Genomic DNA, 108,452 nt, shown 5'->3' on the forward strand with positions numbered 1-108,452 from the left:
CCCCCCCCCTCTCTCTCTCTGCTGTCTGAGCATTATCGTGCAGGACGCTGAGCTCTGGCTGTGCTTCAAGGAACTGACCAATCCTGTTTAATAGAATGCACCTCCAACATTCTGAAGCCGAGAAACCTCATGTGGTTGGTCAATTCAGGAGATGGATACAGAGAGCAGGAATGCCTCAGCCATGCAGCCAGCTTCAGAATGTTGGAGGTGCGTTTTATTATATAGGATATATGGATATCTTTCCACAACACTTGGATAAACATATGAATGGTCTTTTTATTAAGTCATATTTTCAGTCATTTATATATTTTTGTGTATAGTCTTGTACATGTTTGGTTTACATGCTCATTTTAGACATTTTCATGTTTTTCATTTAATTTATACATACCTTTTATGTATACATTAACATATTACCAAAAGAAATATGTTAATCATTGCTTTTACAGTTCCATGTATTTGTATATTTATCCATTTATGTATTGCCCACAGACCCCTGAAGCAAGCGTTTTCAAGCCAAAATACGGTCCCATTTCAGATTTTTACAATTCTCTAATAAACTATACTCTTGAGAATCCAACAGTTGCATGAGTTTTAAGTGCTGGAAAACTCCTCCGTTGACCTTTCTGTTTTACTGTTGTGCAGTAACAGAGCCCATATCTAATCCTATGTTTACAAACTCACTATTTTAAGTAGTTATTAGAAAAATTACACCCGATCTTCAAGCGCAGCTATGAGAAGGTGAAGACTTAACATCTCTTGCTGAAGTCTGAACATCATAGAAGATCTTGGGTTTTCTGGTACCTGCCTGGAACGGTTCCAGCTTCAGTCTAACACGGAAGAGAACTGCTTCATCCCACCACTTAGCCATAACCTGCAGAAAGGGATATACATAAGGGCATATGATCAATAACCTGTAGAAAGGGAGGTACATCAAGAGCATATGATCATTAGTGCAAGCTTACCATCAACTTGAAAAAAAGAGCTTTGTACCTGTCATTCTCAAAAGAATTAGAGTATCAGTCTAGCCTATTAAAAAATAAACAGCCACTCAAGGGTATTGCTTTTTGTTAAGGTTTTATTTATTTTTGTGTGCTAGGCTTATAGGGTTTTTGTTTTTTTAATTAATTAGTTTGTGTCTTACACAACAGATAGGACCTAGATCAGAGAAAATATTTAAAAAAAACAAAGGAACATAATAGATAACAGCAGTCTGCTGAACAAGATAAACTTATAGCATAAGGTATGATGTAATACTACATATGTATATATTTGATCTTGATTTGTCCTTGCCATTTTCAGGGCACAGACTGTAGGAGTCTTCCCAGGACTGGCTTTGCTTCTCAATTATTGGCGTTGCCATCTAATCACCACAAAGCTTGTTTGGTTCCATGCCTTCCATACAGGATTCCTTTTTTTATCTCAGGCATTTTAAAATTCCATTACTGTTTTCATCTCCACCACCTCCCATGGGAGGGCAATCCAGGCATATACCACCCTATCTGTGAAAAAGTACTTCCTGATGTTATTCCTGAGTCAGTCCCCCTGCAATCTAATTTCATGTCCTCTAGTTCTACCACCTTCCTGTCTCTGAAAAAGGTTTGTTTATTAATAACCGTTAAATTATTTGAATGTCTGTATCATATCACCCCTGTCCTCTCCTTTCCTCCAGGCTGTACGTATTCAGGTCATCAAGTCTCTCCTCATACATCTTGTGGCGCAAACCCCATACATTTTTTGTTGCTTTACTGTGAACCATTTTGTCTCTTTACGTCTCCATAGTGAGATACAGTCTCTAAAACTGAACGCAATACTCCAAGTGGGGCATCAACACCTCCTTTCTTCTGTTGGTTGTACTCCTCTCTATGCAGCCTAGCATCCTTTTGGCTGTAGCAACCACCTTGGTGCATTGTTTTGTCACCTTGATATCCTCAGACACCATCACCCCAAGATCCTTCTGTCCTGAGCTGTGTTTATCAATCTCTCTTTTCCTATCTTGTGCATTACCTCTGGATTTCTGCTCCCCAAGTGCATCACTCTACATTTCTTTGCATTACATTTTAACTGCCAGACCTTTGACCTTTCTTCTAATTTTTGAAGATCTCTTCTCATGACTTCTACTCTATTGGCTATCTTCATGTCATCTGTAAACAGGCAAACTTTTCCTTCTAAATCTTCAGTAATTTCTTTTATAAATATATTAAACAGACTCGGCCCCAGTACTGACCACTAAGGCACTCCACCACTTACTTTCCTTTCCTCCAAGAGAGTTCTGTTTACCACCATCCTCTGTTACCCATTAGCCAGCCAGTTTGCAATCCAGTTTACCACTTTGGGTCCTAAGTTCAACCCTCTTAGCTTATTCATGAGTCTTCTGTGAGAAACCGTATCAAAGGCTTTGCCAAAATCCAAGTAAATTATATCTAGCGCATGTCCTTTATCTAGTTCTCTGGTCACCCAGTTAAAGAAATCAATCAGATTCATTTGACAGTATTTTTCTTTGGTAAAGTCATGTTGCCTCGGATCCTGCAACCGTTGGATTCTAGAAAACTAACTTTTTTTTTCCCCTTCAGCAGCAACGCTGATTATTTTTTCCTACCACTGACGGTGAGGCTTACCAGCCTGTAGTTTCCCACTTCTTTCCGTTCCCCGCTTTTGTGAAGAGGGACCACATCCATTCATCTCCAATCCCATAAGATCTATTAAATAAATCCTTAAAAGAGCCCGCTAGGATTTCTCTAAGCTCCCTCAGAGAAATCAGAGCTGCTAATTGAAGAACTGATTTCCTTCCCCCCCCCCCCCCCCCTCAAGTTACACTTCCTGTAGTACTAAGTTTTCCTTTCTGCATTAACTGTCCTCTACCAACTGCAGCCTTATGTCTTTTTCCCTGACAGCAGTTGGGATTATTTTGCTCCTTTTAAAAATCCTTCTAATGCCTTTGGTCAGGAAGTGATAGTTCCAGTTGTGCTAGGAGGATAAGACACAGCTACCATATAAGACTGGCTAGATGAGAGATAAGTGGTGGTTAAAAAAAGTTTCCTTATCTTGCCAGCTCAGTCAAGATGGGTGGGTTTATGCCACCCATAGCGGATTCAATTGTATCTTTACCCTGGAATGGCGATGCCATAACAGATCTCTGTAAACCACATTGAGCCTGCAAATAGGTGGGAAAATGTGGGATACAAGTGCAATAAATAAATAAATTGTGCCAAAGCATTACTATTTTTTGCATCCATAGTGATGACATCCGTAGTATATTAGCTGCTCCAGCTAAGTAAATAGGCTGCTGTTTCTTTTGACTCCAGCAGATCGTGGTCAGCTCTCAGGAAAGAGGATAATTGGAAACTGTCAAGGCCTTTAGGTTTATCCTCCCTGCCGGAGCTTAACAAGTCATAGTTAAAAGAACCTGAATATCTTCTTAATCCACTGGGGGCATTAGCTTTTTGGGCTTGAATCCCCTTCTTTAGCCTTTACATTATCTCTGCAACACAATGGGCTTGGGGGGAAAACAATTGGCTCGTAAAGCTACAACGGACGTAATAGCTTGATACATTTGCAGCTGTTGGATAAGATTCAAGGAAAGGAAATTAGGTAAGTTAAATTCATTTAACAGCATGTTTTAGTGATTTTGTGCAATATTTTGAAAATTAAAAAAAATTTAATGATGGCCTTGGGGTGTGGTTATTATACTTGGAATTGCGTAGTGGTTAAAACAGCAGCCTGCAAAGGCAGGGTTCAAGCCACTGTTGCTTTTTGTGACTTCACCCTCAGGCTTAACTTTGTACCTGAATCAACAAAGTTGAAATTAGTTTTACCTGCTAATTTCCTTTCTTGATTTGTTAGACCAGTCTAGACAAATGGGTTGTGATCCACGACCAGCAGAAGAAAGTAGAAAACATTGAATTTCAGGGATGTCATTACAAACAAAAGTCTTAGAATTTGCTGGTATACTCTTGCCTAAGCAGAAACTGAACTTAAAAACCACCAAAAAGATAAACATTCCAACAACCAGCACTATTTTAGATTTCCTGAATGGCAAGGAACAGTCCAGACAAGTGGGATATAACTGAGCTTCACTGACTCAGTTGGGAGGAATACATTCTCCTCTACTGTAAGTGTGGTCTTCTTGAGCCCAGCCATCCAATCTGTAATGCTTGATAAATGAATAAAGCATTAACAAGGTCACTGCCCTGCAAATGTTTTCTGGAGTAGTAACTCTAGCGTCTGTGCACAGTGTCACCTGTGCCCTGGTGGAATGAGCCTGTAAAGCAGGCAGAAGTTCATTATGGGCAATGGGCAATAGGTAATCTGTCTTGAAAGCCTCCTTGATCCAGCAAGATGATAAGCTTTGGAGGCTACTTCCTCCTTGTGCAAACCATTCTGTAGTACAAAAGGTTGATCAGACTTGCAAAAGAAATTTGCCACCTTTGAGTACTACTACTACTTAACATTCCTAAAGTGCTATTTTGGGTTACGCAGCGCTGTACAGTTTAGAGTAATAGATGAAAGACTCAACAAACACTCCAAGAAATGAAAAACCACACAGATGGTTCAACCGCTCTTTGAGTAGGCTAAAAGAAAAATGACTGAGTGAGGTGGAAAGGTAAAACCACTTTTGGAAAAAAGGAAGGTACCTCAAAGTGACTGTCCTCCAAAAAGGCTAGATAGGGATATCTGCAGAAAAGCGCTTGCTGCTCCATGATGCATCTAACCGAGCAAATGGCCACCAAAACACCCCCTTGAAAGATAAATCCTTGTGTGGCATGCTTGAAGGGCCCAGCCAAGGAGTGTTGAGCCAATGGGAAATCTGCTGGAGCACCACTTTCTGGTACAGAGTGTGTATCTTCCTGACACCCTTCAGAAAACATCTGAATGAGCTGCCAACAAGGCATTCTCCACATGCTAGTGCTAACATCTGTACCTTGAGAGAATTAAGTTGACAGATCCTATTCAAGACCATCTTGTGAAAAGGCTAAACATTGCTGAAACAGCTACAGATAGCAGCAGACCTTATTATATATGAGGCCTCATACATGAGGCCCACATCTAAGCAAAGGAGATTGATGACATACGTTCATAATAGCATAGTCACCACTGCTACAGACTAACCCTTGTACATCAACATATGCCTTTCAAGGGCCTGGTCATAAGCCAAAAGGAGTCCAGATTCTTCAAGAGGATAGGCCCTTGAGAATACTGCAGTGGGTCCGCATCAACATTTTTCACCAGATCAGCAAATTATGGCCTCTAAGGCCAACCAGAAGCATTAGGATCACAAGGCCAAGGTGTTTAGCAATCCTACACAGAACTTGGCCAAATGAGTGGCCAAGGCAGAAACAGAGACTGCTCTCCTAAGGTTACAGTTGTAACTGCATGTCAATTCCCTGCATCCCAACCTCTCTCCTGCAGCTGAAAAGAAAAGTCAGTCAGCCTTTGTATTTGAGTGTGATGCCATCAAGTCTATAAGACTTGCATGCCCACCTATCCACTAGCATCTTATTTATTTACTTGGATTTTGCTCACACCTTTTTCAGTAGTAGCTCAAAGTGAGTTACATTCAGGTACACTGGGTATAGCAATGCACATTCAATAGAGGATATTCTGCCTGAGGAAATCCAGCTGATCTTCACCCCTGCAGTGTGGAAACAAGACCACTAGCTAGATATGTCCACTGGCAGAGTAAGGCAATGTCCCATGCCACCTGCACATTATTCCCCTCACTTGTTGACATAAGCCACTACTGTGCAGTGTTTGACACGATTCTGACTGCTGAACCCATGACCAGTAGGTGGAAGGTGAGTCAAACAACACCCCCACCCCCGTTGATGGCCCAAGATGTCTACCTGCACCACTTGATCTTGGCAGTGCACTACCTAAGCACATTAAGCCGTGTGCCACAGTTCAGGTATAATATGACATCTCCCTATAAGCCATGTCAAATATTGTTGCTTCAATATTCCTTCATTTTAATGCTTGGTAATTTAGGGGCTATGTGAATGACTTTAATACATTTATTTATAAGAGTCCTCACTTATAGCCACTATAGGCCTTTGTTTCATGATACCCTGGCTGCACTAGCTTACATTTTGCACAGCCTCTGAAAGAAGGCGACACAGTCACAGAATTTGTCTGAAGTATGGGAGTTTGCTTGGAAGCAGCAGCAGTTTAGGTTCTACATTAAAAAAAGGGGGGTACCATAATTAAATCTGTCTCAAATTACTTTAGTCACTCAGGTGGGGGGGGGGGGGGAATCAATGGGTAGGCAGCTCATTTCATCAAAGCTCTTAGCTTTTCATAGTGGTGGCATCCAAGACCTGGTTTAATCAATGAAAACAAAACAGAAATTTGTTCAACCCAAACTTTATTTAGATAGAAATGTCCAGGTACACTGTTCTCACCCCATTTTTGCCCTCAGTCTCTACTATAAATACAGCCTCCTGGGGTTTTTTCTCTGAAATTGTAATATCCCTGCCTTGAACTGAAGAATCATCCTGGCAACGTAAATTGGAAGGGAAGAGAACAGATATTGCTGAAATGCTTTCTATATCACTCAAGCAATGTTGGGTAGGTCAGGCCTATTTTCAAAGCATTTAGACTTACAAAGTTACATACTAGTCTATGGAGCTTTGTAAGTCTAAATGCTTCGAAAATATGCCGCCTTATGTAAGACATCCTAACACTAAGCTAAATACTTAGCACTGCAACATGACAGAAAGGTACTTCCCCCCCCCCCCCCCCCCCCCCCCCACACACACAGTATCCTGCTCTGTACTGGAAACATGTTTATTTAAATGTTGCCAACTACCATTTTTTTTTCTTTTAAAGTATCAGCAGGAGAGCAGCCTTCCCATCAAACTAACCTCCTATTTCTGCAACCCACCATAGTTCTGACACCATTGCTAAATTATGGCATATTTCCTACTGAATCAAAAATTACAATAGAATAATCATTTAGATTCATATCTTACATCTTTTAAATAAAAACTAAAACAAGAGCCCAAAGAGCTTTGCAGTCTGGTGTTTAGTAACAGAGCCCATATCTAATCCTATGTTTACAAACTCACTGTTGTAACTGGTTACTTGAAAAATTATACCCTATAGTTAAAGGCAGCAGGTGAAAACTTAACACCTCTTGCTCAAATCAGAACATCATAGAAGATCTTGGGTTTTCTGGTGCCTGCCTGGAACTGTTCCAGCTTCAGTCCAACACGGAAGAGAACTGCTTCATCCCACCACTTAGCCATAACCTGTAGGAAGGGAGATACATCAAGAGCATATGATCATTAGTGCAAGTTTACCCATCAACTTGAAAAAAAGAGCTTTGTACCCGTCATGCTCAAAAGAACAGTTAGAGCATCAATCTAGCCTATTAAAAAATAAATAGCCACTCATAGGTATTCTGTTTGATAAAGGTCTTATTTTTGTGTGCTAGGCTTATGGGATTTTTTTTTTAAAGGCATTTACTTGTTTTGTGTCTTACACCAGAGATAGGACCTGTAGATAACAGCGGACCTGTATGGTCCATCTAGTTTGCCCAACAAGATAAACTCTAGCATAAGGTATGATGTGATACTACATATGCATACTTGATTTTGATTTGTCCTTATTTTCAGGGCACAGACTGTAGACGTGTACCAGCACTGGCCTTGTTCTCCAACTAAGTTGACTATCTAGCCATGATCAGGGCACAGACCATAGAAGTCTGCCCAGGACTGGCTTTGTTTCTCAATTAATGGTGTTTTGCCCTCTAATCAAAACTAAACTTGTTAGGTTCCATGCCTTCCATGCAGGATTTCTTTGTGTTTATCCCACACATTTTTGAATCTGTTGCTGTTTTCATATCCACTACCTCCTGCAGGAAGGCATTCCGACCATCTACCACCCTCTCCGTGAAAAAGTACTTCCTTTTCTGAGTCAGTCCCCCTGCAATCTAATTTCATGTCCTCTAGTTCTACCACCTTCCCGTCTCTGGAAAAGGTTTGTTTGTAGATTAATACCTATCACAGGGCCGGCTCAAGAGGTTGTGGTGCCCGGACCAACTTTTGTTTTTACACCCCCATGCCTCACCTCCTACCTGTCCCACCCCCTGTAGCAACTTCCAAAATTCTGCCCTCCCTTCCCCACTACCACCACCACCTTCTACAAATCAGAAAGGCGCAAAGCATCAGGGTTTGTGTACCTGCATCTCTCACATTCTTTTACTCACTCTCTCCCTCCACCTATGGTCCATCATCTCCCCCTCAGACCAGCCCCCTCTCCCCAAATGTTCTGCCATTTTCCTCCTCTTTCCCTGGTTCCCTCACCCAGAGTCTGGCATCTCTCCTATTCCCCTACCCCTGCAGATCCAGCACCTGTCTCCTTCCTTCCTGCCTTCCTTCCCTCCCTCTCCCCCCACCCATAGGTTCAGCACATCTCCCTTCTCCCCCTCGAGTCCAGAACCTCTCCTTCCCTCAGCACCCCCCTCGTGAGTCCAGCAACTCTTCCTCTTGTTTTGAGTCCCCCCATGAGTCCAATTTTTCTTGTTCCCTCAGACCCCCCCCACCCGAATCCAACAACTCTCCCTCGTTATCCATCAGCATTCCCCCATGAGACCAACACCTTTCTTCACTCAAACCTCCACGAGTACAGCACCCACCCATGAGTCCAGCACCTCCTTCCCTCAAACCTCCCGAGTCTAGCAGCACCCCCCAACCTCCCCGAGTATAGCAGCACCCCCTTCCATGTTACCAGTGCCTCCCCTTCCCCCTACCGTGGAATGAGCACCGCTCCCTCTTCTTTCCTCACCCTCCCCCCAGTCCAGCACCACTTTGTCTTCTCCCCTCCTTTCAGTCCGTCAAACCTGCTTTGTTTTCTTTAGTGGCCCTGCAATAACAGGCTGCCTGAGCCAGCGCCGGATCCTTCCCTCTGTCACGTCCCATCCTGATGTACACAGGAAGTTGTGTCAGGGGACAGAGCGCAGCAGAGGGAAGGATCTAGCACTGGCTCAGGCAGCCTGTTAATTGCTGCAGGGCCGCTAAAGAAAACAAAGCAGATTTGATGGCCTGAGGGGAGAAAAGGCGGTGCTGGACTTGGGGGAGGTTGAGAAAAGAAGAGGGAGCGGCGCTGGTTCCATGGAAGGGAGGGGAGAGCACAGGGCAATGAGAACCACTGGCTAAACCTATGAGGCCGGTGATGTCACTGGCCCAGACGTTTGGCACCTTTTATCACCAGTGCCCTGGACCGGAGCCGCACCTGGTCCATACGTTAAGCTGGCCCTGACCGTTCAAATATTTGAATGTCTGTATCATATCACTCCTGTCTCTCCTTTACTCCAGGGTACATATCTTCAGGTTACCAAGTCTCTCCTCAGGCATCTTGTGGCGCAGACCCCATACCATTTTCGTTGCTTTTCTCCGAACCGCTTCAAATCTTTTTACGGCCTCAGCAAGATATGGCCTCCAAAACTGAACACAATACTCCAAGTGGGGCCTCTCCAACAACTTGTACAGGGCCATCAACACCTCCTTTTGTATGCTGGTTATACCCCTCACTCTGCAGCCTAGGATACTTCTGGCCGTGGCACCCACCTTGTCACATTGTTCCATCACCCCAAGGTCCTTCTGCACACCAGGTACATCACTCTGCACTTCTTCACATTAAAGTTTAACTACCAGATCTTTGACCTTTCTTCTAATTTGTGGGAATCTCTTCTCATGGTTTCTACTCTACTGACTATGTTCAAGTCATCCGCAAAGAGGTAAACTTTTCCTTCTAACACTTCACCTATGTTTCTTACAAATATATTACATAGAATTGGCCCCAGTACTGCCCCTTGTGGCACTTCACTACTCATCTTCCTTTCCTCCGAGAGAATTCCATTTACTACCATCTTCTGTCATCTACATTTATGTTTCATTTGTAGGAGGTTCGTTAAACCATGGAGTAACTTCTTTTTTGGTTGGGATGCAAGTTCATCTAGAACAGTTTTGCAAGTAATGTTCCATTGTTGATGAAATTAGTAGATGGATTACAGGAAAGTAAGTTATCAAGTTGTTCATTTGAATACAATTTTGAGGGGTCAATTTTACCTCTGGTTTGGAAGGTATGTGATGTGTTAGTAGGCGTAGATGAATGGGTGGATTCTTTCCAGTTTAGCTTGAAAGGAAGGCTGCTATGATCTGACCAAGGTATCAGGGACCATTGTGGTTCAGATACGTGAAAGTTAATAGGGTCTGTAGATTTGCCTGCTAAGATCTAGCCGATGTCATTTGATGTGGGAGGACATTCTGTGGAAGAGTAAGAATTGCTATTGCCAGACGTTAAAGAAATCAAGGAATTGTATATAGATTTGTAGCATTTTCAAGATCTAAGTTGATACTCTAATCATAATGATATTGTCATCATTGACATATATGCTGGATATAAATTCAGTAAGTTTGGCCAGGTTCCAGCTATTGGCAGGATGATATACTAATAGAAGGCAGATCGATTTGGATAGGGAATCATCAAACATATAAAAGGCAAGTGACCGTACTCACTTGCAAATGCGCAGTAGAGACTTCCCTCTCTGTCCCGCCCCCACGTCAAGACGTGATGACGGGGCGAGGGGGGCGGGACAGAGAGGGAAACTGCGCGGAAGGGGAGGGAGGGAACCGCTGACGTCGCTACCCCTCCCCCCCCCCCCCGGAGTCACCACCACCCCCCCCTTCACCCGGCCCGGGCCCTCTCTTCGTTATTCAACTTACAGCAGCGCCGAAACAGCAGCAAGCAGCTCAGCTTCAGCTCCCGTCGGCCTTCCTTCCCTGCCTGTGCCCCGCCCTCGCCGACGTGACGTCACACGAGGGCGAGGCACAGGCAGTGAAGGAAGGCCAACGGGAGCTGCAGCTTGCTGCTGTTTTGGCGCTGCTGTAAGTTGAATAACGAAGAGAGGGCCCGGGCCGGGGGGAGGGGGCGACTCCGGGGTGGGGGGGGCGGTAGCGGCTACCTTGGGGGGGGGAGGGGGGACATGGGAGGTCTCAGAAGGAGGGGGGGGGGCCTTGGAGCTGGGAGGGCTGGACTGAAGGGGGCCTTCCAGCTGGCTGGGAAGAAGGCACGGGGGGGGGGGGGGGCAAGGGGCCTTGGAACTGGGAGGGAGGGAGGGAGGGAGGGAATGGGGCCCCTTACAGTTGTGAGGGAGAGCAGGGGGCCTTGGAACTGGGAGGGAGGGAGGGAGGGCGGGCAGGGGGCCTTGCAGCTGGGAAGGGGGGAGGACTGGAGCCTTGGAGCTGGGATGGAGGGACAGAGGGGGCCTTGCAGCTGGCAGGGAAGGAGGATGGCAGGGGGCCTTGCAGCTGCAACGGGAGGGGGGCCTTGGGAAAAAAAACATTCCAATACGCGCCCGTTTTAACGGGCTTAACGGCTAGTTGTTTATAGAGCAGGCAACAATTTCTAAATTAGGGGATTGCAATTCAGTAATAGCTTTTACCAGGAGGAATGATTTATAAATAATAGCTAAGCCACCTCCTCTCTTTTTGGCTCTGGGGAAATGAAGAATGGAGTATCCAGGCTGACATATGTCTAGGATTGCTGGATCATCTTTTCCATGTAGCCAAGTTTGGAAGTTAAGGGCTACACCAAATTGAGCTTCAGTTATCCAATATTTGATGATTTCAGTTTTGTTGATAAGTGTACATTGGTGTAATCTATGGATTGGGGCAGGTAGGAATGCTTATCTGTAATTGGATGTGGATTTTGTGTTCTGTTTCAGTTCTTTTTATGAGATTTACAACTTAATTGTATTTATTTTTCCTTTTCAGTTTTTCTGTACAAGTTGAGATTACTTGATTTGTTACTGTAAATAAAATAATAAAAGAGAGCTAATGCAATTCATTTGGTTTTCAGATAAAAGTAACCTAGATGTAGTCAAATCCTCATTCTATGGTTAGTAACACAAAGAAGAGAATGTCCATCACATCAAGGGTATGAACAGTACAACTATCTTCAGAATGGGTAACAACCCACTCTTAGTATTCTGAGCTTCACCGTCTGAGACCTTGATCTCCATGTGGGTTCTGGACTAGTCTAGGACTAAAGGAAAGAATACATTTTAAAATTTCACCCTCATCCATTCCAGACCAGTGCAACATACACAATTTCAACCCTGACCAGTCAGTAAGAAGCTATGACAGCTCCCAGGATTCCTGGGTCCCAATGCTGGATGTCTCAGGCTCCATAGTCACAATACTATACTTAGAGCAGAAACTGAATGGAGACCAGGGCCCATCTGGTCACTTTCCTCTAAATCAGAGGAAGTCTTTCCAGTGGATTCCTATACACTTGAGTGGGCTCACTGGCCTCCTGCAACCTTTGTTAGAGTACACCAAGGCATTTGTCTGCTTAATGCCTCTGGAACTGATGGTTTATGGGTGGAATGCCAACAGACCAAATCTGAAACGTAAAAACAACTGAAGCCCTAGAAACATTTCAAAGGCAGCCTGCACTGACTGCCATCCTCACTATACCAGTTTGCATGGCTGCAACAGTGACTGGAGATGAGAAATGCAGCAGACTGAGAAACCTGCTGTGAGCTTTTGTTTCTATCTACTAGCAGGAGAATATATCCTGCTTGTCTGGACTGCTCTAATATGGGTAAGGCATCGGCAATAAAGGATAGTATTTGCTGGAAATGCCCTAGCTTGTGTGTCTATTTTGTCCTTTAGATTGTAAGCTCCTTCGAGCAGGGACTGTCCTTCTTTGTTAAACTGTACAGGCTGCGTAACAGTTTAAGTAGTAGTAGTAGTAGTAGATAGGCATATGATCGAAAGCCCCTTGCTGTTCCAAACAGCGCTCTAAAAATAGTGCTGTAACAGCCCCTATGATCAGAGATAATAGCATGCAAATTTAAGCACACTATTATCTCTGATCATAGGGTCAAACACAGGCTGGAGGTCCATGGGACCACCAGACCCCCAAGTACCCCTCCCTCCCCCCAGCATCCCCTCACATGCAGCGCTGGTGGCCTGGGATGCGAGTCAATCCCTCCCCCCCAACCTGGTGGTCTAGCAGCCCTTCCCCACCCCTTACCTTCGTTGGAGGAGGGAGGTGGCCCCTCTCGTCTTCCATCGGCACCGCCTCAAAAATGGCAGCACCTAGCCCTGCCCAGTGCATCCTGGGATGCGCTGGGTGGGGCTTCACACCATATAATTCCCACCGGATCTCCAGCCTCCTCTGAACCTGTGTCGGGGGGTTTGGGGTTCCTGCTCCTGCTTGGGGGGTGCGGGCTGCTGCACTGGGGGGAATGGGGGGCCTGCTAGCATGCTGGACAGGACTCACCATTCCTCCTCAATAGTCTGCAAACCCTAATGCCAGCTCCGAGCTGGCGTAGGGTTTGCCACGGACAACACCCCAATGTTTGGTGTGCTGCTCGACAATCATTGGGGAGGAATAGGTTGAGCATGGATTTGCATGCTACTTGCGCTGAGCCCTGCTTTGCATGCATTTGCATGCTAGTTGAGTTCAGAGCCCGCAAGCGCCTTGTTTCATGCACTCGGGGGCTCTGATCGTGGGGCAGTAGCAAACGCAGGCGCTAGTATGGTGCTAACAGCCTCTAGCGCCTGCATTTGCTTCTGATCATCTGCCCAAAAATAAGCTGCTGGGAGAGAGAACAAATAGGTTAAAGGTTTGCCTAGGGCTGGCCCTGCATCAGGCTACAGTCAACACAGGCTGTTATGTAGGTCTTATTCTGCTTGTTGCTTCTATCGCTGTGTGCAGGCAACAGTTTCCAGAGAAGCTGCATTTTTAGTTTGACAGTCCCCACAATTTTCAGGATGCTATAGGACCTTGGCACTTAATTCTAGGTCCCTGGAAGCTGCTCTATATAAGGCAGAGAATACAGGCTAGCAATCCAGTAGTTCCCTACATTGGTTTCAGATCACTTTCCAGTAGCAGAGAGCCTAGTAGAGAAATATACATGTCTACCTACCTGAAGGCCGATCGGCAGCCCTGCTGAGCTGTACCCGATAGGTACCACAAGGCCTGGAATTCCAGTCAGGTTCCCAAGCTGCATGTATCTGACAAAAATTTAAAAAGAAAGAACCATCAAAAGCCTGCAACTGTTCTGCTTTTTCAGCTGTTTTGTAGCTTGTCATATAGCAAGATTAAAGAATGGGAAGGTCACAACCAAGAAACCAGAAGTTTACTCATATGGAGAGGAAGTAGGAGGGAATGTGTATTTTCTTCCAGATCATTTTAGACTCTGGACATGGCCTCTTACAGCTGCAGTAAGTATCATGATTCATCTTTCCTATAAACTGTGCAATTTATACAGAAACTACAACCAATATTTACACCTGAGGGACTAGAGCAACTCTGTGCCCTACCAAAGATATTTCCTCCACTATGGCAAGACAGGGAGAAGAGGTACTATGCTGTCCCCCCTCTCCTACCGCTAAAACTCTCCTATGCCCGCTCCTATTCATCCAATACAGAAGGAGCTCCCTGGTCCCAAAATCTACCCCATTCCTCATGGTGGAAGCAAGAACTTAACAGGGTTCAAGATAACTTGTGGTTCCCCCCAGCTTGTGAAGATGATGCCCTGGATTAACTGGAGCCCAAGCCATAGATCAAGCAAACTAGAAGTAGCCTAGATGGCTGAGAACCAGAAGAACGAGGTTTGATTCCCATTGAGGCTCCATGTGACCCTGGACAATACACTTGTACCTGGGGCAATGGAAGATTAAAACTTAGATTGCCTGCCCACTAGGAATAGAAAATTACCTGTATCTAATAAGTAAACTTCTTTGGCTGTACCACAGAAAGACGGTATATCAAGAATCTTTTACATAAGATGGGTCATAAGTTCTTACTTTGTGCTGCAGTCCCTGCTATGATCACTGTTCCTCTGACTATATAGTTTGTTCAGTTTCAGTGTTTGACAATTATCTAGTGGGGGCCATCTTAAATGAACAGACAACTGGGATGCAGGAAAGGCAGTTTAAAAGCTCATTACATGCAACCTTGTTACATATAGTAGATGACGGCAGTGAAAGACCTGTACGGTCCATCCAGTCTGCCCAACAAGATAAACTCATATGTGCTACTTTATGTGTATACCTGACTTTGATTTGTAACTGCCATTTTCAGGGCACAGACTGTAGACGTCTGCCCAGCACTAGCCCCGCCTCCCCCCACCGGCTCTGCCACCCAATCTCCGCTAAGCTTCTGTTACATGGCTGTAATTTCCCTTGCATTTCTTCTGTTAAAGGGGGTACTTGTAAAGGGTCATAAATAAAAGATAGACATCTTAGCAGCTTAGAAAGAGTGGCATGAACAGGCTGTGACACTCAGGGCCAGATGCACTAAGGTCCTCGGAAGAGCCCTTCCCTTACCGATTCCATAGCGAATCGGTAGGGAACGGCCATGCATCAAGGAAATGGAATGCAAATGAGCTGCTCATTGTAGCTCACTTGCATTCTCTATTCCCTCGGAAGCCAGTCGGCTGGTCGAGCATGCGCAGAGCAGCCAAGCGTTATGCTGGCTGCTCTGCGCATGCCAAGGACGTCCTTTATGGACGTCCTTTACTGAAAGAAAAAAAAAAGTCATTCCCATAATTGGGAGGGAGATGAAATGGCTACGAGGAGGCTCCCGATGCTGCTGGCAGCTATCGGCGGCTTCTGCTCTGGCCGCCTTGCTTCTGTCTGCCCCGGGGTGTTAGCAGCACGTCCGATGCCCCTCCTCCAGGTCTATCTCAGCCAATCACAGCACGTTTAGCTGTCACTGGTGTCAGCTAAATGAGCTGTGATTGGCTGAGAGAGACCTGGAGGAGGGGCATAATCGAAAAAGACATCCAAATAGTTTTTTTATTTGGACGTCCTCGGCACTAGAAGGACAGCCATCACAAAAAAATCTGGGGGAAAAACGTCCAAGTACTCGTCAGGGACGTCTTTTTTTTTTTGGTTTTGTGAAGGATGTCCACGTTAGGCACTTTAGAAGGAAGGCCCTGATGAACACTTGGACGTGGCTAAGCAGTGAAGGACATCCATAAAGGACATCCCTGACGAGCACTTGGACGTTTTTTTTCCCAATTTTTTTTTTGGTTAAATTTATAGAAGTTTTTAGAGGCGAATAAATCCCGCACAGCCCCAACGAGAGGTACAGACCTCCAGTTAGATTTTCCATGGTTAGGCAATCGGAAAACGGTAGTGCATCTCATTACAATACGATTTATACACATTACAATATTAATTTGCTCATCTGCATTCCGTTTTCGTTAGCTGCTACTGTGATAGGAAAATGCCCTTCAGTACATGTCCTGCTTTACTACTTTACCTGGTTTACGTTAAACTGGCTAGAACCAGTTTAAACCCCACGTTAATGGCTCGTTAAGTTTAGTGCATCTAGCCCACAGATTGTAGAAACTAGATCGCTCAATTTCCAGGCTGTGTGGCTAGGCACTTCATGTCTAGATGAAGACTGCTCTGCTGTTGAGTTATTAGTGCTGAAAATTGGAGCAGTTTGCGGGGAGAAAGAACTGCCAGGTTCGAGAAGAGGTTAACAGTTCTATATAGGCCCATACTGTATTATGAGTAAGATGGTGCCTTGGCTTAGGTGTCAGCTAGTCCAAGAATTGTATTTTGTTTTAAATATGTTTTACTATGTATTTTCATATGGAAACCACCTAGGATGTAGGTGATATATAAAATTTTAAAATAAATACAAATTCAGGAGAACAGATTAAGGAAGACCAAAAAAAATTTAGCTATCACAAATATTCTCCAAAAGCTTCAATTTTTTTTACTATATGCAAACTATGAAGTGTTAGTCATTAGATAAAAATTTGTGTGCAGCAAGCCTTCTAATTCTTTGTCAGATTTTCTGTAAGTTCTAAAGGGAAAATTATTCTCAAAGTAGGATCTAAGATGCTATGATCATTCACATTGGACCTGGAGTCCCCAAGCAAGATAGTGTCTCATACCGTATAGACTGTGCCACTGTTGGAATGTCACTGCAGCCATGAAGGAGGTCAGAATCATGGATACATGGAGCTGTGCACGCAGTTGCTATAACAAAGAAACCATTGTGAGGTAGTAGCAGGGGGTCTATCTGTTCAGTCCTCAATGAGAAAGCTTGGATAAGGTGACAAAACTATCTACTGATCAGGATTTGTACACCTGAGCAACCGTGATGAACAACCTCATAGTGAAGGTACAAAAACAGTAATGTTGCTCAGCTGTAGAAATGTTTTCTTTAGACAGCAGGATTGATAAGGCACACAAGTGGGTGATATTGTCCGACAGTGCTGGGACAGAACTGCTCTCCCACAGCTCACAACTTTAGTGTGAAGTTTTGAACATGTGTGGCCCTTCCTATTTGCAGTGTTCTCTCATTTCTTGGGGAGAGGGGGTGGGATTGTGTGCCTTTTCAAACCTGCTCTCTACAGAAAATATATAGCTAAGCAAATTTCTTTTCTGTCAACAAGCAGGACTGAGTTAGACACATAAGTAAGTGATTCCCAAGCTTAGAGCTGCTCAGCCTCATTTCATTTCATCTTCATTTTTTGAGCAACCTGCATAGAATTAGCTTGAAGGGACAGATTCGCCAGCACTGCTCAACCAAACACAGTGTACTCGCTGAAGCTTGATCCAAACAATGGTGTGCAGTAAAAGTATAAATATAGAGGACCACATGGCTGCTTTCAGGACAGGATTCAGTGAGGTTAAACCTGACGAGATTTGACTCTGGAGCTAAGAAAGCGCAGGCTTGTTGATAGCAGAACTGCACAGAAGAAGCAAGCCAGATTTCTACTAGTCTATTTGTAGCTGGCATACCAATTCTATTAGGATCAGTGTAACAGCTGAATCTATTTCTACAACGTCAGACACAATGATACAAAGACTTGAACAATTGGTTGAGAAACCAACTACAAACTTCCATGTACAAGAAACAACCACAATCTCAGTATGAAAATTGTAGTAGAATGCAGTGAACACAAAGAAAATCAAAACTATAATTGTTAAACTTGCCTCTCTCTAGTGGACTCTTCTTTACAGAGGGAACTAACATTACTTCACCAAGAGGGGCATTTTCGATAGAACGTCTAAATCAGAATTTGGACGTTTTACAAAACATCCAAATTCTGAACAGGAAAGGTCATTTTTGCAAAAGATCGACGTCCTTAGCATTTTTGAACACAAAAGATAGACGTCTTGTGATTTGGATGTCCTTTTTTTTGGTCCATTTTCAAACAAAACAAAAGACGTCCAAATGCAAGACATCCAAAACAGAGGAGGAGTGGGTTAATGGTTAGTGCAGCGGGCTTTGATCCTGGCAACATGGGTTCAATTCCCACTGCTTTTCCTTGTGACTTTGGGCAAGCCAAATGCACAAGGGGCATTTCTGGATAGGACATCTAATTCTGAATTTGGACATTTTTTGTAAAACGTTCAAAATCAGAACAGGAAAGGTCATTTTCTAAAAAAAAAAAAAAAAGTCTATCTTTTCCTTTTGAAAGGTGTAGAAGTTGAAAGCCAAAACTATAGAAGTGGTGGTATAGGTGCTGCAATATATTCATAGGACGGTCATTTCCATTAGTCAAACACCGGATCAACAACCTCTTCTACCTGAAAGCATGTTTGTCTAGTAGAAGGTGTCTTAGCAGTTAAGAGAGAGAGTGGCCTGGACAGGCTGTGGCACACAGAGTATAGAAACTAGATGAAACAATTTCTACTACTAATCATTTCTATAGCGCTGTACACATTATATGCAGGTACTTTCTCTGTCCCTAGAAGGGCTCACAATGTAAGTTTTGTTTTGTACCTGGGGCACTGGAGGGTTAAGTGACTTGCCTAAGGTCACAAGGATCTGTAGTGGGAATCAAACCCAGGTTGCCAGGATCAAAGCCTGCTACACTAACCATTAGGCCACCCCTTTCCAGGCTGTGTGGCTAGACACTTCATGTCTAAGACTGCTCTGTTACTTTATACTAGAGATCCAGGCTTGACATTATCCATTGCGGTGGAGGTGCTTCACGATTTGAGAGGTTTGCAGGACTGAAGGTTAATATAGACAAAAGTGAACTCTTGGGGATCTCCCTATCCCAATTGGAGGAAGATAGGTTGAGGGCAGCTTTTGCATTCAGATGGGCTCTCGCAGTATCCGTTATTTGGGAATCAGAATACCTCGGGATCTCAGTAGGTTATTTTCCCTCAACTATGATAAGATTTTGGATCAGATTCGTGTAGAATTATCCCGTTGAAAATGGTTATGGTTATCTTGGTGGGGCCATATTGCAGTGGTAAAGATGAATGTGTTACCCAGATTGCTGTTTTATTTTAATCTTTACCTATTCGGGTCCCAGGGCATCTTCTTAGATGTTTACAGGGTTCTCTATCTCAGTTTATTTGGAATGGCAAGCACCCTTGTCTTGCAGAACAGGTTCTTTGGGATGCTGAAGAACAGGGAGGGAGAGAGGTTCCTAATATCGAATGGTATCATTTCGCAGCTCAACTCCGGTTGATTTTAGATTGGGAGAAGGGGAAACTTAAAACAGCGGTTTTGGTGTAGTTGTCCACTTCCCTTGCGATCTTTAGGTTCTTTCTTGTGGACTACGGAAGGATTGGAGGGAGGAGTGGTTGGAACCCCAAATCCTTTTGTTAGACATTTGCTGGAGTTTTATTATAGGACAACTTGTCATAGAAACTCGATAATAACTCAATACGATACCATGTTTTGGCGTTTCCGCCTGCATCAGTAGTCTATAAAATATTTTACATGTATATATATATATATATATATATATATATAAAGAGTAATAATAATGTGCAACAAAAAAACAAACACTCATAAAAAGCAAAAGGCAATATATTGTGAAAAAGGTCAAATTAATATGTAAGAGGTTCCTGAACAGAGCAGATGCAGACAAAAAGCAGATATTAAGACAATGATGTATTCAAAGGCTGATAATGCAGTAGAAACGTCAATGGCAAAATGAAAAGCTAAATAAATAATAAAAAGAAGAAACTTCAGTGGGGAAGATCTATGACCTGTCTGTTCAGCAGAGTAGAAGAAACAAAACTGAAGCATTAAGGAGACAGCTGAGAAGTTCTGAGTTCTGAGCTCTGGGACACAGTTCATCCTAGCAGTTCAACCACTAGGCCACTCCTCCACTCCTTGGGTGGAGTGGCTTCAGCCTTGTGACATCATGTCGTCAAACCTCCTTATCCTGACCTAATCCTGCTTGTTGACAGAAAATAAAGTTCAAAAAAACACTGAGATGAGTACAGATGCTCCCGAGCACAAAGGACATTAAAGGCAGAAATCAAACTGGTTATGTGGTATTGAAACATGAATAGAACTCGGACAGACAGAACAGGCCTTGCAGTCACATTCCTCTTTTCAGGGTAATTTTTAATCACTACTCTAGTAGTAAAATTCAAGCTGCAGTTTCTGTGTATTAGTATCTGGTACAAACTCAAGCTTTTCACAACCATGCACCAGCTCATAGATTAAAGAGTGCAGCAGGTCCTTCATACTACTGTTACTTTTCTGAAAGCCCCAGCACACGTGTTCCAAGGCTTGCAGTATACCCCAATGTATTGCCAGGGGTGTGTTGTGCCCTGCAGGGTCCATACCTGGAGTGAGGATACAGTTCACTGTGGAGAAAATCTCTTTCAGCCAGGCCATACTTCGGCTTCTCTGACGATTTGCCTAGTCAGAAAAAAATAAGTTAGGTAAGTAATTGACTTGGGGAGGGGGTGAGGGAGGACATCAAGGGATCCTCAGTTCTTAGCATGTCACCTATATGCTCCTATTCATAGGCTTTGTTAAAGTGATAGCCACCCACCCATGTACACAGTGAAATTTAAACTTACCTGTTACTTTCATTTCATTCTGTCCAATTAGTGAGAATGAATAAGGATCTATGGGGAGGGAGTACAGGTGCATCCTAGCAAATGGCTGCCCAAACCATGAGTTCTGACCTGTGAGCTGGCACTGAAGGATAAATACTGATAAATTATTGCTTAAAGAACTTAGACCATGGTTCTTAACCCAGTCCTCAGGACACACCTAGCCAGGTCGAATTTACAGGACACCCACAATGAATATGCATGAGATCAATTTGCATACTGTGGAGGTAGGGCATGCAAGTTTATATCTCATGCATATTCACTGGGTGTATCCTGGAAACTTGACTGGTAAGGTGTGTCCCAAGGACTGGGTTGAGAAGCCCTGATTTAGACTGAAGATAATGAGGTAGCAGTAGATTAGTGTTGGGGTGGTCGGTGCCAAGGAGGTTTGATTAACAGGAGATAGTGTGATGTCACAGGGCTGAAGTCACTCCACCCAAGGTGGTTTTCATTGTCCCCAATGCAGCTGCTGCCATCTCAGTACATCCAAAGCAATATAATTGATATAACAACAAGCTTCACCTACTGGCTTCAGGCCACATAATTGGTCGAGCATGCTCCTGCGGTCTCCTGTTAGTCAAACCTCCTTGGCTGGTGCGACTGTTGCCGGTGAAAGACTGAGGCAGCCATGGAGTCTCAACATGAGAGGGACCTGGTAAGAAGTAGGCCCCACCGAAAGCATGTGTATGTACCACACGGCCAACTCAAGGGATAGTGGTGCCCTGAGCCAACTTACTTTGGCATCAGTCCATCCCCTCCCTGCGGGTCCAACTCTGCCCACCTCTCTCACTCCCCTGCAATCCTGTAAAGTTTACATCAGGCACTGGCAGCAGTATGACAGGCTGCCTTTGGCCAACCCCTGGGTCTTCCCTCTGCCCATAGGCCGCCCGGTATAAGAGGCTTGGATAGGCTAAGCCTCCCCTGCTGTGCTCTGAGGGGTTTAAATTGTTGATTTACCTCCATCCTCACAGCAGGAGCTGCAGTGAAAGCCCTCTAGCCTTGTCCAGTTGTAGAAATTGGTTTATGGTTTGTTTACCTTACTGCTGGGAGAGCGGGGGGGGGGGGGGGGGGGGGGGGGGGGGGGGGTTGGCTGGAGGTGTCCTGGGTCGCCAGGGAGATATTTAACCAGGATGACTTCCTGATCTGCACTGAGGACAGATAGCAGCAGATACTGGGCCAGCATGATTAGAAAAAGTCACCAGACAACAAAGGTAGAAAAGATCATTTTATTTTCATTATAGTGTTTGGAATATGTCCACTTTGAGAATCAGGTGCTCAACATTAAAAGTTTATATTTATTTACTTATTTATGGCATTTTATCCCACATTAAACATGAATTAGGGTGTTTTGTGGCTGTACATGAGAATTGTGATGATATGATCCCTTGTTTCATATTGTTGACGGTCTGCATTTTCCGTATGGGTGGTATATTGGTGTATTAGGTTTCTGCCCAGTGTAATATTTATGGTATAGTAAGGTTCTGAGTGTGTTTTTGCACAAAGTTGTGCATAGTGTTTTGCAGTTGAGCGATTGTGCTTAGAATATGCTTTGAGCAACCACTTTATTCTTTGACATATGTTACATATCTAATATCTAAATTTAATAAAAGGTATTAATTGTGATTATTTTATTTTTACTTTCTGCATGTTATCAGACAATTATGGATATCAGCCCTGCCCCTGGTTCCACCCCTAACCCCGCCCCCTTTAGCCTCCCCAAACAGTTGGGCCACCGACCGCCTATGCCTCTGCCTCTTCTGATGCAATTTCCTGTGGGCGGGACACAGCAGAGGGAAGATCCTGGGGTTGGCTGAAAGCAGCTTGTCTTGCTGCTGCTGCCACTGCCAGCAACCGACAAACTTTATAGGACTGTGGGGGGAGTGAGAGGTGAGGAAGAATGCAGGCCCTTGTGCGGAGGGGAGGGGGAAGAGACTGGAATTGGGGGGGCAGGGGGAGAAAAGGCTTAACCTTTAGGATAGGTGAGGTCAGAGGCTGGGTATTTTGGCACCCTTAAAAAAGGGAATAAAATAAATAAATAAAAGCACTGGTGCTATGGGTCAGAACCTCACCTGATTCAGTGGTTAAGCCTGGCCTTGGCACAGAGTCTGGACTGACTACGAATCCTGGTGGTTTGTGTGTTGGGTCTGTGAGTACTTTCTAGGAACTATGGGACCACTGGAAGTGTGGCTCCAGTAACCTAGAAATCACCGGGGATAATGTCAGAGCAGGACTCGCCCAGAGGCAGTTGGGACACAGTCGGTGGGAGGAGGGTGCTAATGTAGGGCGCAAGTGGTAGGTGCAGGCAGACCTGAGCTGTGCTGGGAATAGACCCTCTAAGTGGCCGCAGGGGTAGCCTCTGACAAGGACCTTATGAGACTGGGAGACCAGGCATCCAAATGGCAGAAGACGTTTAACGTGAACATCTGCAAAGTGATGCATGTGGGAAAGAGGAACCTAAACTACAGTTACGTGATGCAAGGTTCCACATCAGGAGTGCTTCTGACAAGGACCTTATGAGACTGGGAGACCAGGCATCCAAATGGCAGAAGACGTTTAACGTGAACATCTGCAAAGTGATGCATGTGGGAAAGAGGAACCTAAACTACAGTTACGTGATGCAAGGTTCCACATCAGGAGTCACCGACCAGGAAAGAGAACTAGGCGTCATCGTTGGTGATGCGTTAAAACCCTCTGCTCAGTGGGTGGCGGCGGTGGCTAAGAAAACAAATAGAATGTTAAGTATTATTAGGAAAGGAATGGAAAACAAAAATGAGGACATTATAATGCCCACTCCATGGTGTGACCGCACCTCGAATACTATGCGCATTTCTGGTCACCGCATCTCAAAAAAGATATAGTAGAATTAGAACAGATTAGAAGGGCGATGAAAATGATAAAGGGATGGGACAACTTCCCTATTTATTTATTGCATTTGTACCCCACATTATCCCACCTTTTTGCAGGCTCAATGTGGCTTACAGAGTAAGGTTATGATAGAGTGAAGACATGGTTTAAATACAGTTGATCATAAGTTGAAGTAAAAGAGGATTTAGATGGGTGGATGTTGGGTAGGTTGTGTGAGAAGTGGTTAAGGTGTGTTTGGGTGGATTAGGGATGATTTGTATCATTGAGGGTGACTTTTGTAAGCTTTGTTAAAGAGGTGTGTTTTCAGAGCTTTGCGGAAGCTGGTTAGATTGTTCATGGTTTTCAGGGTCTTGGGTAGCGCATTCCAGACCTGTGTGCTTTTGTATGCGAAGGTCGTAGCATAAGCCTGTTTGTATTTCACTCCTTTGCAGCTGGGGAATTCAGATTTAGGAATGTGCGAGCCGATCTTTTGGCGTTCTGGGTGGTAGGTCCACTAGGTTTAGCATATAAAGTGGGGCATCTGCGTGAATGATTCTGTGCACGGTTGTGCAGATTTTGAACTCAATTCATTCCTTGAGCGGAAGCCAATGTAGTTTCTCTCTTAGGGGCTTCGCACTTTCATATTTAGGTTTTCCAAAAATGAGTCTAGCTGCCGTGTTTTGGGTTGTTTGGAGTTTTTAAATGGTCTGTTCTTTACAGCCTGCGTACAGAGCGTTGCAGTAGTCCAGGTGGCTTATAACTAGTGACTGTACTAGGGTGCGAAAGATGTTTCTTGGGAAAAAAGGTTTAATTCTTTTGAGTTTCCACATCGATTGGAACATTTTTTTCGTTGTGTTCTTCATGTGGGTGTCGAGTGTGAGGTTTTGATCAATGGTGACTCCGAGAAGTTTCAGGTCTTCAGAGATAGGAAGTGTGCAGTGAGGTGTGGTTATAGTGGAGTAATTGTTTGTATTGTGTTGGGAAGTGAGAACTAGGCATTGGGTTTTTTCTGCGTTGAGCTTTAACCGGAATGAGTCCGCCCATGAGTGCATGATCTGGAAGCTCTGGTTGATCTTGTTGGTTATTTCGTTTAAGTCCTTCTTAAACGGGATGTAGATTGTGACGTCATAAGCATATATGTAGGGGTTAAAGTTTTGATTGGCAAGGAGTTTGGCTAGTGGTATCATCATTAGGTTGAAGATTGTAGGTGAAAGGGGGGATCCTTGAGGGACTCCACATTCCGGTGTCCAAGGCTGTGATCTGGCAGTATTCGTTATAACTTGGTAGGATCTAGTGGTGAGGAATCCTTTAAACCATTTAAGAACTGGGCCTCCGATTCCGAAGTATTCTAGTATGTGTAATAGTATTTCATGATCCACCATGTCGAAGGCACTAGACATGTCGAATTGTAATATGAGTATGTTCTTGCCGGTTGCAATTGTTTTTTTGAAGGAGTTCATTGCAGACACTAGTACGGTTTCAGTGCTATGATTTGATCGGAATCCTGACTGTGATTCGTGTAGTATTGAGCATTTGGTCAGGTAATCCGTGAGTTGCTTTGTCACTATGCCTTCCATCAACGTTGTAGTGAGTGGGATAGAGGCGACTGGTCGGTAGTTAGTTAAGTCCATTGTGCTTTTCTTGGTATCTTTTGGCAACGACGTGAGTAATATGTTTCCATTTTCCGTGGGGAAGAGACCATGTAGGAGTCTATAGTTTACTTGGTTCATGAGGTCTTTTTTAAATTGTTTGGGTGCAGCTCTAAGTAGGCTGGTGGGGCAAATGTCAAGTTTGCACTGAGATTTGGCATATTTTTTGAGCCAGTGTGTGAGTTCGTCTACTGAAATTAAGTCAAAGTTGGTCCATGATCGATCAGCTGGGTATTCCCCGGGTATTGGGTCTAGGCATTCAAGGATGCTTGAATATTCAATGGTGTTACTTGGTATGAGGAAAGGTTGAAGCGGCTAGGGCTCTTCAGCTTGGAGAAAAGATGGCTGATGGGAGATATGATAGAGGTCTATAAAATAATGAGTGGGGTGGAATGGGTAGACATGAATTGCTTGTTTACTCTTTCCAAAAATACTAGGACTAGGGGGCACACAATGAAGCTACAAAGTAGTAAATTTAAAACTAATCTGAGAAAATATTTCTTTACTCAACGTTTAATTAAACTCTGGAATTCTTTGCCAGAGAATGTAGTAAAAGCAGTTAGCTTAGCGGGGTTAAAAAACAAAGGTTTGGATAGCTTCCTAAAAGAAAAGTCCATAAGCCATTATTAAGATGGACTTGGGGAAAATCCAATTTGAGCTGTCAGAGGGGCGATGTATCTGCATGCTGTCATGTATGCAAGGAGAAATGGTAATGTTCCCACTGCCCTAGTCATTCCAAAAAGTCTAAAGGCTAATCCCACCTTGATCTGTGCTTCCTGTATGGCCTACTTACTTCTCCTCCACTCCCTTTTTCAGTTATGATTGTGGGTGAGAACCAGATGCACCACTCACATGAATGTAATCCACAGCTGTGAACTGGGAAGCCAAGGCCAGGCTGGTTCGAGTCTCCAGATTCTAAAGAAAAGATGATCAGATCATTGTTAAGGTTTTTTTGTCTGTGTTTTCCAGCTGAAGAACTACTTGTGTCTTATGCAACACATGGGGGAAAAGAGGGTAGGAAAGGTAGCTGGGGAGAGGGAGGGCAGCATCTGGCAAAGATAGATAATGGTATGAGGGAAGATACTTGGCTCTTACCATTTCATGGTAGTGGTTATTAAAATCAGAGTGCAGGCAGTCTCTCATCTCACTCATAATACAGATCACGTGGGCCACACTTATTGCTTCCAGCTCTGGGATGGAAATATCCACAACAGAGGCACCTAAGTGCCTCAAATATGCCACAGCTGCTCAAGGAAGGTTGCAGGGGGTGGTGAAAGAGAGAAAAGTTTTTTCAGATTCAGATAGCTTTATGGGCATAACAATTTTACATGTGTTTCTTAATACACTGTGTGGGTAAGGTAAAACAGGGAAGTAATTTACATGCACACCCCAAATGGACAGGTAACAGGTAAGTGGATAGGCAGGATGTTGATAGTTTGTGCAGTATATGAGAAGTGCCACCCAAAAAAAGAGCAGACGTGACATTGGGGAACATACTAGAGTAGTGGTATTTATTTCCAGTCCTCAAGGGCACCAAAAGGTCAGATTTTCAGGATCTTAACTAACAGCCAAGATAAAGATCTGCATGTCTATATGCAGCTCTCTCATGTATATACCTTATATATAAATCACATTTAATTATCTCACATAGGGCTCAACTCAGGAGAGAGCACCTCAGTTACACCAATTGGGGTGCTGAATAGTATGCAAGATTGTCCTTGTGATATATAACACTTTGCACTCTCCTTGGGTTGTGCTGCCTGTAACTGTATCTGCAATATTGTTCTTTTTTGACACCAATTTATTGCATAATAAAAAACAGTTGAAACATAAAAGGAAAAGCAGATGATATAGTGGCATATTTTCAAAGCACTTAGACTTACAAAGTTCCATAATAACATATGGAGCAGACTGTCTAAGTGCTTTGAAAAAGAGCCCCATAGTGTATTTGGATTTTTCAGAAGGCAGTTGACAAAGCCCCTCTTGAGAGGCTCCTCAGGAAATTAAAAAGTCATGGGATACGATTACTTCATGTATTTAACACATTGGCGGAACTGCCTGAGCTCCATTTATCTTGGCGACTGGCGTTGATTTCTGTTCTTGCTAAGCCTGGGAGAGATCCTCTGTTATGTGCATCCTATTGGCCTACCATATTTCTCTTCTAAATACCAATTATAAGCTTTTTATAAAAATCTTGGCCACTTGCCTCAGAGGTGCCTGCCCAGGCTCATTCATGAAGACCAGGCCGGGTTTATTCAAGGACACCAGACATTTGATAATATTTGTAAAACACTTCATCTAATATATCAGGCTAAGGTAGAGAATAACCTGAAGCTTCTGCTTCCTCTTGATGCAGAGAAAGCTTTTGATCGAGTGTACTGGCCTTTTTTGCTTAAGGTACTATGTCATTGCTGGGGAGGGGGGGGGGCAGGGGCGTAGCTACGGGTGGGCCTGGGTGGGCCCAGGCCCACCCAATTCCAGCCCAGGCCCGCCCAGTGCCAGCGCCAGCTCCCATTGCCGGCCACTGCTGCTTTTCCTGATGAGCAGCAGGGCCGGCGCCCGGCGCTACAAAAAGAAGAAGCGCTCAGCTGACTGAGCTGAGCGCCAACGCGTCGCTAAGGACAAGAAAAAATGTTTTTTAAAAAATGCGGCACTGCAGGCAGCCTCGAAGCATTGGCTGCTGGCTCTGTGCAGGCTCCTCCCGTCTCTTACATCACTTCCCCTGGCAGTGATGTAAGAGACGGAAGAAGCCTGCAGAGCCAGCAGCCAATGCTTCGAGGCTGCCTGCAGTGCCGCGTTTTTTTTAAAACATTTTTTCTCGTCGGGTTAGCGACGCGTTGGCGCTCAGCTCAGTCAGCTGAGCGCTTCTTCTTTTTGTAGCGCCGGCCCTGCTGCTCATCAGGAAAAGCAGCAGTGGCCGGCAATGGGAGCTGGGGCTGGTGGGCCTGAATGGGAGAGGGAAAACAGATGGGAGGATGGCAGAGAAAGAGGGAAAATGGAAGGATGGGGAGAGAAAGAGGGAAAACAGATGGGAGGATGGCAGAGAAAGAGGGAAAAATGGAAGGATGGGGAGAGAAAGAGGGAAAACAGATGGCAGGATGGGGAGAAAGAGGGAAAATGGAAGGGAGGATGGCAGAGAAAGAGGGAAAATGGAAGGATGGGGAGAGAAAGAGGGAAAACAGATGGGAGGATGGCAGAGAAAGAGGGAAAATGGAAGGATGGGGAGAGAAAGAGGGAAAACAGATGGGAGGATGGCAGAGAAAGAGGGACAATGGAAGGATGTGGAGAGAAAGAGGGAAAACAGATGGGAGGATGGCAGAGAAAGAGGGAAAACGGAGGATGGGGAGAGAAAGAGGGAAAACAGATGGGAGGATGGCAGAGAAAGAGGGGAGATGGATGAAAGGATGCAGAGAAAAAGGGGAGAGTGGAAGGATGTGGAGAGAGAAGGGACACTGAACAGAAAAGGGTAGAGAGATAGACACTGGTTAGAAGGAGGGAGAGAGACATTAGATGGAAGGATCAGGAGAGAGGGTAGATGGGTGGAAGGATGGGGAGAGAAAGAGGGAAGACGCTGGATGGAAGGGTAGGGAGAAAGAGGTACACTGGATGGAAGGATGCAGAAAGAAAGAGGGGAGACTATTGGAAGGATGGGGAGAGAGAGAGGAGACACTGGAAGGATGGGGAGAGAAAGAGGAGAGCTGCTGCATGGAAAGGGGGAGTAGTGAAAGATTGGAGAATAAGAGGAAGGGGCATGGGGAGAACAAGGGTGAGAAAAGATGAAAAGCCATAAGTAGATGAAGGAATTAAAGAATGGATAGTAAGAATGAATTAAATCTGGACACAGAGAGAGGCAGAAAAATATGAAGAAAGCAAAGAAAAAGGAGAGAAAAATGACAAATGGCCAGGAAACCCTGGCAGAAGAGTCAAGCGAAAACGAAGGAAAGCAGAATCTAGAGACTGGGAGCAACACAATGAGAAAAAGTAAATGGCCATACAACAAAGGTAAAGAAAATAATTTTATTTTTAATTTAGGATAAAGTAATATGGTGTTAATAAAGTTTCAGAGACCAATACTTCCTTCCTTAGGTCAGGAGAGGATACCGTAACAGCATTATACTGACCTGAGGCAGGAGGTTTTGGCCTCTGAAAGCTCACTGAAAAGGGTGTTAAGGCTATTAAATAAATTGTCTGAAATCTGATGCACTGAAAAGCAGCACTTTACCCTGTGTGACAAATGCATCTGAGTGTGACTACATTTTGCTGGGGGGGGGGGGGGGGGGGGGGGCTAGAGAGAAAATTTTGTGCCCACCCACTTTGGGTCCAGGCCCACCCAAAATTGGCAGTCTGGCTACGCCACTGGGGGGGGGGGGAAGCAATATATGCACTGGTTACAGCTAATCTACACCAATCCACTGGGTAGTCTTAAAATTAATGGGGCTTGCACACATGCTTTTGCTCTATATCAAGGCACTAGGAAGGGTTGTGCATTGTTACCCTAGCAAGTCTGATTCGGATCCTTCCAGGGGAGCCTTTCAGGGTCTTGAAGAGAATAAGATTCTACCATTTGCAGATGATATCTTGCTCACCCTGACTAGGTCTAGGGACTCCATTGATTGTCTGGTGGACTTGTTACACTCTTATGGTCAGGTATCAGGCTTTAAAATGAATATGCATAAGTCTGAGATTCTCAATATTACATTAGACCACCAGGCAGAGGCTGCCATTTTGCAGCAGCAATTTCCTTTTCATTGGGCTACTCAGTGGATTCGTTACCTAGGGGTTAACATCACCCCCACTATTGATAAATTATATGATGCCATCTTTCCTTCCAAATTAAGAGAACTATTTGCAGATCTGGACAGATGGGAAGGTCTAAATATTTCTTGGACAGGCCAAATGATGCTTTTGTCAAAGCTACTCTGTTTATGGTGCTTCCCCTGCCCATACTTGAGGTGTTCTTTACTCGATTACACAAAAGGGCTTTTACCTATATCTGGAAGAGACGCTCTGAGGGTCCACAGATACATTTTATATCAACCTAAAACTAAGTGGGGCATGGGAGTTCCCAATTTTAAAGTGTACTTCTAGGCTGCTCAATTGTATATACTGGTAGAATGGCTCACTCAGACTTCTAAAGTTTGGGTACGCCTTGAGCAATCTTGGATGGGCAATAGTTCACTTTGGGTGGTGACGTGGCTTCCAAGGAAAGACCTAAATGCACTAGTACAGACAGTCCCACCTGGCCTAGCCTAGGCTAGGCTTCCCTCTTTGCACAGGGAGCTCAGTGAAGGATAGATTTTTTCCTGATCGGCGTTATTTTATTTTTTTTTTTTTAACAAACGGCTATACGCTATGCCTAGGCCTTCCATCTGAGTTGCTTGGATTTCACCTATACAAGATGGGAACAGCAGGGGCTCTGAACTTCGGGCCAGATATGGGAACAGAGGGAATTTATACCTTTTTCTGAATTGCAGGATGAGTTGCAACATTTTATTACACGTAGGGCACCGGGGGAGGGGGGAAGGAGCTTTGTTTAGTACATACTTCCCTCAAGAAGGCATTAAAGAGGGAGGGAACAACTCAGGGAAGTATTATGAGATTGTATAAAGCATTGCTTCTTTCAAACACACTATCATGTATTATGTCCATGAATGGGAAAGAGACCTGGGGAAACAATGGGAAGCAAATCAATGGGAAATTACTTTTTCGCATTTGTTCAAGGTATCGATTGCTAGTAGCTTAGTGGAAAATGTTATAAAATGTTATATTGATAGTACTACACCCCACATCACCTCAGCCAGATATTTAAAACTGGAACTGGAGGAATTGTGGCTTGAGAGGGGATATGTACCATATTTGGTGGACCTGTCCAGTGATACAACCCTTTTGGAAGTCTGTTCAGCAGACCCTTCAGCAGGTTCTGCAGATAGCCTACACAGTTCAAGCTGAGTATTGCTTGCCCATTTTAAGCCCATAGGTATGAAGAAAGGACACCATAGAATAGCTACCAGTTTCTTCTCGGCTAGCAGCTTCTTGGCAACAACCGTCTGCACCTACTCTGGACATGGTCCTTTGCAAAATGAACTATATCAAATGACTAAGCTTACTGTCATCCAAAATGGACAAGTGCTTCCTTTCCATAAGATTTAGGACAGCTACCACCACCAGCAGATGCTTGGAACAGGGTCACCCACTGCACTCCCATGATTTTTTCTTTTAAGGCTTCCATGGCAGTACTTGATATGGTTAGGGTTTTTGTACTGGAACCAACTTTACTGGGCTTGTTTGTCTTGGCTGTATGAGGGCGGGGAAGAGGTGGGGAATGTGATGATAAGACGGCAGGCTATTTTGATGTTTTACAGAATATCCATTTTCAATTGCTTGTTTCTAATAAAGTTAAAAAAAAAAAGTAATGGGATATGAGTGCCATATCATGGATTAGTGGCTGGTTAAAAAAAGTAGGTGTGGCATCCCTTGGCAAAACTACTCACTTGAACTTGCCTTCTTATACCTGACCAAGCGCAACCTCTTGTGTTGATGAGCTGCATGACTGGGGTTCGTGAAAAGGCTGTGTTTGTTTTGGGCAGGGTGGCGAGGGGTCAGTTGTGTTCAGGTGGTTCTTTAACTTTGAAATGCTTTACTAAAATTGAAGTTTCAGTGTTGTACCTTTTTTGTAGGTGAATTTGGTGGTTACTTGCTTATTTTTTTTGTCCAGTGTACTGGACTTATACAGTTTGTATTTTTTGCATTTTGTAGATATTTTGGTTGTATTTTCATCTCTGAATTTAATAAAAAAATTTCATTAAAAAAACCCCCACATATAATTATTTTATATTCAACAAACTTTATTCATATCAAAATATACGTTATTTTTTTATAAAAATGTTTAAATCAACACTCATACTCAAACACTCTCCTTCTCTAACATACCCATTCACTCTTGCACACCTCATAATCCATGAACAGTACAGTTCTCGTAAAACAATTAACACTTATGTATTTCTTCTCTACTAATGTATTACTTCTCTATTAATATTTTCAATCATAATCAAGCTCTGATAAATTCATGTACAAAATGTTTTGAAAGAGAAAATTGAACTGGTCCTTATAGAAGGAGCATATGATATAACTTGGGTCACTTTATATTAATAGAGAAGTGTTAATAGTTTTAGGAAAACTGAACAGTTGTGAATGGATTATGAGGTGTGCAAGAGTGAATGGGTATGTTAGAGAAGGGGAGTGCTTGAGTATGAGTGTTGATTTAAACATTTTTAGAAAAAAAATAACGTATATTTTGATATGAATAAAGTTTGTTGAATATAAAATAATTATACAAGATTTATATGTTGATATGGATATAATTATATGGAAATTTAGGTACCTATTAATAAATATTGTGTAATGCATGTACCTTAGGGACATCCTGAAAACTTGACCCAGTCAACAGCCCTCGAGGACTGAAGTGGATACCAAGGTACTAAAGAGATTTTTATTAAGTGCAAATACACTCATACAGCAGCGACAGAAGGGAGGGAAAGTACTTGGTCCACTATTATTCTCCTTCTTTAAGAACTGGGGACTCAGATCACTTCCAAAAGCAGGAGCCTAGATCAAACTTTGAATGCACAGGATTTATGCAGTTAAATAAAAAAGGTAGCATTATAAAGAATGTCTTCTTCCCTACTTAGCCTCTTTGCTCAGGTAGTCTACCCTGTTCAGAGAGCTTGACAGAACAGGAAGCATTTCACTGGAAGGGAGATGGGATCCTCTATGGCTGAAGTCATCCTTCCCTCTCTGCTTCCTCTCACAGATTATTTCCACACTTTTGCATCCTTGAGCTCAACTGTAGAACTTGAAACTGAAAATGTCATAGAGGAATCACACACACTGTCTAAGGTTCATACCTTTCTCATAAATCTCCAAGATTTCAGCATGACAAGCCTGGAAGAGAGTAAAACAGAGGACTGAAACATTTCTTTATTATACTCATTCCAGTTTGCAATGCGGACTAGCACAGGTCAGCAGGGGGACTTTCACTTCCCATAAGGAAGGAAATTTTGAATTTAGCTCACTATTTCTGTTGTAGTTAATGTGTTATATTCAGGTATACTAGGTATTTCCCATCCCTGTTTGTACTTTAGGCAATGAAGGGTTAAGATCACAATGAAAAAGGCTGGATTTCTGAACTCATTCTTCCGTGGAAGTGTATAGGGTGGGTAAATATTTTGACCTGGGAGCTGCATTGGAAATCATGGCGGGGGGGGGGGGGGGGGGGGGGATGTTCTCTGCACTGGTCTATGAGTAGTTTTCTCAAGTTACCTGTGCCACATGTATTCACTTTTGTAATAATTGCCAAGAAACATTTAGAGAAATAATTTGAGAACCTACTCTTCCTTACTGGTGGCAGTTATCCCCTCCATCCGACTCTGCCCCCTCCTGACCGCAGCAAGTTCTACCCTTTCCGAAGAACCCACTTTAAAACAGGTCGTCCCTGTTTTCAAACGACAAGCTGAAAGAGCGGATACCTGCGTCTGGGCTTCTGCCTGCCACCTAGAAAGAGTAGGAGTGGTGCTCCAGTGTATATACACATCAGTGCTTTTTTTTGTGCTGGTATAGCGTACCGGCATCTTTTTTTTTCAGGGCTGGCTCCCCTGCCCGCCTTCAGCTCCCCGACTTTCCATTTGTGCCGCCCTGCATTGAAATCTTTTACCCGAAGTCACAGCGGCGAACTAGCAGTGAAAGCAGCAGGCAGGCTCACCTCCTCGCTTCCCTTCCCTCTCTCAGTGTCCCGCCCTCCTCTGATGTAATTTCCTTTCTGCGAGAGCGGGACGCTGAGAGAGGGAAGGGAAGCGAGGAGGCGAGCCTGCCTGTGCTTTCACTGCCGGTTCACCACTGCGACTTCGGGTAAAATAAAAGATTTCAATGCAGGGGGCACGAACAGAAAGTTGGAGAGCTGAGGTCGAGCAGGTGGGGCTGGAGTTGGAATGAACTTGGGGGCAGGTGGAGGCTGGGGCGAGTCACTGGACATGGAGGGGAGGGGAGGATAGGGGGCAAAGGAGTATCGCTGGACATGGAGGGGAGGGCATGGGAGAGAGGAGAATCGTTGGACATAGATGGAAGGCGAGCAGAGGAGAATCGCTGGACATGAATGGGAGGGAAGAATAGGGGCAAAGGAGTATCACTGGACATGGATGGGAGGGGAGGGCAGGGTAGAGAGGTGAGTTGCTGGACATGGATGGATGGATGGAGGGGAGGGTAGGAGAAATGCTGGACATGGAGGAGACAGGAAGATGCACATGGATGAAGGGGAGAGAGGAGAAATGCTGGACATGGTTGGAATGGAGGGCAGGGAAGAGAAATGTTGGAGGGAAGGAAAGACAGAGGAAGGAGATGCACACGGATGGCGGGGAAGGGAGAGAGGAGAAATGCTGGACATGGATGGAGGAGAGGGAAGACAGAGGAAGGAGATGCATATAGATGGAGGCGAGGGGAGTGAGCTGAAATGCTGGACATGGATGGAAAGGAGGAAAGAGAGAGGAAGTGAGATGAACATGGATGGAGGGGAGGGGGAGAGGAGAAATGCTGGACATGGATGGAGGGGAGGGAAGACAGGGGAGGAGAGGCACATGGATTTAGGTGAGATGAGAAATTCTGGACACAGATGGAGGAGAGTGGAGAGAGTTGAAATGCTGGACATGGCTGGAGGGGAGAAAAGAGAGAGGAACTGAGATGAACATGGATGGAGGGGAGGAGGGAGGAGAAATGCTGGACATGGATAGATGAGAGGGAAGAGAGAGGAAGGAGATGCATATGGATGGAGCAGGGGTGTAGCTAGGTGGGGCCACGGGGGCATGGACCCCCACAGATTTAGTCCTGGCCCCCCCTGGTTTTGCAGGAACGTGCAGAACATCAGGAGTCAAGAAGCACAGATCAGCAAACGCGCCGGAGACGACTTTGGCTGGCGGAGGTTGGGGACCCCCGCCAGCAAAGGCACCTTGTGGCGGTGGTTGGAAGTGGCGGGGGAAGGGCGGGCTAAAATGTGCCCCCCCCCACCTTGGGCTCTGGACCCCCCTCCTGCCGAGGTCTGGCTATGACCCTGGGAAGGAGATGCATACTGACGGGGATGAGGGAAAAGAGAAGAAGAGAAGAAAAACTGAACATGGATGGAGAAAATAGGCAAAAACTGGATCCACTCTATGCCTCCTCCAGTCAAGTCTGCGGAGGACCCAGCTTTTACCTATAGATGTAGTGCAAGAAATGAAGAAGAAAGGAGGAAAGTAAAGAAATAAATGAAAAGGAATCCCTGGAAGTGGAGTTAAGGGAGCAGATAGAGAGCAGCAGAATCAGAGACTGGGACCAACATGATCAGAAAAACAAAGTCATCAGACAACAAAGGTAGAAAAATCATTTTATGTTTGGAATATGTCCAATTTGAGAATTTACATCTGCTGTCTTATTTTGCACTGGGTACTGCAGCCGTAACACCTTACAGAAATTATTTATAATTAATAAAAAATCACAAGTTATTTTTTTCTCCTACACTGGTATAGTATTGTCAATGATACCTGTTTCTATGCGCCATGGCTGGTATAAGGGGTGTGCCTACTGTGGGTGTGGCTACCATAGGGGCGGAGCCATAGATGGTTACCCCGTCCATGAGTACCAGTACCTTTTTTCCTACAAAAAAAGCACTGATACACACTCACCTGCTCACTGGATTCACACATTTCTAAGAACTCCCAGCTTTAAACAATGTATATTTAACCACCTGCACTTTAACAGTGCCAATAGCAGAAAGTACTACTGGAAAGTCTCCCTGAGATTTTGAGCACATGACACTGTACAAATAACCTACAGCAAGTCCTTTGAACTGAATCACAATCAATGGTAATAAGTCATCTGGACTACTGCAATGCACTGTACGCTGGGTGCAAAGAACAGACAATCAGAAAACTCCAAACTGCCCAGAATACGGCCAGCAGAATCATATTTGGAAAAACTAAATATGAAAGCGCAAAACCCCTAAGAGAGAAACTCCACTGGCTCCCACTTAAAGAACGCATTGCATTCAAGATCTGCACGATTGTACACAAAATCATTCATGCAGACGCCCCAATCTACATGCTAAACCTCATGGACCTACCTCCCAGAAACGCCACAAAATCATCCCGCAAATTTCTCAACCTGCACTACCCCAGCTGCAAAGGACTTAAATACAAGCTGATGCATGCCACTACCTTCTCTTACTTGAGCACGGAGTTATGGAATGCATTACCTACAGACTTGAAAACAATCAACGAAACAACTGTTTTTTGAAGATCTCTGAAAACATTCTTCTTCAACAAGGCCTACAACTGAGAACAAATAGCCTCACTAAGTCACCTCACCAACCACTCAATTATGAACGCCCACTTTCTATAAATACCCTAATCACTCTCCTCCTTCTTCTCTCTTCCCTTCCTTGATCGTCACACATTACTAACTGTATCTGATATCATGAAATGACAATGTTAACAAATCTATGTAAGCCACATTGAGCCTGCAAATAGGTGGGGGAATGTGGGATACAAATGCAATAAAATAAATAAATAAATAAATAACCAGGGTCAGACACATCATAACCTGCCAAACCTGCATTTCCACAATAGAATGTTGGGAAGCCAAAAGCAAGTCTGCTAATAAACCCACAACCTGATCTGCTCCTAGATCAGCAGCACTGTATTCTTGCAGAGATGGCAACACACTATACGAACAGGATCCCCTTCCCAACTATACATCAGAATGGTGCGTGACCCAACAGAACTGGTACAGGCCGGGACATGGGAACAAGACCCTAAACCCAGCTCGGCAGAGGCCGAAAAGATAGTGTTCATGAAGCCAGGGAATGGGGGAAATCTGGAGTACTAAAATACACCAACTGCTCTCACGGGACATGGGAGAGTGAGAGAGCAACGTGGACGTGATGTGGAGGAGAGGTTTAAGTCAAATATCATAATGAAAGTTCCATTCTACCAAGCCTGAGCAAACAAAAAACTGAACACAGTGGAGGTTAGAGGATCATGTCATGGTAAATAACCACAAGTGGGGCAGTGCACCAATCATGACAATAACCCCCTAATTCTATAAACATGGGTGTCCAACTTTACACTCGGTGCTATAAACATGGGCACCCAATTTATGTAATAAGGCCAGTTGCAAAGGGCCAGTTGCATGCACAACTTAATTAAATTGGCTGTTAACTGCTCACTTTTGCCTAAATTGGTGTTAACTGGCACCAATTGGCAATTGCATTCAACTGCACTTGGTCACTATTCTAGAATCTGCAAATGCAATTTCTGTTGTATGCAACTTCTAGGGGGGCATGACCATGGAAGGGTAAGGGGTGTTACATGCACAGGTTACTGGAGTTATGTGCCTAACTGCCAACAGTTAGGCACAAGCACTTATACCAGCCCATAACATATAAGTGCTCGTTCCTAAGGTTAGGCGCAAAACCGTGATTTACGCTAGTATTCCACAACAGAATTCATGCTCAGCACACATCATCCCAGCGGCATTTATTAAATTTACCCCTAGTAGGAATGGTATAAAAACGCGCAGAAGTGAGCACTCCTGAGAGATAAAACACCTAAAAAATTTGACACAGTTGATCAGGAAAAGCGAACTGACAGAAGTACCTTTGAAAAGGTCCAGTCCACTCCCAGTGTAAGGCCCTTCAGGTCTGGAGAGAAGATTCTGTCTAGAGATGGTGCTGGTTGGTTTAATCCTGTGGGAGGAAAGCACAGGTGCTAATCATGTACAAGGACTAACAAATGTTTTATTAGTGAATGTTGTTATGTAATCTGCGCCAACCATTTTGAGAGGATGGACTCAAAATTCACCAATCTAACTTTTGCTAAAACCATAAATAATCAAGTATTTTTTCCAACTATGACAGGCAGAAGCTAACAACAAACATTCCTGATCCAGATGAGTATCTAATGCCTGGTACTCAGCAAACGTTATTCATGCCAACATTAACCAGCTAGCTCATACTGCACATACAATTTTTTTTTATTTTTTATTTTTTTTTGGGGGGGGGGGGGGGGGGGGAAGGTGGTGAGAGAATCTGCAATAGCTAAATCGTTTCTAACTCACCATATGGGTACTGTGGATCTGGACCTGCCAGCAAGGAATAGGCCATAGCAGCATCCAGTACACAGGTAGTGATTGGGCCTATCAAGTAAAAAAAAAAAAAGAGATCAAAACACAATTAAGAACAGAATGAGAAGACACATATGTTAAAAGATAAAATTTCTTTTGGAGTTAACAGGAAACATCATGAAAGCCATTAATGATTAAACTGTACATTTAGGCCAGGAGCCAGTGGCACCTCCAATGTAGGTTGCCATCCACTTGCCCCGATAATGTAACCTCTATTCTCTGAAGTTTTCAGATTTTTTACTAGTATACTTGCACAAAAATTGTAAATGTAAATGTTCCTTGCACAGGCAAGAAATACATTAATCTCTCCCATACAGACAGGTGTCCCTAACCTAGCCTCATTCTTGAGTGTGTGTGGCCTCTTTGCCTGCAGTACATTCAACACCACCTCCAACATTTATTCCTTCTGCTCCTAATTCACCTGTTTGCCCAGTATGCTTATTTAAGATGTTTCTGTTAATCTCCTTTACATCCCGTCTTTACAAAAATCCCTGAAATGTCGCCTGTTACCCTCTTACCAAGGCTGACTGTGGAATAGGAGAGTGGAAGAGAGCCATGATCACTGATTCGACCAAATGTCCCTACCAGAAAGAAAATAAAACAAGGGTGAGCACAGGCGGTACTGCCAATTATGATATCTCTGAAACCCGAAGGTTTATTTTGGAGGTCCTAGAACTGCTCAGACACTGGAATGCATAAAACAGAATTGCAACTTCTTTCTCAGAACTGTGGCCCAAAGTGCTTTATAATCACACTGCATGCAAATACAGTAAAAAAAATAATAAATTACCTCTCTCACACATCCTACACAACGAAGAACAGAAAATCGCCATGTAGAACAGGCGAGCAGCGAGATGCTAAAAATGTTTTGTTTGAGGTTTTGTTTTGCAATGCATGTATAACTTGGCAGCATTATATATGATTACTGGGGGGGGGGGGGGGGGGGGGGGGGGGGGGCAGGCACAAATATTTGTGTTTCCAGCTCAATCAGAACCAGGACTGGGATCTGCCACCAGGAGCCTTTATGCAATTATCAAGGATTTCTTCCCCCTTCCCCCACAACTTACTTTAGTCCAATCATTGTGATGAGTACTTATCCAGGGGCCATTGCACCATGGATCCTTCTAGAATCCTGCAATCATGGGCCCTAAATCCAGCCACTAGGCATTCATATAATGACCGACTCCCTTCCTTCTTCCCAGCAGCTGTAAACACTCTCCCTACAGCATCTGAGGCTGACCCAGGAAGCAACAGACCCCAGCAAAGAAACAAATTCAAGATCCTTAGCATGACCCTGGGCTGCACTGCCACTAAGCTACTGAGTTGGCTTATTACTTGTTCTGCTTCTGATGGCTGAAAAACAAAATAGAAAAAAAAATTGTAGAATAGGACAGTAGGAAGGGAAGGGATTTTAGATTTAGAACATGGGTCAGGTTTTCAGGATGTAATTGCTTATTGCTCATGGTAAAATTAGGCCTTACCTAATAATTTTCTTTCCATTAGTCCCAACAGATCAAGCCAGAGACTTGTGGGTTATGTCCCTCTACCAGCAGGTGGAGATAGAGAGAACGCCAGAGGTTTGGTATAAGTGGTCACGTGCAGCTGCCAGAACCTCAGTATTGTCGATACCAAAGCAGTGGAAGAAACAGATAAATCAAACAAGAAATTCCTCTCTTGTCTCTACAAATGCCAAGTAGGCGTCTCAACCGCTCTTGAAGGAGAACAAAGACACTACAAACTTCTAAAACAGAATCCACCTACTTCATAACACTATATGGAAAAGTTTTTTCTCTTTTGTTTTTTTTTTCTTTTTGTTTTGAAAAAAAGAAATCAAATGCCGGAAACAACGCAAAATAGCGAAAACATGTAACAAAACACACATAGAAAAAATTAGGGTGGGCCTCTGGATTGATCTGGGACTAATGGAAAGAAAATTATCAGGTAAGGCCTAATTTTACCTTCCACTGCGTCCCACAGATCAATCCAGAGACTTGTGCGATATACCAAAGCAGTCCTCAAGTGGGGCTGGAAATCGAGGCCCCTGCAGCTATGACCGAAGCTCCGAAAGCTGCCTCCTGACACATCGATTCTAGAGAATGTATCACTGACGACCAAGTGGCCGACCTACAAATTTCCACTAAGGGAATGGCTCAATACTCCGCGAAGGACGTAGCCTGCACTCTGGTAGAATGTGCTTTCAGATGAGACAGAGGGGATTTCCCCATGGCTACATATGCTGAGATCGCCACTTTGAGCCATCGGGCTACTGTGGCTTTGGAAGCCATTTCCCCTTTCTTGCAGCCCGCATATTGAAAAGATGATCAGATCGCAGGAAATCATTAGTGATCTCCATGTACCTGAGGCACCTTAATGCATGAAATTCAATGGAATAATCCTCCCGGCGAAACGTTGGAAGAAAAAAAGAGGCTGATTTAAATGAAATCGTGATACCACCTTTGGAAGAAAAGATGGCACTGTCCTAATGGAAACTCCAGCCTCCGTGAAAGGGATCCCTGCAAGAGAGGGCTTGGAGCTCAGAGACTCGCCTAGCTGAGGCGATGGCCACCAAGAATACTGCCTTCAGAGTGAGATCCTTCAATGACAAGAAACTCAACGGCTCGAAAGGAGGCCTCTGCATGGCATGTAGCACCAAGTTGAGGTTCCAATTCAGCAAAATAGGCAATAGTGGAGGACGAAGATGATTAACTCTACGGAGGAAGAGAACAATGTCCAAGTGAGAACCTAGAGAAGTGCCCTGCAGACGGCCCCGGAAGCATGCCAACGCGGCCACCTGCACCTTCAAGGAAGCCAAAGACAAAGATCTGTCCAAACCATCTTGTAAAGAATGCTAAGATAGAAGGCACCAAGGCTGACGAAGTGGAAAGACCCGCCTACGAGCACCAAGACTTAAAGGTGCACCAGACTCATGCACAGGCCATGGCGGTAGACCGTTTTCTGACCTGTAACATGGTAGTAATTACTCTGTCCAGAAACCCTTTCCGTCAAATGTGCCCTTTCAAGAGCCAAGCCGTAAGACCAAAGGGGGAGGGATCCTCCATGGGAACGGGACCCTGACATAGCAGCCCCTGAAGCTCTGCGAACCGCAGAGGTTTGTCGACTACTAGGTGAATCAAATGCACGTACCATGGACGCCTGGGACAATCTGGGGCTACTAAAATCACCCGTCCCGGGTGGCAAGCAATGCAACCCACTACCTGACCCACCATTGGCCATGGTGAGAAAATGTAGAGAAGAGCTGTGGGCCATGGTTGAAGCAGAGCATCAATCCCTTCAGATCCGTATTTCTTTACTCTGCTGAAGAAACGGGGTACTTTGGCATTGTTTCTTGTGGCGTTACATTGGTCACCCTCCAATCTTCCGGTACCACGCTCGATTTTAAGGATAAATTACATATTACTACCAACAACTCCGCAAGTTCATTTTTCAGTTCTATCTGGGATGAATACCATCCGGTCCAGGAGATTTGCTACTCCCCCATTGTCTCATGATCTACTTGAATGCTGGAGCCAAGAGATCCCACTCCCCTGGATCCAGGTGGTGACGACTGAGAAAGGCTGCCTCTACATTCAATGAGCCCAAAATATGGGCCACTGAGAGCGGTGAAAGGTGCATCTCCACCCAACCGCATAGAAGGGCATGGCCTGAAACTGAAAGTGTTGCCCCAGTATTGCGAAACAAAGAAAACGCTGATGGGGGAGCCATATGTGCAAATAGGCCTCCTTTAGGTCTAACGACGTCAAGAACTCTCTGGGTTGTACCGCTGCGATGACAGCCTTTAAGCGTTTCCATTCGAAAATGACGGACTCGTAAGGCCTTGTTTACAAATTTGAGGTCTAGAACGGGACAAAGAGAACCACCCTTCTTGGGAACGACAAAGTAAATGGAGTAACGGCCTAGGCCGTACTCTGCCGGATCTACTGGTCAAACTGCACCCAAATGTAGCAGCTCATCTAGAGTCTCTCGAACTGCCAGCACCCAGGCCAGATATATTCTGCGTATTAAAAAAGGAGGACGGAAGACCAAATGACAGCCGGCATAGTTAAAAAGTGAGGTGAAGGAAGCTATTAGAGCTAAAAGAAAATCCTTCAGAAAATGAAAGAAGGAACCGAATGAAAATAATAAGAAACAGCATAAAGAATATCAAGTCAAATGCAAAGCGCTGATAAGGAAGGCTAAGAGGGACTTCGAAAAAAAGATTGCATTGGAGGCCAAAACACATAGTACATTTTTTTAAAGGCATATTAAAAACAGGAAGCCGGCAAAAGAATTGGTTGGACTGCTAGATGACCGAGGAGTAAAAGGGGCAATCAGGGAAGACAAAGCCGTAGCGGAGAGATTAAATGAATTCTTTGCTTCGGTCTTCACCGAGGAAGATTTGGGTGGGAAACCGGTGCCAGAAATGGTATTTGAAGCTGACGAGTCGGAGAAACTTAATGAATTCTCTGTAAACCTGGAGGATGTAATGGGGCAGTTCTGTAAACTGAAGAGTAGCAAATCTCCTGGACCGGATGGTATTCATCCCAGATAGAACTGAAAAATGAACTTGCAGAGTTATTGTTAGTAGTATGTAATTTATCCTTAAAATCGAGCGTGGTACCAGAAGATTGGAGGGTGGCCAATGTAACGCCGATTTTTTAAAAAGGTTCCAGAGGAGATCCGTGAAATTAGAGACCGGTGAGTCTTGACGTCGGTGCCGGGCAAAATGGTAGAGACTATTATAAAGAACAAAATTACAGATCATACTCAAAAGCATGGATTAATGAGAAAAACTCAACATGGATTTAGTGAAGGGAAATCTTGCCTCATCAATCTACTACATTTCTTTGAAGGGGTGAACAAACATGTGGATAAAGGTGAGCCGGCTGATATTGTGTATCTGGATTTTCAGAAGGCGTTTGACAAAGTACCTCATGAAACACTCCAGAGGAAATTGGAGAGTCATGGGATAGGATGTAGTGTTCTATTGTGGATTAAAAACTGGTTAAACGATACAAAACAGAGAGTAGGGTTAAATGGTCAGTATTCCCAATGGAGAAAGTTAGTTACTGGGGTTCCCCAGGAGTCTGTGCTGGGACCGCTGCTTTTTTAACATATTTATAAATGACCTACAGATGGGAGTAACTAGTGAGGTAATTAAATTTGCTGATGACACAAAGTTATTCAGAGTCATCAAATCGCGGGAGGACTGTGAAAACTTACAAGAGGACCTTACGAGACTGGGAGACTGGACGTCTAAATGGCAGATGGCGTTTAATGTGAGGAAGTGCAAAGTGATGAACGTGGGAAAGAGGCACCCGAATTATAGCTACGTCATGCAAGGTTCCACGTTAGGAGTCACAGACCAAGAAAGGGACCTAGGTGTCGTCGTTGATGATACGTTGAAACCTTCTGCTCAGTGTGCTGCTGCGGCTAAGAAAGCAAATAGAATGTTAGGTATTATTAGGAAAGGAATGGAAAGCAAAAATGAGGATGTTATAATGCCTTTGTATCACACCATGTTGTGACCGCACCTTACATAGTGTGTTCAATTCTGGTCGCCGTATCTCAAAAAAGATATAGTGGAATTAGAAAAGGTGCAGAGAAGGGCGACGAAAATGATAAAGGGGATGGGACGACTTCCCTATGAGGAAAGGCTAAAGTAGCTAGGGCTCTTCAGCTTGGAGAAAAGGCGGCTGAGAGAGATGATAGAGATCTATAAAATAATGAGTGGAGTTCAACGGATAGATGTGAAGCGTCTGTTTACGCTTTCCACAAATACTAGGACTAGGGGGCATTCGATGAAGCTACAATGTAGTAAATTTAAAACAAATCAGAGAAAATGTTTCTTCATTCAACGTGTAATTAAATTCATTGCCAGAGAATGTGGTAAAGGCGGTTAGCTTAGCAGAGTTAAAAAAAAAGGTTTGGACGGCTTCCTAAAGAAAAAGTCCATAGACCATTATTAAATGGACTTGGGGAAAATCCACTATTTCTGGGATAAGGAGTATAAAATGTTTTGGTACTTTTTTGGGATCTTGCCAGGTATTTGTGACCTGGATTGGCCACTGTTGGAAACAGGATGCTGGGCTTGATGGACCTTTGATCTTTCCCAGTATGGCAGTACTTATGCACATTCATGCATGGGGACTCCTAAAAGAAATCCTGTAGAGACCGGGCAAACTCTAGTTTGTAACCATCCCGAATGACTTCCAAGACCCATTCGTCTTAAGTTACCATGCCAATTCCCCCAGAAAAAAGGACAGACTTCCCCAATTACTGGTGGAGGATGGACCAAGGCTCCATCATTGGGAACCTCTAGAGGCTGGTTGCACTCGAGAGGTTGAAGCTGAGGTATGACGGTCCCTCCAAAAGGGCTACGATTTCTGTTGAAAACGGGACCATTGAAAAGATCCTGAACGACCAGGACGATACCTCTTAGCCTCTCGGAATCTGGAATGAGACGCTCCAGACCATCACGCAGTTCGAGATTTATCCTCGGGAAGACTTTGACCTTTGGAATCCCCAGGGTCTTTAAGAATCTTTTCTAGCTCCTCCCCAATAACAACTTGCCTTTAAAAGGGCAACTGCGCTAGACATGACTTAGAGGCTACATCAGCCACCCAGTGGTGTAACCAAATCCATCGGCGAGCCGTGACTGCCAAAGAAAGTTGTTTGGCTGAAGCACTAAGGAGATCCGCCAAAACCAGATTCCAGAGCTGGTAATGAAGCCAGAAGCTGCTCAGGCGAAGACGCATTCTGGACCCAAGACAGGCAAGCATGGGCAGAGTAAGAGTCGCAAACGGATGCCTGAATGCACAAGGCTGCAACCTGAAAAGACATTTTAAGGGAAGATTCCAATTTTCTGTCCTCAGGATCCTTTAGAGCCGTACCCCCTTCTACAGGCAAGGTGGTCTTCTTTGTGACTGCTGTAATCAAAGAATCCGTGGGTAAATGTAAATTTGCCAGGTCGTCCGATGGAAGCTGGTACAATCGTGCCATAGCACGAGCTACCCTAAGCCCAGAATCCGGAGAGTCCCATTGAGCTAAGAATCTTCATAGCCTCATGGATATGAAAGGTCTTTTGGTACCGGACATAATAGAGGGTGCCACCGAAAAACCCGCCGTTGAATCAGAGGAGGAAATATCTAACACCTCTAAAGAACAGAGAATGAGCTCTGGGAGTTCTTCCTTTTGGAAAAGTCTGGCCGCCATGGGGTCACCTCCGTCATCTGGCGGTAATTCCCCTTCTTCAAAAGGTTCTGCACTGGCAGTGAGGGAAACGCATGAAAAGGTGTCTTCCCCGGCCTCTGAATCCCCCGAGGCCCCATCTGAATCTTGAATAAAATCTAAATGCTGCCTCTTAGGCAAGAGCACTGCCGGTGGGGAACGAGACCTGTGAGAAAATGAGAGTCCTGTGGGAACCCGAGGGTTTCCTGCTCCCTTTAATAAGAAGGCCTTGTGCATCAAAATAACAAACTCTGGGGAAAAAGGGAGCCGGTATGACATTAAATCCCTAGCAGTTTCCCCTACAGACCCCAAATCTAGAGTACCTGGTGGAGTAGGTAACTTACGTGAGAAGACATCCTCTGGTGCAGTATGCTGTTCCACAGCAAAAACCGCGGCCGCTGAAGCACACGTCCCTGAGGAGATTGGCAGTCCCGCAAAAAAAGACTCTGGCACTGAACTTGGACCCAGAGCAGGCCACTCCTCTGTCTCTACTGGCGCGGTCTGATTGAGAACCCGCGCACAAAACTCGCATGCTCCCAATGACACTTGCCAGTTCTCACTCTGGGAGCAGCGCTTAATGGACTCCAAGGGATTAGACATTAGGAGCGCTGACAAAACCGCGCTTGTCAGAAACGCCGCTGCTGAGAGCCGGTCTCGGTTTGACTTAAAAAAAGAGAAAGCGCTGCCACTTACCTTTATTGCCTTTTAAAAATAAATTTAAAGACAGGAGAGGAAGTTGAGGAAATATAAAGGCAAGGTCTCTTCAAAAATCAATGAAAATACAGGGATCGACAGGGGGAGGAGAGGGAGGAACCCGGCACCACCGGGTGTACCCAATAATATGTCTCAACCCAAAAAAACCAGGCTGCTGCTACTACTCCCAAGGGGGTGGGAAAAGAGCCGGTCAATCGAGAGCTGCAGCGTTCTGACCCTCCACCTGCTAGATAGAGAGAATATTGAGGTTCTGGCAGCTGCATGAGACCACATATACGAAACCTCTGGAGTTCTCTCTATCTCCACCTGCTGGTAGAGGGGCATAACCCATGAGTCTCTGGATTGATTTGTGGGACGCAATGGAAGTTTGATTTATTCTTACTGTACACCACCTTAAGTGAATGCCTTCAAAAAGGCAGTATATAAATCCTAATAAATAAATAAATAAATGTTTAATGAATACACGAGAGATATATACACATTGGAGGTAGCATGGATCCAATTCTCTTTCATGCACATTCATTAGATATATCCTGAATACTTGCCCTGCTAGTTGCCAGGGGGATTAGGAGTGAATGCCACTGAGCTAGGATGTAATTTCAGGTTAAGAATCTACAATTCTATGATGACCCTGGCATGCAATTGGGATTCCAAGACAGATACCTTTCAGTCCCACCACACCACAGAAAGCAGCTGGAATTCTGACTGACCCGCCTCCATCTGTGCCAAGAGCCAGTGGGCAAAGACCTAAACACAAAGCAACCAATTACAGGTGAGCACAGTCTCTGCGACATCCTATATAATAAAACTCACCCTCAACGTTCTGAACACACTGTCAGTGAAGCCAAGCCACTGACGTCACTTCCTTCAAGACGGGTTCGAAGGGTTCGTGGTGGTGAAGCCACCGAAATCGCCAAGTCTCGGGGCCCCGCCCTTGCGTCAAACGTGATGACGTTGAGGGCGGAGCAATGGCGTCACACACCGAGGGCGGAGCAATGGCATACGGTACGTTCAGGAGGTGCAGAGCAATGGCGTCAGAACGACGAAGGGGTCGGCAGGTAGGTAGGGAGGGAGGGAGAAGGGGGGGCAGGGCCGTGCCGATGCGGTAAGCGGGGTAAGCGCCACAGGGGGGCGCCCACCTCTGGAGGGCGCCGCCGTGGTGCTTACCCTCGCCCCGCGCCGCCGAGGCCTTTAAATCTTTTACCTGGTCGCAGCAGCGTCAGTGAAAGCGCTGCCGACGTCTCCCTTCCCTTGCACTCATTGGTTCCCTCAGTGTCCCGCCTTCTTCTGACGTCAACCAGAACCAAGAGTGCAAAGGGAAGGGAGACGTCGGCAGCGCTCCGCTTTCACTGACGCTGCTGCGACCGGAAGTAAAAGATTTAAAGGCCCCAGGGCGCGGAGGAAAGAGCAGAGAGGCATGGATGGGAGGGCAGAGAGACAGGCATGGATGGGAGGGCAGCAGCAGGGCCCAGGGAGAGGACAAATTGCTGGAAGGGGAGGGGAGAGAGGAGGATTGCTAGCTATGGATGCAGCAGGGAAGGGCAGAGAGGGACAAGGATGGACATGGGGGCCCAGGGAGAGGACAATTTGCTGGAAATGGAGGGGAGGGGAGAGAGGACGATTGCTGGCTATGGATGGAGGAGGGAAAGGCAGAGAAAGACAAGGATGGACATGGGGGCCCAGGGAGAGGACAATTTGCTGGAAATGGAGGGGAGGGGAGAGAGGAGGATTGCTGGCTATGGATGGAGGAGGGAAGGGCAGAGAAAGACAAGGATGGACATGGGGGCCCAGGGAGAGGACAAATTGCTGGAAATGGAGGGGAGGGGAGAGAGGAGGATTGCTGGCTATGGATGGAGGAGGGAAGGGCAGAGAGGGACAAGGATGGACGTGGAGGACCCAGGGAGAGAGAAGAAATTGCTGGAAATGGATATAGAGCAAGAAATGAAGAAGAAAGGAGGAAAGTAAAGAAATAAATGGAAAGGAAGCCCTGGAAATGGAGTTAAGAGGACGATAGCAGCAGACTCAGATACTGGGCCAGCATGATCGGAAAAAGAAAGTCACCAGACAACAAAGGTAGAAAAAAATCATTTTATTTTCATTTTAGCGTTTGGAATATGTCCACTTTGAGAATTTACATCTGCTATCTTATTTTGCAATGTATAGCAATTTGTTTCTAAGAATATTGCTGACAATTCCTGTCAGTGTAGCAAGTGGTGAGCGATCATTTTCACCGGGGGGGGGGGGGGGGGGGGGCCAACTGATAGTCTGCAGGGGGGCGCCAGAGACCCTAGGCACGGCCCTGGGGGGGGTGTTGGGGAGGAAAACCTTGCTAGCGCCCGTTTCATTTGCTCCAGAAACGGGCCTCTTTTACTAGTTTTTTATAAATGGGTTAGTGCCAGTACTGAAGACATATATCCCATCCCAGAAATGGAGTAAGTGATAGAGGGAGACCAATGTGAACAGGTACCAAGGGCAGGGCTAGGTACCGGGTCTTCTGTTCTCATGTCATGCTCTACATATTGGCTTCAGTTATCTCCTGGGTACCATTATTTGCCCTCACCTGCAGCCACGGCTGCAGCAGATCCACTGGAGCTGCCACCGGTGTAGTGCTGGGGATTGCATGGATTCCTGGCAATACCGTGAAACCTGAAACCACCAGAAAAAAGGGGGAGGGGGAAGAGGGGAAAAAGTGTCAAAACTCATTTCATCACAATCAGTAAACCAACTGGTGAAGAGACTCAAGGCCCAAGCTTCCTGGTCCAATCATATTGTCAGTTTGAGGCATCTCCACTGGAAAGTATGTTCTAGTACAAGGGGCCACGATGATATAAGGCTCAGAGGAGCCAAGGTTGAGATTATTTCAACCATTCCTTGTCCAGAAGGTAAAAGGGGAAGGACTCGGAAGTCACCTGAGGAAATACTTCTTCATGGAAAGGGTGGTAAATTCATAGAAAGGCCTCCCAGTGGATATGAAAACTGCATCTGACTTCAAGAAAGCTTAGGACAAGTACATAGGATCTTTAAGGGAGAATAAGGGATAGTAGGTGGCATGGATGGGCAGACTGGATAAGGCCATATGATTTTCATCTGCCTTCATTTTTTTATTGTTGCTATGTAATCAAAAGCACTAGTGCATTCTCCTCCTCTGGGCAACATAGTGCTTGCCCCAGCAAATATTATTTAGTCTTAGCCTATGCCTTAGTTTTCATTTTTACACCATAGATTTGTTTGGGCTGCATCTGCAGTAAATGACCTTACCTATATAAATGTCAAGGATAATGAGCACAGCTCTTGTTACCTGTTGGGATTGCAACCAGTGGTTCCTGTGCCCAACTCATGCATGTTTGACACCCCAATAATCACAGCACCAGCTTCCCGCAGTCTCCTGGTCACTGTAGCATCTTCAACCTCGGGCTCTGTGCCAAGGTATGCTGTCCCAGCCCGGTGATAGTACGGCACCTGAGTGGCAATGCCAAGCTGTGAGTTACGGAATTCTTTACTGTGCATGTCATGTGTATTCACACCTTCCGTGGTACAATGCACAAAAAGCAATACACTAAATTTTGGACTGCCATGCAGCAAACTCTTCATCTCTCCTCCCTCTCAGGCAGGTCCCGCATCTCATCCCCCACCCCCCCAGGCATGGTTCTTAAACTTGACTCTGGGCAAGATGCACTAAACTAAACGAGCCTTTAACGAACAAGTTTTTAAACCCTGGCATGTATTAAAGCCCAATTTCCGACGACGGTAGCAGCAAACGAAAACGGAATGCAGATGAGCAAATTGTGTAGAAACCCTATTGAGATGCATCAAAGTTCACCGCTTGCCCTAACGCTGGAAAACTCTGGGAAAGCTAACGAGAGGTCTGTACCTCTCATTAGGGCTGCCCGGCTTAAAAAAAGTAAAATGTTAAAAGCCAAAAACAAATCGCGGGGGGTCAAAAACGCTCGTCAGGAGCGTCCTTTACTGACGGCCTTGCCCCCCCCCCCCGCCCCACCCGAGGTAGCCGCTGCTCCCCGCTCCCTCCTGCGTTAAAAAATCATAACTTTAGGCAACCCCCGCAAATGTAAAAAAAAAAAAAGGATCGGGAGGGGGCAAAAACGCTCGTCAGGAGCGTCCTTTATGGACGGCCTTCCCCCCCCCCCCCCCACCAGAGGTCGCCGCTGCTCCCCGCTCCCCCCTGCATTAAAAAAATCAAAACTTTAGGCAGCCCCGGCCCCCCTCCCTTCCTCTCTTTCTCCTCAGCTCCACCTCCCGCCATCCTACGCCCCATGCCCCGCCCCTGCTGCCGCTCCCCCCCTCCATTGGGCCCCCCTCCGTCTTACTGGGTCCTCACAGCACCTCTCATCTCTGTGTGAAGGCACTGCACAGCACAGGGAAGAACAGCTGATTGCATTGCATCTTCGGACGTCCCTCCGTTCCTCCTGGTCCCGCCCTCGTCTGACAGGGCGGGACCAGGAGGAACGGAGGGACATCCGAAGATGCGATGCGATCAGCTGTTCTTCCCCATGCTGTGCAGCACCTTCACACAGAGGTGAGAGGTGCTGTGAGGGCCCGGTAACACGGAGGGGGGCCCGGTGGAGGGGGGGAGCGGTGGCGACGACCTCAGGGGGGGCAGCGAGGGCGGGGCATGGAGGCGGAGGATGGCGGGAGGCGGAGCTGAGGAGAAAGAGAGGAAGGGAGGGGGGCTGGGGCTGCCTAAAGTTTTGATTTTTTAATGCAGGGGGGAGTGAGGAGCAGCGGCGACCTCGGGCGGGGCGGGGGCAAGGCCGTCCATAAAGGACGTGTTTGTTTTTGTTTTTTGTTTAACGTTTGTGTCATGCGCAGAGCAGCCAGCATAACACTTGGCTGCTCTGTGCATGCTTTACGGGCCGATTACCGACGGTTTTAACTAAGGGTTAGTGAATGCAAGTGAGCTGCAACGAGCAGCTCATTTGCATTCCCTTTCCTTCGTGCATAGCCGTTCTGTACCGATTCGTTATGGAATTCGGTACGGAACGACTCTAACAAGGACTTTTGTGCATCTTGCCCTCTGTGGCTGGCAGTGGTAGTGTCTCCAGCCAGCACTGAGCCTTTCTTTTCCTCTGCAACATCTTACCTCCTCTGATGCAACTTCCCATTCCCAGCAGGTGGGAATCAACAAAGACCCAGGGCCAGCTGGAGGTAGTGTGTCCAATGATGCTGCTAGCCAGCCACAAAGTCAAATTTAAAGAATCAAGCTGGGGAGGAGAGGGGAGAGATTTAAAAAAATACCCCAATGACATACTGTGGCTTTGGAAAAAAAAATTTAAATACTCTGACTGAACAGAAAAAGGAACAATTCAAAAGATGTCCTTCCTAAACTTGCCAACTGTATCACTGCAACCCCTACTCAGTGGTTACTGCCATCTCTGAATAGGCAACTGAAAGATAAGCTCTACGGAACACGAAACTCCTTTACCTGAAGGGTGTAAATTTCCCAGTATTGCATTCAAAACAGTTCCCTAAAATATCTATTAATTAGGGCTGAATTTTGATTATAATTGTAATCATGATTAATCACATGATTAAAGGTATGTTATTTCCTTCCACCCCCTCCCCTTGTGACTCTGGGCAAGTCAGTCACTAAACTCTCCATTACCCAAAGTCACAAGAAGCTGCAGTGGGAAAAAAATAACATACCTTTAATCATGTGATTAATCATGATTCAAATACTGGATTACATTGCTAGTAATAGCAATTTTAAGTTTAAACATTTTTTTATTCAGGATTACAGAAAGAAATGCCATCAACCATCAGGAACCGAATCAAAGAAGAATACAGCATCATGAGAAACACAATCATTCTCAAAGGTCGATGAGCCAAAGATATGATGACAATTTTTATGAAATCATCCCCCACCTTCCATCTTCAAAAATATTCAAACACAAGAGCAGGCTTATTTTCGAAAGAGAAGGGCACCCATCTTTCGACACAAATCAGGAGATGGGCGTCCTTCTCCTAGGGTCGCCCAAATCGTCATAACTGAAAGCCAATTTTGGGTGTCCTCAATTGCTTTCCATCGTGGGGCCGACCAAAGTTCACGGGGGCGTGTCGGAAGGGTATCGAAGGCAGGACTTGAGCGTGCCTAACACATGGGCATCCTTGACTGATAGTGGAAAAAAGAAGGGTGTCCCTGACAAGCACTTGGGCAACTTTACTTGGTCCATTTTTTCTTACGACCAAGCCTGTGGAGGAGTGGAGTGGAGAGGAGAGTGGAGAGGAATGGAGGAGTGGCCTAGTGGTTAGGATGTTGGACTTTGGTCCTGGGGAACTGAGTTCAATTCCCACTTCAGGCACAGGCAGCTCCTTGTGACTCTGGGCAAGTCACTTAACCCTCCATTGCCCCATGTAAGCCGCATTGAGCCTGCCATGAGTGGGAAAGCGTGGGGTACAAATGTAACAAAAAAAAAAAGGTGCCAGAATGATCACCGGAGGGAATCGGGGATGACCTCCCCTTACTCCCCCAGTGGTCACTAACACCCTCCCACCCTAAAATCATCCCCCACCTTCCATCTTCAAAAATACTAAGACAAACATAAGAGCAGGCTTATTTTCAAAAGAGAAGGGCGCCCATCTTTCAACACAAATCGAGAGATGGGCGTCCTTCTAGAGTCGTCCAAATCGGCATAGTGAAAAGCCGACTTTGGGCGTCCTCAACTGCTTTCCCTCGCGGGGCTGATCAAAGTTCACGGGGGCGTGTCAGAAGCGTAGCGAAGGCAGGATTTGGGTGTGCCTAACACATGGGCGTCCTCGACCGATAATGGAAAAAAAAAGGGGCATCCCTGACAAGCACTTGGGCGACTTTACTTGGTCCATTTTTTCTTACGACCAAGCCTCAAAAAGGTACCCGAACTGACCAGATGACCACCGGAGGGAATCAGGGATGACCTCCCCTTACGCCCACCCTAAAAAAAAAAATTTTTTTTAATATTTTTTCCAGCCTCAAATATCATACCCAGCTCCATGACAGCAGTATGCAGGTCCCAGGAGCAGTTTTAGGGGGTACTGCAGTGCACATCAGGCAGGCGGACCCAGGCCCACCCCCCCCTACCTGTTACACTTGTGGTGGTAAATGTGAGCCCTCCAAAACCTACCACAAACCCCCTGTACCCACATCTAGGTGCCCCCCTTCATCCCTAAGGGCTATGGTAGTGGTATACAGTTGTGGGGAGTGGGTTTGGGGGGCACAGCGCACAAGGTAAGGGAGCTATGCACCTGGGAGCTTTTTCTGAAGTCCACTGCAGTGCCCCCTAGGGTGCCCAGTTGGTGTCCTGGCATGTGAGGGGGACCAGTGCACTACGAATGCTGGCTCCTCCCACGACCAAATGGCTTGGATTTGGTCATTTCTGAGATGGGCGTCCTCGGTTTCCATTATCGCCCAAAATCGGGGACGACCATCTCTAAGGTTGACCTAAATGTTGAGATTTGGGCGTCCCAGACTGTATTATCGAAACGTAAGATGGACGCCCATCTTGTTTCGATAATATGGGTTTCCCCGCCCCTTTGCGGGGATGTCCTGTAAGGACGTCCTCAGGAAAACTTGGACACCCCGTTCGATTATGCCCCTCGAGGTCTCCAGCAATAACATTGAGACTCAAATATCACAACTCAGCTATAAAATTAGGTACTCACTACAACAACCCACAGTGTGTATAGTCTCATCACTGCCAATTGCGGCAGACAATAATAAGTATATTCCTCCCCTTTACAAACCTATGACCTTCTCCCACTCCCTGAATAATGAGTATTTAGGATGGCTGATGGCCTGGTCTCGACCGAGCCATCCCTATTAACATATACCAATAAACAAATCATAGAAACCCTTACTCCCACCCTCCCCTCTACCAAACCTGGCAGAAAATTCCCTAATACAATCCCCATAATTGGGGGTTATGTCCTACTTCAAAGCTAGTAATTGTAATTTTTAAAAATTGCTATTACTTGGTGGGGGAAGGGTGGTAAGGGAACAGAAGGAGAACTGAAGATAAGACTGGGGGGGGGGGGGGGAGGCTTTGAGAGGGAGAAACTGAATTGAAGGCAAAAGGATGGTAGTGGAGTGAGAGATGCCGGATCAAGGGAGGCGGAGGCGGCATCCCTCTCTCTCATCCACCCCACAGTCCTGCACTAGAGATTTTTTTATGCTGCTCATGATGTTAATTCATCTGCTCAGTAGTAAAAAAAAACAAACAAACTGGAGGGAACATTGGTGTCAAGTGCAATATGTCCAAAATTCAATATATTGTGTACATGCAGTATTTGCATGCTTCTCTGAGTATATCTGTGTTCACCTATTTGTATGCACGCCTGCCAGGCAAAGTGGCTGTTGCCCAATGGATTCACTAGAGGGCTGCATCTGGCTCAGTTCAAAAACTCTTAACTCATCAGCCAGCCTGAGGAAAGCGTACCACTTTGATCTCCTCCTTTAGACAGACAGGAATCCCATCCAGCAACGAGAGGGGCGTCTTATTCCTGTAACGAGCTGTTGAGGCCTCTGCCATCTGAAAAAACAAAAGACAACACAAGATAGTACACTCTAACAATGTAGCAACTGCACACAATCACAACAGTAGCATCAAGTGCTTGTGTCACTGGTAATTCAGGTGTGCCATCTCTCCTTCTGGCTCATGCCAACACAGTAGGACAAAACATTAATTTTCTCATTCTTAAAATACGCATCCATCATACAGCAAACCTGTCAAGACACCAGATCAGAGCATCTCAGCACAGCCTGTGTGTCAGATTTCTGTCCCACCTCGTGGAGGTCCTGGTCTAGAACACCAGGAATAGACCTGGGCTGCTAACACCTGGCTGTGTAAATCGTACCCTCAGTATGTGGTCTCTATTCCACTGTACAATTGTTCGGAGAGGAGGGTTGGACTTCTCACTATCTTCCAGAGCATGGATGATGTTCTGGGCAACCTGGGATGGGGTCAGCCTGCCCGACCTACAGTAAAGAAAGAACCAGGCCCTGCATGAGATCCTCTGCAGAACCAGACTTTAAATATAGTCATCATTCCCTCCCACAGAATGCTGCACACCAAGGCATTCACTTCAGTTAACACAAGTACTGGTGGAAAGACACTTGAGGACCTTACAACCAATAATCAGTTCCAAGATAATGGGATCAACATGTTTTCAAATGACAAAGGGGGAAATAAACAGAGATAGGGGGTGAGGGTCTAGAACAGTTCTAATACTTAGAACTGTTCTAGAACCTCAAGATCCTTCTTTAGGAACTGCCGATAATGAAAGAATATGCAGAAGCCAAAATCCAGGCCAGCAAAGGAGACTAAGAGGCATATTTTCAAAGCACTTAGCCTTCCAAAGTTCCATAGAAACCTATGAAACTTTGGAAGGCTAAGTGCTTTGAAAATATGCCTCTAAATGGCATGCCAAAGCTTGCTAAACAGGGAGAAAAAGGTAGCTTCAGCGGCAGTGTTTCTCTGGAAACAGACAGAAGGCCAAACTCTCAGGATATTACAAAAAAAGGGCACTTTAGGGGGTGGGGGGCTATTTGAGTTTTCTTCTCTATTGTTTTTGGGTGGGTCTTTTATCCAAACTGCCCCCACTAACTCTATATCTCACCCACCCCACCCCTCTACTACTCTACCATAAACCCCAAAACAAACACATCTACGTTCCTGCTTACCGGTAGGAATCTGCATAGTCACGAATCCCATTGAAGCGGAAACCAGCAGGAGCTGGAGGTGGACTGTCCCTGCAAATAAGAGGACATTTTAAAAAAAGCAAAAACAAAACCCAAACAACCTGGAAAGGCTGAAGCAGCAGACTGCTCCCTGCTTCTCTTCAGATAGTAGCTCTGTCACATCAGGTCACGGTGGATGTGCTAAGAACAACACATTGCAAGGTTACCTAAGCTTTTTTCTCTTTTTTGGGTTGGTCTGGCAGTTTCCTTCCCCTTGGTACTTACAATAATATTTAAAAGCAGCACTGTTCCATGCTAAATATTCAAGCACAGTGCATTCCTGTCCTAAACAACTTACAGTCTAAGGGAGCAATTCTACAAGCTGATGCTTAGGCATAGGTGCCACTTAAGCATGTCAAAGATGCCCTTAGTTGACAGGTAAGGGCCTATGTCACCCAGGCACTATTCTATAAAGGTAACACTAATTGCAATAGTGGCCAACACAGGGGGTGGGGGCGTGGGTAGGCGATGGGTGTGTCTCCGATACATATCTAGTCTATAGAATGTTATGAACTATGTGCATCAGCTGGCTCGCCAGCTAACTCTTGCCATACATGGGTGTGCCAGTGCCAACCTTATGCTAGTATTCTATAGCAGAATCTTGGTGCCAAGATGCCATTACAGAATTGGCGCTACACACACAGCACTGGGGTGTCTAGACTGACATGCCAGTTTGTAGAATTTCCCTCTAAGTGGATATATGAGACAATGGGAGATAAACCAGCTCATTTTCGAAAGAGAAGGGCGCCCATCTTCCGACACAAATCGGGAGATGGGTGCTCTTATCTCAGGTGCGGCCAAATCGGCATAATCGAAAGCTGATTTTGGCCGTCCTCAACTGCATTCCGTCGCAGGGATGGCCAAAGTTCAAGGGGGCGTGTTGGCACTGTACCGAAGGCGGGACGGGGCGTGGTTTAGAGATGGCCGTCCTCGGCTGATAATAGAAAAAAGAAGGGCGTCCCTGACGAGCATATGGCTGACTTTACTTGGTCCCTTTTTGTTCACGACCAAGCCTTGAAACGGTGCCCGAACTGACCAGATGACCACCGGAGGAACTCGGGGATCACCTCCCCTTACTCCCCCCCCCAGTGGTCACCAACCCCCTCCCACTCAAAAAAACAAATTAAAAAACATTTTTTTGCCAGCCTCTATGCCAGCCTCAAATGTCATACCCAGCTCCATCACAGCACTACGCAGGTCCCTGGAACAGTTTTTAGTGGGTACTGCAGTGCACTTCAGGCAGGCGGACCCAGGCCCACCCCCCCCTACCTGTTACACTTGTGGTGGTAAATGGGAGCCCTCCAAAACCCACCTGAAACCCACTGTACCCACATCTAGGTGCCCCACGTTACCCTTTAAGGGCTATGGTAGTGTTGTACAGTTGTGGGTAGTGGGTTTTGGGGGGCTCAGCACACAAGGTAAGGGAGCTATGCACCTGGGAGCAATTTGTGAAGTCCACTGCAGTGCCCCCTAGGGTGCCCGGTTGGTGTCCTGTCATGTGAGGGGGACCAGTGCACTACAAATGCTGGCTTCTCCCACGACCAAATGGCTTGGATTTGGCCGGTTTTGAGATGGGCGTCCTTAGTTTCCATTATCGGCGAAAACCAATGCCGGCCATCTCTAAGGTAGACCCAAATGTTGAGATTTGGCCGTCCCCGACCGTATTATCGAAACAAAAGATGTCTGCCCATCTTGTTTCAATAATACGGTTGGGGACGCCCCTTTACAGGGCCGTCCTTAGAGATGGGCACCCTTATAGATGGGTGCCCCCGTTCAATTACGCCCCTCAAAGTGACCAACCCAAGATCACAAGTGTCAGGGGCAGAAAAAAAGATTTGGTTTCCCTAGTTTTTGGCCCACTGTGGTAACCTCTATCACACATATGGTGACATAAGTCTTCCTTCACATCTACACATTATTGCAAACTCCCCCACCCCACATTTATTCTCTCTCCCATCTAGCCCAGTCACTGCAGTGACCATCTTCAGGCTGAAGTATAACTTTCAAAATGGGTAGGATACCCTCTGCCTCTGGCAGCTATAAGCTGCAGCATCCTTAGGCTGAGGAGAAGCAAGGACACTCATCTAAAGCAGGCAAAAGAGAAACTAGGTCTTACCTGATAATTTCTTTTCCATTGGTCCTTCCCACTATTCCAGAACCTGTGGGACAGTTGTGTCCATCAACCAGTAGGTGGAGAAAAAGAACTGAAAACTGATCTGAGACATCTCTCTCTTGGCATCCAGTCCCGCTCCTCAATATTTAACGCTCAACTGAGAGCCAGCTGACCAACTGGACCAGGAACAACACACTCAGAACCAGAGGCTGAAAAGAAACACTGCTGGAGATAGAAAATACTGAGGAGCTGGGCTGGATGCCAAGAGAGATGACTCTCAGCTCAATTTTCAGTTCTCTATTTCCACCTGCTGGTTGATGGAACACAACTATCCCACAGGTTCTGGAATAGTGGGAAGCTACATAATGGAAAAGTATTTATCACCCACCATCCTAATGTACCCACAAAGCTGTCCATTTATTGGTGATCAAAAGCCAAGAAACATAAAACCCATGGGGAGGATTTTTCTTCATTGCCACCAGCTGCAGCAACGCCCAGCGGGATACATTAGTTCTTATGCACAATACAGGGTATGGAAATGGTAATATGCAATAGGTAAGGAAAAGGGATGGAGCAACTCTGGACATATCACATTGCCTCACAAAGGGAGGTAGCTGGTTATAAACTGGATGACTGCACACTGTAAATATTTCAAGGTCACCCCACAGCGCCATAATTAGAAAATGGATTCAGATCCTCTTAGATGAAGAGTGTGTTGCTGAAAACAAATTCCGCTCTGTTTCATTTAGAGTCAGAGATCTTGGAATATGTACCAGACTGATGTGAGTAAAGGAGCATCAGAGCTGGCTCAAGCAGTTGTGACACCTGGACCAAATTTTGCTTTTGCTGCCCCGCCCCTACACTGGGGCCAATCTGGGGATATGAGCTGCAAAAACTACATATATACTTTTCCTAGCTTCTCTCCTGACACCCCAATGCCCTGGAATGTGCTTTCCTTTCAACAACTGCTCCCCCCACAGCCCAGCTCTCTCTAGAAACCTCTCTCTCCCACTATTCCACCCTCCCTTCCCTCCCATCAGCAACATCTCCTGCAATTCTGTCCTCCCTCCCCCCTCCAATCAGCAACATCTCCCACAATTCTGCCCTCCATTCCCACCCAACAGCAACATCTCCTGCAAGTCTGCACTCCCTTCCCCCCCTAACAGCAACTTCCACCATTCCGCATTCCATTCCCTCCCGGCCTTCCCCCTCGGGACTCAAAACAAGACCGGATTCCTTTATCTGCTCCATAAAAGCGGTTCTTTCAAGTCACTCAGAGCAGCAGCGGGCTAGCAGAGTAGAAGATGGCAGGCAGCAGAGGCGGGATGGTTGTTGGTTCGGGTGTCGGGAAAGACAGTACAGGCAGGCTAGGCAGGAGACGGTTGGTCCAGTTGGCAGCATGCAGTTGGTTCTGTCAGTCAGAAGGCAGCAGAGGTAGTGGGCAAGCCAAAAATAGAACGCAGTAAACGCTGAAGCAGTTTAAATGCTTCAGTGTCCCATTCTTCCATGCAAAGCACGCTGGGTTTGGATGTTGGTGGTTATCCAATCCCAGCTAGCCTTGCTAGTTGCATCCACTAGCAGTGTCTTCCAGGATAGGTGGTTTCAAGATACTCTGTGCACTTATAAGCTGCTGCAAGGCGGAGGGCCTGGGAGGAGTCAGCAGAGGGAGCATCAATGGTCAACGTCGGCAACAGCGTCCAGCAGAGGGAGGAGGAAGAACAGGACTGGCTGAGAAAGCAAAGCACTCAAGGAGACAAGCTGCCCGGCGCCCGCCCCTCCTACTTGCTAGTGGGAACTGACGCAACCCTGGTACGAACAAGCAGCAATTCAACTATGGGCCGGGTGACGTCATAGGCTTGGGTGTTTGGAGCCCTTTAGGGTTGGCACCCTGGACCAGAGCCTCACCTGGTTCATAGGCTGAGCTGGCCCTGGGGAGCATCCTACGACACAGAAATCCACAAATATCCACCCTGTAAAAAAGAGTCATGATGCTACACAACAGAACCAAACCCAAAATGATCACACCCATGCACTCCTACATCAATACACCCCAAACCACCACCACAGGGGACAAACCTAATGATCCACTGCCCTAGTTTCTGAACAATTTTCCAAAAAGTGGCACTACCAAAATATCAGCCCAGACAAACCACCACCACTGACCTGGGCTCCATCAGCTCTTGCAGGATCTTCAATGGAGGCTTTTGCTCCGAGTCCCCCTTCCTTTCCTCAGGAGGGACGACTGGGAGAAAGATGGGATCCTCGGGAATGGACAGAGTACGCAGGAGATCAAAGTGATTCAATCTGCAGTGGAGAGGTGAGCAGAAGGTAATTCTACACACCTGCAAAACAAGCCATTTGCTCTGCTGACCCTAAAAAAAACTCAAAAGGGGAAAGGGAAAAAAAAACCCAAAACAAAACCCCAAAATAAATATAATTCTTCTTGTGGAGACTACACATGTCCTCAGAGAGACAACTTTATTATAGAGGTAATTACAGCTGAAAGGACCAGCATTCAGGCCCCCAGCATAGGAGCCAAATTTTCAAAATGATTAGAGGTGATATTATACTCAACATAAATTACCTCCTTCTCTGAACACATCTATGGCACCTACTATGGTCCATAGCTTTTATACAAAATAGCCCTCAGAATTTTAACCACCACATGATTCAAGCGCCCTTCTAAGGTGGGTCGGGCAATGCTATATCAACTGAAACTTAAAGGGGGTACCCAAATTTGAGCTATATTTTAAAGCAGCACAATTGCGAATTGTGTCCAACTGGCTGCAGGGCAGTTCAAAGAAATTGACTCATTGGGAATAGGAATGGCTGGGCTCCACTCCTTTTATGGGCCATTCCCTGGTTCCTGAAGATATTTTGCATATAATTCAGGTGACTCCTCTGGAATTTAGTTATTCCCTACATACTTGGTGTCAGATTCATGGGAAGTTCTTTCCAGAAAGGAGGCATCCCTAACAGCTGTACAATTTGCTCCTTCCTTTGGTCCAGGGCTTAGAATTTATAAATGATGGGCTTGCAATGGCTCGCATACCCTTGGACAACTTTGGGAGAAGGGCGAATTACATTTCTTTGAAGGGGTGAACAAACGTGGATAAAGGTAAGCCAGTTAATATTGTGTATCTGGATTTTCAAAAGGCATTTGACAAAGTACCTCATGAAAGACTCCTGAGAAAACTGGACAGTCATGGGATAGGAGCTAGTGTTCTATTGTGGATTAAAAACTGGTTAAAAAGATAGAAAACAGACAATAGTGTTAAATGGTCATTATTCTCAATGGAGAAGGGTAGATAATGGGGTTCCGCAGGGGTCTGTGCTGGGACCGCTGCTTTTTAACATATTTATAAATGATCTAGAGATGGGAGTAACTAGTGAGGTAATTAAATTTGCTGACGACACAAAGTTATTCAAAGTTGTTAAATCACAAGAGGATTGTGAAAAATTACAAGATGACCTTACGAGACTTGGCATTCAAATAGCCGATGACACTTAATGTGAGCAAGTGCAAAGTGATGCATGTGGGAAAGAGGAACCCGAACCACAGCTACACAATACAAAGTTCTATGTTAGGAGTCACTGACCAGGAAAGGGATCTAGGCGCTATCGTTGACGATACGTTGAAACCCTCTGCTCAGTGTGCGATGATGGCTAAGAAAGCAAATACAATGTTAGGTATTATTAGGAAAGGAATGGAAAACAAAAATGAGGATGTTATAATGCCTTTGTATCACTCCATGGTGTGACCGCACCTCGAATATTGTGTTCAATTCTGGTCGCCGCATCTCTAAAAAGATATAGTGGAAAAGGTGCAGAGAAGTGCGACGAAAATGATAAAGGGGATGGGACGACTTCCCTATGAGGAAAGGCTAAACTGGCTAGGGCTCTTCAGCTTGGAGAAAAGGCGACTGAGGGGAGATACGATAGAGGTCTATAAAATAATGAGTGGAGTTGAACGTGTAGACGTGACGCGTCTGTTTACGCTTTCCAAAAATACTAGGACTAGGGGGCATGCGATGAAGTTACAAAGTAGTAAATTTAAAACGAAGTGGAGAAAATATTTCTTTACTCAACATGTAATTAAACTCGAATTTGTTGCCAGAGAATGTACTAAAAGCAGTTAGCTTAGCAGGGTTTAAAAAAGGTTTGGATAACTTCCTAAAAGAAAAGTCCAAAAGCCATTATTAAAATGGACTTGGGCAAAATCCACTGCTTATTTCTAGGATAAGCAGCATAAAATGTATTGTACTGTTTTGGGATCTTGCCAGGTACTTGTAACCTGGATTGGCCCTGTTGGAAACAGGATGCTGGGATTGATGGACCTTCGGTCTGTCCCAGTATGGCAATATTTATGTTCTTAAATGAGTTTATAACTTCCAGCAATACTGGAAGAGTCTGGTGTAGTGTAGACTAAAATGTCATCAGCATAAATAAATGGTTTATACATTTCCTTCCCAGAGGAAACTGTTGGACTTTGCTCTAATAGCAAGAGTGAGAGGCTCAAGGGCAATATTAAAAAGGCGTAGGGATAGTGGGCAGCCTTGTTTGGTATCTCGTTTAAGATTTAACAATTGGGAAAGTGTACCATTCACTGCAATTGCAGTTAGGGGATTATTATAAAGAAGCTGAACCATTTTAATGAATTGAGGGCAGAAGTTAAACCATTTCATTACCTGAAATAGGTAATTCCATTCAATTCTATTGAACGCCTTTTCAGCATCGAGTGAGACAGCTAAAAAGGGATCACTGGATGTCTCCCGGGTTTATTCTTCTGATACCACTGCTGTCCTGGGGTTCGGTGGGGGGAGCTGTGGGACTGTTCTGATTTACAGAGTGTATTTGTAATTTTTTTTTTTCTTGCATTCCAATAAAAGCTATTTTGGAAAAAAATTAATTAAGGGGTCCTCCTCTATATTTTAGAGTAATAGTTACACGTTTAAAAAAAAAACATTATTATTTTTTTTTTTTTTTTTGGTTTTATGAGTGTTAGTTGTAATCCGTTAGATGAGCTGGATAAGCAGGATATAAATTTGATAGATAAATAAAATAAACATACCAAGAAAAAACCCCCAATAAATTATGTCTTACCTGAATTTTCTTTCCTTTAGTTGCAGCAGATGAATCCAGAGACCGATGGGTTGTGCCTATTTACCAGCAGGTAGAGACAGAGAACTGTACTGAACTCAGGCCCAGATGGACTAAACTTTAACGACCCTTTAACGAAGAAATTTTCAACCGTAGCATGCATTAAAGGCCATTTTCCGACGACGCTAGCAGCTAACAAAAACGAAATGCAAACGAGTCACTTACAATTGCAATGTGGACAATTCAGGATGCACTAACCATACCGACGATTGCACCGAATCATTTACATTGAAATATTTAACGTGAAGTCAGAGCTGTCTTTAAGGCCTGAGCTGTCATACAGATACTGCTCCCCGCTTCTCCCAGCAGCATAAAAATCCAAGCTGGGACGTTTGAAAATATAAATAACCCACACAAACACGTGGCTCCCCGCTTCCCCCTGCATAAAAAAGAAAATCAAACCAAAACGCAAAAAAGGATCTGGAGGGGGCAAAGGCGCTCGTCAGGAGCGTCCTGTATAGACGGCCCTGTTCCCCCGCCCGAGGTCGCTACTGCTCCCTGCTTCCCCCTGTATTAAATAAAAAATCAAAACAAAAATCAAAAGTTTAGCAGCCCCGGCCCCCCTCCCTTCCTCTCTCTTTCTCCTTCTCCCACAGCTCCGCCTCCCGCCATCCTCAGCCCCCGTGCCCCGCCTCCCTGAGGTCGTCGCCGCCGCTCCCCCCCCCACCGGACCCCCCCCCCTTCGCCTTACCGGGCCTGTGCAGCGCCTCTCACCTCTGTGTGAAGGCGCTGCACGGGCAAGAAGAACATCTGATCGCCGCGAGTCTTCAGGACATCTCTCCTTCCCTGACCTGGGCCCACCCCCGTCTTGCCCATGCAGCGCCTCACGCAGAGGTGAGAGGCGCTGCACGGGCCCGGTAAGGCAGAGGGAGGGTCCGGTGGAAGGGGGAGCGGCGGCGATGACCTCAGGGAGGCGGGGCACGGGGCGGAGGATGGCGGGAGGCGGAGTTGTGGGAGGAGAAAGAGAGAGAGAGAGAGAGAAAGAGGAAGGGAGGGGGGCCGGGGCTGCTAAACTTTTGATTTTTGTTTTGATTTTTTTATTTAATACAGGGGGAAGCGGGCAGCGGGCGGGGGGGGGGGCGTCCATACAGGCTGCTCCTGACGAGCGCCTTTGCCGCTTTTATTTTCAACGTGTTTGTGTTTTGTTTTGTTTTTTGTTTGTTTGTTTTGACGTTTGTGGCATGTGCAGAGCAGCCAGCATAACACTTGGCTGCTCTGCGCATGCTTTAGGGGCCAATTAACGACGGGGATTACACCAGTTTGATGCATTGTACTTTACAATACCGCACCGAACATGTGCGGCTTGTTTTTTTGGTGCATTCTTCGTTTTTTAAAATTCGTTAACGACTTTTACGTTTTAGATTTTTTTAACGTTTGGTTGATGCATCTGGGCCTCAGTGTTTTAGGACAACCAACTCCGCCTCCAGTCAGTATGTGTCGCATCCGAGCAGAAGGAAGAAAACTCTAATCCAAAAACCTTCCTCACAGAAGCAGCAGCAGAACCAACAGACAAGGACTGCATCCAACCCAAACATTGAAAAAAAGGAAACTCCAATGTTCAGAGACCTGGAACCAAGAGGCACGGCAAACAGCAGCAAGTGGCGGGCCTCTGGATTCAACTGCTGAGACTAAAGGAAAGAAAATTATCAGATAAGACATAAATTTTCCCTTCCTCAGTGTGAGCAGCAGATGAATCTAGAGACTAATGGGATGTAAAAAACCAGTCCCTAAGTAGGCTGGGACACCGCTGACCTCACCAAAGCACTGAACATGGAATCCACTTGTGCCACCACATCCACGTGATAATGCCTCGCAAAGGTATGCAAGGAGGCCCAGGTAGCCACCCTACATATTTCCTCAAGTGAAAACGTGGGCCTCTGCCCTCAATGTGGCCAAGGCTTGAGTAGAATAAGCCTGCAACACCAGCCAAAAGATACACGGAGTCAATGACCTCCTGAATTTAGCGGACGAGTCACCTTCGACGCAGCCTCCCCCCTCCTGGAAGCTGACAGCAGAACAAACAAATGATCCAATCACCAAAATTCATTTGTAACCTGCCAATAGCACCTCAGCACTCTGACAATCTAGACAGCGCAGCTGCACAAAATCCAATTGATAATCCTCTTCTCGAAAGGAGGGCAGAAAAATGGGCTGATTGAGATGAAACACCAACACAACCTTCAACAAAAAGGAGGGAACTGTCTGAAGAGTCACCCCTGATTCTGAGAACCGGAGAAAGAGATCCCTACAGGACAGATCCTGCAGTTCAGACACACAAACTGAAGATATTGCCGCATGGAAGATGGCCTTAGGAGTGATATCCTTCTCCGAGGCCTTCCACAACGGCTCAAACAGCGCTCCCTGCAATGCTCGAAGCACCAGGTTCAAGTTCCACTCTAGGCAAGGACGCCTGAGGGGCAGCTTAAGACTAGCCCCTCACAAGAACTGCACAACATCCGGATGCGCCACCAACGAAGTATGTGAGATGCAGCCCCTGTAGCAAGCCAAGGCCGCAACCTGTACCCACAGGGAATTGTAGGCCAAGCCCTTCCGAAAACCATTCTACAGAAAAGACATCTGTGGCAGAGATACTATTACTACTTATCATTTCTATAGGGCTACTAGACGTACACAGCGCTGTACACTTGAACATGAAGAGACAGTCCCTGCTCAACAGAGCTTACAATCTAATTAGGACAAACAGGACAAACAAGAGATAAGGGAATATTAAAGTGAGGATGATAAAATAAGGGTTCTGAACAAGTGAACAAGAGTTAGGAGTTAAAAGCAGCATCAAAAAGGTGAGCTTTTAGCTTAGATTTAAAGACGGCCAGAGATGGAGCTTGACGTACCAGCTCAGGAAGTCTATTCCAGGCATAAGGTGCAGCAAGATAAAAGGAACGGAGTCTGGAGTTAGCAGTGGAGGAGAAGGGTGCAGATACGAGAGATTTACCCAGTGAACGGAGTTCCCTCGGAGGAATATAGGGAAAGATGTGGCCTCCAGCAAGTTGGCCTCGAAAGTCTGCCAAACCCAAGCATAAGTTGAAGTGGTCACTGCATCCAAGTAGCCCTTCTGCCTCAAAAGGGACCTCTCGAGGGCCAGGCTGTAAGACCAAAGCAAGAGACATCCTCCATCTGTACTGGTCTTTGGACCAGCAGGGCGGGAGACAGAGGCAGAGCGGCTCGGCAACTAGGATCCAAATCAGATCCGCATACCATGGATGCCGGGCCAGTCTGGAACCACCAGAATAACCAAGTCCCAATGAAACTGAATCTGGTGCAGCACTCTGTTGATCACAGGCCAACGCGGGAAGACATAGGGGCTCCACCGCCATCCAGGGCTGGAGAAGAGCATCCAACCTGTACTCTTTTGTCGCTGGCTAAAGAATCTGCTGACCTTGGCATTGTCTCGTGTCGCCATGAGATCCATCATGACGTGCTCCATTGCCACATGATGACCCTGAAAGCTGCCACTGAGAGCTGTCAGAAGTGTCTGACTGAGACAGTCTGCCTGTACATTGACTGCCCCCACAATGTGGGAGACCAACAAGCCCAGTAGATGATGCACTGTCCATTGCAACAGTCAGCATGCCTCCGCTGCCAGAGTCAAAACACTACATGCCCCCTTGACAATTTATGCTGGCCACTGCCATAGTGTTGTCAGAGAGCACTCGAATCAGTTTGCCCTCCAATTCCTCACAAAAAGCTGGACAGCCTGCAACACTGCCCGAAGCTCTAGGCAACTGATCAACCTCTGCACCTCCATCAGGTTCCAGAGACCCCACGCACAGTACAGCAGACAATGAGCTCCCCGGCCTGTCTAGCTGGCATCCATCACCACCACAATCTATTGAGGAGACACCAACAACATGCCCTTCCTCAGGCTGGAGGGAAGAAGCCACTTTCCCATACTGCTCCCCACATGTCCACCGGAGACGCCATGAGTAATCCTGCAACACTGGTGACCACTGGCTCAACACCACCTGCTGCAACGGGTGCATGTGGGCCCTCACCCAGTGCACCACCTCCAGGGTTGCCACCATGTATCCCAGCACCTGCACATAGTCCCATGACCGCGGGCACAGCATCCACACCAAACAGCGAAACTTGTAGCTTGACCAGACGCTGCGCCAGAACAAACACTCGGCCCTGAGCTGTATTGAAATGCACCTCCAGGTATTCCAAGTCTGGGTGGGAACCAAGTGGCTCTTGGGAAAATTGATCACCCATCCCAGGAACTGAAACAGTGCAATCACCCGAGAGATAGAGCTGCGACAGTCCTTCTCCAAGCCCACCCGGATCAGCAAGTCTGAGGAAGGGAAGAACCCGTATCCCCTCCTTCCGCAGATATGCTGAGACAACCACCATCACCTTGGAGAAGATTATGGAAGCTGTAACCAGATCGAACAGCATGGCCTGAAACTAAAAATGACGGCTCAATACCGCAAAACAGAGGCTGAATTGGAATATGCAAATATGCCTCTTCCCCTGGCTGAACCGCCACCATGACAGACAGCAGTGTCTACATATGAAAATGCTTGATCTTCAGCAACTGATTTACCCTTTTGAGGTCTAGGACAGGGTGAAACATTCCCACCCTTCTTGGGCACCACAAAGTAAATGGAGTAGTGGACCTCTCCCGTCTCGTGAGCCAGTACCGGGATCACCGCTCTCAAGACCAGTAAGGAGCAAAGAGCGACCCCCACCACCTGCTGTTTTGTGCAGGCACTGCATGGGGACTCCAAGAAAAAAAAAAATAGGCAATAAGAGAGGAGAACTCCTTGTACCCATTGCGGATAATCTCTAAGACCTACTGGTCCATGGTAACCTTGACCCACTCCTTGTAAAAGAGGGACAGTTGGTCCCCTAATTTTAGCCCTGAAGAATGGGCCAGCAACCCATCATTAAGCAGCCCGAGCCGCAGGGGGCACTACATAAGAACATAAGCGTTGAAATACTGGGATAGACCGAAGGTCCATCAAGCCCAGTATCCTATTAACAGTGGCCAATCCAGATCACAAGTACTTGGGCATCATCCCAGAATAGTAAAACAGATTTTATACTGCTTATCCTAGAAGCAATTGATTTTCTGAAGTCCATCTTAATAATGGCTTATGGACTTTTAGGAAATTAGCCAAACCTTTTTTAAATCCTGCTAAGCTAACTGCTTTTATCAAATTCTCTGGCAATGAATTCCAGAGTTTAATTACATGTTGAGTGAAGAAATATGTTCTCTAATTTGATTTGAATTTATTTCTTAGTCCCCTAATCCTAGTATTTTTGGAAAGAGTAAACAAGCTGCAATGCACCAGGAAGTCCCCCTGAAGTTTCGGGCAGGGCAGGTAACATGGCTGCTGAAGAAAATGGAGCTGTATCGGTGGGAGAGGGAGATTGAGAAACAGACTTGGCAGAAAGAGGACTGTCTGCTCCTGGCAAGGCCTCTGAATAGCCTGTCGAACAGCTTGCCTGCTTGCCACTTACTACAACAGGAACAGCGCTTCAGTTTTTGCTGCCATTCTCTGCTGAGTCGCAAAGCCGCAAAAGCCATAGTCAGCAAAAAGTTAAAGGGACACACCAAATTAACCCACAGTGCCTCCCTGTCCCAGGTCTCCATCAAAGAAGGGTCCTCAGCCCACACTGACTTTGAAGGCAGCCTCCAAGCCACCAGTCGCTTGTCCTGTGGGTATGTTTTTAACCCCCCCCCCCCCCTCTCAGGGTGCTGCCAGTCTGTGAGGAAGGCACCTACCACAGAGGGAAAGGCTCTGGCTGCTGGGAAACCGGGGTGAGGGGGTGGGGTAGGGACCTAGCACCACCAGGTATGCCCACCAAAGATGGCATTGAACAGTCGATCACCTCTAGGCTCAACAGAACTACAAAGATCTAGAATCGGAGCATCCCTATAGAAGAATCAAGGAGCTGGTGAGAAGCCGTCCACTACCTGCTGGAGACAGACACATACTGACTGGAGGCGGAGCTGGCCATCCTATAAGACTGTACTGAACTCCGTGTTCTCTATCTCTACCTGTTGGTAGATGGGCACAACCTATCAGTCCCTGCATTCATCTGCTGCTGATGAACTATTTTTTCCATTCAGATTTTTACTAAGTTTTCATATATATAAGAAGCACACAAAATTCCAATAGCAATTACATCCAGACAGTTCCTACATGGATGAATATTCATAAGAGATTTGCATGCACTGCATACAAATCTCTCTCACGAATATTCATCTTGGATATCCTGAAAACCTAACTGGCTGGGGTGCCTCCAGGACCAGGTTTGAGAACCACTGACTTAATGCATTTCTCAACTAACCACTTGGGAAACAAAGCTAACATTACAAGAAGAAATACAAGAATCAAAAGAGGAAAAAAAAGGAATATATGACTTGTAGGCCTGTTTAACACAGTAAAAGTTTGCATGTAAAACTTACTTTGGTAAGTGCAAGCCTGTGTGCTAACCACTGAAGGTTCTCCCAGCATATCACAATACCATTACGAAAGAGGAAATTTCTTTACCATGCATTCAGTGTATTCACAGTTAATGTGGAGGAGGTAAGTGAATTCGCCCTAACTGTGACAGTGACAGCATCTGGTAAAGTACCGTGTGCTTAACTACAATGCATAATTCATACCTATTCCCTGCCTTAATAGGGCATGCAGTTAGTGTATGAATTAGTGTGCACTGTCATGCCAGCACAGTAACAAAGTCAGGAACTAACTCAGGGGCGTAGCCAGACAGCAGATTTTGGGTGGGCCTAGGCAAGAAGTGGGTGGGCACCAAATGTTCTCTCCCCCACCCCCACATCAAAAAAAATCTCAGCTGGTGGGAAAATTCTTCTCTCTAGTCTCCACCTTGGTAGTCTGCAGCAGGCATGCGCTGAAAACTGAGCATGCGAAGGTGCCAGTATTGTGGCGAGCAGCGTTTTCATTACCAAGTACTACTGTTGGATGGTCCTGAGCCCTAAGTGGGTGGGCCCTGGCCCACCCAGGCCCACCTGTGGCTACGCCACTGCTTAGAACATTTGAGAAACGGGCCTCATTTCCTAAACCATCTCTTGCAAAAACAATCTTGAATTATCAACCTCTTCTTCATTTAAATGGGGTCTCAATTTACTGCCCACGTTTCATTCAATGGTCATTTGCCAATAGTCCATCTAGACAGTATCCTGTTTCCAACAGTAGATCATAAGTACATGGCAGAAACCCAAATTGTGACATTCCATGCTACCAATCCTAGCGCAAGCAGTAGCTTCCCTATGTGTGTGTCAATAGCAGACTATATATTTTTCCTCCAGGAATTTGTCCAAACCTTTTTTTAAACCCAGATACGCTAACTGCTGTTAACTGCTGTTACTACATTCCCAGCAGAGTTCCAGAGCTATTTGCTGAGTAAAAAAATATTTCATATTTGTTTTAAAAGTATTTCCATGTAACATCCTTGAGTGTCCCCTAGTCTTTGTACTTTTGGAATGAGTAAACAAATCAATTTACTTCTACTTGTTCTACATCACTCAGGATTTTGTAGACCTCAATCATATCTCCCCTCATCCGTCTCTTTTCCAAGCTGAAGAGCCCTAACCTCTTTAGCCTTTCCTCATATAAGAGAAGTTCCATTCCCTTTACCATTTTGGTCACTCTTTTTTGAGCCTTTTCTAATTCTGCTAAATCTTTTTTGAGATATAGCAACCAGAACTGAATACAATACTCAAGGTGAGGTTGCACCATGGAGAGATACAGAAGCATTACAGTATTTTCGGTGTTATTCACCATCCCTTTCCCAATAATTCCTAGCATCCTGTTTGCTTTTTTGGCTGCCGCCACTGGGCAGACGATTTTCAGCATATTATCTACAAGGACACCTAGATCTTTTTCTTGGGTGCTGACCCCCAAGGTGGACCCTAGCATCAGGTAACTATGATTCAGATTATTCTTTCCAATGTGCATCACTTTGCATTTGTCCATATTAAATTTCATCTGCCATTTGGATGCCCAGTCTTCCATTTTCCTAAGGTCTTCCTGCAAATTTTCACAGTCCGCATCTGTTTTAACAACCTTGAATAGTTTTGCATCATCTGCAAATTTAGGGGCCCTTTTACAAAGGAGGCCTAACGTGCAGATAGCGCATGCCCAATCGGCACTACTGCTGGGGTAGTGCATGAGCCCAGTGCTAATTCCGATTCTGGCACACGCCGAATCCCGTGGTAGAAAATAAATAAATACATTTGAACAAATAATAATTGGTATTGAGCTTTAACGTTAAGGAAGCAACATGAAATCGGAGATCAAGTGTTTATTTCAGTAGGATTTAGAACAGTAGAGCCCCAGATTATTCATATTTAAATCGCAATTTGGTCAAATACAACTAGTGTATTCAAGGCTCTATTCAGGGCTGAATCAAATACAAATATTCAGTACAGCCCTAATTTGACCATTTTAACTCACTAGGCCCAATATTATCAATATTTGTGTATTTAAAAAAAAAATAAGCATTATATGTTTGCCACTTGCTGAAAATCAGTCCCAAGGTTTTTATAACTATATAATTAAAACGTAATCTGAATAGGTTGGGAGTATGTAAAAGTGGAATACAAATCTGAAATTAAATTATAGCTTTATGAGACTATCAAGCTTATTTTTGAAAGAGAAGGGCGCCCATCTTTTGACAAATCGGGAGATGGGCATCCTTCTCTCACAGTCGCTCAAATCGGCATAATCGAAAGCCGATTTTGGGCATCCTCAACTGCTTCCCGTCGTGGGGACGACCAAAGTTCCCGGGAGTGTGTCGGAGGCGTAGCGAACGCGGGACTGAGGCGTACCTAACAGATGACCTCCCCTGACTCCCCCAGTGGTGACTAACCCCCTCCCACCCTGAAAAAAAACAGATTTTAAAAACTTTTTTTGCCAGCCTGAAATGTCATACTCAGGTCCATCGCAGCAGTATGCAGGTCCCTGGGAGTGGAGATATGTGTCAGCGGAGGCACAGCGAAGGCGTGGACGTCCTTCTTTGAAACATTTTGGACGTCCCGAACTGCCCCCCCCCCCCCCCACAAACACAGGGACGGCCAAATTTCAAGGGAGTGGAGTGGAGGAGTGGTTAGAGCACTGGTCTTGCAATCTAGAGGTGGCCGGTTCAAATCCCACTGCTGCTACTTGTGATCCAAAATCCAAATAAATAAAGGGGGTGTTGGAGGCATGGACGTCCTTCTCACAGAAACATCCACATTTTGGACGTCCTCAACTGCCATTGCAGGGACGGAGGCATAGCGAAGGACGTCCTTCACCCATACTCTTAAAAAAAAAAAAAAAAAACAAGACGTCCCTGATGAGCACTTGGACATTTTCACCTGGACTTGTATTTTTCTAAGGTTGTAGATGGCAATTTATTTAAGGTTGTAGACGGCTATTATAAATGCAGCTTGTTTGCAAGTATGAAGCCGTCTTTGGCATGCGCAGAGCAGCCACACATAATGCTTGGCTGCTCTGCACTGGCTTCCCCTCCTTAGGAAGGAAATCGTGTGCAAATGAGCTAACAGTGAGTAGCTCATTTGCATGCGATTTCCTTCATGCATGCCCGTTCCTTTCCGAATCACTAAGGGATCGGTAAGGGAAGGGCTTTTTCCGTTCAGTTAGTGCATCAGTTAGTCCACTGCAGTGCCCCATAGGGTGCCCGGTTGGTGTCCTGGCATATCAGGGGGACCAGTGCACTACGAATGCTGGCTCCTCCCACGACCAAATGAGTTGGATTTGGTCGTTTTTGAGATAGGCGTCCTCAGTTTCCATTATGGCCAAAAACCGGGGACGACCATCTCTAAGGTCGATCTAAATGTTGAGATTTGGGTGCCCCGACCGTATTATCGAAACGAAAAATGGATGTCCATCTTGTTTTGATAATACGGGTTTCCACGCCCCTTCGCGGGGACGTCCTGCGAGGACGCCCTCAGGAAAACTTGGGCACCCCGTTCGATTATGCTCCTCTATGTGTGTGGTCTACACCCTCTTATTGAGCAATCTACTATTGCCTGAAGTGCACAGCAGTTTCCAAAGGAGTGATATTGTAACAGAAGCCAGGATCCCAGCTACAAAACAGAGAGGGATGGGAGTTGTTATGCCTACTGGCTAGCAAATTAAAGTTAAGAGGGGGCCAACCTCACAGTGACTAGTGTTCTGAACCATCAGGCAACAGATCCGAGCTCGATTCTCCTGAGCCCAGCAGCAACTCGACAATGTTGGATGAGAAACCTAGGAGCCAGCCACAAAGCACCACCATGAGTAGCCCAGAAATGAGCAACATCCTAGTCTCTTACACAAGGGTGGGGAGGGAGTCCAAACAAGGGAAAGGTTACCTATTCTTGCTAGATCCTCAACTTAATTCAACTGCTTTTGTTGCAGCTGTGGAACAGCCACCAATAAGACCTAGAAAGATAAACTTCCTACAAAGTCTTTCTAAGAAGATAAAGAACCAAAACAAAACAAAAAGGTCATACCTTAATAACAGCGGCATTAAACAAAACTGTCCAAACGCCTGGAAAACAGCAAAAATGTTAAATAGTAGGGATGTGCATTCATTAGTGTGCCTTTAAAAATGTAGTGCATGCTAACCTTTTAATGTGTGATTTTTTTTTATTAAAATGAATGTGCAAGAAACAGAAAACACATCCAAGAATTGGGGAAAAGGCCAAAATAATTTTTATACCTTTTGAACCCCCACTGGTAAACATGAAATACATGCCATGCACTATCCTTATTCCCAAATCACAAAACCCCTCCGGTATCCAATATACACAATATCTACAAACCAAGAATCAAAGTCAAAGACTTTGATTCCCTTGCTTTGTGGATATTTATTATCCTTATTCCCAGAATGATTTATTGTGGAAAACAGATTGTAAGGAAGCAGAAAGCACCATTACAGTTACCGCAGTAAAGTAAGGAGAAATTAGGTCCTACCTGCTAATTTGCTTTCCTTTAGTCCTTCCGGACTGGCCCAGCTGAACTGATGGGTTATGCATGCCTTCCAGCAGGTGGAGACTGAGAACAATGATTCTTGAGAGAGCCAATCAATGCCCAGACTAACCCTCTCAATTCTCAGTATATCCGTAACAAAACGGAAGAAAGAACCATCTGTGCTCCGCTGGGTTGTACAGCCACTCATAATATGAATAATTTTTTTTTAAATTCTGAGTGCTCCCCAAAATAAAGACCCAACAAAACAACAACAAGCTGCATAGAGGCAGGCACTGGGCCGGTCTGGAGGGACTAAAGGAAAGCAAATTAGCAGGTAGGACCTAATTTCTCCTTCCTTAGCGTCCCTCCAGACCAACTCAGCTGAACTGATGGGAAGTATCAAAGCAGTCAATTAAGGGAGGGACCTTAAAAGCTCTGCCGTCAACAGTCGCTCACCAAAAATCGCATCCCAACAAGCTTGAACATCCACTCTGTAATGTTTAACAGAGGAATGGCAAGAACCATGTGACCGCTTTGCAAATATCCAGCGGAGCAACCAATGGACACTCTGCCCAAGAAGCCGCCAGGCCTCTAGTAGAGTGAGCCCAAATTCCCTCCAGAATAGGTCTGCTGTGCAGATGTAAGTGGAAAAAATCACCTCCTTAATCCATCTCGCTAGCGTAGCTTTAGATGCCGCGAAACGTCTACAACCTCCTCCTAAGAGGACAAACAGGTGATCCAATCAACGAAAATCCTCGGTCCTCTGCACATATTCCTTCAACACCCGAACATCAACTTGCACAGAGAATGCTGCTCCTTTGACCCTCTGGAAGAACCCAGAGTCGGCAGAACCAGAAACTGACTGACATGAAAGGCAGACAAAATCTTCAGCAAAAACAAGGGCACCGACCTCAAGATTATGTGATCTGCCAGAAATTCCAAAAAGGGTGCCCTACAAGAAAAAACATCTTCAAGGTTAGATCCTCGAGAGAAATAGAAACTAAGGGCTTAAAAGGAGCTCAAACCAGAACCAAAAGTACCAGATTAAGATCCCAAGAAGGGAAAGAAGAACGCCAAGGCGGAAGTAGCACATTGACGCTCCTAAAAAACCAAAGGATATCTAAATGAGTACCCAAGGACTTACCCTTGACACGTTCCCAACAAACCGACCAAGCTGCAAGCTGAACTCTAAGTGAAGCCAACGCTAAGCCTTTATCTAATCCTCCCTGAAGGAACTCCACTACCTGAGGCAATGAAGCTGCAAAGAGATGAACCTACACTCCTCACACCAGGCCTCAAAAATCCTCCAGACTCGAAAATAGGCTAAAGAGGTGGGATGATGGCGGGAATGAAGCAGGGTCCCTATGACCTCCACTGAATAGTCACACCTTTTTCAACCTAGCCCTTTTAAGAGTCAAGCAGTAAGACAAAATTGTGCAGGGTCTGGCATGAGCACAGGACCTTGGGACAAAAGACCGCCCACTTCCGGAAGACGAAGACCAGGCTCCATGAGAATGCACTGTAGATCTGCATACCAAGGCCGCCTCGACCAATCGAGAGCTATCAGAACCACCAGGCCCGCATGCCTCTCTATCTTTTGAATGACTCTCCCGGTCAATGGCCAGGGAGGAAATACATACATCAGACCCAGAGGCCACTGGCACAGCAGCGCATCCAAACCTTATGATCCGTGTTCCTTCCTGCAGCTGAAATACACTGAACCTTGGCATTCAGCCAAGTCGCCATCAAGTCCATCACCGGAGGACTCCACATCTGAACTATAGTTTCGAAAGGCTGAGAGACCATTCTCCAGGATCCACGGATTGATGACTGGGAAAATCCGCCTGAACATTGAGGACTCCCGCTACATAAGAGGCCAACAGGTCTAGTAGGTGCGTCTCCACCCACTGCATGATCTTCATGGCCTCCTGTGCTAATAGATGACTCCTGGTACCGCCCTGCTGATTGATGTATGCCACTGCCGTCGCATTGTCCGATAAGATTTGCACCGCCTTGTTCTCCAGAAGACTCTGAAAGTAGAAAAGTGCTAGACGAATGGCTCTGATCTCTAAGAGGCTGATGGAGCAATTCATCTCCGCTACTGACCAGAGACCTTGCGCCGGGAGACCCAAACAAACAGCTCCCCAGCCTTGAAGACTGGCATCTGGGGTCACCTCTATCCACTGAGGGGACTCTAACAACCGGCCCTTTGACAAATTGTCAGGCCGAAGCCATCAGCGAAGGTCCTGACGGACCACCAAAGACAAGGGTAATCTGTCCTCTAGGGAACCCGTCTGGGAAGACCACCTGGAAAGAAGAGAATTCTGGAGACTTCTCATATGGGCTCTGGTCCACTGTACTACCTCTATGGTTGCTGCCATAGAACCCAAAATCTGAAGATAAAGTCAGACACATGGTATTGCCTGTGAGCAGAGATCCCGGACTTGCTTTTGCAGCTTCAGAATGCGCTGCTTTGGAAGAAAGACCTTTCCATGAAGCGTGTCGAAATTGACCCCAAGCAGGGGCATAGTCAGACCTCGCGGTGGGAGGGGGCCAGAGCCCGAGGTGGGGGGGGGGGCACATTTTGGTCTGCCACCCTGCTGCTCTCCACCCACTGCTGCAGCAAATACCTTGGCTGGTGGGGGTCCCCAACCCATGCCAGCTGAAGCATTGTCCAGCGCCGGTCTCCGGTGCCGCCGCATTGCCTGCCCGGCTCTGTCTTCCCCTCATGTCCTGCATGCTCCTTTTAGTGAAATTGAGCTAGCGGGGGTTGGGGACCTCTGCCAGCAAAACAAGGGGCCCAGAGGAATTTGGGGGGTCCAGGCACCCATGGCCCCATGTAGCTATGCCACTGACCCCAAGATAATCTAAGGTCTGGGAAGGTTGCAACCAGCTCTTGACAGGATTGATCACCTAACCTAGGGATTCAAAAAACTGAACAACTTGAGTTGTCACCTGACAACTTTTGTGGAGCGACTTTGCTCAGATTAACCAATCATCTAGGTATGGATGCACTAAGATAACTTGTTGCTGCAAAGCTGTCGCTACCACCACCATGACCTTGGTGAAGGTTCATGGAGCTGTTGCCAGCCCGAACGGCATGGCACAAACCTGAAAATGTTTGCCCAATACTGCGAACCGTAGGAAGCGATGATGCGCTTGATGGATGGGAATGTGAAGATATGCTTCTGTAAGGTCTAAAGCCGTGAGAAATTCTCCCAATCGAACGGCCACGATAACCGACCATAGAGTTTCCATACGGAATGGAGCCACTTGAGTCCGGTTGACTTGTTTGAGATCCAGAATAGGGCGAAAGGAAACTTCCTTCTTTGGTACCACAAAATAGATCTGCCTAAACCCTATCCCTCCACTGGTACCTGGCAAACCGGTCTTAAAGTGACTAATCTGGCTAAAGTGTCTCTAACTGCCCGAGCCTTTACCCGAGACCAGGGGCGTATCTGTAATGGGGCCACGGGGGCCAGGGCCCCCGTAGATTTGGCCCTGGACCCCCTACCGACGGCCCTCGCAAACTCCTCCCGCCGCCAACCTGCCATCGCCTACCTTTGCTGGCGGGGGACCCCAATCCCCGCCAGCCAAAGCTGTCGTCCTTCGTTCATTTGTTTTCTTCTGAGTCTGACTCGTCTCTGACGTCCTGCACGTTGCAGGACGTGTGCAGGACGTCAGAGTCAGACTCAGAAAGAAGAAAACAAATGAACGAAGGACAACGGCTTTGGCTGGCGGGGGTTGGGGTCCCCCGCCAGCATAGGTAAGCGACAGCGGGCGGGGGGTCGAGAGGGTCGTCGGGTGGGCGGGCGACAGTTGTTGGAGGTGGTTCTGGCGGTGGCGGCGCCGGGGGGGGGGGTGCTAAAATGTGCCCCCTCACCTCAGCTCTGGACCCCTCTACCTGCGAAGTCCAGATACGCCCCTCCCCGAGACTGACAGGGAGATTCCAGAAAGCAATCCGGCAACGTGTGTGTGAATTCGAGAGCGTAACCGTCCCGAATAATGTTGAGAACCCATTGATCTGAAGTAATCTGGGCCCATCTCCAGAAAAACTGAGTCAAACGACCTGCGATGGGAACTGAAGAATGGACTTGCAAACCTTCATTGGGACGTATGACCGGAAGATTGTGACGGGAAGGAACTGTCTTCTGCCACCTCTTTGGCCGCCACAGAAGGACTGAGAACACTGAAAATATTGAGACTGTTGAAAAGAGGCATCTCTGCCTGGGTAAAACCTCCGATCCTTTCGTCTCAGACTTCTAGCTGCAACAAAACCCCAACCAACAACCCGCGGTCGTCTTCTAGAAGTCGAGGGACTTTGGTATTGCCTAAACTCTTGACCAGCTTATCCAATTCATCTCCAAACAGAAGAGAACCCTGAAGGGAAACTTACTCAATTTGGACTTGAAGCAGCATCTGCTGACCATCCTCTGAGACAAAGAGTTCTCAGAGCAAAGACTCCCAAAGCCATGGACTTAGCCGAAGCCTTAAGTAAATCATACAGAGTATCTGAAAGAAAAGCAGATCCCATCTCAATTTTAACAACTTCTTGATCAATTAAAGGGGAAAATCATCCACTTCTCTATCCAGCACACATTCCGACCTCCAGAAACACGCTCGGGCTATTAGCGCTCTGGCTATCGCTGACTGAACAGCGAAAGTCAAAACATCAAAGGCATTCTTTTAAAAAGTCTCCAGGCGACGGTCCTGCAGATCCTTCAAAGTTGCACCCCCATCCACAGGGACCGTGTTCTTCTTGGTCACTGTTGACACCACAGCATCCACCACAGAAGGCTTGAGTCAATCCCTGTCCTGTTCTGGAATAGGATAGAGACGAACCATGGAGCGCGCAAGTCTAAAAAGCACACCGGGAACATCCCACTGCACCTGAACAATGTCCCATATATCTTGATGCATAGGGAAAGATTTAGCAGACTTATGGATTCCCTTAACTAAAGCATCCATGGTACGGGGAGCCGCAGGCGTATCTGTAATGGGGAGGAGACTCAAATGTTAACGTCATAGCTACTAGACAAATCAACTCTTGCAAGTCCTCTTTGTGAAAAAGATGTGCCACGGAGGAATCCTCCCACAGGTGCAAAACTTCAGCAGAGGGGAAAGGATCCTCATAGACATCCATGGTCTCAAACTGATCCACCTCTCCCAGGGATGCAGAGATTATGTGATCCACCGTCTCTTGATCCTCCTAAAAGACCTTAAAACTTTTGGCAGAAGACAAAGTCCCCTGCGCTGGGTCCACAGATAAAGAGGGCTGAGGAGAGGAACTGTGCATTAAATAAGCTCTATACATAGCTAAAACAAAATTGGGAGGAAAACCCTCCGCAGGGGTTCCTTCCTGCTGCCTCGCTGAATCAGGCCCTAACTGCACCTGTGCCTCGCCATGCACATCTGGCTGCTCTGAAGAGGAAAAGGAATCTAAAATGGCAGATGTTCCCGCCAAAATGGGCAACACCACCGAGAACGCTCCTGCCTACAAAGGAACCGCCAAAACAGAAGAACCGGAGGAGCTCTTACCCACAACCGAAAACACCAACGGAAACTCCGACTCTGAAGCAGTACAAATTTTACAAACCCAGCGCAACGCTTCAACTTAGAAGACTCTTTTTTTTTTTTAAACATCGTTGCAGTGCTCTTGAAGTAAAAAATCTCTCCCACAGAAAACTCTTTTGCAAATGTGGCTGCTCCCCGCAGTTCTAGAACACCCTTCTCATGAAGGGGTGCAGACCAGCCGTCAGACTACTAATTCTTAGCCAGAGCAAGCTGAAGGCTTGGGGTGAAATAGGGAGGAGGGACCTGGCGCCCAAGTGTGCACTCCTGAGGCAATAGAAACCCCCCAGGGCTCAGCCTCTGCTAGCACTTATTCCCAGCGGAACACAGACAGAAATAGAAAGAGTAAAATTAGAGAAAAGAAATAAAATTGAGGCTGAAGGGCCCACCACATCTTCCACTTGCTGAAGACTGAGAATACTTAGAATTGAGAGTGGTAGGCTGGGCTCTGATTAGCTCTCTCAAGAATCATTGTTCTCAGTCTCCACCGGATGGAAGGCGTGCGCAACCCAACAGTTCAGCTGGGCTGGTCCGGAGGGATGCTAAGGAAATGAAGGATGTCAGCTCAGAATCTTGCTCCTAGAGAGCAAGAGAAAGATCTGTGGTCAGAGCATCCAACAGCTGAAACAGTTCAGGGAAAAAGGATCCACTAAATTTAATAAAACATAAACTATGCACCATTCAAAATAGGTAAAATGAAGCTGCACTGATCGTGAACAGTTTCGGTAGGATGTGTCTTCTCTTATCACCCTGGGAAGAAGGGCCACAAGAGTTGAAGAGTGATCAGGAAACAGGGCCGTGGCCTTTCTACTTACACTGTTAGCCAGGTGAGCAAACATCTGCAGAGAGAATCCAGAGAGCCGAGGACTCCACTGTTAACAAAAGAGCATACTGTCAGTCCAGTCAGCATCAGCACAGAGCTTAAATAACCTGTATAACTAGGCAGTGATAACATATTCTTGGCCAGCACAGCAGCCTGTGGAAGACTGTTCAAAAACATCGGTACACATCTGGAACAAGAGTGCACCTCCTCTGAAGCATTCTGTCCTAGCGAGAACTGGAACAGCTTTGTTAATCTCTGCTATCCTCCACCCAATGAGAGACTAACTGGAATGCTTTTGTGTTTCACATATATTCTGATCTGAAGAAGGTATTGCCTTTGAAAGCTAATCAAAAGATGTATTAAGTTAGAAATAAATTAAAATTAAACCTTTTTTATTGGACTATTTATTACCTTAAATCTCTGCTCAAACCGCTCCCAGAGGTTTAACTTTAACAACAAAACTCCACAGCTATGTTTACTGAATGTCTATTTTCATGTACATGCTAAAGAGAGCGGCTCTGCAGGGGCAAAACCACTGCCTGGTCTACTGTAGGGTGGAGGGCTTTTCATTTTAAAAATGAACACTACAATACTTGTGTAGTTTATTAGCATCCTCTGTACAACATTTCAAGTGTTACCATCTGGCACATAAGTTTGCTGCAGATAGAATTCTTTATGGAACTTTTCCTGGTCTCATGTCTTTCAGACCAAAACGTCTATGCAGGCCAGTATGAAGATAATCTAGCGGTATTTGAGCCATACCCATTAAACATCAAATAGTGAGAATCACAACTGCAGGCACTAAAGGGTTTACCTGCAACATAGCAGAGAAAAGAAGCATTTAAAGGGTGGACACTAGAGACAATGTCAGGAAAGGCGTATGTCCAAAGGTCATCCTAGAAGGACCCCATTATGGGCTTATGGGTTAGGCTTTGGTGTATGCATATCCCATCTTATTCCACCCCCAAATACATCATTTCTAGATAAAACAGTGCTTCTCAGGGAGACACCCTTAACTAGTATGTGTATTCATTGTGGTAATCCTGAAAACCCGAGATACATTTGCAAGATTTGCATATGTGCAATCTCTCATCCATAGTCTTTGTGGTAATCCAAAAAATTGATTGGCCGCAGAAATGCAACTCTACCCTTTGGAGTTAGATAATTTGTTATCTATGCAACATCATCAAGTATCTTCTATAATGAAAAAAATCTTTTCATGTCCATAGGAAAGATCTATTAAAAAAGTTTGTTTTTTTTGCTTTGTTTTTTTAATAGGGCTGTATTTAGGATCCTAGTTCAGTCTATTACTGTCTCAATTTGATTATTGTAACCTTGTGTTATTTTGTTGTTCCAAAACATCATTTACAGTTGTTATAGAATACAACCATGAGGTTGATCTATGATTTGTCAAAATATGATTCAATTAAAAACTTCTATTTAAAGTTACATTCAATTATGGCTCGTAACCATTTTAAACTGTTATTTTTTTTAAATCTTGTTTGGTGATTTACCATCTTACATGATAAATTTGGTTACACTTTTGTGGAATGAAAGGTCTAGAGATAACATTCATAATCAATTTTTATTGGATTTTCTGAATGTAAGTGGGATAAAATCAATTCAGCATTTTTCTTCTTCTTTACAATTTCAGATGGCCACATTATGGAATACTTTACCATTATTTTTGAGACCTTGCCAACATTACTTATTTTTTAGGAAGAAACTAAAATCTTTTCTATTTTGTGATATTGATTCTGCATCCTTAAATTGTAATTGAATGAACTGTTATCATCGTGGCTTGTTGGAATTTATACTACCAGTATTATTGTTATTTTTTTTTTAATTTATAATTGTGATTCCTAGATTTTTGATCTAGTATTTCTTGTTGTAATTCGTCCCTGAACTGTAGATGTATAGGCAGAATGTAAGTCCCAGTGTAACATAAGGGTTAAATCTAATGTGAAAACAGCACACTAAAAGCGGCCTACAAAAATATACTTTTATAAAACCAACTGACAAATACACTTTGCTGCAGAAACCATTTTTAGATGTGCCCAAATCATCTCAAAGTCTGCAATGTAACAATCTGAGTAAAATTAATTTAGTTACCAACACAATATGTAAAGTTCCACATCCACAGATCTACCTAATAATGTCAGGGTCCCTATGCTACAACTGATTAAGTATGGTATTTTCTCATTCCCAGCTCTCAGGCTCCATTCCCGGAGGCACTATAAATTTAAATCTGGAGTTCTCAACTCACACCATAGGACATCTACAATGAATATGCATGAATTACATCCATTGTATGCAAATCTCTCATGCATCGTAAAAACCTGACGACTGGGTGTCTCCCAAGGACTGGGTTGAGAAAGCATTGTTACTTACCTGTAGCAGGTGTTCTCAGAGGACAGCAGGCATATATTCTCACATGCAGGTGATGTTATCCACAGAGCCCAGTGCGGACACTGCCACAGTGCACTGTCACTTTAAAAACTTTGAAGCAACACTCCCACTGCACCTGTGCAAGTGCCTTCCTGCCCACTGCTTGAGTGGGGGACCAGCAGTACAGTACAAAAGCTAAGAAGACAACTCCAAGGGGAGACAGGAGGGATGTGAAAATATATGCCTGCTGTCATCAGAGAACACCTGCTACAGGTAAGTAACTGCTTTCTCCGAGGGCAAGGAAGCATAATATTCTCACATGTAGGACTCACTAGCTGCCAGGCTCACAAGATTAATGGCTAATTTGGTAACTGAAGTAGAAAGTATAGAAAGTGAGCCTGGTGGAAAAGAAGGGCCAGAGGGTGGAGCTGACATTCAAGTGGTAAAAAGATTTTGCAAGACTACTTCTCCAAACCGGCTATCCCACCTGGAATGTTGCTACAGACATTAGTGACAGTGAACAGAAGACAGTGAACGTGTGGATAGAAGACTACACTGACAAGCTGCAAATTTTCTCAATGGAGGCAGAGCAGAAATGGGCTATTGAAGCAACCTTGGCTCTTACATTGTGAGTGGTGACTCAGCCATAAAGGGTCAGCCCAGTCTGAGCATAAATGTAGGAGATACAGTCAGCCAGCCGTGAAGATAGTACATTTGGTGATGGGAATTCCCAATCTGTTATGACTGAAGGATACAAAAAGCTGGGAGGGCTTCCTGAAGTTTAGTATGCTCCAGATAGTACGCTAAAGCATGCTTGTAGTCCAAGGTATGTAGTGCTGCTTTTCCAGAATGAGAATGGGGCTTAGGGAAGAAAACAGGAAGTACAATGGACTGACTGAAGTAGAACTCTGGTAACATTTTAGGAAGGAATTTAGGATGGTTTCAGAGAACGGCCCTATTATGGTAGAACCTGGTGTAATGCGGATCTGCCACAAGGAGCATAAAGTTTGTTGACTCATCTGGCAGAAGCAAGTGCTACTAAGAACAGTACTTTCCAAGTAAGGAACTTCAGGTACTGATTGGTTCAAATGGAGGTTCCATGAGAACTGTGAGGATGAAATTAAGATCCCATGCCACAGGAGGTAGCTTGATAGGTTTATTTCATACAAAACCACCTTTCATGAATCGAACTAGCAAGGGATGGACAAAAATTGGCTTATTATCAACCCTTGAGTGGAAAGTACTAACAGCATTCAAGTGTACCCTGACAGATTTAGTTTTGAGGCAGTAGGTACTCCATATGAGAAGGAAGAGAGCACCTAGCAGGATCAAGTGCTCTAGCTACACACCAGAGTGAAAATCTTCTATGCAAAAATGGAGAAGGCTTCCTAGAAATTAGAGTATCCTAGAGACACCTTCTGAAAGATTTAAAGGAACTAAATCTAAGTCATCAAGAACCACGCTGTCAGGGCTAGAGAATGGGAACTGGAAGAAGGAGGGACCCATTGTTCTGAGTGATCAGGGTTGGAAAGGGTTCTAACCTCAACGGTTCTTTGAATGATAACTCTAGGAGAAGAGGGAACCAAATCTGTCATGGCAAGTAAGGAGCAACTAAGATCATGGTCCTTTGGTCTTGGCGGAGCTTGGGAAGGGTTTTTCCAATGTGAGGCAATGGGGGAAAGGTGTATAGCAGATCTGTTCCCTGATGGAGCAGGAAAGCATCCAGTGCTACACGGTTGGGAGTGTAGAGCTTGGAACAGAAGCAAGGAAGTTTGTTGTCCTGTGGAGAAGCAAAGGGATCTATCACTGGGGCTCCCCACTGCTGGAAAATTCAACGAGCCACAGGCATGGCTCAGGGACCTCTCGTGAGGCTGAAGAATTCTGCTCAATTTGTCCACCACAGCATTGTTTGCTGGATAGGTAAACAGCCCTTATAAAGATGTTTCGAGAAGTTGCCTAAGTCCATATCTGGATTGCTTGTTGACAGAGGAGATAAGAATCTGCTCCCCCTTGTTCATTCAGATCATAATCACGACCTGATTATGCATGCGGACAAGAACTACCCGATTGAGGTGGTGGTCCTGGAAAGTTCTGAGGGTATTCCAGACTGCTCATAACTCTAGGAGATTGATATGATCTGTTTTCTCCTGTGGGGACCATAAACCTTGTATGTGAAGGCCATGGAGGTGTCTGTGGTGAGAACTTTCTGATGTGGAAGGGGCTGAAGGTAAAATTATGTATCATACCTGATAATTTTCTTTCCGTTAATCATAGCTGATCAATCCATAGACTGGTGGGTTGTGTCCATCTACCAGCAGGTGGAGATAGAGAGCAAACATGTGCTGCCGGAAACTCCTCAGTATGTCGATATCAAAGCTCCATCCGCAGGACTCAGCACTTAGAGAATTACACCCACAAAGGGACACTCTGCCCAGCTCACCACCGCCGAAACGGGGGAGGGGAATCCGTCCAGCTCATCCCCGCGGAGCGGGGGAGGGACACCACCCCGCCGATGCGGGGGGATCTGGCTTATCCTGCAACCGCAACCGCGGGAGGAGCTGACTGACCCTAACACCGCCGAAGCGGGAGGGGTACAAAGCTGCCCTACAGCCGCACGAAGCGGGAGGGAATGCCGGCAGAATTTAAGTCTCAATCCAGCCCCGTAAAACGGAGGGGAGAGGAATGCAGCAGCTCACTGTAACACAAACTCGTCTCAACTCTTGAAGAATCCAAGTGAAAAAACTTGAACATGAAGTCCTCCTGAAGTAACTGAAGACTAAACTTGAACCTAAAAATTCAACCAGAATATAAACAGTACAGATATCTGGGAGGGACTATGGATTGATCAGCTATGATTAATGGAAAGAAAATTATCAGGTATGATACATAATTTTACCTTCCATATCATCATGCTGATCAATCCATAGACTGGTGGGATGTACCGAAGCAGTACTCACCCAGGGCGGGACATTGAAATCCCTGACCTCAACACTGAAGCTCCAAACCGGGCCTCCGCCCGAGCAGCCACAGTCAAGCGGTAATGCTTGGAGAATGTATGGGCCGATGCCCAAGTTGCCGCCTTGCATATCTCTGCCAAGGAGACGGACCCGGCCTCTGCCATCGAGGCCGCCTGAGCTCTAGTGGAGTGAGCCTTCAGCTGGATAGGCGGCACCTTCCCCGCGGCCACATAAGCCGCTGCAATGGCTTCCTTGACCCATCTTGCCACTGTAGGCTTAGCAGCCTGCAGACCCTTACGAGGACCTGCAAACAGGACAAACAGATGATCCGATTTCCGGAAATCATTGGTCACTTCCAAGTATCTGATGATAACTCGTCTCACATCCAGATATTTGAGAGCAGAGAATTCCTCTGGGTAGTCCTCCCTACGAAAGGAAGGGAGACAGAGCTGCTGATTCACTTGGAAGCGAGAAACAATCTTGGGCAGGAAGGAAGGCACTGTGCGAATAGTCACTCCTGCCTCAGTGAACTGCAGAAAAGGCTCTCGACATGAGAGTGCCTGGAGCTCGGAAACTCTTCTGGCTGAAGTGATAGCCACCAAAAAGACTGCTTTCAACGTCAGGTCTTTCAGAGATGCCCTCGACAAGGGTTCAAAAGGCGGCTTCTGCAATGCTCTTAGCACCAGGTTGAGATTCCACGCAGGCACCACTGAGTGCAGAGGAGGGTGCAGGTGATTAACTCCCTTGAGAAAGCGCACCACATCTGGCTGCGAAGCAAGGGAAACACCCTTCAGGCGGCCCCTGAAGCAAGCCAGAGCCGCTACCTGGACTTTAAGGGAACTGAGCGACAGGCCTTTCTCCAGACCTTCTTGCAGGAACGCCAACACTGAAGAAATTGGAGCAGTGAAGGGAGAAAGTGAGCCTGCTTCACACCACGCTGCAAAGATACGCCAAACCCTGGCGTAAGCAGTAGAAGTAGAGCGCTTCCTCGCTCTCAGCATAGTGGCGATGACCTTGTCTGAGAAGCCCTTCTTTCTCAGACGCTGCCGCTCAATAGCCAGGCCGTAAGACCAAAGGGGGAGGGATCCTCCATCACCACGGGACCCTGATGTAACAGGCCCTGGCAGCCGCAGAGGATCGTCGACTGAGAGCCTGATCAAGTCCGCATACCAGGGACGTCTGGGCCAATCCGGACCTACCAGGATTATCCGGCTTGGATGCTTTGCCACCCGGTCTAGCACCCTGCCCAACATGGGCCAGGGCGGGAACACATAGAGAAGCTCTTGTGTCGGCCACTGTTGGAGAAGAGCATCTACTCCCAGGGATCGAGGGTCCCGTCCTCTGCTGAAAAAGCGCGGCACTTGGCAATTGGCCGATGACGCCATCAGATCTAGGCTCGGCTGGCCCCAGCGCTTCGTGATGTCCAAGAACGCCTGAGCAGATAGCTGCCACTCTCCGGGATCCAAGGTATGGCGACTGAGAAAGTCCGCCTTGACATTCATGACTCCGGCAATGTGGGCCGCTGACAGCTGTTCCAGGTTCGCTTCCGCCCACTGGCATAGATTCATGGCCTCCTTGGCTAGAGGGGCGCTCTTGGTACCTCCCTGGCGGTTGACATAGGCCACAGCCGTGGCATTGTCCGACAGGACCCGTACTGGCTTCAACGCCAGTACCGGGATGAACTCCAAAAGCGCCAACCGAATGGCTCTGAGTTCCAGGAGGTTGATAGACCACTTTGCCTCTGCAGGAGACCAGAGCCCCTGCGCTGTCCTTCCCAAGCAGTGGGCTCCCCAGCCCGACAAAGAGGCGTCCGTCGTGACAACAATCCACTCCGGGGTCACCAGAGGCATTCCTGCAGACAACTTGTCTGTCTGCGTCCACCAGCTCAGCGCCTTGCGCACTGCTGGGTCCAAGGGAAGGCGCACAGCATAATCCTCCGACATCGGAGTCCAGCGCTGCAGCAGAGAGTGTTGTAGTGGTCTCATATGAGCCCTGGCCCAGGGCACTACTTCCATCGTGGCCGTCATAGAGCCCAACAGCTGCACATAGTCCCAAGCCCGAAGAGGAGAGGCTAGTAGGAACTGGTCCACCTGAGCCTGAAGCTTGACAATCCGATTGTCTGGCAGGAACACTCTGCCCACTTGGGTGTCGAATCGAACTCCCAGATACTCCAGGGACTGAGTTGGGCGCAGCTGGCTTTTCTCCCAGTTGATGATCCACCCCAGGGAGCTCAAAAGAGCAACCACCCGGTTCACAGCTTTGCCGCACTCTGCATAAGAGGGGGCTCGGATCAACCAGTCGTCCAGATAAGGATGGACTTGTACTCCTTCCTTCCTCAGGAAGGCCCCGATGACCACCATTACTTTGGAGAAGGTCCGCGGAGCAGTAGCCAACCCGAACGGGAGGGCTCTGAACTGGAAGTGTCGGCCCAGGACTGCAAAACGCAGAAAGCGTTGATGAGGAGGCCAGATGGGAATATGCAAGTACGCTTCCTTGATGTCCAAGGATGCCAGGTACTCTCCTGCCTTCACTGCCGCTATAACAGAGCGGAGAGTCTCCATGCAAAAGTGCCGAACTTTCAAGGCCCGATTGACCCCTTTGAGGTCGAGGATAGGCCGTACAGAACCTCCTTTCTTTGGTACCACAAAGTAAATGGAGTAACGCCCCTTGCCAAGCTGATTTTCTGGCACCGGAACGACCGCACCCAGGCGGATCAGATTGTCCAAGGTCTGCTGCACTGCCACAGCTTTGACCGGAGACTTGCAGGGAGAGAGTACAAACCCGTCTCTTAAGGGTCGGCAGAACTCTAGCTTGTAGCCGTCTCTGATGACTTCCAGCACCCAAGCGTCTGAAGTTATTGTGGTCCACTCGCCCAGAAACGAGGACAGCCGTCCTCCAATCTGCACTGGGGCGTGGACCAAGGCCCCGTCATTGGGTACGAGACCCTGGGGGAGGACCGGAGGGAGCACCTCCGGGACGGCGGTCTCTGCGAAAGGAATGCTGCTTGGGGGAGAAGTTCCTCTTGAAGGAAGAGGGGGCAGAGGAGCCCGACCTGCCCGGGCGGTACCGACGGGCTTCCTGAAACCGTCCTCTGGAGGTACCGGGGCGAGTACTAGCCCGAGCCCTGACCTCTGGTAACTTCTTGCCCTTAGACGTGCCGAGATCGGTCACGATTTTGTCCAGCTCAACCCCAAAGAGCAGCTTGCCTTTAAAAGGCAATCTAGCCAGGCGGGATTTAGAGGCGTGGTCAGCAGACCAATGCTTCAGCCAAAGCCACCGCCGCGCAGAGATTGTCTGAGCCACGCCTTTAGCTGAGGCCCTCAAGACATCATACAGCAAGTCTGCCAAATAGGCTAAGCCCGATTCCAGGGCCGGCCAATCAGCCCTCAAGGAATGATCCGAGGGGGAAGCCCGCTGCACCATAGTCAGGCACGCCCTGGCCACATAGGAGCCGCAAACTGAGGCCTGCAAACTTAAAGCAGCCGCCTCAAAGGACGACCTTAAGGCCGCCTCCAATCTTCTGTCTTGGGCGTCCTTTAGGGCCGTGCCACCTTCCACCGGCAACGCCGTTTTCTTAGTCACCGCAGTGATTAAAGAATCCACGGTAGGCCACAGATAGGCCTCACGTTCACTTTCAGGCAACAGATAGAGGCGGGACATAGCCCTTGCCACTTTAAGGCTCGCTTCCGGGACATCCCATTGAGCCGAAATTAAGGTGTGCATGGCATCATGCACGTGGAAGGTTCTAGGCGGGCGTTTCGTCTCCAGTATAATGGCAGAGCCAACAGGGGCTGAGGGAGAGACGTCCTCCGGAGAGGAAATCTTCAAAATGCCCATGGCCTGCACTAACAAGTTGGGCAAATCCTCTGAGCTAAAGAGCCGCGCTGCAGAGGGGTCATCCGCTCCATCCGAGCGGGGATCCGTCTCCTCCAAGGAATCTGCAAAGGACCGTTGGGAGAACTCAGATACGCTGCCCTCATCTACATCGGAGGAGACAAAGTCCTCCAAGGCCTGGGAATCAACCCGAGGGCGTTTACCTCCGGGGGCCTCAACCTCTTTACCAGACGAGGGAGCAGGGGCAGCGTTTTGCATAAGGAAGGCCTGATGCAGCAGCAAAACAAACTCGGGGGAGAAACCCCCCAGACTGTGCACTTCCGCAGCCTGGGCTACAGCCCTAGACGCACCTTCAACCGGCGCTCGCAAGAGCGGGGGAGAGACATGCTGCGCATCCAAGATGGCGTCCGGCGCGACACTCCGCGAAGGAGCCGCGCGGGAAGAACGGCGCTTAACTTTAGCCGCTTTTGTGCCGTCGCCCAAATTAAGGGCGTTCATGGCATTAATGTCTCCTACCTCAAGGGCGGCCCAAGAAGAAGCCGTCTGAGCCACGTGGCCGGCCAAGATGGCGGAGGCGAGCAGTGGGGGATGGGCGTTTATGGCGGGAAAAACCGCCACACCGGAGGAAGGACCGGGACACTCATCGGTCACGAAACTGTCACCCAACAAGGGCGAATCAGACTTTAAGACCCCCGCATCCCCTCTAGAAGCGCCCAAGCGATCCGGGGAGCGACTCTTTGCGCCCTCGCCCTCCGACGCCATATGCCATGTGGAGATCAATCGGGGAACCCCCTGCCCGCTATAAAAAGGTAAAAATTACCTGCTTTCCGCTCCGAGCTGTAACGACCTGGTGTCCCAGTGAGTAGCTGCAATAAACGTTTAAATAAACGTCGAAATAAACGCCTTTAAGGACGTTCAAAATTTTTTTTTTTTTAACGGAGCCAGCGGGAGGGGGGAGAAAAGGAGGGACCTGGCGCCACCAGGTTTGCACTTGCTCAAGAAGAGCCCTCAACCCCAGGCACTCAACAAAACCTAAAAATTAGGCTTGGAGGCCTAGCCAGAGCTGCTGCTGTGTATGACCACCACCTGCTGAGATAGAGAACATACTGGGGAGTTTCCGGCAGCACATGACCACATTTAGGGAGGCAAAAGTTTGCTCTCTATCTCCACCTGCTGGTAGATGGACACAACCCACCAGTCTATGGATTGATCAGCATGATGATATGGAAACAGAAATTCCCGGATGAGATTCTGTGGAACTATCCACCACTGTAGAGAGTGGCACAGTGCCAGAATGACCCAAATTCGGGCTCTGAGGGCCCCCATTGCTCGAGACCACGGAGAACTAAGTCCATTGAGGTACTCAGAAATGGAGTCGAGCTAATGGTGCTGCATGGACTGCTGAAGCCATGTGGCCAAGGAGGTGGAACTTAACTGGAACTGTAGATCTGAGCACAGAGATGTACTATATTGTCTACTCTCAGTTGTGGTATAAAAGCTCAACTTTAAACAGTGTCCAGGAGAGTCCCAATAAACTCCAACATCTGTACAGGTTGAAGATGTGATTTGTGGCAATTTTACCACAAATCTGAGGAGTTTTAGGAGATGTATGGTGGAAAGGATGGACATCTGTGCTGACTGTTGGGAGGCTGCTTTGATTAACCAGTCGTTAAGGTATGGGTAGTCATGTTTGCCCCATCTGCGCAGTATTGCATACCACTATCAGGCATTTTTCTGGAAACCCGAGGTGCTGAGGCCAAGCCTCTGTATTAATAATGCAGAGTCCCACACTGGAAGCGTAGGAAACTTCCTGTAAGAAGGGAGATTAGGTAGTGGGTGAATGCCTCCTTTAGGTCTAGAAAGCAGAGCCAGTCATTGAGTTGGATCATGGGAGTGTTCCCAGGAAAACCATGTGGAAATTTTCTTTGAGTAGGTATTTGTTTAAATCCCATAGGTCGAGAATTGGTCAAACTCCCAAGTAAAATCCCCAAACCTTTTCTGGCAGAGGAGCTGGTTCTACTGCATTCTGCCAGAGAAGGGCAGAGAGAGCTCTTGGTGGATGGTTAGGTCTTCTTTCCCAATGCATTGCATAACCATGCTAAATGATCCAAAGTACCCAACGGTCAGAGGTTATAAGGGGCTACCTCTCTTGGAATAGAATCAGCTTGCCTCCCACCGGCATGGCACAGTATACTCTCTAGGAAGCAGTCAAAAACTAGGTTGTTGTTTAGGCTGAGAATGGCCCTGTGATCTCTGTGCTTGCTGCTGCCATGGGCATGAGCACTTGGAGTGTAACATCGCTTAGAGGTGTACAATAAAGAACCAAAACCCCCCTGAAAAACTTCTAGAAGATGTAGCAGTTGAAGGCTGTGGTCTAGAATGAATTTTAATGGTATCTGTATGTTTTTTAATCGGGTCGGCTACCTCCTCAACTTTGTCACTAAAAAACTGCCTTCACGACAAGGGACATCAGCTGAACGTTCTTGGACTGCAGACTCAAGGTCTGAAGCTCTGAGCCAGGAAAGGCGTTGCACGGCTACTTCCAAAGTGGAGATGCGAGTAAAGACGTTGAAGGTATAAAAGGCCTGCCTTGCCAGATATTTGCAGCAATCCAGAAGTTTCCTGTGAAGTTTAAAAAACTCAAAAGCTTGTTCTGGAAGGAAGAAGTCTGCAAAGAGGAGAGCACTCTGTATTAGAGACCTCAAGTAAATTGTGGACTAAAGCTAATATGTAGTTGGTTAACACAGAGGCTTGAAATGTTCTCCTGCCAAAGGAGTCCAAGATTCTAGCTTCTCTTCCTGGAGGAGCAGAAGAATGTGATCTTGTACCGCGAATGTGCTTTAAGGCAGATTCCACAACTAAGAAATGATGGGGCAATTGTGTTTTTTCAAAACTAGTGCATTTGTGTATTCTGTACATAGTATCTATTTTCTTTGGAGCAACCTGAACTGCTAAAGGAGCCTCCTAGTTTTTGAATAAAGTATCCTTCATAACTTTATAAAGGGGAACAATGATTCTCTCTCATGGAGAAGAGTCATAATCTAGAACCTCAAAGAGTACCAAAGTTCATCTTTGGTCTCTAGTTTAAAAGGTATGGCCTGGGCCATCTAACAGACAAAACTAGGAAAGGTTATATTTCTGGGGGAGACTTACGTTGATCAGGTGGCGGAGAAGGTTCAGACGGAATGCCATAGGACTCCTCAGACGAGAGATCCTGTAGTGCTTGGTCTGACTCCCAGAACAGGTCAGAGTCTGAAATACTCCTCTTGGGAATTACATGGAAGACCGTTTCGGCTACAGCAAAGGCTCCGCATGGAGGAGTGTCAAGGCAGATGCATCTCTGAACCAGGAGAGAGTTCTCTGCCAACGTCGACGTGTGGTCAGTTGGGTTTGTGCTGCACCCAATGGTTGACACTGAGCCGGCATGCGGGACCTCTCCCGTGACTGCCACTGCAATGTATCCTCAGGCTAGGCTGAGGCTAGCACAAGCATCCGATAAGACATTAGACTGCATACACAGTAGCCCTAAAATCTCTTCTTTGAACATAGCCCTGAAAGCTCTTTCTGGAAGAGGTGGTGTCGGTACTAACCGGGAAACCAGTGTGGCAGCAGCCTGCAGCATAGCCAGTCTAGGCACAGGAGACCTCGATGACCAGGAAGGCTCTCGTTGAGGTATAATCAGCTGGAGAGCGGTCACTACAGCATCGATGCTTCCTGTACTTTGAAGATGCTGAAGCAGGTGAGCTCTTGGTACCATACCTAATGGCGATGCTTCTTACGTTTTCAACGCTGCAGGTCACTTGATGCATGCGGTATCGACGAGAGCATGCAGTCCTTACACAGCTGCGGTACCGAGTCCGATGTCAGGCATTTGCGATGCAAATGCCAACTCCACATCCAGTGCTGAGTCACCAGCCATGCTCAATGCCGATGCCAAACCAAAAAGTTTGTTTTGCTTAACTCTGCAGGCTTTAAGTATTCTCGACTGCATACACAGACAGAGATCACAATGAATGTCCTGGTGCTCTGGACCCAAGAACTGAACACATCAGTTATAGAGGTCAGTGCCGACAGTCTTATTGCATTGAGCACACTTCTTAGCCAGTCGGCACCCTCTTTGGCATGGAAGAAAAAACAGCCAACGCAAGGTCAAAAAGCTCAACATAAAAAGGTTGATGAGCATGTTAAGAAAAAGGCCTTGAAGGTCTCTAGGATAAAAAAAACAACAACAATTTTGAACAATTTTAGGGTAAAATTAACTACTAGAAAAAGAAAAATATGACAAAGTTTGTCCCGAAAAAGGAAAGGCACCAAAATTTAAGTCTGACACGCTGAATGAGGAGAGATTAGAAATCCAACATCTCTGCTCCACAGAAAACAGCAAGACTGCTAGTCCTGTGATTGACCATTGGGCCACAATGACCTGAGCATGGAGGACACTGCCTCAAAGTTTTTTAAGTGACAGTACACTATGGCAGGCAGGCTCCGTGGATGACGTCACCCACAGGTAGACTGGAAACATTATGCCTGCTTGTCCTCGGAAAGCTCCTGATTTAAATGCATTAAACTTTGTGAACTTACTTTCACCTATTCAAACTTCTCCAAAACAGAGGTAATGGGATTTTAAATTGTTTTATGCAAGGTTGCCACCTAGTGGACAGATTTCGCGTCCACAACTGAAAACGATTCTGGAAGGACACTGGCTCGAGCCTGGATTACAAATAAATTAAAGGGAAAGGGAAGAAAGTCTCCAGCCAACTGCGAATGAAGTATCACAAACAGGAAATCCAAACCGTGGTTCCGACTGAACTGAATATTGTCTCATTTCTCAGCAAATATAAAGCTCACAGCGAGGGGTTCCAATTCCAGCTCCATCCCCGGTCCCTTCGGACCTGCCCCCACCCACCAGGATGCAGGGGGCTTCAAGACTCACCATGTCTCTGATGTGACGTTCTGCTACCAGGTGCTGCTGCGCTTCCTTCCTACGGCGGCCAGTAACACGTTGCACGAAACCCAAATAGAAAAACAGGAGGGCGATACCGACCGCCACCACGGAGTGAACCAACATCTCCTCCATCGTAGCAGCCACACACAGGTCCGATTAATGTACGGACACTCAGCGGGCGGGGCCGAGTCCGGCTCCCTTCGGCCGCGCGCTTAAAGGCGCAGAGGTTTGGAACTCGGGAGTTTGCAAAGAGCCCCGATTATTGGTTTTGCATCAGGACAGCCCAAAACAATTACAATACAGACTAGTGCCGCGGACAAGTAGATCCCGGTGAAGGCTGGTTAGAGCTGAGAAAATGGGGCATCGCTTCAAGTGATAGGCGGACTATCACATGGGTACCTGAAAATCCACGAATGATGAGAGGACAGCACAGACTGAAGACACAGTGTACAAAATACTGCGTTTAATATCCCATGGCTTACGTCTGAAGTATGCAGGTGAATGCCGCACCTGCAGCCTCGTTTTGATCAGAAGACGCTGGCGATTGTACCAGGTAGATGAATCAAGGAGCAGGCTGCCAGTGCACACACGAGTGAAAATGACTAGGGGCGTGTGCCAATGCTGCCAGATGGCAAAAAGTTTTCCAGCCCAAACATTGCCCAATATTAATATAAATATTAATAAGGTAAATATGAATATTGATGAGGTCTATATGAATATTGTCACCACAAATGTTAATATTAATATCAGTTATATATATATTTTATATCATTAAAATACTATGAATTATTAAATAAGGTCAATATGAATATTAATAAGGTTGATAATATTGATATTGTAATCATCCTACTCAACAGCATATTCAACATAATCATTAGGGAGTCCCTATAACCAGCCCCTCAAAATGGCACAATGATTTACAATTTAAAACCAAGCAGCACTACTCTGATGAAAAACTAATACTTCCTTTCTCTGTGTACATCCAAATACTGTACAAGACAGCAATGGCATGTGTACACAGCATATGGATGTACACAGCAAGATCAAATAAAAATGCTACTAACGGAATTGGCAACTCTGCAGTCACTGACTGTTCCATCTGATTAAAAACAAAATCAGATCATAGGAATTCACACAGTAGAAACTGCTACAGACTCCCTTAGCTTGCAGGTTCTCGGATGTCCCTGATTTGCCCGATCTGCTCCTCCCGCGGGAACCAGTCAGACTGCTGATGGCCTGCCACGGTGGCGGGGGGGAGGGGAAGAGGTGCACACTGCACAGACGCCCCCCTAGAGGAGGCACAGAGGGGCTGCCGGCTGCTGCATTGCCCACACGCCGCTCTGGAGTATGCAGGGAGGATGGGAGAGAGAGGAAGGAACTAGCGGGGGGGGCGGGAGAGGGCGACCACATGAACCAGCTCCTCGGCCACTGCTGCTCTCCCACTGATGTTTCCCTTCCTGGTGGCAGCGGCGGGGCTTAGCAGGCACGGCATGATGATTTTCTCTCATCTCCGGTCTGACTGCCCAGAACCCGCACACGCCCTGCACATGCATTGCACAGTACTCCGTCTCCAACGCATAAAAATAAACCCAAGTAAGGCGGCGTATGGGCACTGTAACAGCCAGCTCAAGAGCAGGAGTGAACGAACGTTTGAGCGCCCGCATCATTGAGAGCTGCATGCACTCTGACTCCTTCTGCTGGCGAACACCTTAGTGTTCCCTCTTGCAAGCTTTTCCAAACCGTTCTCACCACAAAGAAACGGAAAATCCCCCTCTGTTACCACATCTGTCTGTCTCTTCTGGCGCCAGAATGTTCACCACAGACAAATTGTATATATTTACTTATAATATTTATATCTCGTTTACAACTAAATGGGTAACAAAAACCATACATAAAAATCAGCAGAGACAGTACAGGCAATGTAAAAGCAACCATTAAACAGTAAAATTCACTATCTATCATCAGATATATAAGAAAGCCATACTGGGTCAGACCAATGGTCCATCTAGCCCAGCATCCAACAGTGGCCAAGTCATGTCATATGTACCTCACAGAATCCCAAACAGTGGCAAAATTAATGCTACCGATCCCAGGGACAAGCAGTGGCTTTCCCCATGTCTATCTCAATAGCTAGACAATGAACTTTTCCTCCAGGAACTTGTACAAACCTTTTTTAAACCCAGACACACTAACCGCTGTAACCACATCCTCTGGCAATGAGTTCCAGAGATTAACCATTCAGTGAAAAAATATTTCCACCTGTTCGTTTTAATAGTACCATGTAACTTCGAGTGGCCCCTAGTCTTTGTACTTTTTGAAACAGTAAAAAATCAATTTACGTTTATCCATTCTACACCACTCAGTATTTTGTAGGTCTCTATCATATCCTCCCCTCAGCTGTCTGTTTTCCAAGCTGAAGAGTCCTAACCTCTTAAGCCTTTCCTCATATGAGAGGAGTTCCAGCCCCTTAATCATTTTGGTCTCTCTTCTTTTAATCTTTTCTAATTGTACTGTATCTTTTTTAAGATACAGTGACCAGAATTGCACACAATACTCAAGGTGTGGTCACACTATGGAGTGATGCAGAGACACTGTAATATTCTCTCATATGTTCTATCCCTTTCTTAATAATTCCTAGCATTCTGCTTGCTTTTATGGCCGCCGAAAAATACTGGGTGGAAAATTTCAGCGTATTGTCAATGATGACACCTAGATTATTTTCATGGGTGCTGACTCCTAGGGTGGAACCTAGCATCAAATAACTATGATTTGGATTATTATTTGCACTTGTTCACATTAAATCTCATTTGCCATTTGGATGCCCAGCTTTCCACCTTCCTAAGGTCTTCCTGCAATTATTCACAGTCTGCATGCATTTAAACAATTAAGTTTTGTGCCATCTGCAAATGTAATCACCTCAGTCATCGGTTCCATTTCCAGATCATTAATAAATATGTTAAATAGCACCAGTCTCAGTACAGATCCCTGGGGCACTCCACTATTCACTCTCTTCCACTGAGAGAATTGACCATTTAGCCCTACCCTCTATTTTCTATCCATCAACTAATTCCTAATCCACAAAAGAATATTGCCTCCTATCCCATGGGTTTTTAAGTTTCTCAGGAGCCTCTCATGAGGGACTTCATTAAATGCTTTCTGAAAATCTAGAAAGAAACTGCACTGGCTCCCACTTAAAGAACGCATTGCGTTCAAGATATGTACGATTGTACACAAAATCATCCACGCAGATGCCCCGGCCTACATGCTGAACCTAGTGGACCTACCTCCTAGAAACGCCACAAGAACATCCCACAAATTTCTCAATTTGAACTTCCCCAGCTGTAAAGGGCTAAAATACAAGCTGATGCATGCCACCACCTTCTCCTACACGAGCACACAAATATGGAGTGCTCTACCCACAGACCTGAAATCAATTGCCGAATCAAATAACTTTCGCAAATCTCTGAAGACATACTTCTTCAGCAAGGCCTTTAATGAGAACCAACAGCTTCACTAAATCACTCTCCGAACCAGCTATAAAAAAATCCACTTGTACTATCACCCGCCTAATCACGTCCTCTTTCTTCTGTACTTAATCTCTACACACTACTAATTGTATCTGATAATCTGAAATGACAATGTCATAACAAAACTATGTAAGCCACATTGAGCCTGCAAATAGGTGGGATAATGTGGGATACAAATACAATAAATAAATAAATTGGCTCACCTTTATCCACTTTTATTCACGCATTCAAAGAAACTAAGTAAATTGGTAAGGCAAGACTTACCTTGGCTGAATCCATGTTGACTCTGTCCCATTAAATCAAGTTTGTCTATGTGTTCAGTGATTGTATTCTTTTAATAATTTCCACTATTTTGCCCAGCACTGACGTCATGCTTACTGTTCTCTAATTTCCTGGATCACCCCTGGATCCTTTCTTTAAAAGTAGGCATTACATTGGCCACCCTCCAATTTTCAGGTCCATCAGGTGTATGCCAGGGCAAATAGGTAAGCTTTCAATCCCCTTTTAAATACATCAAAAGATGACAAAAGACGTAAAGTACCAGGAAGTTTATTCCAGAACAACTGACATTGTGCTTTGTCTAGTAACTGCATAGGCACCTCTGAGGCACCACTAGTTGTTTTGGACCAGAAGACCACAATGGACAAGCATGGTCGTAAATCTGCAAATTCTGCTTGAAATAATCCAAAACTATTTAAATTCAGGGTCTTAAAAACAAGTGTCATCAATTTGTACTGTGCTCTGAACTGAATCAGGAGCCAATGTAGAGCTTTCATCAAACTAATCACATGATCAATAGGTCCCAATCCCATGATCAGTCTCACAGCAGCATGTTGTACCATCTCCAAAGCCTGCAAACAGTAGGAAGACAATTCTATATACAAGCTGTTACAATAGTCTAATCTAGTCAGAACGAGACTTTGCACCACCACCCAAAAATCTGACACTGGAACCATGGGTTTGATCTTAGATAACACATGCAGCTGATAAAAGCATCCATGAACAACTCTAGCAATACGAGCATTAAAGTGCAACTGTGAATCTAATATCACTTTCAAACTGGTAATGTGTTCTTTAATAACAACAGTAACATCAAGAAATTCAACCGGATTCAGCATTCCAGTACCCCCCTCCCCTCCCTCTTTTTTTTTTTTACTTAACCTCAGTCTTCAACAGATTCAAATGTAAACCACGTGACCATGCTTACCCTCCTTTCTAGACCTCATGCACTTCATAGTGGATCCCTCATCATTCTGATTATCTGCAAACTGGACTGAGGAGAGGAGGGTCTTTGGCCCAGACAGGGACTCCTAAAAAACTTGACATGTCCAGTCAAGTTTTTTAAGTTAACTGTTTCTAACTGGGGAGAGCTCCGACATGTGGCCAATACTAGATGAAGCCACCAGAAGTGTGTCTGCATTTCTCTGCTGTCTATGGAGAACCCCCTGTTTACAAGTAAACAATTATGCTTTCTTTGCCAAACATAACTGTGTTGGATGGGGTGGGAAGTCACAAACAGAAGAAAAATTGCGCCACACGAAGGAAAAGCGCCAAGCTTGAAACTGTAGAGCAAAGGAAAGCGAATGATACATACCTGTAGCAGGTGTTCTCCGAGGACAGCAGGCTGATTGTTCTCACGACTGGGTTGACGTCCACGGCAGCCCCCACCAACCAGAACAAAACTTTGCGGGCAGTCCCGCACGCAGGGCACGCCCACCGCGCATGCGCGGCCGTCTTCCCGCCCGTGCGCGACCGTTCCCGCTCAGTTGAATGACAAGCAAGAAATGAGTAAAAACGCAACTCCAAAGGGGAGGAGGGAGGGTAGGTGAGAACAATCAGCCTGCTGTCCTCAGAGAACACCTGCTATAGGTATGTATCATTCGCTTTCTCCGAGGACAAGCAGGCTGCTTGTTCTCACGACTGGGGTATCCCTAGCTCTCAGGCTCACTCAAAACAAGAACCCAGGTCAATTGAACCTCGCAACGGCAAGGGTATAACAGAAATTGACCTACGAAGAACAACTAACTGAGAGTGCAGCCTGACCAGAATAAATTCGGGTCCTGGAGGGTGGAGTTGGATTTAAACCCCAAACAGATTCTGCAGCACCGACTGCCCGAACCGACTGTCACGTCGGGTATCCTGCTGGAGGCAGTAATGAGATGTGAATGTGTGGACAGATGACCACGTCGCAGCTTTGCAAATCTCTTCAATAGTGGCTGACTTCAAGTGGGCCACCGACGCTGCCATGGCTCTGACACTATGAGCCGTGACATGACCCTCAAGAGTCAGCCCAGCCTGGGCGTAAGTGAAGGAAATGCAATCTGCTAGCCAATTGGAGATGGTGCGTTTCCCGACAGCGACCCCTTTCCTATTGGGGTCGAAAGAAATAAACAATTGGGCGGACTGTCTATGGGGCTGTGTCCGCTCCAGATAGAACAAAGCTTGCTTGCAGTCCAGTGTGTGCAACTGACGTTCAGCAGGGCGGGTATGCGGTCTGGGAAAGAATGTTGGCAAGACAATTGACTGGTTAAGGTGGAACTCCGACACCACCTTTGGCAGGAACTTAGGGTGAGTGCGGAGCACTACTCTGTTATGATGAAATTTAGTATAAGGAGCATGAGCTACCAGGGCTTGCAGCTCACTGACTCTACGAGCTGAAGTAACTGCCACCAAGAAAATGACCTTCCAGGTCAAGTACTTCAGATGGCATGAATTCAGTGGCTCAAAAGGAGGTTTCATCAGTTGGGTGAGGACGACGTTGAGATCCCATGACACTGCAGGAGGCTTGACAGGGGGCTTTGACAAAAGCAAGCCTCTCATGAATCGAACGACTAAAGGCTCTCCAGAGATGGCTTTACCCTCTACATGATGATGGTAAGCACTAATCGCACTAAGGTGATTCCTTACTGAGTTGGTCTTGAGGCCAGACTCTGATAAGTGCAGAAGGTATTCAGGCAGGTTCTGTGCAGGACAAGAACGAGGTTCTAGGGCCTTGCTCTCACACCAAACGACAAACCTCCTCCACTTGAAAAAGTAACTCTTTTTAGTGGAATCCTTTCTAGAGGCAAGCAAGACACGGGAGACACCCTCAGACAGACCCAACGAAGCAAAGTCTACGCCCTCAACATCCAGGCCGTGAGAGCCAGAGACTGAAGGTTGGGGTGCAGAAGCGCTCCGTCGTTCTGCGAAATGAGAGTCGGAAAACACTCCAATCTCCATGGTTCTTCGGAGGACAACTCCAGAAGAAGAGGGAACCAGATTTGGCGGGGCCAAAAAGGCGCTATCAGAATCATGGTGCCATGGTCTTGCTTGAGCTTCAGTAAGGTCTTCCCCACCAAAGGTATGGGAGGATAAGCATAAAGGAGGCCGGTCCCCCAATGGAGGAGAAAGGCATCCGACGCTAGTCTGCCGTGTGCCTGTAGTCTGGAACAGAACAGAGGCAGCTTATGGTTGGTCTGAGAGGCGAAAAGGTCCACCGAGGGAGTGCCCCACTCTCGGAAGATCTTGCGTACCACTCTGGAATGGAGCGACCACTCGTGCAGTTGCATGACTCTGCTCAGTCTGTCGGCCAGACTGTTGTTTACACCTGCCAGGTATGTGGCTTGAAGAAGCATGCCGAACTGGCAGGCCCAACGCCACATCTCGACGGCTTCCTGACACAGGGGGCGAGATCCGGTGCCCCCCTGCTTGTTGATGTAATACATTGCAACCTGATTGTCCGAATTTGGATAATTTGATAGGACAGCCGATCTCTGAAGGCCTTCAGTGCGTTCCAGACCGCTCGGAGCTCCAGGAGGTTGATCTGAAGATCTTTTTCCTGGAGGGACCACAGTCCCTGGGTGTGAAGCCGATCGACATGAGCTCCCCACCCCAGGCGAGATGCATCCGTCGTCAGCACTTTCGAGGGCTGCGGAATTTGGAATGGACGTCCCAGGGTCAAATTGGTCCGAAATGTCCACCAGTGCAGCGAATTGCGGCAACTGAGGGACAGGCGGATGACATCTTCTAGATTCCCGGTGGCCTGGCACCACTGGGAATCTAGGGTCCATTGAGCAGATCTCATGTGAAGACGAGCCATGGGAGTCACATGAACTGTGGAGGCCATATGACCTAGGAGTCTCAACATCTGCCGAGCTGTGACCTGCTGAGATGCTCTGGTCTGGGAAGCAAGGGACAGGAGGTTGTGGGCCCTCGCTTCGGGGAGAAAGGCCTGAGCTGTCTTTGAATTCAGCAGAGCTCCTATGAATTCCAGAGATTGGACTGGCTGGAGATGGGACTTTGGGTAATTTATCACAAACCCCAGCAGCTCCAGGAGGTGAATAGTGCACTGCATGGACCAGAGAGCTCCTGCCTCCGAGGTGTTCTTGACCAGCCAATCGTCGAGATATGGGAACACGTGCACTCCCAGCTTGCGTAAATACGCCGCGACCACCACGAGGCACTTCGTGAACACCTGTGGGGCAGAGGCGAGCCCAAAGGGCAGCACACAATACTGAAAATGCCGTGTCCCCAGGCGGAATCTGAGATACTGTCTGTGAGCTGGCAGTATCGGGATGTGAGTGTATGCGTCCTTTAAATCCAGGGAACATAGCAAATCGTTTTTCTGAATCATTGGTAGAAGGGTGCCCAAGGAAAGCATCATGAACTTCTCTTTGACCAGGTATTTGTTCAGGCCTCTCAGGTCTAGGATGGGGCGCATCCCCCCTGTTTTCTTTTCCACAAGGAAGTACCTGGAATAGAATCCCTGCCCTTCCTGCCCGGGTGGCACGGGCTCGACCGCATTGGCGCTGAGAAGGGCGGAGAGTTCCTCTGCAAGTACCCTCTTGTGATGGGAGCTGAAGGATTGGTGGAGGGGAGGCCAAATTCAGGGCGTATCAGCACCGCACTATTTGGAGAACCCACTGGTCGGAGGTTATTAGAGGCCACCTTTGGTGAAAACGTTTGAACCTCCCCCCGACTGGCAGATCGTCCGGTACGGACACTTTGATGGCGGCTATGTTCCCATGGATCCAGTCAAAAACCCGTCCCCGGTTTTTGCTGTGGAGGCGCCGGGGGCTGCTTAGGCGCACGCTGTTGACGGGAACGAGCGCGCTGGGACTGTCCCTGTGCCTGATGAGGCCTTCGGGCCGGCTGGGTGTACCTACGCTTGTTGTAGGCGTAGGGCGCAGCCTGCCTGGCCTGGGAAAAACATCCACCTGCTGAGGTGGATGCTGAAGGTGCCCGGTGGGAGAGCTTGTCGAGTGCGGTTTCCCGCTGGTGTAGTTGGTCCACCAACTGCTCGACCTTCTCACCAAAAATATTATCCCCCCGGCAAGGGACATCGGCCAGCCGCTGCTGGGTGCGGTGGTCCAGGTCAGAGGCACGCAGCCATGAGAGCCTGCGCATCACTATACCTTGGGCCGCAGCTCGAGATGCCACATCACAGGTGTCATATATACCCCTGGACAGGAACTTTCTGCACGCCTTCAGCTGCCTGACCACCTCCTGAAAAGGCCTGGACTGCTCCGGGGGGAGCTTGTTGACCAGGTCCACCAGTTGCTTCACATTATTCCGCATGTGTATGCTCGTGTAGAGCTGGTAAGATTGGATGCAGGTCACGAGCATTGAAGATTGGTAGGCCTTCCTCCCAAATGAGTCCAGAGTGCGAGACTCCCGCCCCGGGGGCGCCGAGGCGGTATCCCTCGAACTCCGTGCCCTCTTGAGAGCAGAGTCCATGACCGCCGAGTCATGAGGCAATTGAGGCCGCATTAACTCTGGGTCCGAGTGGATCCTGTATTGGGACTCTGCTTTCTTGGGGATGGTGGGGTTAGATAAAGGTCTCAACCAGTTCCGAAGCAGTGTCTCTTTGAGGACATTGTGCAACGGTACCGTGGAGGACTCTCTAGGTGGTGACGGATAGTCGAGGACCTCGAGCATCTCGGCCCTCGGCTCATCCACAGAGACCACAGGGAAGGGAATGCAGATAGACATATCCCTGACGAAGGAGGCAAAGGAGAGGCTCTCAGGAGGCGAGAGCTTCCTCTCCGGTGAAGGAGTGGGGTCGGAGGGAAGGCCCACAGACTCCTCTGAGGAGAAATATCTGGGGTCCTCCTCCTCCTCCCACAAGGCCTCTTCCTCGGTGTCGGACATGAGCTCCTGTAGCTCAGACCTCAACCGGGCCCGGCTCGACTTCGAGGCACCGAGTCCTCGGTGGCGTCGTCGAGCGGTGGACTCCCGTGCCGGTGGGGATGAAGCTCCCTCCATCGACGTCGACGGGGACTCCACCTGCGTGGCCGGCGTCGAAGGCCTCGGCACCGGGCTACAGCACGCCGGCGCCTCCATCAACGGCGCCGGGGGCGCAAGCACCTCCGGCGCCGGCACAGTCTGGCGCATCAGCCCTTCCAGAATCCCCGGAAGGATGGCTCAGAGGCACTCGTCAAGGCCCGCTGTCGGGAAAGGCGAGGGGGCCGGTAGAGGTGCCGGTGCCGGAATCTGCTCGGGTCCAGGAGACGGCACCAAAGTGCTGGTGCCCTGACATAGCAATACCTCTACCACCAAGGGGGAACGCTCCTCCCGGCGCTGCCGCTTCCTCGGCGTCGAGTCATCTCTGGAGCCGGTAGCCACATGCGCCGTGGGCGACCGATGACGGTGCTTTTTAGCATTCTTCCGGTGCCCGTCATCGGCGCTCGGCGGTCCCGAAGAGGAGGAGGTAGATACCCCTCGGCCTCGAGGGATCGGGTCCGACAGGGTTCGGTCCCGAGGGCCCTGGGTACAGGGAGTGACCGGGGCCGATTGCCCACGTGGCCGCTCACCCCTGCCATCTCCGGAGGACCGGCGGGCCAACGGGACCTGTGCTCCTGGGGTCGATGCCGTCGGAGTCGATTTCGTGGACATCGGTACCGGTACCGAAGATCCGGCCGTCGACACCAATGCCGTCGAAGTCGAGGGGCCGGCGCAAGTACGTAAACCCAGACACAAGGTGCACGTCTTGGTATCGTGCTCCGGCCCGAGGCACTGGAGGCACCAAGCGTGTCGGTCTGCGAGATATGCCGGGACCACTCGGGACCTTCGAGGACATCGACGGAAAAATCGCGTTGGCGAAGTCAAAGTCGTCGATGGTGGCGGTAAAATTCACACCTTGAAAAATAAATCGACCGCGCGGCCACAAGGCCGCAACGAGGCGCCCCCGCTAAAAGTACGAGGGGAAACAATTTTTTTTTTTTTTTTTTTAACAGAACAAAAGAAACAATCAAAGAAAAACAACGAAGAAAAAAAAACTCGCGTCAAGGGCGCGATCCGGTTTCCGGGGCTGACAGAGAGAGAGAGACGAACACGGCTTTCTCCAGCGCGGAAAAGAAAAGACTGAGCGGGAACGGTCGTGCACGGGCGGGAAGACGGCCATGCATGCGCGGTGGGCGTGCCCTGCGTGCGGGACCGCCCGCAAAGTTTTGTTCCGGTTGGTGGGGGCTGCCGTGGACGTCAACCCAGTCATGAGAACAAGCAGCCTGCTTGTCCTCGGAGAAAAGAACCTCTCACAGATGGTGTCCAAACAAAATCTTTATTAGAAATGCTTCTAAAACAGTGAGGGAGACATGACACAACTCATGTTTTGGCCTAAACAGCCTGCATCAGGGGTCTAAAAAATTCAAAAAATATATACATGGAGATAAAAAGGAACAATAGATATAAATGTATACAAACCAAATGTAAATGAATAAATGAAAAAGTCCATACCTAGAAAATTATCATACAATACGTGTTCCTAGTTTAGTTGTCAGACAGCAAAATTTACTGTTTCAAGATTGGATGGGGTGGGAAGACATAATAGTAAAACAGGGTCCCTGCTCTCCCCTGATTCTATGGCAAGGGCTGCAATGCCTATTCATAACTGCAGAATTGCCACAGGAGAGTGGAGCTCCAGGATGGCTAAAGCATCCACCTTCTCCCTTCTCCCCAGCACTGTCTTGGTAGGAAGAGAACCATGTGTCTTGGGTTATACCTTCCTTCTCTGCAGAGAGGGCATGCATGCAACTGTATAACAGTGCTATGCCAAACAGTTCAGTTTCTGAGTGGAAGAGTCTGCATGTTACTGCTGTCCTTCTGCTAGTAAAGCTAGGGTGCAGCAGGAGGAAGAGAATCAGAAAGGCATGAGAGTGCAGAAGAGGGAACGGAAGGGATTTTGGATTTAGCTCATGCCTTTTCAGTTGGCACTGAAGATGAGTTACATTCATATAGGGTAGGTATTTTCCCACCCCAGAAGGCTTATAATCTAAGTTTGGACTTGAGGCAATGGAGGGTTAAATGACTTGCCCATGTTCACAAGAGGCCACAGTGGAATTTGAACACTGGCTTTCCTGGTTCTCAGCCCAGTGCTCTAACCATTAGGCTTACTCCTTCGTTTCTGTAGCATCACACTGACCCAACCACTATGCAGGCCTTGGTGGAGGCATTAAAGAGCAGCTGGAGTCAAAGTAAAACAGGTCTTAATAACCACACAAAGCTAAAAGAAATAATAGGAGGTACTTTTATCAGCATGGGGGGTGGGCAATTTTCAAGTAGTCCATTTGCCCAGATTAATTTAAGAGGGTGGTAGTTCTTGGGGTTGGAAGAGTGGAGAGCAGGGAGAAGTGCTTGGAAAGAAGCAATTCCCTGATTTGTGTTCTTCCCCATAGTCAGGTGGGCATGTTTTGCATTTGTTTTTTATATCATGGCTAATGTATGTTCAATGCTATTGTCACCTTCTGATTGTCCTTATAATCTGTGCTCTTATAGGTCAGCATTGAATTGTTGACGTACTGGCAAAGTGCTGCCTTCAGTGACCTTAAATTAAATACGCTTTACTCTAGTATCAGGTACTGACCAGTTTGATCCTTTTCCTTGTCCTGTAGCCTTGTGGGTCGTCATCTTGCCCCCTCCACCCTGCATGGTACATTTTCTGTTTTAGCTCAAAGCATACAGTTCTGCTCTGTCCTGCTCCCCCTGAAAATGGATTCTTTTTAGTTTTTAAATTAGTTTTTATTTAGCCAGTTTCACACAGAATCACTGTTGGGCTAATTTTGAAACGAGAAGGACGTCTGTCTTTCGACATAAATCGGAAGATGGGCGTCCTTTTCCCAGGGACGTCCAAATCAGTATAATCGAAACCCGATTTAGGACGTCCCCAACTGCACTCCATCGCAAGGCCGGCCAAAGTTCAAGGGGGCGTGTTGGATGCATAGCAAAGGCGGGACTTGGGCGTGCCTAACACTTGGACGTCTTTGACCCATAATCGAAAAAAACAAGGACCTCCCTGACGAACACTTGGACGTTTTCACCAGGACCTGTTTTTCTTACGACTAAGGCACAAAAAGGTGCCCAAAATGACCAGATGACCACCGGAGAGAATCGGGCATGACCTCCCATTACTCCCCCAGTGGTCACTAACCCCCTCCCACCTTCAAAAAACATCTTTCAAAATATGTCGTGCCAGCCTCAGATGTCATACTCAGTTCCATAGAGCGAAAGCATGTCCCTGGAGCAGTTTTAGTGGGTACTGCAGTGCACTTCAGACAGGTGGACCCAAGCCCATACCCCCTCCTACCTGTTACATTTGTGGAGGAAACCACGAGCTCTCCAAAACCCACCACAAACCCACACATAGGTGCCCCCCTTCACCTGTAAGGGCTATGGTAGTGGTGTACAGTTGTGGGTAGTTGATTTTGGGGGCTCAGCATACAAGGTAAGGGAGCTATGTACCTGGGATCAATTTATGAAGTCCACTGCAGTGCCCCCTAGGGTGCCCGGTTGGTCTCCTGGCATGTCAGGGGGACCAGTGCACTACAAATACTGACTCCTCCCACGACCAAATGGCTTGCATTTGGTCGTTTCTGACATGGACGTCTTTGATTTCGAAAATCACCGAAAATCAGAAACGACCATGTCTAGGGACATCCAAATCTAGGGATGGTGAAATTTAAGGATTTGGATGTCCCTGATGGTATTTTCAAA

The 108,452-nt window shown here is 46.6% G+C and overlaps 1 protein-coding gene across 8 annotated transcripts; it reads right to left on the reverse strand.

Annotated features, from left to right (window-relative positions):
- Window positions 1–235: 235 nt before the first annotated feature.
- LOC115470623 (fatty acid amide hydrolase-like) lies at window positions 236–95,446 on the reverse strand. 8 transcript variants are annotated; one of them, XM_030203936.1, is made up of 21 exons: window positions 94,948–95,444; window positions 80,828–80,884; window positions 73,982–74,019; window positions 60,499–60,639; window positions 56,166–56,234; window positions 55,340–55,460; window positions 54,922–55,014; window positions 49,794–49,954; window positions 49,056–49,141; window positions 47,159–47,242; window positions 39,073–39,135; window positions 38,489–38,566; window positions 38,029–38,117; window positions 33,256–33,292; window positions 26,447–26,595; window positions 26,204–26,266; window positions 20,583–20,658; window positions 16,928–17,012; window positions 13,937–14,024; window positions 7,127–7,244; window positions 721–753 (listed from the first exon to the last, which is right to left on the reverse strand). In XM_030203936.1, exons 1-20 carry the CDS (start codon window positions 95,089–95,091, stop codon window positions 7,134–7,136), a joined length of 1,833 nt encoding a protein of 610 aa, XP_030059796.1. In that variant the 5' UTR covers window positions 95,092–95,444; the 3' UTR covers window positions 721–753; window positions 7,127–7,133. The 8 variants fall into 8 exon arrangements, with proteins under 8 accessions (XP_030059799.1, XP_030059798.1, XP_030059793.1 ...); XM_030203935.1 differs by lacking the exon at window positions 721–753 and adding an exon at window positions 785–871 and having other exon boundaries at window positions 7,092–7,244; XM_030203937.1 differs by lacking the exon at window positions 721–753 and adding an exon at window positions 813–871.
- Between the last annotated feature and the right edge of the window lie 13,006 nt (window positions 95,447–108,452).

This window comes from Microcaecilia unicolor, chromosome 5 (assembly GCF_901765095.1).
Source record: "Microcaecilia unicolor chromosome 5, aMicUni1.1, whole genome shotgun sequence".
In the NCBI taxonomy this organism is placed as follows: Eukaryota; Metazoa; Chordata; class Amphibia; order Gymnophiona; family Siphonopidae; genus Microcaecilia; species Microcaecilia unicolor.

Coding starts and splice junctions, on each gene's coding strand:
- LOC115470623 (XM_030203933.1), bottom strand. CDS start 95,091: ATGGAGGAGATGTTGGTTCACTCCGTGGTGGCGGTCGGTATCGCCCTC. Junction 55,015..55,339: donor ATAGAGACCACATACTGAGG/GTACGATTTACA, acceptor TTGTTTTTTCAG/ATGGCAGAGGCCTCAACAGC. Junction 49,142..49,793: donor ACTGGTTGCAATCCCAACAG/GTAACAAGAGCT, acceptor TGGTGGTTTCAG/GTTTCACGGTATTGCCAGGA.